The sequence below is a fragment of the Antechinus flavipes genome, chromosome 2, assembly GCF_016432865.1.
Source record: "Antechinus flavipes isolate AdamAnt ecotype Samford, QLD, Australia chromosome 2, AdamAnt_v2, whole genome shotgun sequence".
Lineage (NCBI taxonomy): Eukaryota > Metazoa > Chordata > Mammalia > Dasyuromorphia > Dasyuridae > Antechinus > Antechinus flavipes.
The window spans coordinates 311,403,352-311,547,530 of NC_067399.1; the positions used below are offsets into that span (position 1 = coordinate 311,403,352).

Genomic DNA, 144,179 nt, shown 5'->3' on the forward strand with positions numbered 1-144,179 from the left:
AATAATTGATATATTTGTTTTACAGATATCCTTCTCTCACTTCATTAAAAAGTGGGAGAGGAAAAAGGAGAAGGAAAAAGAGTAATAAGGGAAGGGTACAAGAAAGGGGAAGAGGGAGGGATATAAAGAGGGAGAGCTGTGTGACGTAAGTGGGACCAATAAGTTTAATACTAGGTAAGAAGGGAAGGAGGGCAAGAAAAAGAAAAGTATAATCTGGGAATATTAGGATGGCAGGAAATACAGAATTAGTAATTTTAACCATAAATGTGAATGGGATGAACTCTTCCATAAAGAGGAGGCGGATAGCAGACTGGATCAAAATTCAGAACCCTATAATCTGTTGTTTACAGGAAACACATTTAAAACAGGGAGATACATACAGGGTAAAGGTAAAAGGCTGGAGCAGAATCTATTATGCTTCAGGTGAAGTCAAAAAAGCAAGGGTAGCCATCTTTATCTCAGATCAAGTAAAAGCAAAGATTGATCTAATTAAAAGAGATAAGGAAGGAAACTATATCTTGCTAAAGGGTACTATATTCCATGAAGCAATATCAATATTAAACATATATGCACCAAGTGGTATAGCATCTAACTTCCTAAAGGAGAAGTTAAGAGAGTTGTGAGAAGAAATAGACAGCAAAACTATAATAGTGGGAGATCTCAATCTTGCACTCTCAGATTTAGATAAATCAAATCACAAAACAAATAAGAAAGAAATTAAAGAGGTAAATAGAACATTAGAAAAATTAGGTATAATAGATCTCTGGAGAAAACTGAATGGTGACAGAAAGGAGTATACTTTCTTCTCAGCAGTTCATGGAACCTACACAAAAATTGACTATATATTAGGACATAAAAACCTCAAAATTAAATACAGGAAGACAGAAATAGTAAATGCTTTCTTTTCAGATCACAATGCAATAAAAACTACATTCAACAAAAAGTTAGTTGTAAATAGACCAAAAAGTAATTGGAAACTAAATAATCTCATCTTAAAGAATAATTGGGTGAAACAGCAATTACAATTAATAATTTCACTCAAGATAATGACAATGGTGAGACATCATACCAAAATTTATGGGATGCAGCCAAAGTGGTAATAAGGGGAAATTTTATATCCTTAGAGACTTATTTGAATAAAATAGAGAAAGAGAAGATCAATGAATTGGGCCTGCAACTTAAAAAGCTAGAAAAAGAACAAATTAAAAACCCCCAATCAATTACTAAACTTGAAATTCTAAAATTAAAAGGAGAAATTAATAATATAGAAAGTAAAAAACTATTGAACTACTAAATAAAACTAAGAGTTGGTTTTATGAAAAAAACAATAAAATTGATAAACCTTTGGTAATCTGATTAGAAAAAGGAGAGAGGGAAATCAAATTAGCAGTCTTAAAAATGAAAAGGGAGAACTTTCCACCAATGAAGAGGAAATTAAAGAAATAATAAGGGGTTACTTTGCCCAACTTTATGCCAATAAATTTGATAACCTAAGCGAAATGGATGACTACCTCCAAAAATACAGGCTTCCCAGATTATCAGAGGAGGAAGTAAATTGCTTAAATAGTCCCATTTCAGAAAAAGAAATAGAACAAGCTATTAATCAACTCCCTAAAAAAAAATCCCCGGGACCAGATAGATTTAAATGTGAATTCTACCAAACATTCAAAGAACAATTAGCCCCAATGTTTTATAAAATATTTGAAAAAATAGGGAATGAAGGAGTCCTACCAAATTCCTTTTATAACACAGACATGGTACTGATACTTAAACCAGGTAGGTTGAAAACAGAGAAAGAAAATTATAGACCAATCTCCCAAAGAATATTGATGCTAAAATCTTAAATAAGATATTAGCAAAAAGACTACAGAAAATCATTCCCAGGATAATACACCACAATCAAGTAGGATTTATACCAGGAATGCAGGGCTGGTTCAATATTAGGAATACTATCAGTATAATTGGCCATATTAATACTCAAATTAACAAAAACCATATGATCATCCATCTACCTTAATCATAAGAATAATCATAAATTAGACACTTTAATTCCAACTCTCAAACCTGTTCAACTGAATTTGTCTTAGGTGCTGGAATTTCTAGTTATGGCTCTGCTAGATGGTAAGTATCTCAAAGATAAAGATCACATTTGTGCTTTTTTGGAGGATATACTTCTTAATGCCTAGTAGAGTGTTAGATCCATAAGAGAAACTTAAATGTGTGTTGCTAAATAAAATGATCAGCACTATTAAAAGTCTTGTGTTTGTGTTGAGAGGAAAAGAAGATGTAAGCATCCTCTTGGTAATCCAGACTCATATCTAGGTGTTATCCTTAACTCACCATTGTCTTTCAACTTCCCCCTTCCCCTTTCCAACCAGGAGTCAATCACTGTTGATTCTACCTTCATAACATCCCTCATGTATGGCTCTTTCTCTTCTTTGATTCTGCTATCACCTGGTCTAGGCCATTGGCTTATGCCTAGACTCTCTTCCAATATGATATATCCCATGCTTATGTTTAAAATTATGGAATATTTATTTGAAATTTAACAAAGTTTAACAAGTTACATCTTATTCAATGACTCTTTAATTTTTAATCATAAGCCAAACATAAGAGGGGGAGTTGTATGCTCACTCAAAGATTTTACCACTGTCTTGGAAGATACTCAAGTTAGAGTTCATTTAGAAAGGCATGCTGATGAGGATGAGGTTCATCTCATGGTGCTATTTTTAAATACCATTTGGAATCTCCTAAGAGATATATACAGTCACTCAAAAGACTTCAATGTAATGATTTTCACAAGAAAAATCAGGTAGATGAAGACCTGTGTTGTCTGATTGAAATATGTAGTTGAATAAATAGTCCACAGATTACATAGAGCAACATATATATCTTGTCAGTCACTGAACAATGGACTAGGTCCAAAGTAGAAATGGAGAATGAGAATGAACTAGATTGCATTTAAGAAATTAAATAGTATTTTAACATGAGTCTTCTGGCAGGATTCACACTTGAATCTTTTGCTTTTAAGTCTAGCAGAGTAACCACTATGATACATTATCTCTCAATTAACAAGCATACAATCCCACATCTAGTGGGACATTCTTGGTATTTTAGGTGAACTTCTGGAGAGAACATGGAGGAGGACATAGACAAAAACCCATAGGATAAAATGTAAGGCACAAATCTATAAAGGTCATAAAGAATTATTGATATTGTTAAAGTAGCACCTAGAAGAGTACTAAAATTAAAGTAATTAAGCAAACCTTTTGCAAAATGTCCTTAAGTTACATTATAACTTCTGAGGAGTGATCAGTTGATGAATGTCATCAGTGCAGTGCAACTAAGACACTGCACAACAAGTCTATGATGAAGATGGAGAGAGATTGTGAATCTGAAAGGTGTGGATAGTTTTATCTATGTTCTTAGGAAATAAATGTTTTTTACTTTGAGTTAAGAGATTGGGCTGTATGTACAGATCTATGAGTTACATAGCTCACTGGGCCTGGAGTCAAGAAAACCTGAGTTCAAATTCTATCTTAGACTCTGACTTGTTGCTCCCTGGGCAAGTCACTTAACCATGCTTGCCTCAGTTTCCTCATCTGTAAAATCCTCAAAAGGGGTCGTGAAGAATAACTGAAACAATTCAATGACAAATTATTATCAGATAATCATTAAACCCTTGAAAATAAATAAGATTACAAACAGAAAGTGAAGATAGAAGAAAAAAGAGGTCCAGGACAGAACTTTGGGTAACACTCATTATTAGTGGGCATGATATGAATAATAAAACAGAAAAAGGAGAAAGAGGAACATTTGGACAGGTAGGAAGATAACCAAGAATAAAAACAGAGAAATGTTACTTGTCATAATTGCAGTTCACTTGCAGTGTTTCCTATAAGGCAACTTCTTGATGCTTTTTTTATGTAGTTAATATTCTTTACATTTAAATACCTACTAAGTGTCAAGCAATGCTACAGAGAAAAGCAAAAGAGGATTCCTGACCTTAAAGAGCTCATGGTAAAATGGGAGAAGATAGCAAATACATAAATAGAAGGCAAAAAGAAGAGGAGGAAGAATACTCAGTATGGAAATGATGAGAAGCTACCTTCCCTTGCCTCCACCCTCACGCTTTAAATAGAGGATCTAGAAGTGTGATGACCGTGTATTTAAAATCAGCCAGAATCAGGAATTCAGATTAAGGGAAAAATCTTCAATCTTTATTGAAGTGAAGAGGTGAAAAAGGATTGAGCTAGCAATATGGGCAAGAAAGATTGCGATAGCAATATGGGCAGCTGCAACAGGAAGCCAGCTAGCAGAGAGAGATTGGAGATGAAGGGCCGTCGAGATGCGAGCAGCTGTGTCAAGACGCCAGCCAGCAGTCTCTCCTTTCATTTCCCTTTCCACTCCCTTATCTCCAGCCACCAAAAACGTCATTTCCAATACAACACATCAGTACTTGCACAAAGAGTGGGCAGGGGCCATTCTTTCTCCAAGCATATATATTAATAGAGTATGGTCCAATTACTAATTGGCTAAATAAGCCTCACGTGCTTAGGACCTCAGTGCATCAACTCAAGCCTCAGCTCATTACATAGAAGGATTTCTCTGTCCCTTTATCCTTCAATGAATAGGAGGGGAGGAGGGGTCACGTGGGCAGAAGGTAGCAAGAAGCTGTGTTTCTGAATAGTTTTATGTCCAGGTATTTGAGTATTAATACTGTTTTGTGCTTATAAAACTTTTAATTGATTTAAAAACCATTTGACTTCTCTATCAAAGAACCAAAGGCACTATCTGACAAATGATTTGGCAAGGGTTATATTAAAAGTTTATATACTAGCATGACATCACCAGCATATATCCTTTCTTCTAGGTTACATTACCAGAGGTAGCTAAATGTAGTAGTGGATTGAATGCTAGACCCAGAGTCAGAAAAATCTGAATTCAAGTTCATCCTTAAACACTTACTAGATATACAAGCTTGAGTTTGAATTTTGCCTCAAATACTACCTGTTTGACTATATGAAATCATTTAATCTTAGCCTTAGTTTCCTCAACTGTAAAATGAGAATAATAATAGCACTTGCTTCATAAGTTTATTGTTAAGAATCAAATAAAATAATATTCATAAAGCATAGTATCTGGCACATGATAGGTGCTTAAGAAAAGCTTGCTCCCTCTACTTCCTTACTCTCCTTTTGATAAACCATGATAACAACTGACTTTGCCTTAGGTGCTGAAGTTCCTACCTTTACCTCAAAGGCAAAGATCTCATTTGTGCTTTTTTGGGTATACTTCCTAATGCCTAATAGAGTATTAGATCCATAAGAGAAATATAAATATGTGTTGCTTAATGGAATGATCAGCACCACTGGATGATAACAGCATGAAAAAAAAAATCAACCATGATAAATCATGAACTATTTAGAAGAAAGTGTACTCCTTTCTGTCTCCATTTAGTTTTCTCCAAAGATCTATCATATCTAACTTTTCTAGTATTCTATTTACTTCTTTGACTTTCTTATTTATTTTGTGGTTTGATTTATCTATTCTGAGAGTGCAAGGTTGAAATCTCCCACTATTATAGTTTTGCTGTCTATTTCTTCTTGCAGCTCTCTTAATTTCTCTTTGAAGAATTTAGATACTATACCACTTAGTGCATATATGTTTAATATTGATATTGCTTCATTATCTATGCTACCGTTTAGCAAGATAAAGTGCCCTTCCTTATCTCTTTTAATTAAATCAATCTTTGCTTTTGCTTGATCTGAGATCAGGATGGCTATCCCTGCTTTTTTGCCTTCATCTGAAGTATAGTAGATTCTGCTCCAATCTTTTACCTTTTCTCTGTATGTATTGCCCTGCTTCAAGTGTGTTTCCTGTGAACAACATATTGTAGGGTTCTGACTTTTAATCCCTTCTGCTAACTACTTCCTCTTTATGGGGGAGTTTACCCCATTCACATTTGTGGCTAAAATTACCAATTCTGTATTACTTGCCATCTTGTAACCCCTGTTTATACTTTTCTCCTTTCCTTCCCTCTTGGCTGCCTCCCCAATATTAAACTTGTGAGCACCACTTGCTTCTCACAGCCCTCCCTTTTTAGTATCGCTATCCCTATCTTAGAGTTCTCCCCCCCCATCTTACCCCATTTCCTCACTATTTTTGTATTCTGTTCCACTTAGCTTACTCCTTCCCTTTTCACTTTTCCCCTCCCACTTTTCAATGAGGTGGGAGAAGTTTCATGATAAATTGAATATGTCTAATATTTTTCTCTTTAAGCCAATTTTGATGAGAGTAGGATATACACTATGTTCATTCCCCTCCTTTCTTTTTCTCAGATATAATAGGTTTCCTTTGCCCCCTTTTCTGATAAAATTTCCTTTCCACCTCTACTTTCTAGAACAAATTATACATGTGTCCTTTATATATCTTTATAGCAGAAATATAGTTCCCAAGATTTCTTTTTACCTTTTTAGGTTTCTCTTTATAGATCAAACTTTTTGTTTAGTTCCATTTTTTTTCCCCATCAGAAATAGATGAAATTCACTTATTTCATTGAATGGCCATTTTCTTCCCTGGAAAAGAGTGCTCATTTTGGCTAGGTAAGTTATTTTTGGCTGCATACCAAGTTCCTTAGCCTATTGGAATATCATATTCCAGGCCCTTCAGTCCTTTAATATGGATGCTGCTAGATCCTGATGTATCTTTATTGTGGCTCCTCTATATTTGAATTGATTTTTTCTAGCAGCTTGTAGTATTTTTTTCCTTCATCTGGTAGTTCTGGAATTTAGCCACTATATTTCTTGGAGTTTTGATTTTAGGGTCCCTTTCAGTAGGTGATCGATGGATGTCTATTTTATCCTCTGTTTCTATAACATCTGGGCAGTTCTCTTTGATAATTTCCTGGAAAATAGTGTCCAGGCTCTTTTTTCATCATATTTTTTCAGGAAGTCCAATAATTCTCAGATCATCTTTCCTAGATGTATTTTCCAGGTCTGTTGCTTTCCCAAGAAGGTATTTGACATTTTTACCCATTGTTTCATTTTTTTTTTTTTTTTTTTTTTGATTTTGCTTGACTGATTTCTTGGTGTCTCCTAGAGTCATTCAGTTTCGTTTGTTCAATTCTGATTTTTAATGAAGTATTTTCTTCACTCACTTTTTAAAAATATCTTTTTCTAAATGTCTAATTGAGTTTTTAAGTGAGTTGTTTTGTTCTATGGAATTTTTTTTTCCATTTTGCCAATTTCATTTTTTAGAGAGCTATTTTCTTTTTCCAGTTCACTAATTATGTTTTTCAAGGATTTGATTTCTTTATCCACTCTCTCTTTAAATGATGGGATGACTTATCCAGATTCTCTTGCCAAGCTTCCCTTTCCTTTTCCCATTTTTCTTCTAGGTCTCTTGTGAGAGCCTTTTTAATTTCTTCTATGAGAGTCCTGTGTGTTGAGGACCAGATCATATCCTCCTTTGGAGATTCATCTGGAGACAGTCTGTTTTTAGTCTCCTCAGGGTTTAAAGTCTGCTATCTATCCATATAGAAGCTATCAATAGTTAGAGTCCATTTTAATTTTTTGCTCATTTTGTCAAAGAAGAATCAAAGGAAATAAACTAACAAAAAACAAAAAAAACACCAAACACAGTCTGCTTTTTTTGGGGGAGAGGGGGTTAAATGATATTACCGAGCTTCCTCTACAGACTGCAGGGGGCAGCAGTGAAGCACTAGCAGGACAGAAATGGCTGCGCTGCATCTGCAGTCTGAGACCCTGAGAGGATGCTGAGACACTCCAGGTGGGTGTGGGCAGGTCCTGAGAGACCTTAGGTTTTTGGGGTTATAGTCTTTACCTCCTGCGTTTACAGCTCCTCTGCTAATCGACTGGCTTGCTGCCAAGGCAAAGTAGCCACTCTGTGGTAAAGTTCTTTCCACAGTAATGGTTGAAATCACCCCCCACCCCCCTCTGTTCTGCACAGTGTGAGCTGCCTGCTGTACTCTCACTGCCTGCTCTCAGTCTGTGCCCAATCTGACCGTCCCAGCCCAGAAACAAAAACAGACCTTTTCTGGCAAATTTTGAGGATATCTTCTGTTGGCAATTATTTATTTATTTTTGTAGTCAAGCACTAATTCCGAGGCCTTATCATAAAATAAATTCTGAGAGCAAAGACAGAGTTTAAGTAGATGTGTGTGTGTCCTCTCCACCATCTTATTCAGAAGTTCTCCAAAGTCTATTGGGGTTGCTTAGAATCATTTAACTACTGAGAAGAACCAAGTCTTTCATAATTGATCATCATACATTCTTGCTGTTATTGTATACAATGTATTGCTGGTTTTGTTTGTTTTACTCTGCATCAGTTCATGTAAATATTTCTAAGCCTTTCTAAAATCCGCTTGTTCATCATTTTTTAATAGAACAATAATATTCTACTACCTTCATGTACTGCAACTTGTTCAGTCATTCCCCAACTGATTGGCATGTACCATTTTCCAGTTCTATCCATTACCTTTTCTTCTGTTACCTCTTCCTCTCTTCACTTAACTTTTCCCCTACTGTTTCTGTCCTCTCTTCTATCCTGCTCCTCCTTTTTTTCCCCCTCTTTCTCCTCCTATTTCTTTTTGGGGTTAGATAAATTTCTATTTACAACTGATTAAGTTATTACCTTTTTGAACCAAAATTGTTGAGATCAAGATTTAGACAATGCTCATCCCCCTCCCTTCTTTCCCTCAATTGTAATAGGTTTTTTGTACCTCTGTATGTGCATTAATTGTCCTATTATGCCTTTCCTTTCCTCTTTTTCAAGTAGTTTTCTCCACCCCCAATGTATTTGTCTTTCATGTTATCACATTACAGTGCATTCACAACCACACCTTCAGTGTCTGCCCCAGTGACAGATACAGTTCTTAAGAGTTACAGATATTGTTTTCTCATGTAGAGATGTAAACAGTTTAACCTTTAAATAATATGTATTCCCCCCCCGCTTATCTTTATATACTTCTCTTGAGTTCTGGGTTTGTAGATTAAATTTTCTATTAGTTTTTTTTTTTTTTTCAGTACAAATGATTTAAAGTCTCTTACTTCATTGAAGATCCATTGCCTCCCCTGAAAAATGATGCTGAGTTTTACTGGGTAGTTAGTTCTTGGTTGTAACCCTAGATCCTTTGCCTTCCAGAATATGGTATTCCAGGTCCCCTTATTGTAGAAGCTGACATATGCTGGGTAATTGTGATAATTACTCCTTGATATTTGAATTGTTTTTGTCTGGCAGCTTGTAATATTTTTTTTCCCTTGAGATTATAATTATAAGGTTTTGCAACAATGTTTCTTGGGGTTTTCTTTGTGGGATCTCTTTTGTGTGGTGATTATTGGATTTTTTCAATGAATATTTCCCCCTCTGTTTCTAGAATATTGAGACAGTTTTCCTTAATGACCTCTTGAAGAATGCTATCCGGGCTCTTTTTTTGGTCATGGCCTTCAGGTAGGCCAATAATTTTTAAATTGTCTCTTCTGGATCTATTTTCTAGGTTGTTTTTCCAATGAAATATTTCCCATTTTCTTCCATTTTTAAAATTTTTTATTTTGTTTGACTGATTCTTGCTGTCTCACAGAATCATTAGCTTCCATTTGCCCCATTGTATGTGTGATTTTTCTTCAGTTAGCTTTTATAAATTTTTTTCCATTTGGTTAATTCTCCTTCTGAAGGTGTTATTTTCTTCAATGGAGCTATTTTTTGCATTTGACAAATTGTATTTTTTAAGAAGTTGTTTTCTTTAGTCATTTTTTTCCTTCTTCCATGCTGTTGACTCTCTCATGCATACCTCATTTCTTTTCTCATTTTTCTTCTACCTCTCTTATTTGCCTTTTAAAGTCTTTTATGAGCACTTCCAAGAAATCTCTTTGGGCTTGAGATCAATTCATGTCACTCTTTGAGATTTGTTCTGTGGACATTTTGTCCTCATCTGAGTTGGTGTTTTGGTCTTCCCTATTACCATAGTAGCTTTCTATGTTCAAAGTTCTTTTCTGTTTCATGCTCATTTTCTTTCCTTTTATTTTGGTATTTACTATTTTTTACTTTTGTGGTTGAGATCTGCTCCTGGGGTAAAGGGGGCACTGTGCAGCTCTGAGCCTTGGCTTTGAGCATAGAGGCCTCTTGTATTTTCAGGAGGTAGCTTTGCCTGCTCTTTTCAGGAAACAGCCTAGTTTCCCAGAGTTTGCCTTCTAAAGTGGGACTGGAAGATGCCTCACTGATTTGCTTTTCTACTGAGCCAGAACTGAGGGTGCTTAATTGCTGATCTGCTGTGATTAAACTCCTGTCATCAGCTTTCCCAGAGTCTAATTGAGTTAACCATCTTTTTCACCTCAATGAGACTGACTTTTCTTGAAGTATTTCCAGTCTACCTTGAGCTGGAGAGTGATTTCATTCCATCAAACTCTATTGAGAAACTTGGTTTCATGTGGTTTTCCTCAAAGTAATTCTTAAAACAATCCTGCTGTTATTGCAAACATGTTCTTTCAGTTCTGCTTGTTTTGTTCTTCATTATTTCACACAAATCTTTTCATGTTTTTCTAAGATCATTGAGCCTATTATTCCTTACAGGACAGTAGTATTCTATCACAATCATACACTTGTTCAGTCATTTCCCAATTAATGGGCACTCCTGTAATTTCCAGTTCTTTGCCCCACAGAGAAAAGCCCTTTATGTTTTATAATGCTAAGCTTTCTCATGCTATCCTCACAGTGCTAGGTGATTTGGAAGCAGAAAGATGTGAGTTCAATCCTCTCTCAAATACAATCTTGGGAAAACCATTTAATCTCTTTCAGTTTGTTTTTCCTTTCATAAAGTGGGGATAATAATAGCATCTACTTCTCAGGGTTATTGTGAGCATCAAAAGAAATAATACATGTATAGCATTTTGCATACCTTAACATATGTAGCTAGATTCTCATTAGCATGAATAATGAATTCACACTGAATATTTCCTTTGCTTCCATTGAATCAATGATCATATTTTATATAATTGTGATTTCAAATAGCATGAATTCAAATACATGTGACTATTTCACAGTGTTACATGTATTAATGTGGTGCTAATTGGTACAATAGCTAGCTTTTCTACTTTGCAAAAAGTTTTTACTTTATTTAATTTCATAAATAGCCCTATGAGGTTAGTGGTAATCTCTTCACCTATTAGAAATAAAATAAAACCCAGAAGGTAAGTAGTTTACCTAATTTAAGAAGTGGAGGAACTAGAAACCAAGTTTTTCAAAGCTCCATTCAAGGTTTATTAATTTCTCTCCCATCCGCTCTCTTGGCATCCTTCCCATTTTGTACCTGGGTATGACAATTTTGCATTTAGGAGTCAACTTAAACATATGTTTTAAATGAATTTTCAGATTTCAAGGAAATAAAAAGGGGAAAGAAGCAGCCTTTTACCACATTAGCTTAATTTCCAATCTTAAATTAAGACCCAAATAAGGTATATTACAGGTCAACAAGACAGCTAGGTAGTACCTCTAGAAAAACTCAAATAGAAAATGAAGCTTGAGCTAGAACTGGAACAGATGAAGGTGGAAATCAAAAACCTGAAGACTATTTGGGTAAATGATCTCTTCTGTTCTTATTTATAGAGAATGACAGAATTTCAGAGTTGGAAGGAATATTAACAACCATCTCATCCAAATCATATCTGAAAAAAAAATCCCTTCTGCAATATTCCTGAGGATGTTACTGTCTTTACCTGAAGACCTCCAATAATTGGGAACTCACTGGTTTCCTGGGCCTGTTCATTTTACTTGTGGATAGTTCTAATTGTCAATAAATATGTTCTTCAAGCCTTAAGTTGCATTTTTGCAACATTCATTCATTGTGGTAATAATGAAAAAAAAAATTAGAAGGGAAGAGAAGCTATCATAAGATCACAAACTACACTACAAAGCAGTAGTGATTAAAAAGATTTTATAATACTTAAAAAGAGTTAAAATGATTGAAGAGTTTAGAAACAGAAACATGAGTACAGTAGCTTAGAATTCAATAACTCAAAAGACCTCAATTACTTGGGAAAGATCTTATTATTCGACAAAAATTGCTAAGAAAAGATAAAAATTAAATGATAGGAGTTAGATACAGACCAACATCTCACACCACTTGATAATAAAAACTACAAATGGATCTATAATAGATATAAAAGTTGACATCATCAGCAAATTTTAGCAGTAAGAATTTACACTTTATATAGAAAAGTTCATAACTTGAGTGAATAAAGGATCACACAACATTAAAATGGATAAACGTAACACTTAAAATTAGAAGGAAACTAGGTAACTGGGAAAACTATCTTTGTAGCAAGTTTTTCTGACAGAAGTCTCATATCCAAGAAAAGGGGACTTTTTGGAACTAAGAGACATTCCTCAAATGACTTTTTGATATGAACAAATGATTTTAAAGGCAGGAAAAAATCCTACTTATCAACGACCATAGAAAAAAATGCTCCAAATCATTAATGTAGAAATAAATGTAAACTAAAACAACTCTTAAGTTTCACCTCAAACTCATTAGACTGGAAAAGATGACAAAAAAGAAAAATGACAAATGTGGAAGGGGTTGTAGGAAAACACTCACACTAAAACACTGTGAGTGGTACTATGGAAGAATCTAGCAATTCTGGGGTGTAATTTGGAACTACTTCTAAAAAATTATTAAAATGTGAAAATCCTTGACCCAACTATACTAGTATAAGACCTATATCCCATTGAGGTCAAAGAGGAAAAAGAACTTATATATGCAAAAATACTCTTTCTGTAACAGAAAGGTAAGGAAATGTTCACATATTAGGGTATAGTTAAACAAATTGTGATATGTGAATGTAATGGAATATTGTTATGCTGTAGTAAAGGATAGATGTATTGATATGGGGTACTTGTTGTTTGTTTGATTTTAGCTTAGAATTTCATCACTGTATGTAACTTCAGATTTGGAAACTTTATTAATGCAGTTCAGCAAGTTGTCTTTAGTTTTAGAGGTTCTCTAGAGGAGAACCTTGAACCCAGATCTTCTTGACTTAAAAGCCAATCTTTTTCTATTTACTATACCATTCTGCTTCTGTTTTCCCTCAAATTTGAGAAATAACCACACATACTCTTCCCATCTGTTCCTACCACATGCCTTGAAGTTTTTCATTTTGCATTAATCTTTACAAAAACATATGATCATAGATTCAGAGTTGGAAGCCACCTTAGATCATTTAAACCACTCTCATTTTGCAGAGAAAAAAACTGAGGCCTAAAGAGGTTATTTTGATTTCTCAAAGTCAGATAGGTAGTAACTGATAGAGGCAGACTCTGAATTGGATCCTTTCCAGACCCAAAGCCAGGATTTTTTCTGCTATATCATGTTAGATAGTTTGACTAACATTTTGGAAAATATTTCTTGACAACAAAAACCTTATGACATGATAAACATACTTCAAAGACTATAGATGAAAAACTACTCATTTTACCTGTAAGCCCCAAACCTTCAAGGTTACAAGAAAAGTTAACCAATTTCCTGGCTTAAGGTACTTAAAAAGGCTGTGAATTAGATATGTATAATTATGTAATAGATGAGAGGCTTTTGCATTCATTAAACCTTAAGGGAACCTGTTTCTGATTTGGGATTGATTCACTATATAGCTGTATCTAGAAACCTAGATATATAGAAATATTCAAGCGTGCATGTATGTATATAAGCATATATTTCTTTGCGTGTATGTATACAGGAATATCCTGATAATTGTCTGACAAACAGTTCTCAAAAGAAGTACGCACAACGTACCTTAAAACATTTTGCATTATTAATATTTTGTTCATCACTTTCTGAAGTATAGATAATCAACAAAATAAGATATCAAGTCTCAATCTGTAATATTTGCCCATTTTGATGGCATGACTGATCACATTAAAAATTAACAATTCATTCTTTCAAGTTTGTATGAATTGGTTACAGAATACTATATTTGTGGCCATATCTATAATCTGAAACACTGGTGACTGACCAACTTCTACCAATAAGTAGGTAAGTCCAAGATCCCTGAAAATAGGATCATGTCTAAGGTCATATTAGTTCTGATTCTAACCTCACCCTTGCAGCCGTAGTTCAAGTAGATAATCCTTGCGTAAATGTGACCTGGAAATTTTCTCTGTGAATGCTCTAGCTTCTAACTTCTAAAAAGCTACTGAAGACCCAGAAAAGAAAATTCTAATAACTTAAAGACCTTGGCATTGTCAAATGGTTTAACAACAGACATTGATATGATTTTATTAATGGAAATTGCATTAAAGATCTTTCCATTTGCCTTACAATTGAAACCTATAAATTCTGTTTATATCAATATATATCAATATATATATGTATATATATGTGCGTGTGTGTGTGTGTGTAGATGTGTGTATGTATATATATGTATATGTGTGTGTGTGTGTGTGTGTAGTTATTTCCACAACCAATAAAAGCAGTGGTTGGCTGACTACTACCAACAGACAAATAAGCCCATTATCCTTGAGTTTTACATCTTAGACCACTGACTCTGCTTTCAATCTGACATTTCAGCTTTGTATGATCTTTATTTTTGGAAGGTATATGTCATTATTGTGATTATCTCTATTTGTATGTGTATGTGAACTGGTATGAAACTAATATCCCTGTCATCCATAAGATAGGAGAGAGCTATCTTAAAAAGCTTATGGGGTATAAAAGGAACTAACTTCATCTTAGACTGTTTTAAAATATAAGTTTAGAAAAAAATAAACACAATGACTAAAACATTGTAAGTAGAAATAAAAACAAAATAAAACTGGATATGGCATACTTATATTGACTAGCCCTGGCACCATAAAAGAGATGAGAAAATGTACCTCCCTTTCTTCATAAAGTTTGAAGACTATGGAAATACTATTTATGCTGTCTAATTTGGTTGATGTATGTGTTAGTTTGGTTGAACTGCCTTTATTTTCTCTTACTTTTTTATTCTTTGTTATAGAAACCATTCCTTATAGGAATTCCTGATAGAGGAATACTTGGTGATATTGAATCAAAATGTATCTAGATGGAAACCTAGGGAAAGTGAGAATATGGCAAATTGTCCTTAATGATTCTACATTACCACATCTTAATGAGTTATTTTCCATGGTTTGAAAGAACTTATAGATGAAATCTTTGAGTTTCTCTTAGTGATCTTTGAGAAAAAATAATCCTATTGGGATGTGTCATGTTAAACAGTATATCAATCAATATTTGAAAAATCTTAAGAGGAGGCATAGCACAAAAAAGGAAATGGGCCAATGTGGTCCTACTTTTACAAAAAAAGAAAAGATGAATTATTAAACCATGTTTTGGTTGTGACTATAACTACTGAGAGGCCTCCAAAACATACTATTAGAAACAGTATTTGTGAACATTGAGAAAGAGAAGCTAAAATACAGACGTAAATTCATTAAGAACCGATTTTGCCAGTCTAATTTCATTTTATTTTTAAATTAGGATTTTAAAATTGGGAATTAAAAGACATATACCTAAATTTCATTAGGGTATTTACAGAGTTTCTCATGGTATCCCTTTGAAGACACTTGGAATGATAGTAGAGCTATGTGAATTCAAAGGATGCTTCTTCCTTAAAATTAGTGATTAATGACTTCATAATAATCCAGAGGGAGCATTAGTGCAGTTAGTACCTCAAGGATTTGTCCATGGTTTTGTTTTGTTAAGCATTTTTATCAATGTTTGAATTTACCAAATTTGCAAAAGCCTTATATTGAGAATTCTAGATAGCTAATATGCTAGATGAAAATTTAATATCTTGTAAAATTTTGTTGGATTATAAAGATTTTGTTGGATCATAAATCTGAGATGATTTTTAAAGATAGGGATAAGTGTATATTTGGATTTACAAATAACTTTCACAAGTATAGAATGGGGAAGACAGATAATTCCAATGGAAAGGGGTATAGAGGTTGTGATGGATTGAGATATTAATAGAAGTGGTATGATGTAGCAGGAAAAAAAAACAATGTAAAATTATGGTGACTCACTGGAATAATAGCATCCAGAAATTTATAAATGTTTATAAATGACGTTCTCAAAGGTTCAAGCCTCAGAGTACTACAGAGTTGCCTAAATGGACTCTCTAATTATTCAAAGAAATTTGACCTATAAAGCGACACAGGAAAAAGAAAGTACATAAATAATGCCTGCTGTCAGACTATGATTTGCAGTTGACTGGACAGCCTATTGAGCTCATCCATCAGTACATTTATCTTGGACAGACACTACAAGTGGACAATAAGTTGTGCCTAGAATTTAATGGAAGAAAGTAGCTTGAGTTATATCCGAAGACTGCAGAATTTTCAACAATCCCAAATCCTTTCCTGAAACAAATATCCATTTACTTATTATTTTGGTAACTAATACCAATCAAGAATACATATGGATTATTAAGATTTGTAAAACAATTTATACATATTTCTCACTTGATTCTCACTACAACATCATCAGGTAGGTGTTATTATTATTCCCATTTTATAGAAGAAAAGGCCAAGATTGAGATCAAGTAATTTCCCCAGAGTTATACAGCTAGAAAGGTGAGATTCAAACTTGTTCTTCTTGACTGTAAGTCCAATGATTTATCCTCTGATTATACCATCTACCTTCCTATTTTAGATTATATGACTGATATAATTCATATAATACTATACTCATTATAGAATAAAAATTGTGGGCAACTCAAAGGCAATTATAAGACACACACACATATATATACACATATATATTCCTAAAGAATCTGGTGCAGTAATATATTAATCTGGAATACAAGCTAGGCCACACAAAGAAGAGAAAGAAACGTTAAGGGGAAGGTGGAAGTGGAGAGTAAATAGTAGTAACAAGTGAAATGAATTTCAACATGAGAGAATGAGTCACAAATGAGGGAATTAAAATAGGAGGTAAAGTGTTTGAGCCAATGATAAGGGTATCAAGTAAATAAAGAGAGATGTGGCACAATAATAGAATTGGATGACTTAAATTCTTTCTAGACTATTTGTGTTGATTATATTTCTTTTTCTACCTTTCTCCAGTTTCTAAGGAAGGAAACAGGGAAAAATAGAGGAAAATTATAAGATGATATGTAAAGAAAAACAGAATACACTATAATAAACACAAATATGAATATATCCTCCCCTCAAAAAAGAATAACACATGAAGGTGGCCTAGCTGTACCAGATCTAAAATTATATTATAAAGCAGCAGTTACTAAAACCATCTGGCATTGGCTAAGAAATAGACTAGTTGATCAATGGAATAGGTTAGGCTCAAAGGACAAAACAGTCAATAACTTTAATAATATAGTGTTTGACAAACCCAAAGACCCCAGTTATGGGATAAGAATGCATTATTTGACAAAAATTCCTGGGAAAATTGGAAATTAGTATGGCAGAAACTAGGTATTGACCCCCACTTAACACCATACACCAAGATAAGATCAAAATGGGTTTATGACCTAGGCATAAAGAATGAGATTATAAATAAATTGGAAGAGCATAGGATAGTTTACCTTGCAGACCTGTGGAAGAGGGAGGAATTTATAACCAAAGAAGAACTAGAGATCACTATTGACCACAAAATAGAAAATTTTGATTATATCAAATTGAAAAGTTTTTGTACAAACAAAACAAATGCAGACAAGATTAGAAGGGAAACAATAAACTGGGAAAACATTTTTACAATCAAAGGTTCTGATAAAGGCCTCATCCAAAATATATAGAGAATTGACTCTAATCTATAAGAAATCAAACCATTCTCCAATTGATAAATGGTCAAAGGATATGAACAGACAATTCTCAGATGAAGAAATTAAACTATTTATAGACATATGAAAATATGCTCCAAATCATTATTAATCAGAGGAATGCAAATTAAGACAACTCTGAGATACCACTACATACCTGTCAGATTGGCTAGAATGACAGGGAAAGATAATGTGGAATGTTGGAGGAGATGTGGGAAAACAGGGACACTGATACATTGTTGGTGGAATTGTGAACACATCCAGCTATTCTGGAGAGCGATCTGGAACTATGCTCCAAAAGTTATCAAACTGTGCATACCCTTTGATCCAGCAGTGTTTCTACTGGGCTTATACCCCAAAGAGATACTAAAGAAAGGAAAGGGACCTGTATGTGCCAAAATGTTTGTGGCAGTCCTGTTTGTAGTAGCTAGAAGCTGGAAAATGAAAGGATGCCCATCAATTGAAGAATGGTTGAGTAAATTGTGGTATATGAATGTTATGGAATATTATTGTTCTGTAAGGAATGACCAGGAGGATGAATACAGAGAAGACTGGTGAGACTTACATGAACTGATGCTAAGTGAAATGAACAGAACCAGGAGATCATTATATACGTCAACAACGATACTGTTTGAGGATGTATTCTGATGGAAGTGGATCTCTTCATTACAGAGAGTTTTAATTGATCAAAGATGGACAGAAGCAGCTATACCCAAAGAAAGAACACTGGGAAATGAATATAAATGGCTTGCGTTTTTGTTTTTCCTCCCAGGTTATTTATGCCTTCTGAATTCAATTCTCCCTGTGCAACAAGAAAAGTATTTGGTTCTGCACACATATATTGTATCTAGGATATACTGTAACCTATTCAACATGTAAAGGACTGCTTGCCATCTGGGGGAGGGGCTGGAGGGAGGGAGGGGAAAAAATCGGAACAGAAGTGAATGCAAGGGATAATGCTATAAAAAATTATCCTGGCATGGGTTCTATCAATAAAAAGTCATTAAAAAAAAAAGAATAACACAATAGATCATAAAGTAAAATCCAAAAATGTGCTATTTACAATAAACACATTAAATTATAAAGATCCACCTAGAGTTAAAAATGAGAAAATATGTAGAGGGCTGAAACTCTGAAAAGGTATGCTTGAATCAGACAATAGAGCACTTAAGGCCAATTACCTATTCAATGTGAGACAATAGCTTTATGTACATATTTAGATGAGATGGTGATGTGATGGTTCTCCCCACTATTGGTGCTTGCTGAATGTTTGGTGGTGAGGTAATCTTAGGCTAGGACTGGAGGGCTGAGCGAGAGAAGTCAGGGTTACTTGGCAGCAGGATGAGGAGGGAAAAGGCTAGAGAATCTGGTCTCCACAATCCAAGCTACATCTTTGGCAAGCTGCATGGCAGCTTGCCTGCCTCCTTCACTTCTCCCTTAAAGACCAAAAACTTTGATTGATCCTAACTCTGACTGATGCTGAGACCCTCTAGGGAGCTAGTCTAGACATTATAAAAATAAAGAAGGATTTATCGTTCTTTAAGTGAATTTTAAAAAGCAGGGGTGACAATCATACTCTCAACAAAAGAACACGAAAAATAGACATGGTTAAAAGAGGGAAACTACATAGTTTCAAGGCATCATATATAATGTAACAACATTAATAATTTATGTTGCATTCTATAATAATCTATGCATTCATAGAACACCACTGTATTTAAGTATTAAAAGAAAATTTCATTAAATTACAGAGAGAAACAAATGATACATCTGTAATATGGGGGGACTTCAATGTGTCCCTTTCAGATAAAGACAAGTCAAAGTAACCAAGAAAGAAATTATAAGACATGAATAAAGTTTTTTGAAAATGTAGATACTCTTGATATCTGTGATTATCTACATGATCCCATAGATTTTGTTGTTTAATCACTTTTCTAGTCTCTTTGTTGACTTTGAACTTCATGTTAATATTGACTTCTGCTTTCTTGGACTTGGGGATTGGGGTACTGTTCCAAGCTTTGGGCTTTTTTGTGCTGTTTCCAGAGCTAGTTCTGGGAGTTTGCAAGTTTTTGGTATCTCTTTGGTTATATGATCAGGGAGAGGTATGGCCACTGTTCTCCTAGCCTGCTTTCTGGTCTTTACCAGAGAAAGACCTCTGATACCCTATAGCCACTAATATGAGTGCTTCTCTTGGCTCTAGAACTTTGACCAAGTCCCCTTGTCTCCTGCAGCCTCAAGTTCTAGTGCTAATTTTTGACTTGGAAATGAAACCAGGTCTCTACAATCCCTTGTCATCAACCATAAACACTTCTCTCTGTCCTGAAACTGCAACCCAGAATGTCTCTGAGCTGCTGCTTCCCCTATTTGGGACTTATCTCAAAGTTCATTGCTGATGTTACCAAAACATGGGCTCTCACTAAACTCTTACCCTACCCATATTCCTCTCCTCCCCATTTCCTAAGTTTTCTTCAGCTGGAAGAAATGTCATACTTCTACCTTTTGTTGGCTCAGCCACTCCAAAATTTGAAGCACTATTTAAAAATTATCTAGAGGAGAATGTTTAGAGAGCTGCTCAAACCTGTAATCTGCTGCAAATAGTAAGCTTTCAAAAGATGAAATTCAAACTACAATCATTTGAATTTCCCCCTATTATTAATAAGAGAAATACAAATTAAAATGCCTTTAAAGTTTTGCCTCATTGCCATCACTAGCAAAGTTACCAAAAAAATGACAAATGTTGAATAGATTATGGGAGAAATAGAATACAAAATGCACCACTGGCAGAGTTGTGAATTCATATAATTATTCCAGAAAGCAGTTAGGAACTATAGCCAAAATGTCACTAAACTAAACTATATATACCTTTTAACCTAGAAGTACCACTGCTGATCTCAGAATGAATCTTAAGTATATTTATTCATCACAATGGAAGACTCATTATTGAGAAGGGGCAGATTGAAGAAAAGTGATTATAATGGGAAAAAAGAGGGAAAAAGAAAGAAAAATATCAATAAAACATTGAAAAAATGCATAAAGGAAAAAAAAGAAGGAAGATCAGAAAGGGCCACAAACAAGCAGGGCAGTATTGGCACTATTGTATTAAATTGAATAAATACTTAATAAAAACAAAGCACATAATATAAGTTCATGATAGTATTAACATATCATTAAGAGCTAAATGGAATGTTGTCAAAAAGACAGTTGAGAGTGACAGTTGTAAGAGATCTTTGAAGTGTTTCTCCCTATGGAGTCAAAAAGAACATGTATTTTATCTTTGATCTATGAGGTTTCTGTGAGATTAATTATGGAAAGGAGAGAGTGAAAGAAGGTAAGGAGAAACTTCTTTCTTATGAGGACTATCTTATATTATGAAGAAGTATGATACTGTATAAGGAACTGGACATTTGCTGTATATTCCATAAAGACAATTTTGTGTGATGGCTAAGTCAAAAGAAAGGGAGAGAGAAAGAGCGAGAGAGAAAAAGAGAAAGAGAGAGAGAAGCATCACTTATTCCTGAAGAGACTGAATTTAATTACCTTGAGAAAAAATATGAATAGAATTCTTGAAAGACTTTAATCAATATCTGGAGTGAACTGAATTGGTAAGTGTGTTTTTGGAACTGAAAAAAAATCATTTGTTAATTATAGAGTGGGCTTGAAGTGCCAGATTGAAGTGGTTCTCACTTTTAAATTAATATAAATAATATCTTTTGTTTTACTTTCAAATTTTATAAGATCTGTATTTTGTATTACTTTGAAATTATTATAAATAATATCTGTTTTGTTTTATTGTTTCATTTGTTAACAAATTGCATTGCAACAGTTTCAATATTTAATCATAGGAGCTGAAAGGATTTAAGATATAAAGTTGAGAGTAACTGGGGCTGCCAGGTAGTACAGTGAATAGAGCACTAGGTCTGAAGTCAGGAAAATCTGAGCTCAGACATTAAGTAACTTAAACCCTATTTGCTTCAATGCCTCATCTGTAAAATGAGTATACACTGGAGATGGAAATGGGAAACTGCTACAATATCTTTGACAAGAAAATCTCTAAGACAGTGGCTCATGGACTCATGTAGAGAGTCAAACATGACTGAAATCTGAACAACAAAAAATTTCAGTAATTTACTCATAAAATTTAATGTGTTGAAAAGGGAGATTAAGCCAATTGGTTCATTAATTAGAAAGAAGTGATAGTTTACCAATTGGAAAGAAAATAACCAAACATTCCTCTGGGTTTTTTCTAGAGTTTCGGATAATAAGATTAAATATGCAAATGATTAAAGTAGCAGGCTGAGGGGTGAGCTACAAGTATATATGGTCAATCCCATATGTTATACATGAGAATTATGTTGGGATTTTAAAGTTTTTTTTCTTTCTTTCTCAAAAGCATTTTCTCATAGAATTTAAATTTATACTGTCTTGTCAATGCTGGTGACAATTAAAGACTTTAATTTACCTTTTTTACTATTTATAATAACAATTAATATTATAAAGCTCATACTCTGTGCTAGGCATTGAGCTAAGTGATTTATAATTACTATCTCATTTGAGGAAAACAGAGAGCCTGCAACCATGGGAGGTAGGTGTTATTATTACTCCCATTTTATAGATGTATAATGGAGGTAAATAGTGTTCAAGTAACTTGCCTGGGTTGGATATGAACTCTGATCTTCCTGTCTCCAACTCTAGTGCTCCGGTTATTCCGTAGCTTATTTGATGAATATCAATGGCCCATATCAATTATTTCATTGGGTAACAGATTGCATGATTAGTTTGGAATGATTTATTAAATAGAAATTTTATATTCTAATTATTTAAAAAATTATTGATAAGCTCAATACATATTGTGCTATCTTTTGGATTGTAAATTCATACATGCCTCCTAATTTTAGGAGTGGAGCCAAAGAATAAAAGAACATTTGAAAATTATTCAAAGGAAAAGTCAAAATATTAAGAAGTTACACAGTAATTCCTCATACTATTAGGCCTCAGGAATCTTATCTGGTAATATTCCAGGAATTGCCTGCTTGATAGAGGACTGAATTTAGAGTTAGAAGACTCAGAATCAAATTCTAACTTTGATACTATGTGACATTAGGCAAATCATCTATCCTTTATGGGCCTCAACTTCCCCATGTATAAAGTGAGGGGGGAGGTATGATCAAATTTAAATAACTATTGCAGTTCCAATCTGTGATCTGATGCTGTTTAATGGTAAGAGAGATTAATTAATAATCTTTATGAGCAATAGTTGCTCAAGAAATTAATGGTCAGATGAGAAGACCCACTGTGGTCTATTGTAATGTTCTCTTCACTAAAATATAATGTTTTCTGGGAGCAGATTTCTTGGGTGGCTTCTGGAGGCAGCCTTAGTTTCAGTTCAGAATAATAATCACCTCAAATGCAGCCAGCTGTTAAAAGTTCAGATCCTTTATTGTCTCTTCCAAAATAGCCTGGTTAGCTTTCTTAGAGGCCTTATCTTTCTTCTTGGTTCCAAGAGCATCTGTCACTAGTCCTTTGCTTCTGCCAGCTTCAGCCTCTCCTCCCTCTGAATCCAAAGCCTCCAGCCAGCAGAAAGGTGGAATATGGAATGAATCTGTCTTGCCTCCGAGAGTGGGCTTCTGGGTGTCTGGCCCTGAGAGCTTCTTGCTTATATTCTGTGCACTGAATATACATCAATCATTATATCACTAGGAAACCATTATTTGTTGTAGGGTTAAATCTATGCTAAATTAGATTTAACCATTGTCTCCTCAATTCCATTTAATACCTTGTTTCAAGTTCTGGCCCCATAACATCTCCTTGTAGGATCAGATCAATTCTACTGTCTTAAGTACCTTGTAAGAATCATAACAGTCTATGACTGTTTTAGAATAAAATTGTATTGTAAGACACTATACATATAAAAAGTTCAGGAGTTTAGAAATACTATATGAACTGACAGAGTAAAGTTAGGAGAGTCTGGAGAACAATTTATACAATAATCAAAATAATGTTTTTTAAAAATCAAATGATTGCACGTTATATAGTTAACAACAGTGAATTCAAAGGACTAAAGGTAGAGAGGTGGGAGACTTCATTTCAGTAGAAAGGCAGTAAATTATTGTGCTTTACTTTAAGAGTTGAGGTTCTTCAGCAGTAGGGAGAGAGTCATTGAGAAGAGACAGCAATGCAAAAGAAGTGTACCAATACGTACACATTTTTATGAGACTAAATTCTTTTTTGACAATAGTATGGAACTGCTAGATAAGGAAAAGATGTAGAGAAACTGCCTCTTGATTTTAATTTTACTTTGTATTTTAAAATTTAATTTTGATTGGGAATCAACAATTATTAACATAAATATTTCAAGTTACAAAGAAGAATAGGTAAAATGATTGTATAAAAAATTGTAAACTTCTGTAACATGCAGCTCTTTGACCCTAGGCAAGTTGTCAAACTTTTCTTAGTCTTATTTATTATAATTTCCTTATTTATAAAATAGAAGTAATAATAGCAATTATCTCACGGGTTGTTGGGAAGCTCAAATGAGCTAACATATATAAATTTTAAAGCATTTAAAATACACAAAATTATATAATATATTGTACTTATAAAACATATACATATGCTATATGTATAAATCTTACAGTATTTAAATGAATTATCATTACCATTTTTTCATTTTTTTATTAAAGCTTTTTATTTACAAAATATACATATGGATAATTTTTCCACATTGACCTTTGCAAAAACCTTATGTTCCAAATTTTCCTTTCCTTCCCCATGCCCCCTCTCCTAGTTGGCAGGTAGTCCAATATATGTTAATTATTTTAAAATATATGTTAAATCATACATATATATACACATGTACACACATATTTATACAGTTATCTTGCTGCACAAGAAAAATCAGAGCAAGAAGGAAGTAAAAAAACAATTGAGAAAGAAAACAAAATGCAAGCAAACAACAACAGAGAAAATGAGAATGCTATATTGTGGTCCACACTCAGTTCCCATGGAGTTCTCTCTGAGTGTAGATGGCTCTCTTCATCACTTAAAATGTGGCATTTCACTGTTGAAGAGAGCCATGTCCATCCGAATTGATTGTTGTAAAGTCATCCTGTTACCATGTAAAATGATCTCCTGGTTCTGCTCATTTCACTTAACATCAGTTCATGTAAGTCTCTCCAGGCCTCTCTGAAATCATCCTAGTAGTTGTTTCTTACAGAACAATAATATTTCATAATATTCATATACCATAATTTATTCAGCCATTCTCCAATTGATGGACAGCCTCTCATTTTCCAGTTTCTTGCCACTACAAAAAGGGCTGCCACAAACATTTTTGCACATATGGGTCCCTTTCCCTCCTTTAAGATCTCTTTGGGAAATAATCCCAGTAGAAATACTGCAGGATCAAAGGGTATGCACTTTGATAACTTTTTGAGCATAGTTCCAAATTGCTCTCCAGAATGATTGGATCCATTCACAATTCCACCAATAATGTATAGTGCCCCAGTTTTCCCACATCCCCTCCAACATTGGTCATTGTCATTTCCTGTCATTTTAGCCAATCTGACAGGTGGGTAATGGTATTTCAGAGTTGTCTTAATTTGCATTTCTCTGATCTCTGATTTGGAGCACCTTTTCAGATGACTACAAATAGTTTCAATCTCTTCATCTGAAAATTGTCTATTCATAACTTTTGACTATTTATCAATTGAAGAATAGCTTGATTTCTTACAAATTTGTTATTCTCTATATATTTTAGAAATGAAACCTTTATCAGAATGTTGAATGTAAAAATATTTTCCCAGTTTATTACCATTGTTATTATTAAAATATATGTACATTTATATATATTAAAGATGGAAGTTGTGTTCATATATATGTTAAAGTTAAATGTGTATTTATGTACATTAAATTTAAGAAGTAATTAAATGAGTCTGTGTCTGCTTAGAAACTTTTATCTTTTAGGTATTTAAAAATGTTTACTTGAATCATCTATGTCTAATCAAACAAAATGAACACAATAGATATGTCTGAAAATACCTCATTTTCCATTATATCTCGTATAGTCCATTACCAGTGTTACAAAAAGTGAGAAGTAGATTTTAGTATGCTTGATTATTTAAGAGCTCTGAGATCTTTCAAAGCTTGATTATTGTGGTGGTCATGCAAGTGGTTCTTCTCATTCTGCTCATTTCTTCTGTATGACATATTCATCTTTTCATATAGTTAAATAAAATGCCACTATATTTGCTTAATGTATTTTCCCCAGCAATTTGAGGGAAAAAAGGAGGGAGAAGAAGAAGGAAAGAAGGGAGAGAGAGTGAAGGGGGAGAACTCCGGAGGAGAGGGAAATGGGAAAATGAAAGAAAAGAAGAGGAGGAAAGGAGGAGAAGAGGGGAGAAAGAGAGAGAGGGAGAATGAATGAGGCAGGGGCAGGAAGAGAGGCAGAGGCAGGCTCCGGGTCAGCCTCCTCATCTATGTCATTAGTGGGACATAATCTTGGTCCCACAATGGTGGGACAAGGGAGTGATGTTGAGGGGATCTAGTACCTGGGAAGACTCTGGTACTAGGACTGGACCCAGGACTATACACTATTTTCCCCTTCCTTTAGCCATACCCACTTCGAGGTCATTGCTCAAAGGCAGGAAGAAATACTTTCAGTCAAGAGGAATAAGCTCCAGGAGCAATATCATTTCCAACACAATAGGGAATTAAAGGAACAATGTAGATTGCAATCCAAAGAGATTGGAGGCTTTCTCAAGTAAGTGTCAAAGTACAGTGAATACATTTCTCTGGAAATCACACAACCTCTGAAAACTTCCAAATCCTCAGAACTAGTTCTGGGATTAGCAGTGTGAAAAAGCCTAAAGTTTGACACAATGCTCCACTCCAACCTGTAAGTTCTGGACTAGCTCCCTGGAGACCTCAGGATCAACCAGAATCAGGATAAGCAAAAATCTAAAGATCATGGTCTTTAGCAGAAGTGAAGGAGATGGACAAAACTGCCAGGAGTTTTGCCAAGGATCTAGAGTCCAGAATCTCCACACTTTTCTCTTGTCTGTCCTGCAGCCAAGTGAAGTTTTCTTGCCTCTCTCACTCCTCCTCTAATCCCTCCTACGATTATCTATATACACCAAAAGATGGAGTCAGCACATGTTTTCCAAACATATCCTAATAGAATTATTATCCAGGTAATTAGTCGTAAGTGCTCGGTTGCCTGATTCAAGCCAGGAATAGAGATCAAAATTAACATAAAGTTTAAATATCAAGATACAGGGTATAAAAGTAACTATTAACTAAATAATATATAATATTAATATATACACATATATAAATACATAAACATGTAAATAAGTAACAAATAAAATAAACCAATAAACAAAAAAAAAACTGACTTTAAAAGAATAACTCCTTTGGTGACAGGAATATGAAGACAGAAACTCAGAAGATAATTTAAGTCGAAACAGCTACAAACAAAGCTTCAAAAAAAATGAATTAGACACAAACCCAACAAGAATTCATATAAAAACTAAGATGATTTTCAAAATCAAATAAGCATGGATTAATTAGAAAAATTAGGTAAAGAAATGAAAGCAAAGGAAGAAAATGAAGACAATACCTTGATAAAGAGTTATTAAAGAAAAGAACACTTTTAAAAACAGAATTGGCCAAATGGAAAAAAAAAAAGAGGTAGAAAATTCACTAATGTAAATAACCCTTAAAAGTTAGAATTAGCCAAATCGAAAGGAGGTACAAAAGCTCATTGAAGAAAATAACTTTAAAATTTAGATTGGGCAACTGAAAACTAAGGGCTCCATCAGACATCAAAAAAAAAAAAAAAAGAAAAAGAAAATAATCAAAAGAATAAAAAAAATTGAAGAAAATGTGAAATGCCTCATGAGAAGAAACAACTGGTCTGGTAAATGTAAGAGAGGTAATTTAAGAATTATTAGACTCCTGAAAACCATGATCAAAAAACCCCCTAGATATCATATTTCAAGACATTATCAAGAAAACTGCAACATCCTAGAATTAGAGGAAAAAATAAAAACTGAAAGAATCAACTGACCAATACCTGAAAGAAATTCCAAAATGAAAAGTCCAAGTAATTTTATAGTCAAATTTCAAAGCTACAGGTAAAAGAGAAAATATTTTAAGTAGCTAGAGAAAAGCCTTACAAATAGCATGGAACCATAGTCAGGAACACGCACAATTTAACAGCTACTTTGTTAAAGGAGCAGAAGGTAAAAGAGCTAATATTAAAATCAAGAATAACCCACTCAAAAAAAATGTACTTTCAAGGAAAAAAAAGTGAATGTTTAATGAAATAGAGGACATTTAAGCATTCCAAAAGACCAAAGCTGAGTGGAAGATTTGACTTTCAAACACAAGACTCAAGAAAAACCTTAAAAAGTAAAACATGAAAGAGAAATCATAAGGGACTTGATGAGGTTGTTATTTACCTTTTTATCTGGGAAGATGATAATTTATCTTCTAGGAACTTTGACTATTAGGGCAGTTTGAAGGATACTACATAGAGGATGCAAGAAGGAGGTGACTATTGTTGTAAAAAAAAAAAGTATAGGTAAGACAGAAGTATCCCCAAGAGATGAAGAAAAGAAGAAGAATGGAGAAAATTATCTCACATATAAAAAGATGTTCAAAGAAGATATTTTACAATGGAGGGGAATGGTAGTAGAAGGGACAAAGCTTAAACTTCACAGCTAAATTGTTTTAAAGATGGAACTGTTGTTAGCATATTCCATTGGTAATAGAAATCTATCTTACCCAACAGGGAGGTAGAGGATAAATGAATAGGAGAAATGAAGAGTGATAAAAGGAGAGCAGATAAAAGTAGGCAGCAAAATAGACTTTAAAGGAGGGATAAGATAAAGAAAGAGAAGGAAAAACAGAAGAAAACAAAATGGAAGTAAGTGCACAATTAATAAACATAACTGTGAAGGTGAATATGAATGGACACTACATAAAATGGAATCGGAGAGGAAAATGGATTAGAAACCAGAACCCACCTGTATATTATTCACAAGAAGCACACTTAATATAGACATACACAGAGTAAAAATAAGGGAATAGGACAATCAATGATGCATCAAGTGAAGTAAGAATGGTAGGAGTAATTTTATGATCTCAGACAAAGCAAAAGCAAAAAATAGACCTAAATAAAAGGAATAAACAACAAAAAAATAGGTCTTGCTAAAAGGAACCATAGAAAATGAAGTTGGTTGGTGGTTCTTCATTCTCAAAGAGGATCAAAATGACATGATGTTAAGAGTCAAATTACAGAGTGCCTGACTATGATTGATCACAACAATATGAACTTGGAATGGTCTGCCACAGGTTGGACACAAATAGTTCTTGGAAAAACTGAGGGTAGACTCTTTAACTTTGCACATCTTGCATTTCTTCTAAACTAAGTGAATTCTATTTTGCTCAGAGAGCACAGCACTTCTCTGATGAGGATGGCCATGTTGGGTGGATGGTCCTGTACCAGTGTATCCCATATCATACAATCAATTATAAAGTTCTTAAGGGAGACCTTAAGAATGCCCTTGTATCATTTTTCTGACCACCTTTTGAATGCTTGCCTGTGTGAACTCTCCACAAAATAATCTTTTTTGGCAAGCATACATTTGGCATTGAAATAATGTAGACAGCCCAATCGAGGTAGATGAAAGGAAGACTGACAAGAATCTTGCCAGCATTGACTAAGAAAGAGACCCCTTTATGATTTCATTTAACAGCTTCTGAATTTCTCCATCATTTTCACCAAAGCAATCATGATGTCCACATGAGTTCTAACCCAAGTGAGCAAATGCTGCTGTACACCATGTCTCTGAAAGCGACCCATTCCTTTTCTGTTCTATTGTTGCCAACTCTTATGTTAGCTCAACTTACTCTCCAAGATGGCAACAAACTGTTTCCTCTTAAAGGAAGTACTCTAATTTGCTAATAGTCTTTTTGCCTTGAGGCTGCTACTATTGTTGAATGTGAATATTCAGCTTGGAGAAGATGTCTATGATCAGTTTAGTACTGTGCCCCATATGTGCCTTTTTCACTCTCATATCCTGTCTCTTCTCCTTACAATTACTTAGTTTATTAAATGCCAATGTTTGCTAGGAGGATGCATAATGAAGTTTTGTTATATTGAAGTAAATGGAATACAGTGTTGGTGATGAGAAGGTCATGAGATGCACAAGTCTTCAATAAGTACATGATCATTCCTCTCAAGGACTTCCTGCCATGTCTGATAGTTTGAGCCTACTCTAGCATTAAAGTCACCCAGAATTATAAGTGTGTTCTCTTCTGGCACATTGATGATAAGGGTCCCCAGATCTTCACAAAAATTTTCTTTTACCTCATTAGTATTTGTCATGATTGGAGCATAGGCACTGATGATGGTGGCAGAGTGTTTTCCTGCAAGTGGCAATTACATTGTCATGAGCCTGTCATTCACTCCTTTTGGAAGGCATATGAACTTGTTTACTACATTGCAAAACCTATAGCAGCTTCATGGCATGCTACCTTTCACTGTGGCCACTCCAGAAAAATGTGCTTCCAACTTTTACTTGATTTGCTCACCTTGTTTCACTTGGGATTGCTTTTTGGATGTCATAGCCATTGAATTCTCTTACAACATAAACTGTTCTTTCAGATCTACTGGATTTTGTGTTGTCTATAAGTGTGTATGCATTCCATTTACCAATGGTGAATAGAATCAAGTTTTAGAAAATTTTTGTAAATTTTCCACTGCAGTGAAGGATACTTATCTGCTGCAGTTATCAGGCCAGAATTGGATAAGCAGACAATTTTCAGGGCACTTTTGTAGCCCCTTTCTCACACATGGAGGTGAGCCATGTGATCCTTAAAAGGTTGCTCAGAAGGCCAGGGGGCTGCTGAATCCCACTGCTGCTTCCTATAAGAAGATGATGCTATGATGTGGGCCACCTGTGTATAGGGTTGTGACTACAGCTCCCAGTGTATCCACAACTGTTGCTTTATCACTCACCAATTGCCGTAGGACTCTGAGGATAGAAATGGTAAAATGATATAATGAGGCCTTTTGATTCCAATGTAAATTGGATTTAAGTGAGGCAGGGTGCATGAGTCATCTTCACCTGTATTCATGACTCTTGGAACAAATAGTTCTTATCTGCCCATTCCACCAGAAGAAATCTTTACATTTTTGGTGCAGAAACCCTCCTAACTCTCTATAAGGTTTGAGACCTCTTATGAGACCCCTTACAAAGTAAAAGCAAAAATAGACCTAAATAAAAGGAATAAATAGGAAACTGCATCTTGCTAAAAGGAACCATAGACAATGAAGTAATAGCAACACTATAAACATATGCATCAAACGGCATAACATCTGAATTCTTAAAGGAAAAATTAAATGAATTACAGGAGGAAATAGAGAATAAAACGAAAATAGTGGACGTCCTTCCCCTGACAGAGCCAGATAAATCTAACCATAAAATAAATAAAAAAGAAGCTAAGAAGATGAATAGAATCTTAGAAAAGTTAGGTATGATAGATCTCTGGAAAAAATTGTCTAGGAATAAAGAGGAGTATACATTTTTTCTCAGTTGTATGTAGTACCTTTCACAAAATTGACAATGTATAAGGACATGAAATCCTTATGATCAAATGCAGAAAAACTGAAGTATTAATATGTGTATCCTTTCAGACTATAATTCAATAAAAATACATTGAATAAAAAACTATGGAAGCATTAATTGGAAATTGATTTGAAATTAAATAATTCAATCTTAAAGAACAACTATATCAAAGTCAAATCACAAAACAATAAATAATTTAATTAAAGAAAGTAAAAATTAGGAATATTTCAAAATTTGTGGGATGTGGCCAAAGTACTACTTAGAGGAAAATGTATACTTCTAAATGTGTATATCATTCAAAAGTAAACTGATATACATACTTTTGTTGTGTATACCAATAAAAATAAATTGAACATGCAATTAAAACTAGAAAATGAACAAAATAAAAATTTCTCATTAAACATTAAAATGGACATTCTGAAAATGAAAGGTGAAATAATATTGAAAGTAAAAAAAAAATTGAACTCATAAATAAAAGTAAAAGTTGGTTTTAAGAAAAATCTCAATAAAATACCAGACCATTGGTTAATTTGATTGAAAAAAAAAAAAAGAAAACCAAATTTCTGGTATCATCTAGTGGTGAATATACTACCAATGATGAGGAAATTAATGCAATTATTAGGAGTTATTTTGCCCAGTTACATGCCATAATATTGACAATAATGTGAAATAGAAAAATATTTCCAAAAATATTAACTGTCCAGATAAAGAAGATATAGAATATTTAAAAAACTAAATTATAGAAAAAATTGAAGAAGTCATCAATGAAATCCTTCAGAAAAAAACCCACAGAACCAAATAGATTTATAAGATAATTCTGCTAAACATTTAAGGAATTAATTATTCCTAATAGTAGATAAACTATTTGGGGGAAAAAACAGGTGAAGAAAAAAAAATCCCACCAAATTATTTCTATGATACAAATATAGTTTCGAAACCTAAACCAGGGAGACTCAAAACAGAGAAATAAAATTGTAGACCAATTTTCTTAATAATGTTCCAAATTTAAATAAAATACTAGCAAAGATAATTACAACAATATATCACAGAGATCATACATTATGACAAGGTAGGGTTTATATCAGTAATGCAGAACTAGTTCATTATTAGGAAAATTATTGGTATAATTGGTTATATCAAAAATAAAAATGAAAAAAACATATGATCATGTCAATTAATGCAGAAAAGTTTTTCACAAATGCAACACACATTCCTATTAAAAGCATTAGAAAGCACAGGAATCAATGTCTTTTCTAAAATGATTAGTATATATCTAAAACCAAGAGTAAGCATTATCTGTAATGAAAACTCACTTTAGATCTTCCCTGTAAGATCAGGAATGAAGCAAGAATGTGTATTATCATCACTTTTATAAGATAGTATATTAAAAAGGTGAGTGATAGCAATAAGAAAAGAAAAATAAATTGAGGAATAAAAATAGATGAGAAAACAAAAGTATTATTTTTTGCAAATGTTATACATAGAGAACCCTAGAGAATCAAATGAAAAACTAATTAAAATAATGAATAAATTCAGCAAAGTTGCAGGATAAAAAATAAACTCACACAAATAATTTCTTTATACTATCATCAAAAAACCCAGCAGCAAGTGATAGAAAGAGAAATTATATTTAAAATAATGCCAGACCATATAAAATACTTGGGAACTTGCCTATCAAAGCAAAGTTAGAGATTATATGAATCAAAGTACAAAACACTTTTCAAAGAAATAAAGACATCTAAAAATTGGAGAAACATTAATGGCTCAGGGGTAGGTCAAGCTAATATAAAAAATTGACAATTCTGCCTAATCTAATTTACTTTACTAATTTTATCCACCAATCAAAAGAATTATCTTTTAAAGCTAGAACAAATAGTAACAAAATTCATCTGAAAGAAAAATGATCAAGAATACCAAAGCAATCAGTTAAACAAATGTGAAAGTGGCCTAGAAGTTCCAGATTTTAAACTACATTACAAAGTAGTTTATTATTATTTGAACTACCATCATACAAATAATCCTGCAAAGAAAAAGTCATGAACCTATAGAGTAGATTAGGCACATAATTCACAGTAATATCTGACCATAGTAATCTAACTTTGAATTCGATAAATCCAAAGATCTGCCCTTTGGTATAAGAAGGCAACACCTGACCAAAAATTCCTGGGAAAACTGGAAAGCAGTTTGGCAGAAACAAGGCATAGACCAGAATCTTATACTATATATCAAGACAAGATAAAAAATGGAAAAATTATTTAGACATAAAGGGTGAAATTATAAATAAATTAGGAGAGCCTGAAAAAATGTACTCATCAGATCTGTGGATAAGCAAAGAATTTGTGACTAAATAAACAGAGAAGAATACAGAAAATAAAATAGATAATTTTGATGATATGAAATTCAAAAGCATTTACACAAAACTAATGTAACCAAAGTTAAAAGGAAAATGGGAAAATGGGGGACAAGTTACAGTAATTTTCTCTGACAAAAGTCTCATTTCTCAAATATACAGAGAATTGAGTCAAGATTTATGGGTCATTTTCCAGTTGATAAATGGTCAAAAAGACATGAACCAGCAGTTTTCAAAATAAATATATCAAAAGTCACATGAAATACTTTAAATTACTTCTGTTTAGAGAAATGCAAATCAAAAGTAACTCCTGAAAAACCACCTCAGATTGATTAACATAATGACAGATGCTGGAGGAGAAGTGGAAAAAGTTATGAACTAGTTCAACCATTTTAGAGAACAATTAAGAACTATGCATAAGGCTCTATAAAATTATGTATACCCTTTGACCCAACAATGTTACTACTACCTCTATATCCCCAAAAGCTCAAATAAAAGGAAAATGATAATATTTGTAGAAAAAAATATAAGTCCTTTTTTGTGGTGGAAAAGTTTTGGAAACTGAGGAAATGCTCATCAACTGGGAAACTACTTATCAAGTATTATCATATGATTATGATGAAATGCTAATTATTTTACTATCTTGATGAGCAAGATGGTTTAAAAAATCTGAGACTTGCTTATCAGTTGGAGAATGGCTGAATAAATTGCTATGTGAATGTCATGGAATATTATTGTTCTATAGGAGCTGATCAGCAGGATGATTTCAGAGAGGTCTGGAGAGACTTACATTACTTATATTACTTTATTTACTGATGTTAAGTGAAGTGATTAGGAACCAGGAGAACATTGTACACAGTAACAGGAAGATTATATGATGATTAATTCTGATGAATGTGGCTTTTCTTTTTCTTTTTTCTTAAAGTTGGATAACTTTATTTTTTTCTAATAAATTTATTTATTTTTAATACACATTGTTTTATGAATCATATTGGGAGAGAAAAATCAGAGTAAAAGGGAAAACCATGGAAGAGATTAAAAGAAGTAGAAAAAAGAAGTGAACATAGCATGTGTTGATTTACATTCAGTCTCCTTAACTCTTTTTCTGGAGATGATGGCATTTTCTGTCCAAAGTCTATTGGTTTTACTTGGATCACTGAACCACTGAGAAGAATTAAGTCTTTCATAGTTGTTGATTGTACATTCTTGCTGTTACTATATACAGTGTATTCCTGGTTCTGCTTGTTTCACTCAGTATCAGTTCCTATAAAACTTTCTAGGTCTTTCTAAAATCAGTTTGTTCATTATTTTTATAAAATAATAATACCCAATTGATGTACATCTACTCATTTTCCAATTCTTTAGTACCACAAAAAGAGCCGCTACAAATATTTTTGCACATGTGGATTCTTTTCCCTCCTTTACGATTTCCTTGGGACACAGACCCCAATGGCACCACTGGGTCAGAGGGGGAATGCACAATCTGAAAGCCCTGTGGAGTATCCAGATTGCTCTCCTGAATGGTTGATTCACTTCACAACTCTATCAAAAATGTATTAGGATCCTAGTTTTCCCACATCTCCTCCAACATTTATATCAACTATATCAACTATCTTTGGTCTCAGCCAATCTGAGAGGTGGGAGATGGTACTTCAGAATTGTTTTAATTTGTAGTTATTTCTCTAATCAATAGTGATTTAGAGCATTTTTATTATAACTATAGATGGCTTTAATTTTGTCATCTGAAAATTCTGTTCATATTCTTTGATGATTTATCAATTGGAGAATGGCTTGTATTCTTATAAACTTGACACAGTTCTTTATATATTTTAGAAATGAAACCTTTATCAGAAACATTGGTTATAAAGATTTTTTTTCCAGCTTTGTACTTCCCTTTTAATCTTGTTTCTGTTGGTTTTGTTGTGCAAAAACTTTTTAATTTAATGTAATCAAAGTTGTCCATTTTGCCTTTCATGATGATCTTTAGTTCTTCTTTTGTCATAAATTCTTCCCTTCTCTAAAAATCTGACAGGTAGATTATCTCTTGTTCTCCTAATTTGTTTATGATATCAAACTTTATGCCCAAATCATGTAGTCATTTTGACCTTATTTTGGTATGACATGTGAAATATAGGTCTATGCCAAGTTTCTGACATATGATTTTTCAGTTTTCCCAACAATTTTTGTGAAATACTTCTGATTCTAGAAGCTGGAGTTTGGGGATTTGTCAAATATTAGATTGCTATAGAACTTGATTATTATATATTGTGTATCTAATCTATTCCACTGATCTAACATTTTTATTTCTTAGCTGGTACCAAATGATTTTGATGACTGCTGCTTTATAATATAGGTTTAGGTTTAGTACTGCTAAACCATCATCCTTTGTATTCATGATTTCAACAATGAGGTGATTCAGGCCAGTTCTCATGGTCTTGTGATGAAGAGAGCCATCTGCAACTAGAGGACTATGGGCACTGAGTGTGGATCACAACACAGTATTCACTTTTTTTGTTGTTGTTAATTGCAATTTGTTTCCTTTCTCATTTTTTCCTTTTTGATCAGATTTTTCTTATGCAGCATAATAATTGTAGAAATACATATATATATGTATATACATACATATATATGTATATATAAGAATTGTACATGTTTAACATATTGGATTACTTGCCATCTAGGAGAGGGCATGAAGGGAACAGAGAGGAAAAAATTTGGAATGCAAGGTTTTGCAAATGTGAATGTTGAAAATTATCTTTGTATATGTTTTTGAAATAAAAAGCTTTAATTAAAGAAAATTAAAAAAAAAGAAAAATCTGAGACTTATGATATGCAAAGTGAAATGAATAGAACCAGGAGAACATTTTACACAGTAACAGCTATATTTTAAAAAGGATCAACTGTGAGACAACTATTCTGATCAAGACAATGATGAAGAACAATTTTAAAGGACCCATGATGAAAAATATCATTGAAATATACTTGTTTTGATTTTTTTTTTTTTTTTGGTTTGTGTTTTCTTTTGCAGCATGGCTAATATGGAAAGGTGTTTTGCATGACTTCACATGTTTAATAGATATCAAATTCCTTGACTTCTCATAGAGAGTGGAGGGATGGGAGATATTCTTTTAGCTGTTATTGGGGAGATATTTAATGAAGTAAACTAAAGTAAGCTAAAGAAGGAGAGAGAAGTAGGATTCGTGATCTCCACTTATTCACATTGGTTTCTTTAGACAGGCCTCCCTTCTCTTAAGGATGCTCATTGTGGAAGGACCATTATTCCCTTATCAATCAACACATAAAAGGGATAATAATCATTTTCACGAGTTATATCTTTTAAGAAATGAAGATAAAACATAACCTACATAAGACCAAATATTTTATTTTGGTATTCTTGGGCAAAATTTTGACATTTCCAAAAACTCACTTTGTTTTATATCATGTACCCATTTTTCTAGACAAATCAGAATGTCTCATTGCCCTAATACTTCCTGATCCTCCCTCCCCCCATGCCTTTAATCTTATCATTTCCTCTGCTAGGAATGTCTTCTCATATATCTACCTATTGAAATGTTGTCCATCCTTCAAAGTCTTTTCAGATAACATCTCAGTGAATCCTTCTCTGATCCCTTCACCTGATCTTGAACTTTCTGTCTTCTAATCAATATTATCATACAATTATCATTGAAAAAATTATTCATACCTTCATCAAGTTTTATACTTTATATTATAGTTATTTATGAATGGGTCTTATCTTTTCTGCTAGAATACATAGTTCTTGAAGGTAGGGATTGTGAAATACATTTTTGAATCCTCCTTAGGGCTTACTACAGTTCTTTCCCCTATAATACCTATTAAATTTAGTTAACTCATCCAATATCACAAAAATTAAGAGTACTAGTAGTCTGGGGACTAGGACTCAGGCTATTTAATCCCAATGCAGTCCTTTTCATTTGATTATTTTCACAGAGAGGATGTTTTGCATATTGCTATATATAGCATAAACCTAGATGCTTCATCCATAAGATGCTTCTCATATTTTCTAAAGTCAATAGTAACTTGGGAAAAATATCCACAAAGACCTTTATACTATACGCAAAATTAGGGACAGTTGGGATAATGCTTTCTCCTCTTCCTATCACAGTCTGTCTTCCTGCCTGGATCATTTTCTATGCTCCACTGAATTAACAGGGGAATGGGCAAAGTTTCTAAATGTGTTTCCATTCCTGTGATTACATACTACTTGAAAAATGTTCCGAACTTCACTTGAAACTAGTCTCTGAGAAGGCAGGATAATGAACTTACCTCACACTCAGTTCAGTTGTTTGGCAAGGCTATTTATTGAAAGGTTCAAAGACTACGTCAGAGTTCTCCCACTGACCTCAGGTCTCAACACCAACTGTCCCTCATAGGGCATTGAGCCACAGGTGATAAAAAGCACAAGGAAATTTCCTTTTATCTCCTCTTTGCCTCTATATTTGTGGCTGAGTTGAAGCATTTCACTGTGCGAAATGAGTTTTATATTAGTCTGCCTGCAACCCCATCCCTCAAATCCAACAATGATTTTCAAATAGACTACCACATACATGTTTACATGGAAAGGAGAAGTTAGGAGATGTTTCTTTTTATCTTTTTGGGTCTGAACCCATGGAGTTCATTGGAATGGGGATCTTCTAGTATTTAAATTCCCTCTATCAAAGCAAATTACTTTCTCTTCTAATTATGCTTCTAGAACAAGAGTTCTTAATTATTTTTAATGTGTATTATATATATCCCTTTGGCATATCTAGTGAAGCCCATGGACTTAATCTCAGAATAATGTTTTTAAATGCATAAAACAAGATTATGAAGGAAACAAATTATATTGAAATAATTATTTTAAAATATATGCATATATGGTTGTAGGTCAATATCTATTTTTGCAACAAATTCACAAACTCCACTTTAAGGATCCCTGTTTTACAGTTATATTGGGGATTGGGATGTGGGTGGAGTGATTTGCCAAGGAGTCCAAAGACCAGTATATATCATAGATGAGCCTTGAAGTTTAGCTTTCCTGATTCTGAGACCAACCCTTTATCTATAACACGCTGCTGTCTCCCCTGGAGAGATTTTATATCAGCTTATAGCTCAAGGTGCTTGTCTATATATCTACTTAAATTATTTATGTATATACATCTGTATTCATATTTATGTATATAAAAGCAATGTAGGGTTCTTTTAAAATGGTTTTATTTTTCTCTCTGGACTTTCCCAACTCAACTTGATATTGAAGTTGTTATTCTGCTTTTTGAGGAGATGGAGAATTAAAACACTACAGCTGGGCTTCTGACAGCATTGATTTGGAACATTTGACAATGCCTCAGTTAATTTTTCCTTTGGTGACTTGTATAGCCCTATTGAATGTTCCTTGATAGGTCCAAGTCAGACATTGTCTCCATTTCACTCTTTTTTCTAGACCAAGAGAAACGTTGAAGTCTGCCAAAATGGCCATTGGTTCTAGCAAGCAGTCCAGTTGTTTTTGCTGGCTTGGTTTGCAATGAGAACATATTTCAGACAGACTATCGTCTTCCAAAGAGACCATGTCCTTTTTGAGGTTAACCTTTCTAAGAGATGGAATCTGAGTTTTCCTGTCACTCTTGTTATATTGGTCAATCACACATCAATCTTTGGAAAGGGTAAAATCAGTTGTTGGGGTGAATGCCAGGAGCAGATTGTTAGACCTGTTCCTGGGTGTTTCTACAAGTATTAGTAGCCCAAATTCATAGGAGGAAAACTGTACAAACCAGCTAGACAGTACCTTTCTTTCTTTTCCTCTGTAACATTTCACTCTGAGATAATGGCCAAAGAGACTCACCATCAAGGTTGCAAAGATAATCTTATTCAGGGAGCATTCAGGGGCTGGCACAAGTCAGATTGCCTTCTAGTTGGCAAATACAAGAAGCACAACAGGAAAACAGAACCAAACCAAGAGCTAAGTAAGTCCTCAGCCCTTCAGAACATGGTTTCATCATATTCCTAATGAATCCCATATTCTACTGGCTTCAGGGCGAGTTAACACCCAGACTGTGGAATAAACATCTTCTTTGGAAAAGGGAGAATACTCTGTGGGGTGGAGTGAGGCAAGGGAGGCTTGCATCATAGTAATGAGAACAAATCTGTAGAGCAAGAAGAGAGAGCCAGGAACAAGATAGCTCTGGCCTAGTTCAGATTTCCAAATGAAGTACAGGTAGATATGCACAAAATGCAGGTAGGCACAGGTATCTTTCATATCTACTTTTTAAATGAATTCAGTGTTTAAGAAATCTGCAACTTTGGAAAAAAATCCCAGCTAATTTAGGTTTACAAAATTAGCAGGTACAACATGTTGGAGGGCTTTGTGAGCAGCCTATATGGTATACTTTGAGACAATTGGAAAGCTTGTCCCTCCCCAAAGTGTCTCCACTTTTCACTGTTTCTGGTATAGTCTGGAAGGAGCCCTTCTTGCTAAATAATGCTTACTGAATTCAATTGGATATCCAAGATCATAGACATTAGTTAGGAATAGTGCTAGGACTCAGATCCTTATTCCTAATCCATTGTCAAATGATGTTAGAAAGGCCACTATGATCTAATAGATAAAAAGTGGGACTTGAGGTCAGGAGGACCTGTGTTTAAGTCTGGTCTCAGATATTTTCTGATTCTGTGACCCTGTGCAAGTCATTTAACTCTGTTGAACCTCTATTTCTTACCTGTAAAATGAGGAAAATGATTATACTTACCCCACAGGATTGTGAAGATTTTATGACATGTAATATAGATCAAGAACTTTGAAAACCTTAAATGTTTATTATTCTGAAGGTGAATTGGTCAACTAAGGAAATAGAATTATAAGTAAACAGGAGAAGGGGATGTTTTTGAGGGTGATGGAAAGGAAAGAGAATGAGGCAATGCCAAAGAGCATAGACCTGGATGTTGCAGTAGGGATTAATTATATACATAAATATATAACAGTCAAGGACCAAAATGGCCAACTTTTGAGAACTTGTCTTCAAGTTGGCCCTGACAGGAAGATACTGCTGGCACTAATTGACAAAATATCTTGGTCATCAATCTTCTTTTCCTTCTTTACTATTGTTTAAAGGTAGTCTGGTGAGGTGGATATAGAGTCAGTGAGAACTAGATTCAAGGCCCATTATGGAGGTGTGATGCAGACCAAGTTACTTGACCTATAATACTCTCAGGCAATTCTTTGTGGGTTGCAGAGGAAATGAGGATCTGTCTCTGTGAAGGGAGTTTCCAGTGAAATCAGCGTGGTATCCTTGTCTTTATCCCATCATTAATTGCTTATGTTTAAAGGCACTAAGTCAGATGATAGAAGAAACTCGATTTCTTTTTCTATTTTTTTTTTCTGAGACAATTGGGATTGTGACTTGCCCAGGGTCACACAGCTAGGAAGTGTTAGTGTCTGAGAACAAATTTGAACTCAGGTCCTCCTGACTTTAGGGCTGATGCTCTATTTTCTGTGCCACCTAGCTGCCTCCTAGAGATTTCTTTAAGCTTCCCTAACATTTCAGATGAAGCAGACTCTGCTTTCCCAGAAGTGTTTGCTAGAACTGAGTTCATATCATGGTCAGATGCAGGTAGCACCATATCCATAGACAGTCCAGATTTCCTGAAATAACCCATTACTATTTCTACTTGCTCTGCATCTGTGCCTAGAGTTGACTCAGCTGTGCCCTGAGGCGTATGGGAGAGCAGGTTGATGAATCTCCCTAATCCCTTCTGATGTCATCAAGGTCAAGGGAGCCAGTGGTGGTATTTCTTCTCTGTGCCAGGGCTTCTTGCTCTTGGACCAAACTCTTTGGGCTCTGCCCAGACTACTGTACTTTAGAGTTTTCCAAGGGGACTAACCTTTCAATACCTAAAATGAAACTGCCTTTGGGGCAGACTGAAGATAAGACTTCACTATACTTGGCCTGGTCTTTTTCTCTAGGGAATGCTTCCAAAAATAATTTTGCTTCAGCAAGGTCAGGGAATATTATCCAGAAGGTAGTTAAGATTACCCACACCCATGGCTGAGAAAAGTCAGGCAAAAAGAAATCAATCAACCAAAGAAAAATGAGTTAACAGATGATTAGGCTCTTCCTTAAGGAGCTTATCTATGCAAATATCATTATTATAATATTATACACATTTTAAAATAACGATAATAGTAATAACCTTCAAAGCATTACAATTTCCTTCAGGATAAAATGCAAATAGTCAGCATTCATGAATCTTTACAGTTTAGTCCCAAGTAGCAGTCTCATCTTCCATTCAATACACATTATGCTCAATGAACATGCTCAGAACTAGACCCATGCTTCCCACACTTTCCTGTCTCTGTGACTTATTGAAATATAGTGTGACTTTGGACAAATCACTTAACAATTCTAAACTTGGATTAATCAGTCAACTTAGAAATTTATACTTTGCAATCACTTTTTTATTACAGAAGTAAATCCTTTGATATTTTACTTGTGTTGTCCCATCTGAGAGGAATGTTCTTTTATATTTATCTAAATCCTACTTATCTTTCAAGGGTCTTATCAAATGTTAATATTCTCCAAGCAGCTTTTGCTGTTTTGTCAATAATCTCTCCTCTTCTGAAGTCTATTAGTTCTTTGTTTATATTTCTCTAATGGTATCAAATTTCAAATCATGTATGTAAAACACTTTGTAAACTTTGAAATATTATTATTGTTGTAATTGTTGTTGTTGTTGTTACGCATGTAAAATCTGAAGATCCCCTCACTTGCCCTGGCAGGTTGGGATCTTAGTGTTCAGGAGGCCATTAGTCCTCTCAAAATCTAGGAATAGCCCTGAGGAATTGGAGAGGTGGTACAGTGAGGACTTTCAAACCCCCACTGATATACTTCCTCCCATGAATATTGGTTGATATTAGTCAGCAAGACAATTTGTTTATAGAAATTTGTATTTACTAAGATGGTATAGTAAGAATACTTAATGTATACATCTCTTTAAAAGTATGGAACACTTTCCAATAAATGCATACAAAATCCATGGAAAAGTGGGTTTGAGTTTAGAGTGTACATGTGGCAAAAGGGTAACATAGCCCATGTTCTCAATATAGTTCTCTTAATCATACATATATATTCTTTAAGTGGGAATGGAGTACTTTGTATAAAGCCTTGAACCTCCATCAAATCTAACTTTGACTACTGATGGAAATATTGTATCTGAAATACTGTAAACAACTGTTCTGGGGATGTTTCTAAGATACAAATGAGAAACTGGGAAGTTCAAAATCTTCTAGACTCTAAGCTCAGAATTAATTATCTTTGCTTCTGAACTAGTTTCCTGTTTTTTTTGTTTTTATAGGTTCCATAGGGCATTATTTTGACCACTCAGTCAGAAGAAGCTTCTTTGTACTCCAAATAAATTTAATTAATTCCAGAAATTATCTAGGTCTTTTTTATACTTAATTTTGATTTACTGATTCAAAATGTGCTCTCATTGACAAAGATAATTATTTTATTAGTGGGCCCACACTATCATATTTGCTATTTTAAAATAGATCTGTATTATGGTTACTTCTATAGATTCTATACATTTTTGTTGAACAGACTGACATATTTCTTTATAACCTTAGTAATAATTGTGTCTTATTTTGTAGTTACTCAATAAATGTTTGTTGACTTACTGTCTGAATGATAAGAACTAACTATCTGCTTTAGGGAAAGCAGAAACTTGCTTGAAGATTGATAGGAAGAAGATAATAATCCCTCTCTCCTCAGAAGAAATTACATGCAACATGCCTTTTTCACAAGTACAGGCTTAGAATAGTGTGGAATTGGGAAAAACTGAATATAATTCCTTTCAGCTGAAGATCTTTTTTTCTGAAATTTTGCGTATTTAATCTGTTTTTACCATATGAAAGGATTCTTTATTTTATACTCATAAAATTATATACTATATATCTATTGTATTTCCATAATATCAAATGAGCTAAACTCTAATACAATAGAAGGAGACATCATCGGCAAAGGGACGTTCCTGAAAGTTTCTCATACTGATATATTCAGAGGTCTAGTTTAATAAAAAGTCAACCCTTCAAGGCAGAAAGGTCATTCTTCCCACTGATTTTTTTTTTTTTTTTGGTTTTCTTTATTGATATTTTTTGTTTTTATATCATGTTCAGTTTTAGTATTTTTCTACCTTCTTGAAACTTCCCTTTGTCAATTTTTTTTTTTTTTTTTTTTTGGCTGAGGCAATTGAGGTTAAGTAATTTGTCAAGGAAGTGTTAAATGTCTGAGATCAATTTTGAACTCAGGTCCTCCTGATTTATGGGGCTGGTGTTCTATCCATTGCACTACCTATCTGCCCCTGTCAAATTTTTGAAAAAGAAAAAAGAAAATAGTTTAGTAAGACTAATACTTGCATATAATAATAGTTGCATATAATAATAGTACTTAATATTTATTTAGTGTTTACTTATGTCATGAAATGTGTTAAGCTCTTTATAATTTATTATATAGTGAGATCAGAAGAAACTCTACATACCAGAGGGGGCACATCTTTCATCTGGGGCTTCCTATGGCAGTTCCTACACTTCTAACACTTATTATATCAGCCACTGGTAATTTATATTAGCAATATCTTTTAGTAAATCTCACTAAATAGATATGTGAATTGTATTCTGGAGTTTCCTTTCACCTTTTAATGAAATGGTGATAATGGTTACCATAGAACTATTTATAGATCATTAACAAATACATAAGAGAGCTCCATTGCTCTGCTAAACCTGAGAATTAGCTCATATAACTAGACAGAGGTGAAAATTCAAGAGTTATTTAAATTTCTATTATTAATGTAGCAACATATTTCATAAGGTTAATAGTCTGTAATTCTTTTATTAAGAAGTATTTATTTGTTCATATACTTTGACCACTGATAATAGAGAATTCTTTTTGGTTTAATATATTTGTAATTCTCTGTTTATCTTGGACATCAGATTCTTATTAGAAAAAAAAATTGATTCTAAAATTTTTTTTCCAGCAGAAAGTTTACCTTCTTATCCTAGCTGTATTGATTTTTCTAGTGCAATAGGCTTTCAATTTCATATAATTGAAATTATCTATTTTATCTTTAGTGATCTCCTCTATAAATTGTTTAGGCATCATCCCAGCCAAACATATCCTATTTTTCTCCAAATATTTCTGATATGACTTTATTTATAATGTTTTTTAAAAAGATAGTTTTATTGAAGCCTTAAACCCCTCCCCCTATCCCCACTCCCACAAACAGTTAAGGAAAACTGACCAACACAGTGACCAATCTGAAGCATATGAAACATTCTGTACTCCTAGTTCCTCAACTCTTTTAAGTCAATAATAGAGCAATATTTTCAACCATCAGTCTCAAGGTTAGTTCTACTGTATTTAATCTAAATTTTGATACCTTTTAGGGTTATTTTCACTTATGTTCTTATAGCTATTTCATATATAATTTTCTTCCTGCTTTCTTCACTCTGCTGTTCATATAAGTCTTTTGATGACTCTCTGAATTCCTTTTAATCAATTTTCATGTTGCCTCTGATTAATATTCATATAGAAGGTTTTTTCCCAACTATTCCCCAAACAATAGCAATCCATGTTTCCATTTGTTGTTTGTTTTGGGGGGTGTGGTGGAGTTATATTGTGGTTGCTTTAACCAGTTTTGCATTCTCATTGTTATAATGTGTTTTATAATTTAAACCACTTAGTGGTATAAGACCATCTGTTTCAGCTGAATAATATGTTTTGTGCTTTTGTACACATTTATATGCATGTGCACATTTTGGTTGAGTACAGGTAAATAGAGAAGACAAGTCATTACTAAAATCATTATAGTCTGGGTCATTACCCATAATACCATCTGCTGGTATTTTATCAAGCCTCTTCCTATTAAAATGCCAATAAATTGTTTTTGACATTCACTTGTGAGAAGCTGATAAATCAATTCACTTGACAGATAAAGAGCATACCAAGTAACTCTTTTTTAATTGTCTCTACTACCATTCAGTGTCACTCAGACTATTTAATTATCGATAACACTTTAGTCAAATATATCCTAAATCAAACTGTCTCATCAATAAATGGCAACATATAATTAAATAAAATGTAGTCTAAAACATTAGAGTGAAGTATGGAGTCATATTGAACTGCATTTTTATGGAGATTGGGAAATGAAGGCCTTGATTCAAAAATATTTCCAGCTAACATTCTCAATAGTGAAATATAGTTGTCCATTTGTGTATTACATGGATAAGAAAACTAGAAGTAGAATTTTGATAACTTTGGATCCATTGTTGCTCATTCAATTAACTTAATTTGGTTAACACTTACCAAACACCTATTGTATATAAGATATTGTGATTGTCACCAGGGAAACAAAAACAAGATAGTTTATTTTCAAGGGACTTAAGAATATAATGGGAAGAGGGAGAATAATATATATATATAGAAATAAATGTACATAAAAGATATTCCAAATAGATAAAAAGTAGTTAACTTATTACCAGACATAAGGAATGAAGAATATCACTAACAACATATAAAATTCCATCCTCTCTGAGGCTACTACTACAACTCCCATTTCTAGTGATCAATTGGATCTCCAGAGGGCAATCACTGCTACTACTTTAGAGTTTTATCTATCAACCCTCAAATTGATGGGGTTTCTAATAATATTATATAATGCCTCAGTTTCCCTGAATTGTTCTGCCTCAGTTTTCCTGGTGGCAACCCCTCCCTTCTTGGCTATTAGGACTGAAAATTAGGGCTGTGAACCTCTGGCTACTCTGGCATTCTGAAGAGTCATAAAACTCCATATAGCTTATCTCAAACTTCTGCTTATCTTCTGCTTCAGACTTCCTGTCTCCTGCTCCATCTTCTTCTTCACCTCTAATCTGTCAAGATTAAAAAGTTATGGTCCTTCCCTGGAATTTCCACTCACCAGCTGTCTTTCTACTCCCTTCACCCCTCTTTGTTTCTCTGATCCATAGAGCCCTATAAAAGTCTCTGGAATTACTTGCTCCTTCCTGGATGCTTTGAGACAAGAGTCCCATCCAAATTGGCTAGTATGGCAAGCCCAACTTCTCCACTATTAAAATATTAAAAACCTCTAATCTCTGCTTTGCCTCAGTTTCTTTGACATCACAGTTATTCAAGAATCCCAACTAGTATAGCTCTTACTGCTTGGCAGCAAAACTTAATTAGTCTTTATAAAATGTATTTAATGAGTAAAAAATAAAATAGGCTGAGATCCCAATATATTTCTCTTAGGTAATCCAGTTCTTTAACATTCTATAACATTTAGAATTTATAATATTCAATTTGATGTTTAAACATATGTTTTCTCTAATGGTTCACAAATCGTTTCTACTTGAGATAAATTCATTTTATATTGAACATACTTCAAAATATTTTTTTGCATTTCTACTTTTGGTCATGTAACCAAATTAGAAAGTCTTGTGTAAGCCCAAGTACCAGCATAGCTACATAAGATGAGAAGCACAGCTAAGGAAAGGTGGGACTGTTTTTAAGAACAGTTTTCACATGGCAGAATTATGAGAAAACAAATTCATCCTGTAACTGTGAAACTCTAATTTTGGTACCCACAAAATTGGCGATTCTAACTGTGGTCCTAAGTCAAGACTCTTAGTATTTTTATGTCTTATATTTATATGTAGACTAAAAATTAAAACAAAACCAAAAAAAGAAATGTAAAGTTATACATTGTTCTAAAATTTTCTTTTTATTATTTTGATACAATATTCTCTACCCTCAGGGGGCAATTCAGAATATGATAAGGATATAAAAAATGATGTAAATAAATACTAGTTGAGGTCAAAGGAAGGAAAGGTCATTTATATTTATGGGATCAGTGAAGCTTTCCTGGTGAGTATAACATTTTTGCTGCATCTTGTAGCAGGGAAATTGTGTGGAATAGGGTGCTAGATCCCCTTATCCAAAGTGATTACTCAAAGGAATCTTCAGATACAAATAGAATGTAGTTATTTGGTCTTTGCAAAGAGAGGTCCAAGTTCACCAGCTGAGCAACCCAGCATGTTGTGTGACCCAGACTGAAAAGAGGGAATGAATTAAATAATAAAAAAACTCGGTTTCAATCCCTCCCCTTCCTTCCTATTGATTTTTAAATTCATTGGATGGACTGAAAAGGAAGTAACCATTGACCAATGGTCAGCAATGTTGTCTTCTTCCTGTGGGTCATATCACTTCCTGAAGTTTACACCTAGGGTTTGACCTTTTCTGCCTATAGCCTTCTGAGAACAGGGATTATGGTGACTTCCTAAAATTTAAGCCTAGGGTCCTACAGTCTGAGAAGTCTTCACCTGGTCCCATTTAGTACTGAGTTGGGAGAAGGGCTTTCTAGACATAAAGGTTTGAGAAAATTCAAATAATGGGTAAGCTGAGAGAAAGAGATTCTGGTTTTGCTGGATTCTCTATTATTTATGAAATCAATTTGTAAAGAGGGAAAAAAATTCATGGATTTGAAATTAGACTCTGCTAGAAGAGAGGGAAAAATTCTCCGATACTATATCCAGGAAGGACATAGTTGAAGAATAAGGACTTAGTGTGAATTAAGGGAGTATTAGTCAATCTGTGGTCTAATACATTGAACAGGAAAAGGGATCTTGGAAAAAGAGTACTGTCAAATAAGTTTCTTTCCCTAGGATTCTGAGAAAAGGAACAGAGAGCTAATCTATGGAGAAGTTCTACAATTGCTCTGTTGCTATTAGAAAATTCAGTAGGAAAACTGTAGTTGGTTCTTCCCTAATGGTGCTAGGAGAGATACATGTTTGATAAAGACAAGTAGTAGGACAGAAAGTGTGGGAAATAGCTAATAGCTATAGGTTTGGGCTATACAAAGAGAAAGAGCTTTGAACAAAAGAGAATGGTCAAAAGGCTTGAAATAATGACATAAAATCAGTTGAATGAACTAGATAGAAGTGTTTTGTCTTAAGATAAAATGTAATGGGACTACAATAGCTGTCTTCAAATATTTGAAGGATTGTCATATAGAACAGAGATTTTTCTGCTTGATATAGGATTTGGGATAAAGGATATAACAGCTTGATAAAGGATAGAACAGCATAATGGACAGAAATTGAGAAGCATATTTAAATGTAATATAAGGGAAAAAATTCTAACAATTAGAGGTAGCCAAAAGTGCCGTGGGCTGTTTTCAGAGGTTAATGGGTTTTTCTCAATATAAGTCTTCAAGACGAGATATTGCAGAATGGATTCTAATTTAAATGACTATTTGACTAGATCAGGGGTTAGCAAACTACTGCTAAGAGCCAAATCCTGCCCATACTCTATTTTTTACAAAACTTTGAGCAAAGAACGGTTTTTAGATTTTTAAAATATACTTTATTTAAAAATGGATTTTACATTTTTATATTTAAATATATCTTAATGTAAAAACCATTCTTAAATATACTTTATTTAAAAATGCAAAAAACATTTTTAGGTTGCCTATAGTGTCTGTAGCACTTTAGTGACCCTCAGAGTATTTGATCAACAAGGTCTCTTCCAATTCTGAGATTCCATTATCTTGAAAAGATAGATGAGAACAGTCAAGATATTAGAAGTTAGACAGAGAAGGGAGAAACTCCAGGAAAAGCAACAACCATTTTCCTTAGTTTCAATTTTCTATCCTGGGACAATGCTCCTTTACCCTATTTTTTTTTTTTTAACTGATGTTGTTTTTGCTTCATGCTACAAATCTGGCATTCATGGATTATGTCCTGGAGGGGTTATGTCACTAAACTCTTGATTTCTTACCTAGGGACTTTGTCTTCTATCCAGTCACTTGCTACCCTTCTGTTACAGTGGTTTTCATTTCCATCCCTTTTTAATCTCTTGTCCTAGTGTGTGGGACGGGTGCTAGACCCCTTTCCCAAATTAACTATTCAGAGACATCTTCAGGTACAAAGAGGCCCAGACACACACCTGGAGCCATTCCAGCTCCCGCCATGTATTCATGCAACCTGAACAGCTTCTGGATTGTTGGGATTTTAAAAAGCAAAAGACCCAAGACTTTTCATTGAATAGACTAAAAGGATGTAACCATCCTTGACCAATGGTCACCAATGTTGTCTGCTTTCCACAGGTCATGTCACTTCCTGTGGGTCTGACCTTTAGCGATCACATGACTCCCTGCAACCCAGGGTACAAGGCCTCATCTTCCCACTATGGGAATAGGGATCATGTGACTTAGTCTCAAACTGAGAAAACGTCATCCAATTATTCTCATTCACTAGAAACTGCAATTAAATTAACATCATTGCTTCAAAAAAGGACATCTTAATTGATTGCCCCATTCTAATCACAATATCTGAGACTTTCCAAAGTAAAACATTTCAGTTATACCACTCACCTTTATAGACAGCTGTCTGTCTCTGTCTCTTTCTGTTTCTTTTTCTTTCCTTGTGTCTACGTCTTTCTTTCTTCCTGTGTGTATCTCTTGTCTTGTCTCTCTCTGTGTGTCTCTGTGTGTGTGTGTGTGTGTGTGTGTGTGTGTGTGTGTGTCTTTTGGAGTGTTAGAACTTAAGGATAACAACTGTCTTTGTTTTTTGTATTTTTATCTCCAGAACATAACATGGGGTCTAAAAAGGAGTAAATACTTTTCATTTAGACCCTGTGAGACCAATCCAGGCCAAGACATCAAGACATCACAGGGCATGGAAGAAGAGCTTCCCGTACCCTTCAGGCTTTCTAAGAAAAAGTCACCCCCCAAAAGAAAGTAGGGTATCTTCTTGAGGGATAGTGGAGTTGTTTTGTCCATATACCTCCACTATTTAAAAAGGGAATACTTAGATTGTCCACTTAGTGACCTGCTAGATCTGGAGTATCAGAAAATTTGGGTCATAGTACAAACTAGCAATGGAAATTACCAATGACAAAATATTATTATATTTTATTATATTTTTCCCTGCATCCCTCTCATAGAGGTTAAAACCATATTGTCACATAGTAGTTTCTCAATAAATAGAAATTTATGTGGTAGAACCATCACTTTTACAAGAGTCAGTAGAACTTCCATTCAAATTCTTTCTCTAATATAAGCAATATTACCATGGGTGAGTCACTGAGCCTCTCCAATCCTAACTTGCTTCATATTAGAAAAAAATGGGGATAATAATACACATAAAACTTACTTTAAGAGATTATTGTATGTTCAGTTGAGAATATGGAAGATGGCAAGAGTCTTAGTTTAGTTTTATTTTTAATAAGCTTTCATAAGGCTAAAACTGAACTAAAACTTTTATAACAGTACATATAAAATGCTTTGTAAAACTTTAAACTCTAGATGAATGTTATTTATTTATAGTTTTGGTGATAAGGAATATTTCATACTTGTTGACTTTTTTTTTCTTTTCTGTTTTCATCTGGATGTGTGGCCACATATAGATAGATATAGTTGCAAACTTATTAAGCCCCTTTAAAGCAAAGTACCAGGTAACCCTGAGGTATTTTAATATGTACCTGGAAATGTTAACCATAGGGAGTGGTCCAAGTGGGAAGGAAAGGCCTCCCTTTCTGATGCAGAACACTTTCCTTCTAAAAAGTAATAACATAAATTATTTCATCTAATTGATACCAGCCTATGTAAATTCACTCACAATTGAGTGTGCACTGAGAAAGGCAGTTGGCCCAAGAAAGAAAAGAGTGCTTCAAAGAAAAAAAAACAGAGTCCTCTGCTCTAATCTTCTATCCTGAGACCATATTTTACCTCAGACTTTTTCTGCCCTGATGTTATTGGTAGCCCAGGCCATCAGTATCCATGTAAGGATTTTAAAGAAATACTTCCTTCACAGAGCTCTATGTGCCAAAAACATTAAGATTTCTCAGGAGACAGAGAAGATGCCACTAAAGTAGTTAAAAGTGCCAACCTTCTCATTACACATTGTTTAATGATGAAGGCCAAAGGGCCCTCTTTACCTGGTCCATCTGAAATGGTTGTTGAGCCATGTTATCTTTGGTGTTGACTGCTGGACTTAAAAATGCCTCAGTTTAAGAAAATGTTTCACCTCACTATGTGAGTGTCATTTTGGTTTATATCTTTTTGTCTTATAGAGAAAATCATAATGTTACCATTAACTCTAACTTAAGGATCTCTTTGGATGGAGAACTCCACACATAGGCATAGACAGATTAAAGTTTGGTCCTGACAACTGAACAACAATAGCTTATTTCAAATTCAGTTCTACAAACAGCATCAGCCTCTGCATAGGCTATTTCCTCTCCTCTTCATCTTTACCTCCTTAAAGCCCTAGCTACCTTCAGAGCTCAGCTTAGGTGACATCTCTTCTCTCCTACATGATGCCTTTTATGATAACCTCAGTTTCCAGTTCCTCTTTCTGTTACTTCATATTTACTTTGAAGATGGCCTATATATACTTAAACTTTGTTTTTTATATTCTTATACACATACATTGCTTTATATGTTTATATTTTATGTGTAGCACCCTTTTGAGGATGTGTAATAGAGGGACCTTTCCTTTTGGCCATAGCAACTATTTAATTGGTTGTTGTGAGAGAACCAATATCTACCATTTCCCTTCACTCCCCCACCCTCAAGACATAAGCAGGTTAGGAAAAGGCCAAGACTTGATTACTTTGGATATAAGGGAAAGTTCAAGTTGTTCCTTTGTTTGGAAGATGACCAATGACATCAGAGGGTGACATCTTAATTGTCAAGTGAACAACTTCCCACTGGTTTCTGGCTGGGTTGACTTGGCTTCCTGGTCACCTCAGGTCATGAAATTCCTACTATCCTGACTTGATAGATGGCTCAATATCACATGAGTCACAATACCCAGTCCTGCTGATCAAATAAGTTTTCATGTACAGAAGAGGAGGGGCCTACTAACCTAATAGGTTCTTGTTTTATATGCTTGCTATCTTAGTATTAAGTAAACTTGATTTTGTTAAATGCTTAATGATGCCAAAGTACCTTCGTTTGGTTCTACTATCCAGTAAATGAACAGGATGCTGGCATTGGGATTTTTTCCCCAGTGGTTGTTGAACAGAAACTCCAAGTTTATATTAAAGAACCACTTTTCTGCTGGTCAAGACATGTAAGGATGAGCTTCTGAGTTCAAGATGATACCTAGAAATGGGGAATATGTCCCAACACCAAATTGGCTTATGAACACGTCTGCCTAGGCAAGCCTGTATTTAGAATAAGGGCATCACCTTTTGTCATCTTTTCCCTTTTGATTCAGGACCTTGTGAGATCTAAAAAGGTATCTGGCCTTTTCCTTTTTCATAGCATCTCCTTTTCCCCCAAAGAAGGGCGTGGGCAGGGGGTAGCTGCTAAAAGAGAGGCAACCATGAGAACAGAGACAACGGCAAAGGTGGTATCAGCAAAACAACTGAGAGGGGAGGAATCACCCACAGAGAGAAAAACCAATGAGAAGAAAAGAGCCTACTTGGCATTGATCAGGCTTTACTCAGTGGTGGTGAAGTGTAAAATAGCTCACGAGCATCCCTGTTACAAATGTCCCAGTGGGGTTTGCTTACCAGCCCCTCAGCTGATTGTAATTATTCTATGATTTTTGTTTTTTATTGCTTAGTGTCCCCTTAAAACTGAGTGTTCCACACCTGATTTATGTTTTTACTCTGGATGCCTTTTTTATTTTCCCTTTTTCCTTCTCCTTTGTGCTGGTGCTGCTATCCTCCAGCTCCGCTCTTTTAGAAAGCACTGAAGCCATGGGAGTCTTGTCTTGTCCCTTATCAAGAAGAGAGGGAACCTCAGAGCAGTGAGACTAAGACAAACACACAATGCCTGGAACATAGTAGATATTTAATAAATACATGCTTAATGTTGATTCTAGATCACCTATGATATAATCTTTCCTGCTCTCAAGGATAATAAGTAAGAATGCTATAGTAACTTTTATATAGTGTTTTAAAATATATAGGCAAATCTTGCATATATTATATCATTTGATCCTCACTTAGCCTTCTAAGTGCTGTTATTATCCCCATTTTATAAATGAGAAAACTGAGGCAAATAGAGATTAAATGATGTGCCCAGTATCATATGGCCAGTAAGTGTCTGAGGCAGGATTCAAACTCAGGAGGTCTTTTAATAATAAGACATATATACAATCAACTACAACACAAATTAGAAAATGAATGGTAAGAAGTCTGAACTAGTACTCTGAGAGGGTCAGGGAGACACAGAAAACTTTTAGTTGAGGAGAATGGGGACAATCAGAAAAGACTTCAAAGAGGAGGTGGTAATTGGACTGAGTTTTGGAGAAAGGCAAACAGTTTAAAAGGTGAAGATGCATTTTAAGTCAGCTCAAGAAACTCGTGGCCAAGACCACCCATTTGCTCTTCATTTACTGAGATTTCTCTTTCTGAGAATCACAGATCCTTTGTCTATACTTATGCACTCTATCCTAAGAAAGGTTCACAGCAAACAATGAACTCTTCATTGAAGATCTATTTCTGATCTATGGGCATTTGTACCGACTTTCTAGGCAAAGGTTTGCCTTCCTGAACAATGCGAAATTGTGCCTTTTGCAGTTTTTGCTTTGATTATTAGATTTATGAAGAAGTTAGAGTTCCCCATCTCTGTAGCTAGTAGTCCTTCAATGAACTGGCCCCTTAGGCATGTATCTGAGCTGCCAAATGGCCCGGGGCCCTGCTGGCAATTGGAAGGAATTAGGGTTACATCTGAAATGAGCCTGACTTTGCCTTAAGTTCCATTCAACTAGCATAAGTGGATTTTGCTTTAACCAAAACTAGAAAGCAAACTGTTATTCCCGTGGGGGTGTTAGGCAACACATAAGTCATAACCATGTGTTTTGGTTGGCCTTCATGCTTAATTAACTCTGGGTGTGCCTGGATTCTCCAACACATCTGACTAGTGGACAGATAGTCTGATGAATACATGTGACACAAGGTAGAGATTATAGAGTGCATTATCTTATAAAGTGCAGCTAGATGGCTTAGTGATAGAGTGCTGGGCCTGCAATCAAGAAGAACTAAGTTCAAATATGACCTGACACTTATTAACTGTGTGACCCTGGACAGGTTACTTAGCTCTGTTTGCCTCAGTTTCCTCATGTGAAAAATAAGTTGAAGAAAATGGCAAATCACTCCAGTATCTTTGCCAAGAGTCAGGTGGGTGGTTGAGTGTTTAGGCAGACCAAAAAAATTTATCATGTTTTTGATGGCCACCCAAAATTCAGCTTGTTGCTAAAAAACAGAAAGAAATATAGTATAAGGGTGGCAGATGATAGCTTTGAGGATAGTTCCTCAAAGTTCATGGAAAGTGTGTTCTGCCTTTGTGAAATTCAGCTTTGTTTAGTATAGTGTAGTTTTTGGTGGACAATTAAAACATTGCAGATTGATATTTGACATTTAATAGAGGAGACAAAAGTGTTCAGGAATGTCCTTATGGCAGCATAAGATTGCAGGTCTGGAGGTAGAAGGAAAATCAGAGGCCATCTAGGTCAAGTCGATTTGTCGAAAGTCACAAAGGTGCTCAGTGTCAAAGGTGGGAATTAGCCCTATTACTGTGGAAGAGGAAAAGTTCTTTATATAGAGTTTTCTATTTTAGAGGAGATATAATGTATTAGTTTTAAGAAGAGAAATAAGCACTCATTGGTTAAGTACTTTCAATAAGGAGAAAATAGATGTGGAAGAGCAGAATGGGAAAAGTTCTGGTTTGATAATAAGATCAGAGTTTTAGTTCTAGTTCTGCAGTTGATGAATATAATGTATAAATCTGCTTATTATATTTTTCATTTCTTCTTATCTCACACATCCTGTTTGTTTCATTTCCTGTTATTATTTCCTTTCAATGTCTTAGAGGAAAAAGCCAGGTAACAATATTCTGAGTAAAGATGGTGGTTCAAAAAAATGCCTTTTAGTTTCTAGGGATGATGATTCCCTCTATTCTTTGAGGAAGCTCAAAGGAATATTTTACCAAGGAGCAAATAAATAGTTAGCCTGCTAATCATCTTGTCTCTTGGATTGAATTTAAAATTGACTACTCATTAGAAGGAAGGTTCATTGGTTTCTTGTCTGAGGTAGGAATGAATAGGGTAGGCTGGTTCTTGGAGCAGCATGATCAGTGACTCTGGTAGAATTCAAAATGTAATATAAGTAATAATATCGCTATTTCAACAACCAGAGAGTTGGTCATTAATGTTTTGAAGCCATAAACTGGGGAGCTGAAGGTATGAGAATGGCAGCCAATATCTAAGAAGGGACTAAAAGAGCCCTAAATACTTCTGTGAAGAAACCAGAATCTCCACTGAAAGGGACCTCGTCTTGTTGGTTGTCAAAAGACTCATCTGAGCCACTGTTTCCTTACTCTTAGAGCCAATTCTACCATGGTGGCAGCTGCTATGAGAGGAAAGTTGGGAGTCACAGGATAAAGAAGGCTGAAGTAGAAAAACAGACTTTGGGGGTGGGGCAGGAAGGTGAAGAAATGATGTACAGATAATGAGAATAACAGAACATTCAGAAAATGGAGCTATTTTGATGTCACACCAAAAATATTTAGCAAGTTTATGAATGATGAGGGAAATGGGAAGAAGAAATCAACAGTATTTAGACTCAAATGAACTTCTAATGGCAATCCCAGCAAACTCAAGGGATATAATGAAATCCTGAAGGGGAAAACAAAATCTAAGCTGGAAGACTCAAAGACCATATTGTGTAAGGATCAAGCAATGTCACTCAAGGAGAAGGGACTGAATAATAGAACTTTATACACTAACCAATGCCATTCTTAAGACCATATGTATTCTTAAGAGATACTTAGAACAATTTAATTCATTCAATACCTTGGTTAATATTTACTAAACTTGAGCCAGATTACGGGGTTGATTAGAGTAGAAATTTAATGAAGTTAGGGTTATGACATTAATATTTGTAAGAGTCAGCTCTGTTCTGCTTTTATGACTACAAATTTTCAGGCTCCCTTAACCTCAAGTAACCATCTCACATATGCATGTTATTTTTCATGGGGTAGTGGTAGTGGTGGGATACAATGGAAGAAAGGTTACTCAATTGATTCATGATCAGCAAACTACTAGCAGAGAATCAATTCAAAACACTGCTTCCCTGAAGATGGATCAATGATTTCATAGGATCCTATGATTTTTGTGTACAAGTTTATCACATAAAATAACAGCCTAGAGTCCATGTCAGTGAGAAGCTGTTGAAAGAAATGCAGGTATTTAGCCTTGAAAAGAGACCATGTATAGTCTTGAAAAAAGAGCTTATGTAAGTGATTATTATATAGAGTAGAGATTAGATTTGTACTGTTTGGCCCAAGAGGAAGAACTTTATTTTTGGAAAAGACGAAGATTTTAGTTAATCTATTGGAATTGGTACAATATGTATCAGAGGAAAGTGTTTCAACTATAATAATGTCAGAAGCATTATTTGGTTTTCATTGACATGTATGGAAATGCTGTGATATCAAGGCAAGTTTTTTTTTTTTTTTTGCCTTTTTTTTTAGTGATTAGAGACAGATGTATGTAATCATTTAATTTTTTAAATTAAGGACCTTGGGACACTTAAAAGAGAAATTTAAATAAATAAATGAAACTTTAGAACAATGGATAATGAAACTGTGGTCTGATCGGCAGTTAGAAAATTTGTCAGAGAATTCTATGACTAGGAAAGATTGCAAAATCAGTTGAATTAGTTGGAGGTTGCTATAGTTAGGAAGCTCTCTTTATTCTTTTTTTTTTAGGTAGATCAAGTGGGGATGTCTGCATACTTGGTTCCATAAATATGGATTCTCTTTACAACCAATTCTCCATATTATTGAGTTATTGTGGTTTAGAAAGGAAGAGGAGTGCTAAACATTTATCGTCTATTATACCAGCTGATTCAATTAGTTGATAGGATGGTCTTACTTTCTATTAGGAATTATGAGGGACAAAATCACTGAAGGGAAGGTGTATTATTGTTCTGGTAGAGGCTGGGGGAAGACCTTCTCTTTAGAACCCGTTGTAATAGCTGATCAGTGCGAATGTGTTGTAGGCATATATATTATGAATTCTTCAGGGTCATTACCTACATCAGTACTTTTATTAACTTCTATTTATTTTTGTGGGTAGGGTTGAATGGATGGCCTTTAAGCCATCTAACTTACTTGATGTTATTACTACTAAATATAATTAGTATTAAATAATATTAGGTTGGGGGTAGAGGAAGGAAATTTATTTCCTGCCTAATAATGGAGATTTATTATCCAGGATGGAGAATTACATCATAAAAATTCCCCTTATAATAACACTTTGTGGCCAAAGGAAGACATATCTAGTATCTGACACTTGACAGGAGATTATGAGGAGCTAGATAAAATCATCATCATGACTACTGTGGTTATTTCTCCTTTTGTCGTCATAGTGGATCAGACAGACTAGAACCTAGGTTAGTGTCAGTCTCCATCCAATTTTCTTCTCTAACCCTGTGACTGAGACCAGTTGGCACAGTTCTCTTTTTGTTTGGAAAAGAGTGGAGTATATTTTTACCCTTTCCTCACAGCTATTTGAACTTTCATTCATATTGCTAGATTTTCGTGGACAAAGATCCAAAAGAACCCCATGTACTAGACACAATGAAGTCTAATATTATTGTTGTTGTTCAGTTTTTTTTTTCAGTTGAGTCCATTTTTTTATGACCTCCTTTGAGGTTTTCTTGGTGAAGGCACTGAAGTGGTTTGCCATTTCCTTTTTCAGCTCATTTTACAAATGAGGAAACTGAGGTAAACAGTGTTAAGTGACTTGGCCAGGGACATGCAGCTAATAGATGTTTAAGGCCAGATTTTAACTTAAGAGGATGTCTACCCCTGTCCACCATTATATTTATTATGCAATGCTGCTTGGCTTAGATTAAGGCCACAGTGGCAGAGGCTCTAAATCAGATAATAGTTAATGAGAGATACGGGATGAGAGACTTATTAAAAGAAACTTAAGCATTTACTGAGTCTTAGAGATATTCAGTGGTGGAAAATTCAGATGATCTTTTTATAGTCTGTATTGACACATGTTCAATCTACAAAGAAAAATGCTCAGAAGCTTATTGAATTCTCCTGATTTGAGAGAATCCATATTCCATACCTGGGTATTTTGGTGGTTTTTACTTATCAAATGACATTTAAGTCTGCCTTTTCTGAGTGGAAACTGGAATAAGCTTTGCATTTGTAGATTTAAGGTTTGCAAAATCTTTATAAACATTATTACATCTAATTCTCGTAAGATACTGATGCAGACAGAAATCAAGTGATTTGTCCAAGATTATAGATCTAATTTAGTATCTGGGTCTGTATTTGAAAACCAGGACTTCTTGACTCCAGACCCAGTACACTATTCAATATACTGTGTAGCTCAGACTTTAGCTCTGGAATATCTAACAATGTCATTCCATTTGAGTCATTATAAGTTCCTATTCCTGGAGGTCTGTGCTTATAAAGGTTAGATTGAGTGGTGTCTTTGATAGGCACTAAGGTATGACTAAGTTAAATGATTATTGGGCTTCTGGAGCTAATAAGTTTCTTGAAATAGCTGCTTATACTATGTTTGAGAAATAATTGCTTTAATGTTACTATATTCATACAAATAATATTGCTGAATGGATTGTATTATTTGGTTCATATTATTACCTTTAGTTCAGAATTGCCCATAATGTGAAAGATGATAACAAATACAAACAAGATAAATCTCTGCCATTAAAGAGCTTAACTTCAAATGGGAAAGACAACATATAAAAAAGGAAGACAGGAGCATCTTGGTTAGAAATAGTGGGTGGGAGATGATGTAGAAGACTAGTTTATAAACCAGATAAGGCAAAAATTCAGAGCATAGGATGTTTTCATAGGTCAGAGTTTAACATTTTAGTGGTAGAGGGCTGAGTCATATGAGACTGATGACCTGAGTATAGGCAATATCGTTTGGAATTAGTAGCTAGGGAGTTCCCTGTTTTGTGTGGTTATCAGAGAGATTCTGAGCCCATCTATTTCTTTGCTCTTTTTTCTACACAGTGCCATTTGATGTCTTTAAGCATATATGGATTCGTACATCTACCAGTCAAAACTTAATTCTTAGTCCCTGCCTCACTGGCTAATGCATTTTGAACTTGATGTATTTCAATGAGTTTTAATGATGTGAATTCAGAATAATAGTGGTGGTTCCTCAAAGAAGCATACACACACACACACACACACACACACACACACACACACACACACACACATAAACACACACACACCTTTGAATACAGTGGTTTTACTTTCAGCATAAAATCAAGAAGTGAACATAGAGTTCTTAACAAAAAAACAAAATAATGATAAACAATAAACATTCAAGAAATAGCCACAAATCTACTGCTCTCTTAGAATCCTGAATGTGCCATTCCATTCCACTTAAAATGACTGAATATCTTTAGATGCCTTTTATGTGAGAACACAGTAAAATTTTAACCCTTTTTTTTCAGGTGAGAATACAACAAAATGAATCAACCAGTAAGAAGAGTAAATAGTGGGGACAATGTCTGGACATCTCCATTAATTCAAGACTAGGATGTGAAAGCTAGGTGTGATAGGAAATCTGTTCACATGGATTAAGAAATGATCTCTTCTATGGGGTTTGTATCAAACTGGGATGTTGGCTTGGAATCAAAAGCTTAAATATCTGGGTGCTTAATGATAGAACCCACCAGCCAATCCCTGAGAGGAAAGTAACTTGACATTCCTTATGCCTCTTTCTTATCCAGAGATAGGTTAGTGTGAGTTTTGGAAAAATCTAGAATTTTGTCTTTTCATCACTATTCTAACTTAGAACAGCAATACTAGAGGTAGTCCATATTAATAGTTAAGGATAGATTGTCTTCAGTGAGAAAAAAGCACATTCAAAATCCAGCCATTCTGGAGAATTATTTGAAACTATGCTCAAAAAGTTATCAAACTGTGCACATCCTTTGATCCAGCAGTGTTACTATTGGGTTTATATTCCAAAGAGATTTTAAAGAAGGAAAAGAGACCCACATGTGCAAAAATGTTTGTGGCAGCCCTGTTTGTAACGGCCAGAAATTGGAAACTGAGTGGATGCCCATCAATTGGAGAATGGTTGACTAAATTGTGGTATATGAATATTATGGAATATTATTGTTCTGTAAGAAATGACCAGCAGGATGATTTCAAAAAGGCCTGGAGAGACTTACATGAACTGATGCCGAGTGAAATGAGTAGGACCAGGACATCATTATATACTTCAACAACAATATTATATGATGATCAATTCTGATGGATGTGATGAACCAAATCAGTTCCAACAGAGCAGTAATGAATTGAACTAGCCATACCCAGTGAAAGAAATCTGGGAGATGACTATGAACAACTACGTAGAATTCCCAATCCCTCTATTTTTGTCTGCCTGCGTTTTTGATTTCCTTCATAGGCTAATAGTACACTATTTCATACTCCAATTCTTATTGTACAGCAAAATAACTGTATGGACAGGTATACATATATTGTATTTAACTTATACTTTAACATATTTAACATGTATTGGTTTATCTGCCATCTGGGGGAAGGGGTGAGGGGAGGGAGGGGAAAAGTTGGAACAAAAGGTTTTGTAATTGTCAGTGCTGAAAAATAACCCATGCATATATCTTGTAAATAAAAAGCTATAATAAAAAAAAGAAGAAAAAAAGCATATTCAATGTTGTACAAGGATCTCAGAGGAAAAACTACATCATTTAGTAGGAACTTCGTAAGAATCCCACAAAGAGGACTCAAGAAACCTCTAGCATCAAGCATATGTTAGCTTATTTGCTCTATGTACACTATGCTTATGTCTATTATTTTGGTTTTATATAAATTTGTGGCAGATTGTGTCACAGTTTTGGACTTTTTTTGTATAGGGTATGGGACGAGGTAGAGTTTTAAAACAACTATGTCACCATAGTAAATTCCCATTTCTTAAATCTAAGTCACTGGCTGGCCAATTGGTATGGGAGATGATGTGCTAGATGAGGCTCATTAACTATAACATTAAAAAGACAGTACACTCCCAATTCATTGCAATATTCTTAGAATCCTGAAGGGAAATGTAATAGCTGTGTATTCTAGGGATTTATCCTGTCAGTATGAATGTAGTTGCTCCAGAACAAGTGCCATATTTTGCTAAAACAAAAAACAAAAAACAAAAAACACAGTATTATTCTTCAAAAGACTCCTGCACCCATTCAGTTGAGTATGAATTGATATGGATTTCCTCATGGTAGACAGAGAAAGAGAATAAGAGAGGAGAAAGACCAATTACAAAGATAGTTCTCTGCTGCATCTTAATGTTAGCCTTTTTTTGTTTTTTGTTTTAATTAAAACTTTTTATTTTCAAAACTTATACATGGATTATTTTGGACATTCACTCCTACAAAACCCTATGTTTTATTTTTTTCCCCTTCCTTTCCCTACTGCCTCCCCCAATCAGTAAGTGATCCAATATATGGAAGGAAGATAACTGGCAGATTTTCCCATTCTAGTCTCCCTTAGAAATTGAGTCAAAATCTGAAAATTTTGTGTTGACACAGAAAAAGAATCTTAGAAAATTTGAGCTTTAAGGGATCTTAGAAATCATCAAATCTGGAGTGTTTAAGCTGGGGTCATTAAATTTATAATTATATGTGTATGTACATGCACATTTATATGTGTAAATGAATATATGTACATACACACACACACACACACACACACACACACATATATATATACTGTAACACACACACACACACACTATTTCAAACTCCAATTCTTATTGTACAGCAAAATAACTGTATGGACATGTATACATATATTGTATTTAACTTCTACTTTAACATATTTAACATATATTGGTCTATCTGCCATCTGGGGGAAGGGGTAAGGAGAAGGTATATACACATATATACCTTAATATCTGATTTTCAACATTATCTCCGTAATTCTACATATTTTATTCATTTAAAAACATGACTTTGAGAAAGCTCCACCAATTTACTAAAAGGGTCTATGACACAAAAAAGTAACTTAACATCATCAGAATTAAAAGCATCAAGGTATAACAGAGTAAAAAAAGCAGGATAATTCTGAGTTTTTGTTTCTTGAATTCCTGATAAAACTGACATAGGTTTAAGAAAATTATGTAGAGAAAAATTAAATCTAAAAAGTACATATTAGTTAGCACCTATCAATAATTCTTATTTAAGTTTTAAAAAGTGTTTCATTTTAATTCATTGGCTTTACCAAAAGTTTTTCTATGGAGGTTTTAAAAATTGCAATCTCTCTTCACATGAAATATGATTGGGTCTACAAAAATGTATTTTATACAAATTGTTTCAGGAAGTCATCTCTTGAGGTAAAGGCATATGCTCCTGACTGAGGTACTGCTGTCAACTATGGTGAGGAAAGGTCAACTTCTAAAATAATTCCTTGTGGAGAATTTCTTTTGTATTTGGAGGTGGGTATTTTTTAAGTCATGTCTATATACCTCAAAATGTAATTTTTACTGGTTTCTACTGTAGAAGACTTATTCTTCCTTTCAGATCTTCAATTAGATGAAAAGTTTAAAAGATGTCAGTTGTCTTAAGAGTCTTTCCCTTGTTATAATATAGAATTATAGAATATTATGGCTGCAGGAGAACTTACAAACTATCTATCTAGTCCAACAATTATCAGTTTACTGAAGAGGAAACTAGGGAAATGACCTAAGCCAACAACTTGACTTGCATTGATTGAATTAGTCATTTGTCTTAATGTGGTATAAATATAATGTCACTAATTATAGTTCTGCTGAGATGTAGATAAAGAAGCTATCAAATTATAATTATGGGCTAGGAACTGTGTTAACTATACTTGAATCTGTTTTCCTTTGTTTTTGTCACCCATTAGCAATGTAATTATTATTTAGAAAAAATTAGTAATCACATTGATAATCTAAAAATTGGGATATATAAGCTGATACCTAGTTTTGCAGGTATTCTTGTTTTTTTTTTGTTTTTTTTTTTTGCCTCCAACCTAACAATTCATTGAGCACTAAGTAATAAATATATTGCAATTCATATCCTGATTTTTTTTTCTGAAAGATTTAATTGTTTAATTATAGTTATCTTACTTAAAAGATCTCTTTAATAATTTTCAAGAGTGGCACTAGTACCTCTTACTCAATACACTAGATAATGAAGCATGGCAATTTCTTTCTAAAGGACAAATAGGTTCATTCAATTCTCAATTAAGTTAATTTTAAAAGTGTGTGTGTATGTGTGCGTGTGTGTATGTGTGTGTATGCCAATTGTCAACTATATGCTTGCTGCTGTGCTAATGCACAATGGAGAATTCAAAGAAAGAACGACAAAATCCCCAGTTTTGAAGGTAAAGCAAGTTATACCATAATCATTTAAATATTTAGAACTGGGATAAAATGTCTGAGAAGCATAAAATCCAAATCCAGAAACAATAAATATGAAAGATTTGAATAGAGAGGAAACTATAATCCCATTTTACTTACATTCTATCTAGTGTAAAAATAGTGATACACTAATTATTAGCAACTAATACCTGAAAGATCTATAATTTATGAGTCTAGAAAATTCCTGACATGAGCCTTCTCTCAGGACAGATATTTAAATTGTCCATGACATAATAGTAAAACCTGCAAACTTCTTACAAGCAAATCAAGCTACTTGTCTAAAAACACTAGGAGGCATCAGAAGTCACATTTGAACACAGATCTTCTGCGTTCTTGGCCAAGAAGTCTATATAGGACTATTGTCAAGTACTTGACATATACTACAAAAGACCAAGGCCAAGGATTGAGAAAAGGGCATTAGACACTTATTTATAACTTGGGAGAGGAGAGTTTCAGATGAATAAAGAAGTTAAAAACTAGATAGTAGAGGTCTTAGAAGAGAACCACACGGGAGGAAGCAGAGGCACTGAGTGCAGACAATGTTTTATAAGAGAGTAGCAGAAAAGGTTAGGAGAGATATAGGATTAATAGCAAAGATAAGTTTTTAGAGATTCAGGAGACTTTGAATGTGTTTGTAGGCCACAGTCTATATAAAGGGAAAGATTATAGAGAGAAAGAGGTCATATAAAATACACCATTAGCTGGAGAAGATGGGACCAAGGCTACGTGTAGAGAGGTTGTTCTGACAAAAAGAAACAGTAACTTTTTGGACACTAAGAGAGAAGGAGGTAATAAAGGGGTATGATATCCGTAGGATGTGAAATAAGTTGGAGGGAGTAATGGCAAATGGTCTCCATTTTTTTTCCATCCTGGATAAGGCAAAGCTGTTGTTCCTTATCAGACATTTCTCTACTAATATAGCTAACATTTATCTCTTGTTGTCAGTTCAAGTACATTCCATGGTATATGGCGCCAATGGACTTTTATTTAGCTGTTTATTGCATCACAGTTGAAAAGGTAAAATGTAAATTGTGCAAGGTGAGGAAACATATTATGGGCAAAAAAAATCATTCCTCCTTTGGTGACCAATGATACACATTCATCTGTTATTTAGATTCTTTAACCAAAGTGAATGGTACAATCTAGATTGATTTAGAGATTGGGAAGAGCACTAAGTTGTCTGATAAGAGCAATTTATATGGTGACCAGTAGTGCAAACTTGGACCAGTAGTCCAATTGTTTTATATTGCAACACAGACACATTCTAGCTCTTTCTATGTTATCAATGTGAGTAATGCCAATTCCAATGGATTTTTATTGAAATATTTTTGTATTATTAGAAAAGTTTAAAAGCCCTGAATTTGTCTATCCTGAAGAAAAGGTATCTATCTCACCACTGTTCAAGGGAATTCAAAAGAATTAAAAGCATTTCTAAAATCAAATAAAGATATTAGAGCATAGAAAGAAAAATTTTTTTCAGTGTAGGTAATATTATTGCAAGTAATCATCTATTCCTTTCAGGTTCTCTGATTTGTTAAAATTTAATTGTATGAATTGTTTTTTTAATTTAATAATTTTTAAAGTTTTACCGATTTTGGTCAAGATTTTTTACTCTAATCATATACATCTTATAAAATTCTGCCTTTTTGAATTAGTTGGAATTTGTAAGTTAGTCTAAGATTAATTTTTAAATGAAAAAATGTTTTTAAATTAAATTTCCTTTTTTTTTTTCTCTCTTACACTTCTCCCCATCTCTGCTAACGGAAAAAAAAAAAAAAAAAAAAAAACATTTAGGAAACATTGCAGAAATACATATATTTCAATAAAAAAAAAAAAAAAATCCCAATGTTGGCTCTGTCCAGAAAAAGAAATGTTTTGGAATTAAATTTTGTGAGTATTCCATGTGCATGTGAAAAGAATGTTATTTTCTCACTTATACTATTTAGTTCCCTCCATACAACTATTAATTCCACTTTATTACATTCATGTCAAATATTTACTACTAAATTTTTTACTTGATTTACTATGATGGAGTTTTGACATTAGCTTTTTTCAATTTTCTGTTTCACTATTTCACTTTACATTTTGAATTTAGCAGCTAAACTGCTTTCAAATAGAGAATTGTGGCATTTTTTTTTTTTAAAAAGAAATGAAGTATGTGATGAGGTCTTTCTTTGAAAGGATGTGGGACAGAAAGATCTGGAGTGGGATATTAGCAGAAAATGTGGAGATATATGGGAATAAGAAAGTAAACATCTGGAATTGCAGAGGTTTTTGTTTTTTTCAGTCAAGGAATTCAGCATCACTGGGAAAGAGAATGTAAGAGAAGTTGGAGAATGAGGTCAAGCAGATTATCAATAACTGGGAAAAAATTCCTGCTGATGAAAGTAAATATTAATAGGTTTAAGGTTCTGTTTCTTAAGTTTTCTAAATTATGGTATAGTTCTCAATATCCTCATATCCTGCATCATAGTATCTTTAGGAACCCACTTTTGGGATAGGAAAAGGAATTGTGTTTTAGGAAATCAGGAAGCCCATTTGGGGTCTACAGAGTTGTGTTCCCAGGGGATTGCAGAGGCCTGGTCTAGCAGCAGTCTCTATGAACAGGGGCTAGGGATATTGTCAATGAAGCTCTTGGATTTAGCACTGATTATTTTTTACTCTCTGTACATATCCAGCTTTCTACTTTTTCTGGTCATGGATAGAATTGATCTTTAGGATTATAGCTTATGAGTGAGAAAGGACTTTACGTTATCTATTTCAACTCCCTGATTTTTACATATCATAGAACTGAGACTCAGATCGAATGGCTTATCCACTTTTATAAGTTAGTAAGTGATAAAAGAGGTCCTTGGGCTACAGTGCAAATTCTATTGTACAATAAAATCAAAGAAATTTGGGCTACTTTCTTCTAGGAGCTTAAATTCTTGAAATATTAGGCTTCTACTCAATCAGAAGGGGTAACTCTCTGGAGAGGATTGAGGGAGCAAAGCCTTGGTATTCCAATGTATAGGGTTGAGTGAAAGAAGATACAGAGTTATGAGAGGGAAAATTAAGTATGAATCAGACTACCTTCAAGGTAATAAAAAGACTTCACCCATATCTTATCACTCTCTTTCCTAAGAGTGTTAAGTACAAAGTCAATTAGAAGAGGTAATGGCACACTGCCACAAGAGTGATTTTTAAGGTAGATAAGACATCACTCTTGAGTGGTCCAACCAGAAGATAAGCATACTAGGCAGTTTTCAGAACAAGAAATAAAGGCTCTCTATAATCATAAAAAAATGGGAGAAATACACATTAAAACAACTCTGAGGGACAACCTCACATTTACCAGATTGATTAATATGACAGAAAGGGAAAATGGAGGGGATATGGAAAAAATCGGATAGTAATAATGGATTGTGGTGGCAAAGACTTGTCAATCAAGGGATGCCAATCAATTGGGGAATGACTGAAGAAGTTGTGATGCAATCATTATAATGGAATACTATTATGCTCTAAAAGATAAGGAGCAGGATGACTTCAGAAAAATCTGAGACAACTGATATGGACTGGTGCAGAGTAAAGTGAGCAGAACCAAAAGAACAATGACAGGAATTCTGACCATTACAATGGTACAAGAAAATTCCAAAAGGACTTAAGAAAAATGCTGTCCACCTTCAGAGAAAGAACCAATGAAGTCCTAATAAAGGTTAAAGCAAAAAATTTCACTTTCCTTTTTTTTTTTTTTTTTTTTTTGGGTAACGTGACTGAAATGGAAATGTGTTTTGCATTATTTCAAATATGTAATTGATATCACATTTCTTGCTTTCTCAAGGGGTGATGAAGGAAGAAGGGCAGAGAGAAATGGAGCTAAAGTTTAAAAAAGGAATGATAAAGACAAAAAGTAAAGATAAATATGTTATTTAAAAATATGTAAATTAATAAGAATGAATAAAAATTATTCAGCATTCTGAAAATGTTTTCCAAAAATCTAGATCCTAAACCCAGTTTGATTTATTTTTATTTTCATTTTTTCTAAAATGGAACCTATTATAGATCCTCTATTAAATTACATAACAAATCATTTAAACTCATTATATATATATTATTATTAACTTATTACACTTATAAGTTTGAGATAGGAACTCTAGTATAACATTAAAATCAAAATACTCTTCTGCTGGATGAAAGACTTCACACAATACAAAGCACTAATATAACGCAACACTCTGGCTAAAATTCAAAGGAGGAATTGCCTAATAGTTACCAATAAATATTTCCCAATGCCTTTGTTTTGTTATTGTCCAAATTCAGTTTTACACAAAGGTGCCAACACAGCATGCCCTTTTTGATCAGGTAACTCCAGATGGTGTAATAATCAATTGAACTTGAACATAACCCCTTACAAGCACACTGCCAAAACCTTGGCACCTTTACAAGATTTAGTAGCATTTTTCCAAATAGTAAGGTCAGGCTGATCTTTGTCAAACAACTTGACTGTTTAACGTCATTCTTAATGGACTGATGAGCAGACTGTTGACCTGAGTCAATTAGATGGACCATTTTAAATGAACTGAACCATTAACTTAGGTATAAAAAACAAACAAGTTAATCAACCATGCATCTGAGCAGAACAGTGATTCTAAGAAGCAGAGGTGAGTGGCACATATATGGAACTTAATGTTTGTTGAATTGAAATTAATTCATGGAAGACTTGAATTTAAACTTTTATTAAATGAGCAAATTGAGTTAGACTGATGAACCAACACTTAGTAGACATATCATTTGAATGAATGCATATGAAACTTGTATAAAACAGAACTAATTATCTTTTACTCCAAAGTATCATTTTTTTAGTTTCACTATTTTTTATGAGGTTAATGCCATTTTTTTTCAGTCATTCAGGTTCAGCCATAGTATATTTCATAGTAGCCAAAAAATTGAAAACTCTTGGGAATAACAAATTATACTATATGAATATTGTATATTGTGTTACAAAAACTATGAAATGAATGATTTTAGAGAAAACTTGCAAAACCTGTATAAATTGATGTGGGAAGAAAAAAGGTAACAATTTTATACAATTATTAATAATATCTTTGAAAGACTAGCATTTTCATCAATGCACTGAAAAAACATGGTTCCAGAAGCTATATATCCATACACTGATAGAGAAGTGAAGGACTCAAAATGCAGCACATGGTAAACAATTTTGGATATGACTAAACTGAATTCTTGCTTTGCTTAGGAACACAGAAAGAAAAGACAGTGGATGGCAGGTTGTGCTGGCCAGAGGTGCAGAATAAGCAAAAGCTGAACTAGCTGTGAGGTGGCAGAAGCAAGAGTGACCAGAGCTGGGAATGATAAAGGGATTGAACATGTTTGAAATGGATCCCAGAGGACTTCTTTACTTACACTGTGAAGAAGCTTAGGTTCCAATTATTAGCCCTGTCATCCACTCCCCAGTCCCTAGATGGCAAGTAGTCCAATACATGTTAAATATGTTAAAATACATTATCTGTAATTCTTGGGAAGTATATCTGTCACTGGGGCAGACACCTCTGCCCCCTCGGGCATCACATGGACTGAAGATGTGATTGTGAATGGTATCTGATATGATGACATCACTGAAAAAGACATTAAGGAGTAGAAACAGATTTATACTAAAAAGAGGAAGGGGGAGTGTGGGGTTCCTGGCGTGCCTTTATTGTGGGAGGAGTATCTGCCCTCTACTTACCCACCTATCTGGGGTCTTCGGTCGTCACCGGCTTCCAACTAGGAAGAAATGCACTGAGTCGAGCGCCGTGGAGTCAAGATGGTGCTTTATTCAGGGATCGGTTACATGGTGCAGAAAGGGTGCAGCAGGCTTGCTTGCTTATACAGTCCGGGAATATTACAACTTATATACTCTTTAAGTAACGGCGAGTTCTAATCACAAGACTAAATGTGGAATTTTCCTTTTATGGTGGTATGGCTGTATATATAGAATTTAATGACTAAGTGTCTTAACCTAAGGAAGTGTGTACATGTCACATGCCTGTTCCAAGGGCCTCATACTCCCCTTACTCAGCAGGAGATGTAGGTTCAAGTTGACCCTGTCAGCAGGAAATGTAGGTTCAAGTTGACCCTGTACTCCAACAGGGGAGACATAATAGGACAATTCACATGAAGAGGTAAAAAAGACTTATTGCAATCCAGGGAAAGAAGGGGGGGAGGGGGTTGTATTGTCTGAAGATTTATCTCATTAATTTTGGCTTTAAGAGGTAATAATTACTCAGTTGGATATATAAATTTATTTAATCCTATGAAGCAGAAGGAGAAAGAAGAAAAGAAAAGGGAGGGACAGAATGGAAAGGAGGGTAGAAACACAAAGGAAAAAGATAAGAGAAGGGAAGGGTTGATAGAAGATAAGGTAGTGGAGTGGGGTTTAAAAGAACACAACTAAGTGAAGGGCGAGGGGTAATAGGAGAAAAGGTAGTGGATGGGGTTGGTAAAAATACACTAGTAAAGGAAAGGAGGAGCGGTGATAGGACAAAAGGTAGTGGGTTGGGTGAGGGAAAAAAAACACGTGACTAAGGACAGGGTGGAAAGAAATATTTGTAGGAGAGAAAATAGCATGCTGGGAAATACAGAGCTGGTAAACATAATTGTTAATGTGAATAGGATTAACTCTCCCATAAAACATAAGCAAATTGTAGAGTGGATTAAAAAACAGAATATTATATTATGTGGTGTACAAGAAACAAATGTGAAACAGACACAGAGTAAATGTAAGAGATTGGAACAGACATTATTCAGCTTAAATAAAAAAAAAAAAGGGTGGCAATTCTGATCTCAGATAAAGCAAAAGTCAAAATAGATCTCATTTAAAAGAGATAAGGTGGGAAAGTACATCTTGATAAAGGATATCTTAAAAGAAGTAGTCATGACAGTGTGTTATGCACCAAGTGGTAGTACAAGTAAATTCCTAGACAAGATTTTAAATTAATTATAGGAAAAAAATAGCAAAACTATTCTAGTGGGGGACCTCAACCTTCCCCTCTCAGAATCACACAAATCTAACCACAAAATAAGAAACTAGATAGGTTAATAGGATCCTAGAAAACCTAGATATGATAGGCCTCTGGAAAAAAATTGAATAGGGATAGAAAGGAATACACATATTTTTCATTATTTACATGACACCTACACAAAAATCGACCATGTATTAGGACATAAAAACCTCACAATCAAATGCAAAAAGGCAGAAATAGTAAATGCTTCCTTCTCAGACCACAATGAAATAAAAAATTATCTTCAATAAAGGGCCAGGGGAAAATAGACTAAAAATCAATTGGAAATTGAGTGATCTTGATACTAAAGAATGAGTGGATTAAACAAATAACAAAATTTCATCAAGAAAATGACAAAAATGAGATAATATACCAAACCTATAGGATGCAGCCAAAGTAGTTCTTCAGGGAAATTTTATCTCTCTAAATAACTAAAGAGAGAACAATGAATTAGGCATGCAATTAAAAAACTAGAAAAAAAATTAAAAATCCTCAATTAAATACCAAATTAGAAATTTTGAAACTCAAAGAGATTACAGAAACTAAGAAAACTATTGAACTAATAAAACTTAAGATTTAGTTTTATAAAAACTAACAAAACAAACTTTTGGTTAATTTGATTAGAAACAGAAAATGAAAAAAAAAGCATCAAACATGAAAGGGATAAAACTTACACAATAAAAGAAGGAATTAAATAGAAGTTATTTTGCCCAACTCTATAGTGGCAAATCTGACAATCCAACTCAAATGGATGAATATTTACAAAAATAAATTGCAAAGGTTAACAGAAAGGGAAATATTTAATAGTCCCATTTTAGAAAAAAGAATTGAACAATCATTAATAAACTCCCTAAGAAAAAATTTCCAGGGCCAGATGGATTCACAAGTGAATTCTGCCAAACATTTAAAGAACAATTAATTCCAATACTATATAAACTACTTAGAAAAGTAGGTAAAGGAGCCAAATTCCTTCTATGACACAAATATAACACTGATACTTAAGCCAGGAAGAGTCACAACAGAAAATTACAGACCAATCTTCCTAATAAAGACTGATGCAAAATTTTTAAATAAGATACTAACAAAGAAATTACAGCAACTTATCAGCAGGATAATATACTATGATCAAGTAGGGTTTATATCAGGAATGTAGGGCTGGTTCAATAGCAGTAAAACTGACCATAATCGACCATATCAGTTAAAAAAAATTATATAAAGAAAAAGCTTTTGGCAAAATAGAGCACCCATTCCTATTAAAAACAGTAGAGGTCATAGGAATAAATGGAACTTTCCTTGAAATTATAAACAATATCTAAAACCCTACAGCAACCATTATTTGTAAGGAAAAGAACTTGGACACATTCCTAATAAGATCAGGGGTGAAACAAGAATGCTCCTCACCATCATTCAACATTGTACTAGAAAAGTTGGCTTTAGCAATAAGAAATGAAAAAGAGATTAAAGAAATTAAAACAGGCAATAAAAAAATAAAACTATCACTCTTTGCACATGATATTATGATATACTTAGAGAGTACTAGAAAATCGTCCAAAAATCTACTGGAAACTATTCATAGCTTTAGCAAAGTTTCAGGATATAAAATAAACACACAAATCATCAATATATTTCTATATATTACTGACAAAGTCCATCACAGCAAGAGATAGCAAGAGAAATCCCATTGAAACTTTAAATAGACAAAATATTTAGAGTTCTACCTTCCAAGGCAAACTCAAGTACTATCTGAACACAACTACAAAACATTTCTCACACAAAATCGGATCTAAACAACTTGAAAATCAATTGTTCATGGCTAGCTTGAGCTAATATAATGAAAATTTACAATTCTGCCTGAATTGGGCTACTTGTTTAGTGCCATATCAATCAAACAACCAAAACATTTCATAGAACTAGAAAAAATAACAAAATTCATCTGGAAGAACAAAAGGTCAAGAATATCACAAGAATTAATGGGAAAAAAAGTACAAAGAATGGAGGCATAGCACTACCAAACTTAAAACACTTATATAGCAGCAGTAATCAGAACCATTTGATATTGGCCAAGAAAGAGTAGTAGTTAAGTGGAATAGATTAGATACACATGAGAAAATAATCAAGGCTTATAGCAATCTAGTATTTGTTTAAACCCTTTTAAACTCTAGCTTCTGAAATAAGTTGACAAAATTGCTGGGAAAATTGAAAAATCATATGTCAGAAACTTGACATAAACCTACATCCCACACCCTATACCAAAATAAGCCCAAAATGGATACACAATTTGGGCGTAAAGGATGATAGCATAAACAAATTAGAACAAGAGGTAATTTACCTATCATATCTTTGGAGATGGGAGGAATTTATGACTAAACAACTAGAGAACATTATGAAAGGTAAAATGTACAACTTTGATTACACAAAATTAAAAGGTTTTGCACAAACAAAACCAACAGAAACAAGATTAGAAGGTAAGTACAAATCGGGGGAAAAAATCTTTACAACCAGTGTTAATGAGAAAGGTTTCATTTTTAAACTATATAAAGAATTGTGTGAAATAACAATACCAAGTCATTCTCCAGTTGAAAAATGGTCAAAGTATATGAACAATTTTCAGATGACTAAATTAAAGCCATTTATACTTATATAAAAAAAAGCTGAAAAGCACTTGATTAGAGAATTGCAAATTAAAACAACTCTGAAGTATCAACTCATACTTCTCAGATTGGCTAAAATCATAGGAAAAGATGATATATATTGGAAGGGATGTGAGAAAACTGAGATACTAATGCATTGTTGGTGGAATTTGTGAAATGATCAAACTATTCTGGAAAGCAGTTTGGAAGTATGCCCAAAAGGCTATCAAATTGTGCATACACTTTGCCTCAGTAGTGCCATTACTATATCCCAAAAAAATCATAAAGGAGGGAAAAGGACCCTCATGTACAAAAATATAGCAGTTCTTTTTGTGAAATTGGAAAGGAGTGGATGCCCATTAATTGGGGAATGGCTGAACAAGTTGTAGTACATAAAGATAATGGAATTTTTTTTTTAAATGACCAAGCTGATAATAGAAAGGCTTGGAAAGATATGAACTGGTGCTGAGCAAAGCAAGCAGAATCAGGAATACAGTGTTCACAATAACAGCAAGAATGTGCAATGGTGAACTACGAAAAGCTTGTTCTTTTCAGTAATTCATTGATCCAAAGCAATCTCAATAGACTTTGGATAGGAAATGCCATCTGCATCCAGAAAAAGAACTAAGTAGACTATATGTAAATCAACATGCACTATGTTCACTTCTTTTTCCTGTTTGTATTTTTATCTCTTCCATGACTTTTCCCTTTTACTCTTGATTTTTTCTCTTCTAGTATGATTCATAAAAATGTGTATTAAAAATTGTAATTGCTCAAGTGAAAGCTATTGATTCTATGAGATATTATGAAATAAAACAAAATTCAAAGACATGAATGAAAATGTGAAATATCTAAATGGAAAAGCAACTGAGTTGGAATGCATACACATATGCACATATATATACACATACACATACACACACACTGTATGTGTGTGTGTGTGTGTATATTTGGGTATACATACATAAACATATACCTATGTATGTACACATACAATTTAGTAAGAGTATTTCATTTTAATGAATAAAATAAGAAGGGAATAGTATAGGAGAAGGTGAGGATGGTGATAAAAGGGAGGATAGATTAAGGGAGATATTAAGTGATAATCACTTAATTAGAAGTGAAACACACATTTGAAGGAACAGAGTGAAAAAAAGAAAGAATAGGATGAAGAGAAATATACAGTTAGAAATTGTAATTATTAATGTAAATAGGATGAACCCACCCATAAAACAGAAGAGGACAGCATAATGGATTAGAATAATTATTATGCTTCCAGGAAAAATAAAAAAAACTAAAACAGATACAAATCAAAATGAAAAAAATAGATATAATTAATGAGATAATCAGGGAAAAGTATATTTTGCTTAAAAAAAAGGTATCATAAAAATGAAGTAATGTCAAAAATGAACATAAATACACCAAATGGTATAGCATAAAAATTCATGATATTAAATTAATTGTAGAAAGAAATACAATAAAATTATACTAATAGGAAACATCAGTTTATCCTTCTCAGATCCACATTATCCAAACCATAAAATAAAGAAGCTTAATAGATTAACAGAAACTTTTCAGAAATTTAAATATATTCCTCTGGGGAATCCTGTATGAGAATAGAAATGAATATACATTTTTCTCATGGCACACTTATCAAAATTTCCACATATTAGAACACAGAAGCCTCACAGACATGCTGAAGAGCAGAAATAATAACTGCATCATTTTCAGAGCAAAATATAACAAATATTACATTCAATAAAAGACTATTACATTAAAAGTTAATTCTTAAGGATTAAGAATGAATTGGTCAAAGAACAAATCATAGAAACAATTAAAAGATAAGAATTAGACAAAATGCCAAAATTTGTGAGATATAGTCAAGGCAGTCCTTGGGGGAAAATTTATATATCTGAATGATGTAAGCATCATTAAAAGGGAAAAAGAGCAGATCAACAAATTGAGCATGCAACTACAACAATTAGAAAAGAATAAACTAAAAATCCTCAAACAGTAAAGAAACTAATTTTGAAAATCAAAGGAGAGGTTAATGAAACTGTAAGTAAAAGAAAATTTAATTATTAAAAATGAGTTGGTTTTATGAAAATAAAATATGTAAAACATTGGCTAATTTTTTTCCAAAAAAAAATCCCAAATTACCAGTTACAAAAATGAAAATGATGAATACACAACATAGTGAAGATGAAATTAAAGCAAATATTAGGAGCTATTTTATCTAACTGCATGACAATAAAATTGAATCTAGCAGAAATGGATGAGTACTTAGAAAAATATAAATTGCCTGGGTTAGCAGAAGAGAAAATAAAAGTTAAATATCCCTATCTTAGAAAAAGAAATTGAACAAGTGATCCTCCCTTAGGGAGGAACAACTTGAAAAAAATAAGTAAAGAAAGAGTTCTACCAAATTCCTTCTATGACACAAATATAGTTTTGATAATTAAATCAAGGAGACTTTAATCCAGCAGTGTCATTTTTGAGTCTGTGCCAAAAAAATCATAAAAGAGGGACAAAGGACCCACATGTACAAAAAAAATTTGTTAGCAGCTGTTTGTAGTAGCAAGGAATTGAAAATTAAATTGCTCCTCATTAATTGGGGCATGTTTGAATAAGTTACAATATCTGAATATAATGAAATATTATTGTCCTGTAAGAAATTATTTCAGAAAAGTTTGGAAAGACTTATATGAATGATGCTAGGTGGAGTGAGCAGAACTAGGAGGACACTGCACACAACAACAGAAAGATTATGTGATCAACTATAATAGATTTAGCTCTTTTCAGCAATCCAGTTATTCAAGACAATTCTAATATACTTGGGATGAAAAATGCCATTTGTATTCAGAGAGAGAATTATACAAACTGAATATAGGTCAAAACATAGTATTTTCACCTTTTATTATTTTTTGTTTGCTTTTTCTTTCTAGTGGCTTTTTCCCTTTTTGGTTTGATTTTTTTTTCTCACACAACATGACAAATATTTAATATGTTTTAAAGGATTGTAAACATATAACCTATATCAGATGGTTTTCTATCTCAGGGAGAAAAAAGGTAAAGGAGAGAGGAAGAAAAAATTTGGAATGCAAAATTTTACAAAAATGGATGTTGAAAAACAACAAAAACCCAATATTTTTTATATGATGATGTCAATAGATGCAAAAAAAGTTTTTGATACTATACCACACTCATCCCTATTAGACAAACTAGAAAGCATAGGAAAAATGGAATTTTTCTTTTTAAATTTCTTTTAAAATTTTCAATAGTATTTTATTTTTCAAAGACAGTTTCAACATTCATTTTTATAAGATTTTGTCTTCCTAATTTTTGTCTTTTGCACTCTTATATTCCTCCTTCCCCAAGACAGCAAGCAATCTTATAAATTTCATTGGAAGTGTTTTACATGCTGGCACATGAATAACCTCTATCTGGTTGCTTATCATCTCAAGGAGGAGAGAAGGAGAGAATTTGGAACTCAGAGCTTTAAATAAAGGTTTGTTTTTTTTTTTTAAATGGGGGAAATGAATAAATGTTTTTTAAAGAAATGGAGAAAACAAAAGAATTTATAAAAAAGAAATGCTAGTTAAGACAAGAAAAAGAAACTGAAGGAATAAACAAAGACAACAAAACTAGCACTTTCCACAGGTGATATAAGAATGTTCTTAGAGAACCCTAGAAAAAAAAATTGAAAAATTACTCAAAACAACTAATATCTTTAGCAAAGTTGAACTATATGAAATAAACCTACACAACCCATCAGAATATTTCTCTAATGCCAACAAAACACAGCAGGAAGAGAGAAAGAAATTCCATTTAAAACAACTGCAGATATAAAAACATACCAAAATACCAAAAAAATACATAGCAACACACACAGAGGAAAATATATGAACACAATTAGAAAACACTTCACATACTGATCTACATAATTGGAGAAATATTAATTGCTCAAGGGTAGGCTGAAACAATATTATAAAATCAGAGTGCTATTTAATTAATTTGCTTATTCAATATCATGGCAATTAAACTACCAAAGAATTACTTTTGAGAGCTAAAAATCCCTAATAATAATAATAATAATTATGATGATAATAACAAATTTATACTGGAATAATGAAAGATCAAGAATATCAAGAGGAAAAAATGGAAAAAATGTGAAAGAAGAAGGCCTAAAACATAAGATGTTAATTACAAAATGGTAATCATCTAAGCAATATGGAACTGGATAAGAAATAGAGTGGTTGATCAATGGAATAGATTATGTATACCTTATACAAAAACAAATAAGCACAATTAACCTAGTGTATGAAAAAAACTCAAATTCCAGCTATTGAGAAAAGAATTCATTATTTGACAAAACCTGCTGGGATAATTGGTAAGTTGTCTGCCAGAAATCAGGTATAGAACAACATCTCATACTTTATAACAAGATAAGCTCAAAATAAATGTAGGATTTAAATATAAATGGTGATATTCTTTTTTTAGATATTTTATTTTCTACCAATTATATGATAAAATGATTTTAAACATTTAACAAAAGTTTTAAGTTCCAAATTCCAATCATTCTTTTTTCCCCTTCCCTCTCCTTGATATAGTAAGTAATCAGATAAAGTTTATACATGTGCAGTCATGTTTATGCAAATCATGGATTTAAAGGGAATAGCTTAAGCAAGGAATATTGGAAAAATTACCTATCAGATCTAAGGATAGGGATGGAGTTTATGATCAAAAAAGATAAAGAGGTTCGTAGATGATAAAATAGATAATTTTTATTATGTAAAATTAAAAGATTTTGCATAAACAATGATGCCAAAATTAGAAGAAAAGCAGGAAACAAGAGAAAATATTTGCAACAACTCTTCTGATAAAGGTCTCATCTTTTAAATATGTAAAGAACTGTGACAATAACCTTTCTAACTTCTTTTCTCTACTGAGTCTTATTAATGTTCTTTTAAATAAGAACCAAAATAAAAATAGAGTGATCAGAAGAACATATAATCTCATAATAGGCTTTTTTTCTAGACCTTGGAATCAGGTAAATTAGAAATGGTCTTTCCATTGGAATTTATGGTGATTGTATGTATAGTAACTAGTTGATAGAGTGAAGCATTGTTGTCTCTGAAGGGGATAAATTAGAGACATTGGTTAATATAGAACTCTAGGTCTTAGTCAGATTTCAAATTTGATTCTTTTTTGGGGGGAGGGGAAAGTGGTGTTGGAGGGGAGGATCTTCTTTTAAGTTATAATAGCAATTCCAACCTACTATATCTGCTTTTTATCACTGCTGCTATTAGATAGCTATTGGATTGTTGCTATGAAATTCTTCCCCTTCCCATCCAAATATATATCTTAGCAAGAAAGATAGCAACTCCCATATTTCATTATTAAGAACTAGCTATAAAGCATTTCTTGAACTTTAGTCTTGCCATATGTAAAATGAAGGTAATTATACTTGTATTACTTCTTTTATAGGACTGTTGTGAAGAAAATTCTTTAAAAATAATGAAATAAATACTAGAAAATATGAGATGTTATTATGATTCCACATAAAACCTAACACTAATGATTCATTGTGGAAAGGAGGTAAGTTTTTTTTAAGAGGGTCTTTCCTTAAGAAAGACCCTCTTAGTAGTATTTCCTTTGAATTGGTAGCTGATATTCTGCTTGTTTAGTATTAATACCTAGAGGTAGTGTGGAAAGAAAGCTGATCTCAAAGTAAAAAAATCTTGGGTTTGAATCTGTATAGCTCATTCTGAATAAGTATCTTTACAAAAATGACATCATCTCAGCAGTTTAGACAACTCTTTAAGACTATTAGTCACAGAGAAGGTGCTAATCTGCATTGTAGCAGGAGTTTCTTAAGGTGGGAATTTCCCCTATCTATGAAATCATAATTTCTCCCTATTCTTATTCTTAGTATTAATATTTAAGTTATATTTACATATACACTTACTCATCCAGAATAGTTAAGTCACAGCAGAACTGTGTAGCTAGTAATTGAACAGAACCTCTTTTCCTTTATTCAAATAACCAGTTGTCTAATAGAATTCAACTTCTTTTTCCTTTTCAAATTATTTTATGTACGTACACACACCCGCAGGGTAAAACCTCAAGTCAATATTTTCCTGTGTATTTTGGATAATGGTGGGAAAGGACAGAATCAAAGGAGGTGATGTTAAACCTAAAAGCATACCAGACAAGAGGAAACAGTATTGGTCCAAGCCAATCTTCGAATCCATCCGGCCAGACAGAACTCAGTATTCATTTATTCTGATTTAGTTATAGTTTAAGAGACTCTTATTAGGTTAATGTAAAACAGCTATCATTTTACCTCATGCTGGCCAGTGTAAGCGAATAAGAAGAGTTCTTATTGATGCAGTCCCTGTATATTCTTTGTATAGTAACTCTTAGCTCATGATAGTTAAAAATAATTTCCTTTCCATATTCTGACCCATGATTTAAACTTGCGGGATGATAGAAAGAAAGCAGACTTAAATGCGGATGATCTAGTTTCTAGTCTCAGCTCTATATCATTTTTGAGTTGTGTAATTATGATCAAGTCACTTACCATTTTGAACCTTGACTTTGTTATCTGGAAGAAGAAATAGTAATAGTTGTATTAACATTTTATAGGTTTATTCTAAAGAGATTTCTTTGTAAAATACAAAGTATTGTATAAATATAAGAGGTTATAATCTTTCACAAAGTCTTACTGTGTCATGAAAGTAATGATGGGCCTTGCTTGCACAAGAATGCAAGCTCTGGCATGGTTTAACAAATAAATGCATTAAGTGCCAAACATGTGAAAGGGACTGTACTAGATACTAGACATCAAAGATAAAAATGAAATGTCCTTTTTCTCTAGAATTTATATTTTTATTGGGTATATGCACATAAACACATAAATACAGTTAAGAACATTTTTCTTTCCTTTTTAAAAATTTAAAGATACTAGTAAATGGGGAGGTAAGGGAAGTATTCATGGATCAGGTGGCATTTGAGCTGAGCCTTGAAGAAGAGGATTCCAAAAGGTGAGATAAAAAAAAAATAATGCATTTAAGGAATGAGACTATTTATAAAAATGCAAAAAGGCTGGAAGTTGAATGTTATGTTCAGAAAAAGCTGATGCTATCCAGTATGACTGGAATATAAGAGTAGATGAGGAAGCTAAAGTTAAAAATGTAGGTTGAAACTGAACTGATGTAGGTCTTATTAATGAGGGACAAATTTCAGGAAAATATGATTTTCATTTTGGACATTTGGTCTTTAAATGCTAAAGGGATACCTAGATAGAAATTTCTAGTGTGAAGGATCAGACTAAGGCCAGTAGCCTCTCTAAGTATGAAGAGGCATATTATTTGTAGTTTGGCCACTAAATAATGGATTTTTTTTTTTTAACCATAGCAATACAAGAAAAAATAAAATTCAAAATGGCTTTTGGTCCCTTCTTATGGTTCCTTTTTGCTTCTATAATGATGATAGCAGAGTAATAGAGGGACCCAGAATGTGCTAAGAATCAAGCAATTTTTAGAGTATTTACAAAACATTACAAAAACTTTTACAAAAACTTCAGAGTAGCAACACTTAAATTAATGTCTAAAGACCAATGAATGGATACAGTAATAAAAAAACCAAACCTTCCAAAACTTCCATATGAATATTCTTGACAAAAAATGAGACATGAAGACAAAGATACTATAACAATGAGGAAAGATAATTTACAGGCTCTGCTCAGTGAGTCAAATAATGAAGTTGTTAGATTTGTCTCCGTTGCATACCTAAGGCAAACAAAAACATCATGTAGTACATTTAACTATATTACTTTGCATTGCTAATGATATTCACAGACAGGAAAAAAAAAAAAAAAAACAGAATCAGAAAAGTAGCTAGGATTATGTGACAATTTTGTTGCAGACAGATGAAATTCTTCTGCTAAGAATTTAACGAAATTAACAGAAAAATATTTATGTATTGCAAGAACATTCATAAGGACAATAAATAAAAGAAAAATGCAACACATCTTTCAGAAAAATGCATTTCATTTGTAGAAATGCAAAAGGGACTTAAAAAGGATTCTGGGAAAGAATCTAGACTCGACTAATAATATATAAAGAAGAAATCCAGATTGTAGGTGATACATGTTTAAAGCATTTATATATGCTCTGATTTTCACGATAGTTTAAAGAAAGGAGAATCTCAAAGAAAGGAAAACAAATCATGGACAATAGTAATACTAGAAAAAAAAAGAGCAGACCTTAAACTATATTCCTACTTCCTCAATAAAAATTTTAAAATAGAAATTGAAAGTCCTTCCTAGGTGATTTCCTACTTAAGGTCACATCTGCAATGGTCAAGAAATGAATGAGTGAAGAGAGAATATAAATTCTGCCAATTTATGATTCGCTGATTTTAAGATGCACTTGATTCAATAAAGTTAAATCCAATTTTAAATGCTTTCCTTCAACAAGATGTCACTCATGTATATATAAGAATTTGCTTCAAAGCCCCTTTTAGGCTTTAATTGGGCATATCTCAATATTAAAGGGACAGGGACACAAATGTAGTTAAACTGGGGAAAGTAAAAATAATCTAGTCCTCTGGATTTAACTTTGTCTTCCTAACTTTTTTTTTTCAGGCCATGCAACTCACATATGAGAATGGAAGAGACTTAGAGTTGGAAAACTAGAGAATTCCAAACTCTTGACTAAGCTGTTTGGTACTATTGGGCAAATAATCATTGACTGGTTTATGATATAGTCTTCTGAGATCCATATCAAAAGGCAAATAGAATGCTTATCAATTAGCTAAACTGGTGCTGCCCATGGAGACCTTAAATCCAGTGATGAAAAAGTTTAATATAAAAAAAAAGGAATTAAATCTGAAGGCACTGACTAACTGGGAAGACTTTGTTGTTTGTTCTAAAGGATTTAGCATCAGGTATGAAGATCTCCTACTGAGGAGTTTCACAAGAGATTCTGGGGCAAGAACACTAGAGAATGCTAAGGGAGATTTGGATGGAATAAAGGAAAGAGAAAAGCCAATGTCCTCAAGCTAAAAGTATATGGCAACTCTGATCCCTCCTCACCCCAAGATATAGTCAAGGATATCAATAGACCCAGAAATTATAGTGAGTGATGTAGTGAGCATCTAGTAAGGAACATTCAGCCAAATAGCATTTGACAGGTAATACACATTAACCAATAAGCATCTGGCAAAGTAGCGTCTGAGACAGGCTACTTGCCCTATGGAGCACCTAATAGAGATGCCAAGATTAGCTGACAGTAAGTATAAGACTAGTTGGAATAATGTCGTGATATCATTGTAATTCATAAGTGGCTTTTCATTATCAGATGCCAGAGTTTTCTCTCCAAATATATGTTTTGGCCTTTTCTCTAACAATGTTGTAACAAATAGATATTCTGATCATGAATATATTCTACATGAACATGCCTTTCCATATGTATTTCCCATGTATATGAAATTAGAAGTGATAGGTTTATATGTTGATATGTGACTCCTAGTTCATAGGAAAAATATTTTCTAACTAAACCATTTCATTAATTTTCTTTTTGCTTGTTATTCTGTTCTGAGACTACTCTAGATAAGCACTAAGGTGGGTGCTCATCAGCTATGGTTGTAGGAGATTCCATAGATTACCTTGAATTTAGGTTAACTTTCAACTCTGAGACATTTCCTTTAAGTTGATGGGTGCCTTAGATGAGACAAATATATGTTATGATCATAATCGGTCTCTGATAGATGTACCCACACAGATAATTTTCTTCAATGATTTTTATACACATAAAAATGATTAAAATAAGCATTCCTGTTCAGTTAAGGTATTCAAAATTATCTTAAGGATATGCTGAACAAAATCCAAATAGACAATGCATTCTATATAGATGGGAGCTTTTTAATTTGTTTCTAGTTACACATAACCTTGAATTATTATATGATGACCCAAAAGAATAGTCCCAATCTCAAATAGAAACAGGTGCTCTTAACTATAAGGATCCCTATGAATTATATATTGATTTAGAAACCATTGTCTAAGTTTTATTATATATTTTTAAAAATATTTCCCAATTATATATTAATCCTGATCAAGTCATACTCATATATGTTGTGGACCACAGTCTGCATTCTTAATACATTTACTCCAAAACATTATAGAGCTACCTCAATGAAATTCATGGGTTCTCAAAAAAAAAAAAAAAAAAAAAAAAAAAGGTTAGCCTAATAACCCACAGGATGAGAAAAAAGTAGTTGAAGAATACATTTGGATAGCTTTATGACATGAATATGGACATTCTATGGTGCTAGTACTGAATCAATTCAGAATGAATTAACTTCAACAATACCAGTGATTTGATTAAAAAAAAAGTATGTTGACTGGACTGGTACCAAAATAGTAAAGAATAAAACTAATAGTAATATTAATTACAGTAGTAAAGAATAATAAGAGAGCTTATATAGATTTCAGCAAAGCATTTGGCAAAGTCTTTTATATTATCTTGGTGGACATATAAGCCTAGGTGGATTTGGAACAAGCTGAATGACTGGACTCAAGGAACAGTCATTAATAGATAAATGCAAAATTGGAGATAACTCAATCTATCCTTTAAACAATCTTATCTAATCAATCAATGAAGTATTCATTAAGTACCTATTATGTGTCAGATACTGTTGAGGATACAAAAAAAATTAACCAAACTCAAATCCCTTTCCTCAAAGAATTTCTATTTTTATTTCAAAGACTTGGATGAAATTATAGATGACATAACTTGTCAAATTTACAGATAATATGAAACTGGGAGGGACAGCTAACTTTGTAAAACAGAATTAAGATAAAAATGATCTTGACAGGCTAGAAGAATGGACCAATTAGATAAAATTAAATTTAATATAGATAAATTCTACATCTGGATTAAAAAAAAAAAACACCTTTACAAGTTCATGATGTGAAAGGCAGAGTTTGACAATAGTTTGCAAGAAAAAAAGATTATTTGTGGTGTTTACTAAACACTAGCTAAAAATCCAACATGTATGTAAGTGATTATAATAAGGGGGAGAAGCAGAAGGAGAGTGAAAAGGAGAGGAGATGGAGAGAGAGAGGTAAGGAAGCAAGGTGTAAGAATGGGAGAAAGACAGTGCAGCTAGGGAACCTAGAAAGACTAAGGAAGTTATCACAGAAAATATGATGTTGATAATATTGTCGGTGACTTAAATGAAGGAATAGACAACATGCTTATCAAGTTGTGGATAACACAAATCTGGTAGGGACAGCTAAAATACTAAATAAAAAACTATCCAAAATGATCTTGATATACTAATATTGATAAGTACAATGACAAGGCTGCCAAATAAAAAGATGTGGTAACCAGAATAGAAGAACATTAAGACATGGGAAGAGATAGCTCTATAGTATTCTGTGTTAGAACACAATTGCAATTTTGTATTCAACTCTGGGCACATTTTAGGAAAATCATATATTGGAAAACATCCAGAGATACTAAAGAGTCTTGATATGACATCATGAGAAGACTGGTAGAAGTAACTAGAGATGTTTGGTCTGGAGAAGATAAGACTTAGAGCTGATATTAAATTCAAGTATCAGCTTGTGGAAGAAGAATTAACTTTATTCTACTTGGCCCCAGAGAGCAGACTCAAGAGCAGTGAGAAGTTACAGAGAAGCAGATTAGACTTTAAGTAATGAGAAAAATGACTGGTTGTTAGAACTCTTTCAAAGCAGAATGGGCTACTCAGGGTAATGGAGTCCCCAAGACAAGAAGGAAAGTTGACATGACTATTTGTTAAAATATCATAGAAGGGACTCCTATATTTGTATGGATTGGACTAGAAACCTTCTAAAATGCTGAGATCCTGTGATCCTGTGATAGAACTTAGACAGGAAGTACAGAAATATTTGAGCCCTTCATTTAATAGGAAGAGAATGCATTGGATTGCATTTAGGAAATCACATGGTGTTTATAATGATTCCAAGCTGTTGCTTGATGCCAAAGCTCATTTTTTTCAGACATATTTCCAAGTGATGCTAATATAGCCTATGAATCATGAGATTTTGTTATCTCTGAACAATTGAATTGCAGATGACCCAAAATTATGGTGGAAAGATTCATGACATGCAAAAGTAGGGTCCTATGTACGAATTACTCTAAAGGATATGACAATATGGTATATCAAAAAGCATTGGACTATGAGTGAGAAAGAAACTTCCAAGTTTGAATTCTGTGTCTGGTACTCAGTGGCTTTGTGACCCCAGGCAACCTCTCTGAACCTCACAGTTACTTGTTATATGGGGAAATGGTAGCATAGTTGTTATGAGGACCAAAAGAGATGATGTGTGAGGAATGTTCTGTAAATCTTCAAGTGCTACAAAAATATGATGAGCTATTATTGCCATTTTCCTCAAGGACATGTATACTTAGAAAAGGAGGTGGCTCACCCATGTAGTGAGAATGAGAGAGGACACAATGATGAATAGATTGACTATTGCCCTAGTAGTCACAAAATGTTAATGTCCAGAAAAAATATTTGAATATATTATAGAAACCCTTAGGGAGGATTTCTAGAAGGGAAGAAACAAAAGTCCCAGAAGCCAGGATGATAATGGAAAAATTCATGATGGCAGCAGTATTCCCTCCAATAACATGGTAGATCATCACTCTATCCTTTTTAATTTTTTTTTAACCAAACCTTTGATTTCATCTTAAAGGGAAATCCTTACAAAGAAATTTCTTCTATAAATATAGATTAGAATCTATTAGCTAGCAAGAGAGTTCCTTGTAAAACTGAGAGATTATGTGATTTGCCAGGGATCATAAAATCAGTATGTGACAGAAGGAGGATTGGAATCCAGATCCTTGACTTTGGGGCTTGATACACTACTCATCTAAGTTGCCTCTCTTAAAATATGAGCATGATTCCCTATGCTATACCCCATTCTAAGTACTGCTCTTTTAGAGTGAATCAAATAACTATGCAGTTGAAAAGTAACAGTGCTGTTTCCCATTCATGTCTACAGCTAAAATAATTCAACTAAATCATTTTATACTTTATTTTTCTTTGTATTGATGCTATTCAATTAGGGAGTGACTTGGATTTAAATACTGTATTATTCAGTCTTCCATGTTTGTTATGACCAGTGTAATACAATATATCCTCTAACAGGATATGTTAATTTTCTCAGCATCTGAAGGCATCTGGGAGGGGGGTAACCATGTTCCATTACATGAGTAGTGAAGCTAAGTATTTAGCCAACAAACTCAACCATTGAATGGTATCATAGACTTTTTGAATTAATGATGTACCTCAGGGCTCAGATTCAAAATAAACAGCTGGTGAAAGAGAATTTAAGACCAAGTGTTTTATATATACTTGTGTCATGGAAAACTACCATCTGCTACAGTTTTCATCTTTGTGAACAGAATCTCTTCCAGCTAAGCTGAGGCAGGCTTATAGATGAGTATTCTAGGTATTATATGACTGTGTCTTCACAGAAAACCCATAGCTGTCAATTTTTTTTTCTTTCTTTCTGACTGAATGGAATCTTTTAACAAACTATTTTCATTGACAGGAGAGTTGGCTATCTCAAAACACCAACTTGTTTGAGATACTCTAGAAACTGTTTTAAGCAAAATTGATTAACTAATAAGCATTGCATATATATCCAGCTTGGATCAGACATTGTGTTTTAACCTTCTACAATTTGTTAGGAAAATTAAAAATCAAACCCATTCCCCCCACTCTATCTTTGACTACAGATGACACAACAACATGTCTGACAAAGGACAGTTCCCACACCTTTGATTTAGAAAGAGACTCCCAATTAGATAATTGATCTCACTAAGTCAGTCTCATTAATTAATAGAGCTTCAAGTACCTGGTTTCCCAATACAGATTACATTAAGATAGTTGTGATAGTGCTTCCCAAAATGTACATTCTCTAGTCCACTCCAACACATTTTTCCCCTAGATTTAGAAAAGGGAATAGAAAAAATCATTTTTTTCTTTGAAAGTATTATTTGATATCTATTATCCTTTAGCCCAGGAATCCCCTTGTGAAGTATATACAGATTAAAATAGAAAGGTCCTATGAACATCCAAATATTATAGCAAAACTATTTTATTGTATCAAAGAACTAAATATAGCAACAATTCAAGAATATCCTTAAGTAATGGAGAATTTTTAAGCTATATTAGAGATGTGCACCATTCCTACCTCTGCAATCTGGAAAATGAGGACTTTGAATTGAATCACTTCTAAAGTCTCTTCTTCCTTTACATATGACCAATAATCATATGATTACACAGACTCTTGAAGTATTTAAATATTTATGGTTTGCAAAGCGCTCTGTATGCATTTTCTCAGTTGAGCCTTACAATAATTCTATGAGATAAGTAAAACAAGTATAATTAATTCTATTTTAAAAAATTAGAGAATTTAAATGACTTAAGTTCACTGACTAAGAGAGCACTCAGACCAAAAATCCCTGATTCTAAATCTAAGACTTTGCCCATCTATAACCTGTGAAATCTTCTTTTTCTTAATTCCCTCATCTGTTAAAGCAAGGATAATAATTCCTTTTTTGCGTACCTCATATGAAGGAGTATGGCTTCTAGGGGAAACAGCAATAATTTAAGGTGGTCTGATCTTAGAGTGCTTTTGCTCTAACAATCTGTCAATAATTCTAAAGCCTTCTGGCCTTAGGATAGTCCTAGATCTGCTGGTCAGTGAAAAACAAATTCCTGAGATCATTCCTCAGATCTACTTTTAGGACAGAAAATTAGCATATCAATGACATGAAGAACTGGGTAAATGTGTCTCCTGGTTTTTTGCTAAATTCTTTTGGAACTTAGCTTGCTTCAATTGGCATTACAATTACAATAAACTTTGCCCCTGGACTTGGATATGGGATCAAGCCTGCAAATTCTTTTGAGACACCTCAAGACACACTGGTCTTCAACCACCAACATTTTGGGGGTCCCTTTCCTTCTCAAACACAACAATAGTAAGGATCAAATCAGGTGAAGCAAGTAGAGTCAACAAGTATTTATCAAGTATTTACTTTGCTAGGTGTTATGTACTGTGCTTAGATGTAGGGGTATAAAAAAAAAGGCAAAAACACAGTCTCTGCCCTCAAGCAGATTATATTCTAATGGAGGAGATTAGATGAAAAAGCTACACATACAAGATAACCACAGCACAAATGGAATGTAATTTCAGAGAGAAGTCACTAAGAGTGGGGGAAAGGTTGTGAAAGGCAGCATTTCATCTGAATCTTGAAGGAATACAGGAAAGTTAGGAAGTGGAGGTGAGGCTGGAGAATATTACTGGCCAGAATTGAGAACTGAATTGCCATGTGTGGGAAATAGCAAAAAGGACCAGCTCCCTTCAGTTGTATTCAAAAGACAGTAAATTGTAAGAGAGGACTGGAAAGAGTATTAGATTTTACCGTGGAGAATTTCGATGGGTTAGAGTTTGAATTCTGGTTCTGTTGCTTATTATCTGGGTAGCATTAATCAAATTACTTCCCTTCTCTGGACCTCAGCTGCTCCATATTTGTAAAATTAGGGATTGGAATTGACAACCTCATATGTACCTTCCTGCTCCAAACTTTTAACTCTAAAGTTTATGATCTTCAGCATGATTTTATAACCTTTTCTGTTAGGTTGTTTGAAAAAACAGAGATCCCATTTGCAGGCTAGATTTCTTAAGCACTATTCCTTAAGTTGTCCCAGGCCAAGCCTCATTTGGTTATTGTTTGGCTCTATATTGACCCAGATTGAATATAAATAGCAATCATTTCTACTTTTTGGCCAGAATCCTGAGGGTCTTTCCTTCCCAGATTTATTTATTTATTTTTGGACTAGGTTTGCCTCATTGCTTCCAAGCCTTAAATACTGAATGGATGTGGTCTCAGTTAATCTGAGACCTATTGAAGACCTTAGTTTAAAAAGGCCAAGATCTCCCATTGCATCCAGGGTCCCCAATCATCCTGAACTGGGTCTGGACTAGACCCAGATGGCTCTGCAGGGGAAAGGGAGGCAGGTGGTCTTGCACAGCCCTCCCTCACTTAAATACAATTCACTTGCATGTCATGGCAACACCTCTCTGATGTCATAGATCTCTTTAAGAATGAAGGACAAAACAAGAATGAAAAAGCAGGACTGAACATGTCACAAACACACCTCGCTAGTCCTAATTCCACTTCCTCTGGGATCAAATAGAAGATCCTCTGTTTTGTTTTATAAACTCTTTACATCTTTCCCACTCCTCTAAAATCTCACTTTCTATAAGAAACCTTTTGTGATCCACCCTAAATCCAATGCTTTCCCATTGTTGATTATTTCCTATTTATCCTATCTTCAGTTTGATGACATACAACTAGTTATGTGTTGTTTCTCTCATTAGATTGTGAATCCCTCAAGAGCAAGGACTGACTTTTGTCTTTTTTTATATCCCTAGGCCTTAGCACAGTGCCTGGCAGATAATAGTTACTTAAAAAATTTTTTTGACTATGTATTCAGTATTTTTACCCAGGTCTTCCTAATCCCAAAGCACCACTAATTTCCTTCTGGTGATATCTTTAATAAATCATCAAAAATGGGTAGCAGTCATACTAGATAAATATTAGTAAACTCTACTATCCTATCCTATCCTATCCTATCCTATCCTATCCTATCCTATCCTATCCTATCCTATCCTATCCTATCCTATCCTATCTATCTACATATTCTAGATACATATGCTTATGATATGCATGGACTTTTAAACTCTTCTTGCCAGGGTAACTTGTAGCCATGTTGCTGTCTTCCTCTTAGTAGGGATTTCCCAGCTATCTTTTTTTCCTCCTCTGATAAGTAATGGATGACCACTCTCCTGATCTGGAAACACCTTCTATCTAAGAATATAGGAACTCTGTTAATTCCTTCAAGGAACTTAATTCTCCTTGATAAATTGGAGGGAAAAAGAAGTTCCTAGCCTATCATCATCTCCTAAAGCAGAAGTGAATACATATAGCTATATCTTAGCAATTGGCAGGCACAGAAATATAGTATAATCTCAGAAAATCATTGGAATATTTCTCTCATCTCTATACATTTTGGATTGAAGATTCTCAGTTCCATTTTACTCCTTTTACTAATTCTGCGGCTAACTCTCAAGGCTAACTGCCATGGCAAAATGCCTGTTGGCCATGCTTATCCATTCTGCTATTTCTGCTAAGAGATCCCAAGCTAGGCTTTATCTGTATTTGGCTTTTCTGCCTTTTTCAGGAGCTTTCCTTGTCATGTCTGATAATATTTGAAACTACTTGTTCCTTTGTTCAGGTGCCTTTGAGTCTTCACTTAGTAGATGCTGCCAAACACTCTAATGCAAACAGTTATTTTATTGTGTGTGTGTGTGTGTGTGTGTGTGTGTGTGTGTGTGTGTGTATGTAGAGAGGGATCAAAAAGAGTCTAACTTAGGCTGATATTTCTTCTTCTCTCTAATTTTCATTTTTGGTCCAGTCTCCTTTATCACTTTTGACTTATTCAATTTGTGGCCTTCATTTCTAGTCCTGAAAACTCATGTTCACTTACTCCCCTCTCCTTCGGTCCAGAGCCTTCTTTGTGAACTCGGAGGACTTCACTACTCCTCTGATTTTGGCTTGATTCCCATCCGTTCTGTGTGCTTTGCTAGTAATGATTCAACCCTGTCCTTCCTCCGGATTCAGGGGGAGGGGTGGAATGTGACTGTATGTGAGGGGAAGGAGCAGGTTGTCCTGAGGTGTCCCTAGATGACCTTAGAATGGGGAGTTGATTCAGTATCTGTTCCATTCCTTTCCCTTCCAACCTATGCTGACATGAGTTACACATTATTTACCTCTAGAATCGAAACCTTAGATAGGATGCCTGATTGAGGGTGTGGCTGAGGGGGAGGGAGGAGAATATAATTTCAAAAACAATTTGAAAAAGGAAAAGGTGACTCTTAGCTTATTAACATTTTCTTCTGAGAAGTCTAAAATCAGCTTCCAATCTGGGATGGATTCATTTGGAAGAGAGGGGAAAGGGAGAGAAATTGGCTGATCTCACCTCTGTGCTCAGGAAAGCACACAGCTGTGGAAGGAGAACAGGGAATGAATATGTAAATTTTCACCATCTCTGCTCTGCTGTTTGTTTTGAATGTCCCCTGTTGCTATGGAGTCTGCTCCCCCTGCTCCCTGTGGTAGTAAGGACATGTTTTGCAAGGGGCCGGGAAAGGTGAAAGTCCAGGTGATGCTTTACCAAGATGATTAAAATGGAAAGCTGATGGAGCTGCTCTTTGCAGCCTCACCTAAAACACACACACACACACACACACACACACACACACACACACACACACAAAAAAAAAAAAAAAAAAAAAAACCTTGGCTCGGGTCTCAAAGCTGAGCTGTGCACTAGGGTCAGGAGTCTGTTGGGAGCGATGTGGGGCAAGGGTGATAGTGGTGTTTTTGTCCCCTCCAATCCCACATCCCAAATAAGCAAGCTGTATGAGAGGCAGCATGATATAGGTGATAGCAACCTGGCTATGAAGAAAGTCACATTCAGTCGAATTGAGTGAATAAACATTTTTTAAAAAGTACCTACATACTGTGTACCAGGCACTGTGCTCCCCAGGCAACTCTCAAAAATTGGAAATTGTACATAAGGTAGCTATTTAAATTTGAAGAAGTAGTACAGGTCTGGTCCAAAAACCCAAGTTGCATTAGTAAAGTCAGTAAAGACCAGTCTTGCCCCATCATTCCATGGAGGGTATTTCTAGTACCAAAGATCTTAGCCACAGAGCTCTCCCTGATAAAAAACATTATGGCTCAGAGGAGAAACTCCCTTATCAAGCTTTTTTGTAGTTCAGTTACATCCAAGTCTTTGGAACCCTACTTGAGGTTTTCTTGGCAGTTCATTTTACAGATTAGGAAACTGAGGTAAACAGTGACCTGCTCAAGGTCACACAACTAGCAAGTCTCTAAGGTTAGATTTGAACTCAGATCCTCCTGACTCCAAGGCTAGCAATCTATCCACCGAACCATCTAGCAACCCTGTTGTGGAACTATTCTCCTCCTTTATCCCACTAGTACTTCCTGAGCATACCCATTTATTTTTTATGTGATTTTATTTAAAATGTACTATTTGTGCTTTGGTGAAAATAGTATTGGGAATTTTCCACATATTTATACAACAGTGTAGCAATATTTTGTTAATGCTCCTCATTTATAAGAAGTCTGGTTTAGTAGCATTCATTATATTTACACATTTTCTCATTCATCCTCAATATCCCTTAAAAACTAGTAAGCATAGGGAATATAGAACAGCATTTTTAAAGGTTAAGAAACTGAGGCATAAGGGAAATCATTTGGTCAAGTTGTAGAGGATTCTAAGAATAGGAATGCAGTCTTCTAATTCTCCATTATGGGCTAGAACCACTAGGACTGGCAGCCTTTTCCTTATTATGACTGTAATTAGTGGTAAGTGTGAAGTAGTGCAGAGAACATAGAGACAGTCACAATTTCAAATTAGTGGGTATCAAATTCCCAAATTTTACAAGATGATTTTAATTGAAAAGGACATTTGTAAATAGTATGCAAAGTTATAATAATAAACTCTCAAACAGAACTTTCCACCCAAACTACTTTGCCAACTGCCATAGGCCAATTAAAAAGAAATGCCACAGCAAGTGCTGTTTTTAGCATGCTTTCTCTTGTTTGTTCTTTTGTTCTCAAACTAAATTACAAGTCAGGTAAGACATTAGAAATCTAGGTTCAAGTATTTATCAAATTGTAAAATTCATCAATTTGATTCCATTCAACAGATTAAAGCACCTACTTTGAGTGAGACAATCTAATAGGTGATTATATATATATATATATATATATATGTATATATATATATATATATATATCCCTGTCTTCTAAGAGTTTACATTCTACTGGATGATATAACATGTATACAGATAAGTAAACTCTATGTATATGCATGCCACTTATACATTTTAAGAAGAGATCTTTAATATCTCTTAGACAAGTTAGACAAGTTAGTTTCCCTTTGCAAGAAACTACTACAGTACTTATTTGGCACTCCTTACATCTTAGGACACGCTCAGCTGTCATGGAAACTTTGGGTAGGATTATTTCTAGTCATGTGTGGTGGAGGGGTCAATTTTTCCACTTTAGAACATGCATAATAGTCCCTACCTGGTTCTAATTCAATACTTGGTCTTCTTGAGGCCATGAGTGTGGCCTGAGTGACTGAGGTGTTGGCAATGTAAAGTGAGTGACAAAGAGTCTGGTTGATTGAGGATCTTTTGAATATAGGAGAGACCAAGCTAGAACTGTGTACATAAAAAAATGGTTCAAAAACATGTTCTCACATTCTTTTTATTAATGGCTTTGGCATTTGGAGACTGCTGTGAATTGTCAGGATAGCAGTGTTGTATTCTCCTATCCAGTTGCCATGTGTTCTGGAACTTATGGTACTTCTATTTCTTTTGTCTTTTTTTGTATTTGTCATACCCTGATATTATTGTGCCCAAGATCCCCTAGGGACAATTGCTCCCAGACCTCTGGAAAACAATAAGGCATAGTACAAAGGCAAGGTAAGACAGGAATTGTGATCACTGTAGGGAGAAAGCAGGGTTTGAGTCAGAATTGCACTCCCCCAGATATTTATGCCCTAGGACAAAGCCCTATTCACCCCATGATGTAGCTTTCCTACTAGGAAGTAGTTAGAAGCAAGGGAAGTTAGAATCCACTCAGTAAAGTATAAAGAAATTATACTATACACATAATTTCTGATTCTCTTATATTAGTGTGTTGTTTATTATTTCTTTTTTTTCTCTCCCATAAAAAGCCCAGCAGAACCTCTTCAGATGCTAATTTAGTCTGTGGTTTTAATATAGAGAGTAAGCTGTGGACTAACCCATGAGCTGTCAAAAGTTAGTTGAGCAAACTTTAGTGAAATGGAGCAGAAGCCAGAGGCCTCCCATACAAAGAGGCTGCACTTCATTACATTACCAAATACTGACAAGGAAAAGTCAGAAGGGCAGGAATTTGAGCTGCCGGGTGACTTGGAAGTTGGGTTTAGAGCTGTGAGGCAGGACACTGCAGTTCAGACAGACTACATTTCTTTTCAATGCCTGGGCTCATTGAATCATTGAAATTTGATACAGAAAAGACCAAACGAGGTCAGCTTCTCCACTTACTGGGGTCAGGAAGGGAGTACAGTATTCCTTGTGATTACATTTCCAGTGTCATTCAGGGGCAGACTACTGCCCATGTGTTGTAAGGAAATAAACCTCACTGCTTCCTTTAGGGGATGTTCAGAGTGTAACAGATTTCACCATTTTTTTGATGTTTAGGCCATGTTTCCTCAGAGCAGTTTCACCTCATGGATCCCATTCTTTCATAAAAGACTCTTTTCCTCTTTTCATGTATTATCCTTTCAGATTTCTGGCCACTTGGTTTATGATCACATATTTCATGTTGGGCTCAGTTAATAAATCAACTATATTCATGGAGCACCCCCATGTATCCAATACTTTACTAGGTATGGTGCATATGGGAATGAAGGAGATCAAAGTATTGAAGATGACTCAATAGTTGTGAAACTTTATGACATAAGATGGTGTCCTTGAAGGAAAGAGGGAAATGCACAATAAAAATGAGTTTTCAGGAAGAAAGATAAGAAGTTTTGTTTTGGACATATTGAGTTTTTTGTGACAATAAGACATTCAGTTTGAAACATCTAATTGGCAGTTAGAGATGCAAAATTGGAACTCAAAAGAGATACTAGTATATAATCCATTAATCTGGGTATAGTCAGGACAAAGAAAACCTATGGGATCTGACATAAAGAAAGGGCCCAACACAGAATATTGGGAGTATACCTATGGATAGGGGTTGGAATATGAATAACACTTAAGCAAAAGAGCCTGAGGAACAATTCAAAAAGCAGGGCGCAGATGAAGATATAGTAAAATCATGAAAATGCCATGAAATATCATGAAAACTAAGAGGAGAGGATGACCAGCAACATCAAATGTTGCAGAAATTTAAGAAGGATAAAGTATGAGGTCACTGAATTTAGTAATTAAGAGATCAAGCAAATTTGTGTTCAGTCTCTATGAAGATAAATGTCTTGTGTAATTGATATTGCAATAGATATCATTGGATCACTTTTTTGTGCTGAACTAGGTTACTTGATCACATATAGATTTGTACTTAAAAGATGAAGCTGTATTTGGTTAAGCTTTAAGTTCTTTACCTTTGGTTTTGTGCTAATTTAATTATTGTTCTAGTAACTACTAGGGAATTATTTTTTTGCTAGGAATTTAAAGACAACAGCAAGACAATCCTTTCCTTTAAGAACTTTACATTTTACTAATGGGGGTGAATGTAAGGTTGGAAAAAGGGGGGCAGAGGGAAGAGAGGAAGGGTATGTTGTTACATCACAGACATGGATTCTGGTTACATCTTGAATCCAACTTTTGTGTGATCTTACTTTGAATCTTAGTTTCCTTCTTTATTAGATGAGGGAATTATACTAGGCATTTTCTTAAGTCCCTTCCAGCTCTAGCATACTATTATTCTGGAACTGCAGGATTCCTAGGGCAGGTCTTTAGAGTTGCTTTGAGGTCAGGAGAGCGATTACTATCCTGTTTCTAGTCCAGTCCATGACTGCCCTAGTTAAAAATGCATCCAAATCTAGAAGCACTATTCACCCTCATTCTTTCTGTGGATCTACTTAACGGGGATTCCCTTTAACAAATATTTAATTCTCTATTTGGTTGCTTTATTTAAAAAAATTAAAAAATTAGTTATATAAATAGATTTCTACTCTTATCCCAACTGACCATCAAGAAGATTTAAGTTTATACAACTGATTTGGGGTCATGCCAGGTTAGTGACACAAATTGTTTCTGAATTCTCATTCTCTAGGTTTATAGGCTACAGGGAGGTTACTATTCTCTACCAGCTGGCAAGATTATTTCTGAATTCCTGTTCTTTGGGTTTATAGGTTACAGGGAGGATACTGTTCTGTTCTAGATAGCTCAGTGATCTTGGTTCATTTCTCTCATAAAATAGAGAATTCAAGCAAGTGAAATTTATCAGTGTAAAGGCTTCTGCTTCAGGGCTATAACTACAAAATTTGTTTCTCTGATGCTAAACTGGCTTTCATAACTGCTTAGAAGTTTTTGAGAACAGTATTCCTAGGGCAGCAGTTGACCCTTTAAGGAAGCAACCTGGTTATATGTGACGCTAGACTAATCATCTCTTTCACCTCCCCCAAAATCTGCAATAACAGGATTTTTAAAGATCACCTGAAATCTGATTCTTTTATATTTCTAGTTTTATTTCACATTACTCTTTTTCACCCATTCTATGTTTCAGATAAACCATGAAGTTCTCCAAACTTGTCTCATTCTCATGCATTTATGCTGCATCTGTCCTATGCCTATGACATGTTGCCTCTTCATCTTTTCCTTTTGAAATCATTCTCTTCCTTCAAGTCCATGTTTTACACATCATTTCCTCCAATAATATCTTTCCCATTATTCTTCTCCAAAAATGACCTCTCCACATGTTTTTGGTATTATTTATTTACTCTTTTGCTGTAACATCCTTCAGTATGGAAGGAAAAGGGATAGTTTGAGAGGGTGTCATTGATGAGGTGGCACTTGAACACTAGGATGTAAAGGAAGAAAAAGATTTTAAGAGAAAAAGATGAGGAAGCAATATGTTATAGCCATGGGATAGAGGAGCCAATGCAAAATATATGGAGGTGGACATGTCCTTCCTGCTGGGATGTAATTTTCTTAAAAGAAGGGACTGTGTGCCATCTTTGCATTCCCCAAACATCTAACACAGTGGTTTATACATAGCAGACCTTTAAAATAGAAACAACTTTAAGATAGCCAATAATTACTCAAAAGTTGAATTGAAATAAGGCTCTTTTTTCAGTCTTTACCATTTCTTGATTTCATATTGTCGATATCTCCTCAAGCTAGATACTCCATCTTTTGTGACAGTTGCTCTTTCTTGTTTCTTTTTTTCATTTCCTGACTATTCCTTTCAGTCTCCTTTGCTGGATTATCATCCTGTCGAATCCTCTCAATGATGGGTGTCTCTCTGGTCTTTGTTTTTAAAAATTATTCTTCTTTGTCCTCTGTCTCAATGATTTTTATCTGCTTCTAAAGGTCCAATGAATACATATATGTGGAAAACTCCCAGATTTATATGCTAACTTGAATCAATTTCAGCTTTAATCTTGAATTATATACCATCTGTGGGACTCTTCCATCTACATGTTACATAAGCATTTTTAACTTGATATTCCCTAAACAGAATTCATTATCTACCTTCTCCTATTCTTATTCTTCCTAAACCCTCCCCTTCTTCTAAACATCTCTCTTTCTGTTCAGTGCACCATCAGCCTTCTAGCCCTTCAGATTCACAGTCTCAAAGTAATATTTAATCTTCATTAGTTTCTATATCCTTGCAACTAAGTTCAGTTAATTCTAACTTCACATCACTCATATACTTCCTTTTCTCTACCCTCATATGAGTTTATGCAATCATCCCCTTTTACCTGGGTTACTATATAAGCAGTAATTTCCTAATTGGTCTCCCTTTTTCTCTTCTCTTCCCTCTCTGACCCATCCTCCACACAACTGACAAAATAATCTTCCTAACATACATCTGACTGTAATTCCCCTGCTTAAGAATCCTCAATCTTTCCTTTTTGCTTCTCAGATAAGAATAGCATTTAGAATCTTTCAAAATTTGGCTTTGACCTACATTTCCAGACTTATTTCATATTATTTTCTTTCATACACTTTCCATTCCAGCCAACTCAGCTATTCTCTGAACTTAACATTCCATCCTCCACCTACATGCCTTTTCAATAAGTGTCCAAAGCATATTTGGAATACTCTCTTTTATTATCTCCAACTTTTAGAACACCTTCCTTTAAGGTTCAGCTGAGGGACAATATCCTATGGGTAACCTTTCTTTATCTCCCTAGTTATTAGGGCTTTCTGACTTATAAGACTACTAAAGCTCATAGCTACTTATGTGTCTATATGATGTATTCCCAGTAGAATTTAAGCACTTTGATGAATTATTTTTCATTCTGATTTTATATCTTTGGCACACAAGTAGGTACTGAATGTAAATTGTTGAATTATATTATTAAATGTTGAATGAATTGAATTGCTATATAGAACTGAATTGTTAATTGGTATAAAGACTTAAGAATTGATAGATTGGACTCTGCCATTCTATTGGACAACTGCAACTAAGAATGCATTTAATTTGCCAAATAGTTTGATAGGACTCATGGTAACAATGATGATGACAACCGCAACAAAACTAAAAACAAAATGGATGTCCATTTATTGAAAATGGATGAATACATTATGGTATAAGACTGAAATGGAAGGCTGTGTCATAAGAAATTATGAAGATGAAGAATCCAGGGAAACATGGGGTAAACTTGTATGAAGAAGTAAAATGTATTCTTATTGGAAAACTGACAGAGGAAAACAATCCAGTGAGACAACAAGAGAAATGTATGCAGCTATACATTTTTTTTCAAATTATCAAACTTTTTCTCTTTTAATATTGAAGAAATTTCTAGTTTTTTATTCCAGTCATGTGACTGGAAGTAAACTTCTCAGTAACTGGAAGATCCAAGAGACGAGAAAATGTTCATTTCAGTGTATTGGGTAACATATATTTGTTGGCAGCATCTGTCATTTTTGGTGAGCTGAATAGGTCCCTACTAGGAATACATCACTTGAATTAGAGATAGAAATATAACATTCTGATGGCAAAACAGATTAGTCTTGCCATATTAGATCAATGTTTTGGGAAAGACGAAATTGATGATTACTATAAACCTCTGTAACTGGTGAAATCGTCCAGATTTAGGCTGATCCCAATACTCCTACTCTTTTTCTTTGTATGCTCTATTTTTGCAGTTAATCCTTTTTTCTGTTTCCCAGCTCCTCCCCAATTCTTCTCTCATATAGACTGGGGTGAAAATAAGAAAGATGGGGAGAGAGATAATTTATCAAAGCATTTTTTTTTGCCATTTTGCTATAGAACAGCTCAATTATGATTATTCACTTTGCTGATTTTTAATCATAGGGTCATTAAAAATCAATTATCTGAGTTACAAATGAAATTGGTTAGTCAAGAGCAAGAGATTTTTTAGGTACAGGTTTGGGTCAAACAAAATCAATATTTCCAAAAATTTATCTTTCAAAGTGATATTCCATTCTCATTAATTTTCATGTTTTCTCTGTCTCTGTCTCTTCCCTCCCTCTCCTTTTCTTCCCCTCCCCCATCCCATGTCAATGTTGAATTGGAGCCAAAGTCACTGCAGGTGAGCAGCATCTGCTAAGCAGAAGGATACCAAACCTTTTGAGAAAGCCCCAGCATGTGCACTAGAGAGAGACTCTTTGGAAAATATACTAGGATGATGGTATTGACTTGTGGATAATATTACCTACTGGCTAAATTATATATTGAGCTCTCTAGCTGATTAACTGACAGTATGCTTTTTTGTAGACTAGAAAAAAATAAAAATAAAATAAGCCTGTCATAAGAAGTCAATACTGTACCTGATCTTCAAGTATACCATGATGCCTGCTTTCCCTTTGAACAACTAGTCCACATAGTCACAAAGTGATATATATTAAAGGAAGAGGAAGAAAATATTGTACACGATAAGCACAATAGTGTAAGATGAAACAACACTAAAAACTAGGCTAATTCAGATGAATTATAAGGAGTAATCTCAGTCCCAGAGAAATGATAAGGAAATAGATATTACTGTCAAACAGATAGGGATAACAGATGTGATATGCTTTGTACATTGTTATTTGTGGCTGCTGTGTTGTCTAGTTTTACTAAAATATTTTATTATTTGTTACAATGGAGGGTGTATGTTGGAATCTTTACAAACTGCTAACTCATTAGAGTTGATCTAATCTTACAAGATGCTTTGGGCAGAACCTGAAACAAGGTACTAAGTAGAACTAATTAGTACAATGCTTGTGTTTGCACCTTTACTCATTGGAGTTCACAAGTATGCCAGCTTCACAAAGTAAACTTTGTAACTTTGTGAGTTCACACCTCCCTCGAAACTCTTTGGGCCAGAGAGCACTATGGGAGAAAAACCATAATCCCATTCTCTCAGATATAAGGCCAGTGAAGAGAGAGTTATTCAAGAATATATTCCACTTGGCTGGCTGGTCGAAGAAGAGAGTTCAGCTGGTTGGAGAGGAGCACTCTGGTGCAGACACAGAGCACTTTGAGAGATTTCAGCAGAATTACACCAGAAGCCCTCTCTCCGAGGCAAGGCAGAACATTTTCCATTTGGCTGGTTGGTGGCAGAAGAAGAGTTTTCAGAGGAAGAAGCTACAAGTCGAGAATTCAGCGGACAACCAGATCCATCTTCATCTCACACCACTGTAGTTGGTGGCTGGGCTCTTGCACTCTCCCCATTGAGATCAAGCTGGTCTGAAAGACTCACCAGAAAGCTAGCCAAGCCCCAAGTGAAGGAGACAAGAGATTCATTCCATCTTTGTGCTGGCTGGAGGCAGAAGAAAGCAGGAGCAGAGGCTGAAGGACAAAACCCTTGGAGTTTGGAGACATTCGGAGGGCTCTAAGCTAAACCGGCTGTGTTTTGAGAAGAATAAGAACTCCAACATTTGAACTCACAACATTTTGGCGCCCGAAGAGGAACCGACAAAATCCTGATTCCAGGGAAGGCATCCAGAGAGAACTTTTATAATATTTTATAGAAGAACAAGAACCCAACATTTTGGCGCCCCACATTGGGCGCCAAAATGTGGTGAGCTTTTTCTTCTCAAAACACAGCCAGGTGATAAAAGTTCAGATCTTTTATTATCTCCAATATAACCCGGTTAGCTTAGAGGCCTATCTCTCTGCTTGGCTCCAAGAGCTCCCTCCGAATGTTGCCAAATCCAAAGGTTTTGTCCTTCAGCCTCTGCCTCTGCTTTCTTCAGCCTCCAGCCAGCTCCACTCTTCATGTCATTCCGGTGAAATCTCTCAAAGTGCTCTGTGTCTGCACCAGAGTGCTGCTCTCCAACCAGCTGAACTCTCTTCTTCGACCAGCCAGCCAAGTGGAATATATTCTTGAATAGCTCTCTCTTCACTGACCTTATATCTGAGAGAGTGGGATTATGGGGTTTCCTCCCATAGTGCTCTCTGGCCCAAAGAGCTTCGAGGGAGGTGTGAACTCACAAAGTTACAAAGTTTACTTTGTGAAGCTGGCATACTTGTGAACTCCAATGAGTAAAGGTGCAAACACAAGCATTGTACTAATTAGTTCTACTTAGTACCTTTGTTTCAGGTTCTGCCCAAAACATCTTGTAAGATTAGATCAACTCTAATGAGTTAGCAGTTTGTAAAGATTCCAACAGGTGTAAGTTGAGGTGACTGTGGTATGAATTTTCACTTTGTATTTATTTTCCATGTATTCTGTATTTATCTGTCAACATTCTATATTTCTTTAGATTTTTATCCCCAGTACTTAGCAAAGTATCTGAAACATAATACTGAATGTTTACTGATTGACTGAAATGATTGATTCAACTAATTACAATTTCCTATAGATCATATTTTAAACTAAATGTAAATGCTAGTAAATGTTTAATAATTGATTCTAAAAGAAATGTATCATGGCATGCTTTTTAGTTTAATCTGTATTATTACTATTTTCTCTATCCCCTTTTTAAGAATAGACAATCAACCAAACAAAAATTCCAGCTCTGATTTGTAGCACTTGCTGATTTTCATAAATGCATCACCTTCATGTTCCAGAATTTTGAAATCCCTTTTTCTGACCATTGGTTTTCCATCTTTCTGTCTGCTTTCCAACACCAATCAATTCTTGAACCTTCATATTTCTTTGAATTAGTTATTCTCTTCTCTTTTCTCATTTTGAATCATTGGTGAACCAGTTCAACTCTAAAGCTATACTCTTCTTGAGTATGTAGCTCTTTGATTATATTACCAACTGTGTTCTGCCAAGCCCCAGTCTTAGCTCTCTTTTCCTATCCTCCATCTCTGTTCCTTCATAAGTGCTGCTGAATTTGATGCAGAAATGAACACAATTGTATTGACTGGGTCTGCTATCAATTTATATTACAACCTCAACTGCAAACTCACTTCTGCTAGACAATCCAGCTCTGCTTCCCTTTATTATTCTCCTACATACAGAGGTTCTTCAAAACCTTTTCATCCCTCCTCAAACTTCCTAAAAATCCTTCCCCTAATTTCTCATTGCTTCATATTATACAGAAAAAAAAATCCACATCAGCTCCTTCCTCCTTCGCTCCTATAACCTATCTCATCACTTTCCCACAATCTCCTCCTTTACTCTTTTCTCATATGAAGTGGCCTGACAACTTTTCTGTTTTCAAAACTATTAAGTCAGCAAACAAAACAAAACAAAACTCCTAACCAATCCAACATTTTTTTAACATTCCTGCTATAAGTCAATGAATGTATTAGGTATATATGTAAAAATGCAAAAATGAATCAATCCATGATCTCAAAGAGCTTATATTTTGATAGAGGAGACAACAACAACAAAAAAATACAGCATATTCCAAAAATATAAGTGCAGTTTTAAGCTATTAAAGATTCAAAGTTAATCAAGGCATAAAAACTAAAAACTACATTAAATTAAACTACATAGAAACCACTACTTCCTGAGGTAGCTCATCTCACTTTTGGATAGTTCTAATTTCTGGGAAGTGTTTTATATACACACCTATACATCCATATACTGTTGTTATTCAGTTGTTTTCAGGCATTTCTGACTCTGTGATCCCTTTTGGGATTTTCTTGGCAAAGATACTGTAGTAGTTTGCCATTTCCTTCTGCAACTTCTTTTATAGATGAAGGTTGGGGCAAACACAGTGAAGTAACTTCTTAGGGTCATATAGCTAGTAAGTCAGATTTGAATTCTAGTCTTCCTCACTCCAGAACCAGAATTTTCTTTATTCTGCCTTTTTCCTGCCCACATATAAACATACATATGCATACATGCGGGTATGTATGCATGTTCCCTAAATTTGCCATTTTTTGCAGCTTCCACATATTGCTCTTGATCTGCCTCCTGAGACCAAGGGGAAAAAATTGAGTCCTCCACATAATATCCTTGTAAGTAGTTTATGACACTTATTATACTCTCCTTGAACTTTGTCTTTTTCAGACCAAACATGGCCAATTTGTTCAACTGATCCTTGCATAGCGTGTACTCAAGAACCTTTACCATATTGCATGCCTTCCAATGGCCATTCTCAAGTTTATTAATGTTCAAAATTGAACAATGTCCCAAGGATGGTCTGACCAGAACAGAGGAAAGTAGAACTATCATTTCTTAAACTTGAAAGTTCTTTCTTCAAACAGTGATCAAAAGATCACATTAGGTTGTTTGTTTGCCTTTTGCCTGTCATTGTACTTGCTTGACTTCTTCATTGTCATTCAATATTTTGACAAAATGCTTGTTGAGGGCAGATATGATAGCATTGCGGGGAAAGGAAGGTTAAGTAAGACAAGTTCTCTGCCCTACTGGAGTTTGAGACATGATAAACATATCACACAACAATAAATAATTGAGTTAGAGAAGTGATAAAAAAAAAGTGCTTCACAAGGTTTGAGAAGGAAGGATATTAAGGAAATCTTAATAAGAAAATCAATAAAAAGACCTGAGAAAATCAATAAAAGCTTCTGGATGAGTATGGCATTTAAAGAACAGGTGGAAATTCCTCAATATCAGAAATTCAGCATAGAAATTCTCATTTTCACACACAAAAAAAAATATGAAACCAAACCTCTGAACAGAGTCTGACAAAATGAAACCACTCTCCAGCTCATGACAGACTGAAAAAACTGAAAAGAAAAAAAGGTCATTATCACTGAGGTGAAAAGATTGTTCAGCCTGGCTCAGAGAGAGTTTGAGAAATCCAATGAGAGGATCTTAATCATAGCACATCAGAAACTAAGATCCTCAATCCTGGCTCAGTTGAGACGTAGAACAGTGGGGTAGTTTCCAGTTCTAGATCAGAAGGTAAATTCTGGGAAACCAGGTTGTTTATTGGATAGAACAGGCAAAGTTACTTCCTACAAACACAAGGAGCTCCTGTGAAGTAAGATATTTTGAATCATTTCTATTGAAAAAAACAGAACTAAACAGACAATTTAATTTCTAAACAACGGGACTCAAGAGAAACATAGCAAGATAAACGGGGGGTGGGGGAAGGAGGGGAGGATATATTAATTTATTTTTTAAAATAACTTTTTATTGACAGAACCCATGCCAGGGTAATTTTTTACAACATTATTCCTTGCACTCACTTCTGTTCCGATTTTTTCCCTCCCTCCCTCCACCCCCTTCCCCAGATGGCAAGCAGTCCTTTACTTGTTAAATAGGTTACAGTATATCCTAGATACAATATATGTGTGCAAAACTGAACAGTTCTCTTGTTGCACAGGGAGAATTGGATTCAGAAGGTATAAATAACCCGGGAAGAAAAACAAAAATGCAAGAAGTTTATGTTCATTTCCCAGGGTTCGTTCTTTGGGTGTAGCTGCTTCTGTCCATCCTTGATCAATTGAAACTGAATTAGCTCTCTTTATCGAAGAGATCCACTTCCATCAGAATACATCCTCAAACAGTATTGTTGTTGAGGTATATAATGATCTCCTGGTTCTGTTCATTTCACTTAGCATCAGTTCATGTAAGTCTCGCCAGTCCTCTCTGTACTCATTCTGCTGGTCATTTCTTACAGAACAATAATAGGGAATATATATTATTTAAAGGTTAGACTGTTTACATCCCTAGATGAGAAAATGATATCTATAACTCTTGAAAACTGTATTACTGGGGGAGAGGGGAGCATCAAATGGACTGAGGGTGTGTTTGTAAATGGACTCTGATATGATGATATCAAAGAAAAAGACATTAAAGGGTGGAAAAAGGATTGTACTCAGAGAAAATGACAGGGTAAGTATAATGGGACATATTAGATCACATGAAGAAGTGCAAAAGACCTACTACGATTGAGGGATAAAAGGGAGGAGGATAAGTATTGTCTGAAGTTTGATCTAATCAGTTTTGGCTCAAAAAAAAAAAGGAATAACTTAATCATTCAGTTGGGCATGGACATTTATCTAACCCTAAAAAGAAGTAGAAGGAGAAAGAAGAAAGAAAAAGGAAGTATAGGATAGAAGGAAAGGTAGAAACACTAGGAAAAAAGGTAAGAGAAGGGGGGAAGGATGATAGAGAAGATAAAATAGTGAGTTGGGTGAATTAAAAAACCACTACTAGGAGAAGGGAGGGAGTCATTGAAGATATGATAGTGGGTGAGATGAATTAAATAACTATTAAGGAAGAGTGGAAAGAACAAAAATATATACTGTGGAGAAAATGGAATGGAGGGAAATGCAGAGCTGATAGTCATAACTTTAAGTGTGAATGGGATGAACTCTATAAAAATGGAAGCAAATAAAGTGGATTAAAAATATTACAGTAGGTTGTTTACAAGAAACACATTTGACACAGAGAAACACAAAGTAAATGTAAAAGGCTGGAGAAGAATTTATTTTGCTTCAGCTGAAATACAAAAAAAAAAGCAGAGGTAGGAATTCTGATCTTAGATAAAGCTATAGTAAAAATCTAAAAAAGGGCAGGAAAGGATATCTTGTGGAAGTGTACAGAAAATAATGAAGTAACAATATTAAATATATATGCCCCAAGTAGTAGAGCATAAAAATTCCTAGAGAAAATATTAAGCCAGTTACAGGAAGAAATAGATAGCAAAACTAGATTAATGGGGGACCTCAACCTTTCCCTTTCAGAATCAGACAAATCTAACCACAAAATAAATCAGAAAGAAATTATGGAGATTAATATAATCCTATAAAGCCTAGATATGATAGACCTCTGGAGAAATCTGGATAGGGACAGAAAGGAATACATTTTTTTTTCACAATAGTACATGATACCTAACACAAAAATGGACCATGTATTAGGACATATAAACCTCACAATCAAATGCAGAAAGGCAGCCATAGTAATGTTTCCTTTTCAGACTACAATATAATGAAAATTATATTCTAAATAAAGGGTCTGGAAAAGATAGATTAAAAACCCAATCGGAAATTGTTTACATTAATTTAAATCAAATTAATTTAAATTAAAGATTGAGTGAGTCAAACAACAAATCAAACAATCCTCAATTTCATCCAAGAGAATAACAATAATGAGACAACATAGCAAAAGCAATGGGATGCAACCAAAACGGTTCTTAGGAGAAATTTTGTATCTATAAATAGTTACATGAATAAAATGGAGAAAGAGGAGTTCAATGAATTGGACATACAAGCTGGAAAAAGAACAAACTATAAATCCCCAATTAAATATCAAATTAGAAATTCTGAAACTTAAAGGAGAGATTAATAAAAATGAAAGTAAGAAAACTTAACTAATAAAACTAAGAGTTGGTTTTATGAATAATCCAACAAAATAGATAAGCCTTTGATTAATTTGATTAGAAAAAGGAAAAAACCGAATTACAAGCATCAAAAATAAAAAAGTTACTACCAATGAAAAAGAAATTAAAGCAACAACTGGCAGCAAATCCAATAATCTGAAATGGAAGAACATGTACAAAAATATAAATTTCCCATATTAACCAAAGAGGAAATAAATGACTTAAATAGTTGCATTTTAGAAAAAAGAAATTGACTAAGCCATAATGAACTTCCTAAGGAAAAATCTCCAGGGACAGATTGATTTACAAGTGAATTCTACCAAACATTTAAATAACAATACTAAAACTCCTTGGAAAAATAGAGTTCTGCCAAATTTCTATGACACAAATATAATAATGATGCCTAAACCAGGAAGAGCTAAAACAGAGAAAAAAATTAGACCAATTTCCCTAATATTGGTATTCATAAATATTAGCAAAGAATTTACAGCAATTTATCAGCAAGATAATACACTGTGAACAATTGGGATTTATATCAGAATACAAGGCTGGTTCAATATCAGGAAAACTATTACCATAATTGACCATATCAATAAAATCACCAGAAATCATAAGATAATCTCAGTAGATATAGAAAAAGCACTTGACAAAATAAGAGTACCCGTTCCTATTAAAACCACTAGAGAATATGGGGATAAAGGGGGCTTTCCTTAAAATAAGCAGTATCTATCTGAAACCAACAACAAGCATTATTTGTAATGGAAAGAAACAATGCATTCCCAGTAAGATCAGGGGTGAAGCAAGGATGCCCATTATCACCACTATTATTCAACATCGTATTTGAAATATTGGTTTTAGCAATGAGAATAAGAAATTAAAGCAATTAGAATAGACAACGAGGAAATACAACTATCACTCTTTGCAGATATGATATATACCTAAGAGAATCCTAGAAAATCATCCAAAAACTTGCTCAAAACAATGAACAATCTTAACAAGTTCAGCATATCAAATTAATCCACACAAATCATCAGTATTTCTATATATTACTGACAAAGCCCATCAGGAAGAAATACAAAGAGAAATTCCATTTAATAATGTAGACAAAGTATTTGGGAGTGTACCTGCCAAGACAAACCCAGGAACTATAAAAACACAATTACAAAAAACACTTCTCACACAAAGTCAGATCTTAACACTTGGAAAAATATCAATTGCTCATTGAGCTAAGCTAAGATAATCATAAAAATGACAATTCTGCCTAAATTGGTTTACTTGTTTAGTGCCATATCAAACTGCCAAAAATTATTTTGTAGAACTAGGAAAAAATAACAAAATTCATCTGGAAATACAAAAAATCAAAAATTTCAAGGGAATTAATGGAAAACAAAACCATGGTGGCTTAATAGTACCAGATCTAAAACTATATTATAAAGCAGCAATTATCAAAACCATTGGTACTGGCTAAGAAATATAGTGGTGCATCAGTGAAATAGGTTAGATACACATGACATAATGCCTACAATAATTATTTGATAAGCCTCAAATTCTAGCTTCTGGAATATAAGTTCACCATTTGACAAAAATTGCTGGGAAAACTGGAAAATATATCAGAAACTCATCATAACCCTACATCTCACATCCCATACCAAAATAAGAGCATGTAATGTGTACATGATTTGTGTATAAAAGTTAACACTATAAATATATTAGGAATGCAAGGGATAATTTATCAGACCTTTGGAAAAGGGAGGGATTTATGACCAAAGACAAACTAGAGAACATTATGAAAGGCAAAATGGGCAACTTTTGATTACATTAAAAAGTTTTTGCACAAACAAAACCAACAAACAAGATTAAAACAGAAGTAAAAAGCTGAGAAAAATCTTTTACAGCGTTTCTGATAAAGGTCTCATATCTAAAATAAAGAACTGTGTCAAATTTATTAAGAATACAAGTCTTCCTCCAATTGACAAATGATCAAAGAATATGAACAATTTTCACATGATGAAATTAAAGCCATTTAGAGTTATTTGAAAAAATTCTGTAAATCACTATTGATAGAGAAATGAAAATTAAAATAACTCTGAGGTATTACCTCACACCTTTCAGATTGACTAGGAACACAGGAAAAGATAAATGTTGGAAGGGATGTAGAGTTGGGATACTAATACATTATTGGTGGAATTCAACTGTTCTGAAGAGCAATTTGAAACTATGCCCAAAGGGCTATAAAACCCAATATACTTTTGATCCAGCAGTGCTATTACTAGGTCTGTATCTCAAGGAAATCAAGAAGGGAAAAGGACCCACATGTACCAACATGTTTATAGCAGCTCTTTTTGTGGTAGTAAAGTAAGATTTTGGAAGATGAGTAGATGTCCATCAATTGGTGAATGGCTGAATGAGTTGTGGTATATGAAGGTAATGGAATATTATTGTTGTATAAAAACGTTGAGCAAGCTGATTTTAGAAAGGCCTGGAGACATTTATGTGATGCTGAACGAAATAAGCAGAACCAGGAATACATTGTATACAATAATAGCAAGAATGTGCAATGATCAATTATGAAAGACTGAGTTCTTCTTAGTGATTCCATGATGCAAGGCAAACAAATGACTTTGGATAGAAAATGTCATCTGCATCTAGAAAAGAACTATAGAGATTGAATGTAAATCAACACATGCTATGTTCACTTCTGTTTTTTTTTCCCTCTCCCATGGTTTTTCCTTTTTGTTCTGGTTTTTCTTTCCCAACATGCTTCATAAAGCAATGTGTTTTAAAAATAAACAAAATAAAAAAAATCAATTTAAAGGAATGGCATTCCAGGTATAGGGAGCAATATGCACAAGGACAGAAATGCAAGAAAGTATTACATGTATTCATAGGATGAAGAGAAGTATAGTATAGATAAAGCATAGAGTGTAAAGAGAGAATTTAAGGGCTATAAAACCAGAACGGGTGGCACAAGATTGTGGAGGACTTTTGATTGGGGAGAAAGGGGAGATTATCTGAGTTCAAGTTTGGCTTCAGGTACTTAACATTTCCTAGCTCTATGACTCTGGGCAAGTCAATTAACCTCAATTGCCTTGCAAAAAAGAAAAAGAAAAAGAAAATGAATGCTATAAAACTATATAACCATATTTATAATAAACATTAAATACCTCCTATGTACTAGATATTGTTCTAAGTACTGAGGATACAAATACCAAAGGAAAAAAAAAAAGGAAAGACAATCCCTGGCTTCATAAAGGTTACAATCTAATGGAGAAAAGCAACACACAAAAGGAAATTGAAAAGAGGAAAGTGAAATACCCAATGAAGAGGCATGGTAGAAATGGCTCAAAGTAGTGTAGTCAGATGAGAAATGAAGAGATGTTCATGTTAAGCTCAAACTTTTATTAGAGTTCATGGCTTCACTCTCTAGGCACATGGGGAGAGTATAGTGATGAGGTAGAATACTAAACCTGGTGGGATTTTACAGGATAAGGTTTTTAATCAAATAATGAGCTCCTAGGAGAGGAGCAGAGCAGAGAAGTCAGAGGAATCCTGGAATAGTACAGCTGGATGAGAATTAAGAACACTTGGTTCTTCCAAAAAATACCACTCTGTCCACTCACACTTTTGCGTAGATGAGGAGCTTTAAGAAGGTGATTTAGTCATTTCAATATTGTCTGAGTCTACTTGGGGTTTTCTTGGCAGAAATATTGAAGTGGTTTGCCATTTTTTTCTCCAGTTTATTTTACAGATGAGAAAACTGAGGCAAACAGGTTTAAGTGACTCCTTAGGATGGCATAGCTAATAAGTATCTGAGACAAGATTTGAATTTAGAAGTAGGAATCTCTCTGCCTTCAAGTTCAGCATATAATAAGAGGAATCAGAATCAAATGTTAGCTTAAGCCAGCAAACATAAGAGAATAACTAGTTTTGTTACTAACAGAAAGATTGCTATTGTTATTTATCATTCATTCTCAAAGATGATCATTGATATCAGGAGGTCTGAAATCTTGACTTGCAAGTAAATTGGATTTAAATGAGGTAGAACCGTGCAAAGTCATCAGCCTTAGTCTCTCTTCTAGAGTCATCTGAGTCCAGTGGTAAGACACAAGTCAGAAAGATTGGTGATGGCTCTGGATGCAGTGAGGGACCTTGATCTTTTTAAACTGAGGTCTCCTTCAGGTTTTAGTTTGTCTGAAGTAACACTCATTTAATGAATAATACTAGGTAAGAATTGAGAATCAATTTGAGAAGCAGGTTTGTGGGTAGGAGTGGTGGTGGTGTGATATTAAGCTTAGTTTGGGACATGTTGAGCTTGAGGTATTTTCAAAGTTTGTTCTGTGGCATGTAGAAATGTAAATCCAAAGCTCAGAAGACTCAGGTTTTAGTCTGACTCTGTCACCAACTAGAGATGATATTGAGTATTTCATTTCCCACCTTTAAACACTAGACACTAGTCTTCCCCATATCAAAGATGAGGGAATTAGATTAGATGTGTTCTAAGGTTTCTTCTATCTTTAGGATCCTTTGAATTCCATTTATATCAAAATAGTACACTAATGCATTAAAGAAAAGGCATATAAAAAAAATAAAACTAGTATAATAAAATGGAAGAAAACCTGGGCTTGGCCTTTACTATAGCTGAAGTGACTAACATCTCCTGATTTAGGCCTAGTTTAAGAACTGAATTAAACCTAGGAGAAGAAATTCAGTCTGTCAACGAATCAAGATAATTTTTGCTGGTTGTAAAGAACAAATGACTACACCGAGGAAAGAATTCTCATTTGTGGAAAATGCCATTTTTTTTTAAACCATGCCATGTTTTTGAAGATGGACAAACATTTTCTCTCTTTCCTTTCATACTGTATGTTAGAACAGCAACAACAATAACACTTTTTTTCCCATATTGACTAGACCCTTACCCCCTGAACAGCAGCTTACTATTTTTATATAATGTTTTGATATAATCAAATGAGACAGCTTAGTTTCCCATTTGGGTTCTTATTTATTAAATTCCCCTGTCTTTCTCCAGGAAATACATATCACTGTCAAATGTGAATGACAGGGAAGATCAGTTTATAGCAACTTTTTATCATTGTGAGTCATACAGAGAAAGAGAAGATTAGAGGGAGGTCTCTCGTCTGAAGGTATCTGAAGGCATTTCTTTTTGAGAAAGTCAGATTTCTTAAAACTGGTAAACTGATGGAATTAATAAGGATAAAGGGTATATTTCTTTGATTATACATTGCATTACTGAGTCCCCTTGGAGAAGGTTATTTATTTTTTATTGCACTGGCTGAATTGTGCTTTTTATCCCACCGGAGAAATACTCATTATCCTTGGTCCAGCCTGCTCTAAAAGATGGCAATGATTGGTTTTTATAATATTATAGATGACTTCTAGGTATCTATGATTTGAAGAAATGGGAAAGAAGCCAAACAAATATCTCACACTTGGTGATCATGTCACATGCTATTTCTGTTAGTTTCTTTTTCTGTATCTTACGGCTATCCTCATTATTTTATGATTTGACTATCAAGTTCTTGTCTTTCCCATCTACTAGAGGATATCTTCAAAAATTATGGAAATGGCTAAGATGGCTTTTTTTTTTTAACAAAAAATCTGTTGATAGTGGAATTTATATGTACAATACAGGTAAGAACTTTGACCTCTCCCTCTCCTTTTTTTTTTTTTTTAAGTTTAAGAACTTTGACCCCCTCTCCCCCTTTCCTCTTTTGATCGAAGCCCTGGCTCTTATTAACAGCATGACCTTAGGGAAGACTTTTTAGCTTGACTGATCCTCAATTTCCTTCTCCATAAAATTGGAATAATCATATTCCTAAATACTTCTGAGGGTCTTTTTAAGAAATGCTATCATTATTTTTTTTTTTTTGGTGGTGTAATGAAGCATCCTTCAGAATCTAACAATGGAAAACTGAGATCTCAGATTTTGAGGTCATGCCCTAGAAACCAATTAAAACACATCCCTGCATTAATTTCAGATTTCAGATTGTGACTCTGTGTGTGACTCCTAGGATAGTGAAGAAGACTATGAAAGGATGGCCAGAGGTTTAGCAGCCCAGGAGACTGAAGCTCTGTTTGCTGTGGGGTGTCAGGGGCTGAGACTTCTGGATTCATTGCTACTTTTGGCCTTCTTGGTGGCCTCAGCAGCCAAGAGTGCCTCCTTCCATCCCTGGCTGCCCTCCTTTTCTCCCAGATATTGATTCAGTTGGTGCAATACATATATTTGCTACATTTCACTCCAGGTGATTATGGTGGCTCATCCTTGGGACAGAGGCTGGGGTAGAATCATCCTTGATGTTGCACCTGATATGGAAAGTTAACAATTCCTTGGCAGAGAGGGAAGTGGCCCCTCAACTTACACATCACCCATTCTCTTGGTCTGGCTTCAGATTCAGGGCAGGCGCCAGTTCAAGGTTCTGACCCTTTCATTGAAGGCCAACATTGGGATTAGGGCATGGAAAAACTAACTGGCAGCCTCCTCTGCCCCGAGTCCAGTCCACCTGGCTGCCACACAACAGCTAACTGTCCTCAGGTTTAGCCTGGCAGGGCTGAGAGGAAGAGCCTGCTTAGCTGAGAGTATCAGTCTGCAGGGCCCCTTCTTCCTGGTTGGCTCACATTATGGTCCATTATTAAACATATGGGAATCAATGTTCCATCCACATCTGGAGGTGACTCTTTGTAGCAAGATAAGCGTATCTATTTTTATATATAAATATAATTTTCTATAACAAAGAGACTAGAAGAGTGAGAAAGGTCCTTTGGAATATGTTGAGGACACCTCAGTGGATCTCTGCACCTAAGCTCTACCCACAAGCCCAAACAAATAGCTTTTTCCAGACTGGCCTGGGTCAACCTGACCCAGTAGAATTTATATTTGTGTTGGGTAGGGCAGGTGCTGGAGGCAGAAAGATGAATAAGACCAGAGATGAGGGGAATTTAAAAGAATATTACCATTTGTAGCAATATGGTTTAGGATATTGAGTTAGCTTCATAGGTAGGAAAACTTAAATTCAATTTTAGCTTCTGCTATTAAACTGACTGTGTGACTCCTGACAAATCACTTAACCTCCCAATGTTCTTGGCAAGACTTTAAAATTGCTGAGAAGGGGTTGACTTACATTGTAGAGGGATTTTACATTTGAAGATTCTATCAATGAAACCATAGGTTTAGTCCCTCTTCCTATTAAATGTTCAGAATCTTAAAGTTCAAATGGAACTTAGAGATTAGAAACTCCTCTGGGATATTCCTAGTCTTCATCAGTGGCAAGGAAGTCACTATGTTTTGATACAGACAATTCCACTTTTAGACATTAATCATTAAGGTGTTTTCTCTTTTGAGCTTAAGTCAGAGGACTCTTCCCTTTCTTACTCCAGTGACCTTAAGCAGGTCATCTAACTATTTTCAGACTATTTTCTCATTTGTAAAAAGAGAGGATTGGGAATTGGACTAGACCTCTTAACTTCCTAGTTTTAAATCTATAATCTTAGCATCCACTGAAATATTAGGCAGAAATAGATATTTTTTCCAGTTTTTTGGGGGGAGTTTAATATTTCTCCCAATTACATTAAAAAATTACATTTGTTTCTAATTTAAATTCTAGGTTCTCTCTCTTATCCCCATCCACAGTTAAGAAACCACTTGTGAAGTTATGTAAACATTTCCATAAAAATCCCTGTGGAAAAAATCTCCCATCTTTTTTTTTTTTTTTTTCTGAGGCAATTGGAGTTAAGTGACTTGCCCAGGGTCACACAGCTAATAAGTTTTAAGTGTCTGAGACTAGATTTGAATGCAGGTCCTCCTGACTTCAGGGCTGGTGTTCTATCCACTATGCCACCTAACTGCCTCCAAAATCTCCAATCTTAATGAAAATAAAAACCCTCAAGAAAAATTAAGTTGAGAGAGAGAGAGAGAGAGAAACAGAGAGAGACAGAGAGAAAAAGAGAGAGAGAGAGAGAGAGAGAGAGAGAGAGAGAGAGAGAGAGAGAGAGAGAGAGAGAGAGAGAGAGAGAGAGAGAGAGAGAGAGAGAGGAAGAGAGGAGAGAGAGAGAATGAATGAAAAATTGCTTCAGTCTGTATTCAGATACAATCAGTTCCTTCTCTAGGTATGGATGGGATTTTTCATAAATCCTTCAGAGTAGTCATGGATGATTGTGGTACTGAGAATAGCAAAGTCATTTACAGCTAGGCATCCTAGAACATTGCTCTTACTTTGTGTACAGTACACTTTACTTTGCTTGAGTTCATAGAGATTTTTCTTTTTCTTCCTAAGAGTATCCTGCTCATCATATCCCATGAAACAATAATACACCATCATAAACTCACACTAGTTTATTGAGCCCTTCCCCAATTGTTGGGCATATCTTCATTTTTCAAATTTTTTGCCCTGCAAATAGAGCTGCTATGAATATTTTTATACATATAGGTCATTTTTCTTTTTTTAAAATTTATTTTGGTATTCATGCTAAGTAATGGTGTTGTTAGTCAAAACATTAATTTATAGCCCTTGGGTTACAGAGCATATTTTTGAATCATTTATCAATTGGAGGATGGCTTTTATTTTTTATAAATTTGACTGAGTTCCCCCTATGTTTGAGAAATGAGGCCTTATCAAAGAAACTTGCTTCACAAAATTACAAAAAAGTCTCCACACAAATAAAGTCAGACTTAAATAATTGGAAAAATATTAAGTGCTCTTGGATAGGCCAAGCGAATATAATAAAGATGACAATACTCCCTGAACTAATCTATTTATTTAGTGCTATACCAATCAGATTTCCAAGAAAATATTTTAATGATCTAGAAAAAATAACAAAATTCATATGGAACAATAAAAAGTCGAGAATCTCAAGGGAATTAATGAAAAAAAATCAAATGAAAGTGGCCTAGCTGTACCTGATCTAAAATTATAAAGCAGCAGTCACCAAAACCATTTGGTATCGGCTAAGAAATAGATTAGTTGATCAGTGGAAAAGGTTAGGTTCACAAGACAGAATAGTCAACTATAGCAATCTAGTGTTTGACAAATCCAAAGATCCTAACTTTTAGGATAAGAATTCATTATTTGATAAAAACTGCTGGGATAACTGGAAATTAGTATGGCAGAAATTAGGCATGGACCCACACTTAACACCATATACCAAGATAAGATCGAAATGGGTCCATGACTTAGGCATAAAGAACGAGATTATAAATAAATTGGAGGAAGATAGGATAGTTTATCTCTCAGACTTGTGGAGGAGAAAGAAATTTGTGACCAAAGATGAACTAGAGACTATTACCGATCACAAAATAGAAAATTTTGATTATATCAAATTAAAAAGCCTTTGTACAAACAAAACTAATGCAAACAAGATAAGAAGTGAAGCAACAAAATGGGAAAACATCTTCACAGTTAAAGGTTCTGATAAAGGCCTCATTTCCAAAATATATAGAGAACTGACTCAAATTTATAAGAAATCAAGCCATTCTCCAATTGATAAATAGTCAAAGGATATGAACAGACAATTTTCAGAGGATGAAATTGAAACTATTACCACTCATATGAAAGAGTGTTCCAAATCATTATTGATCAGAGAAATGCAAATTAAGACAACTCTGAGATACCACTACACACCTGTCAGATTAGCTAAGATGACAGGAAAAAATAATGATGAATGTTGGAGGGGATGTGGGAAAACTGGGACACTGATGCATTGTTGGTGGAGCTGTGAACGAATCCAACCATTCTGGAGAGCAATCTGGAATTATGCCCCAAAAATTATCAAATTGTGCATACCCTTTGATCCAGCAGTGTTTCTATTGGGCTTATATCCCAAAGAAATACTAAAGAAGGGAAAGGGACCTGTATGTGCCAAAATGTTTGTGGCAGCCCTGTTTATAGTGGCTAGAAACTGGAAATTGAATGGATGCCCATCAATTGGAGAATGGCTGGGTAAATTGTGGTATATGAATGTTATGGAATATTATTGTTCTGTAAGAAATGACCAGCAGGATGAATACAGAGAGGCTTGGTGAGACTTACATGAACTTATGCTAAGTGAAATGAGCAGAACCAGGAGATCATTATACACTTTGACAACGATATTGTATGAGGATGTATTCTGATGGAAGTGGATTTCATTGACAAAGAGACCTAACTGAGTTTCAATTGATAAATGATGGACAGAAGCAGCTACATCCAAAGAAAGAACACTGGGAAACGAATGTGAACTATCTGCATTTTTGTTTTTCTTCCCGGGTTATTTTTACCTTCTGAATCCAATTCTCCCTGTGCAACAAGAGAACTGTTCAGTTCTGCAAACATATATTGTATCTAGGATATACTGCAACATATCTAACATGTATAGGACTGCTTGCCATCTAGGGGAGGAAGTGAAGAGAGGGAGGGGAAAAATCGGAACAGAGATGAGTGCAAGGGATAATGTTGTAAAAAATTACCCTGGCATGGATTCTGTCAATATAAAGTTATTATTAAATAAAATAAAATATTAAAAAAAAGAAAAAAAGAAACTTGCTTCAAAATATAATTATTGCTAATTGTGATTCTGCCTTTTATTTTCTTTTTTCATTCTGTCCCTCCTCAAAAGTGTTTTGGTACTGACCATTCCCTCCCTCAATATGCCCTCTCTTTTGTCATCCTTCTCCCCTTCCTATATCTCATCCTCATCCTATTTTCCTGCAGGATAAAATAGACTTCTATACCCCTATTGAGTATATATGTTATTTCCTCTTTGAGCCAATTCTGATGAGAATAAGGTTCATTTTCTTACTCTCTTCTCCTTTTATTCCCCTCTACTGTAAAAACTTTTCCTTGCCTATTTTTTATTTCCCTTTCTTCCACTACATTCCCCTCTCCTTAATTTCATCATTTTAAAAAAAGATATTATCCTTCCATATTCAAAGCACACTTGTGCCCTCAATGATGATGAAATTAAGGAGAGAGGAATATATATGAATATATGTGTACATATGTACACAGAGAGTACAAGTGTGTTGAATGTGAAAGGATATCTTTTTATATTATATATATATATATATATACATATACAGTATATATACTTTTAATTGCCATAATAATGCAAAAATTCTAATGAGTTACAAATATCATTCTCCCAAGTAGGGGGATAAACAGATAAACCTTATTAAGTTCCTTATGATATCACTTTCCCGATTACCTCCTTATTCATCTCCAGAGTCCTGCATTTAAAAATCAGATTTTCCATTACACTCTGGCCTTTTCATCACATATCTTTGAAAATCCTCTATTTCATTGAATGACCACCTTTTCCTCTGAGGGTTTATACTCAGTTTTGTTGGGTAGGTGATAGAATATAATATTCCATATCCTCTGGTCCTTTAATGTAGAAATTGCTAAATCCTTTAATATCCTAATTGTGGTTCTATTATATTTGAATTATTTCTTTCTGGATGCTTGCAATGTTTGTTTCTTGACCTGGGAGTTTTGGAATTTGACTATAATATTCCTGGGAGTTTTCATTTTGGGATCTCTTTCAGAAGGTGATCAGTGGATTTTTTTTCAATTTCTTATTTTATCCTCTGATTCTACAATATCAGCACAGTTTTCTTTGATAATTTCTTGAAAAATGATGTCCAGGATCTTTTTCTGATCATGACTTTCAGGTAGATCAATAATTTTAAAATTATCTTTCCTGGATCTATTTTCCAAGTCAATTTTTTTTTCCAGTGAGATATTTCACATTTTTTTTTTCATTTTGTTTTGTTTTGCTCTATTATGTCTTGATTTCTCATAAACTCTTTAGCTTCCATTTTCTCAATTCTATTTTCAAGGAATTATTTTCCTCAGTAAGTTTTTGGATTCCTTTCCCAACTGGCCAATTTTGCTTTTTAAGACATTCTTCTCATTAGCTTAGAAATCAGAAAAAAAAAAAAAGAAGTGAACATAGCATGTGTTACATTCATAATCCTTAGTTCTTTTTCTGCATGCAAATGGCATTTTCTATCCAAAGTCTATTAAGATTGCCTTGCATCATGGAATCACTAAGAAGAGCCCAATCATTCATAGTTGATCATTGCATTCTGTTCCTGGTTCTACTTATTTCACTGTAAATGTTTATAGGCCTTTCTAAAATCAGCTTGTTCATCATATTTACAGAATAATAATATTTCATTAGCTACAAGTTATGGTATACCACAACTTGTTCAATCATTCCCCCAGTATTGGACATCTACTCATTTTCCAATTCTTTGGTATCACAAAAAGAGCTGCTACAAACATTTTTGTGGGTCCTTTTCCCTCCTTTATGATTTCTTTGGAATACATTCCCAGTAATAGCACCTCTGGGACAAAAGCATGCACAGTTTTAATGCCCTTTGGGCAGTTTCAAATTTCTCTTCAGAGTAGTTGAGTCAGTTCACAATTCCACCAACAATATATTAGTTTTCCCACATCCCCTCCAACATTTATCATTATATTTCTCTATGATCTTAGCCAACCTGAGAGGTATGGGGTGGCACCTCAGAGTTGTTTTAATTTGCATTTCTCTAATCAATATTGATTTATAGCATTTTTTCCATGTAAATATAAATGGCTTTAATTTAATCATCTGAAAATTGTTCATATTATTTGACCATTTATCAGTAGGGGAATGACTTGTATTCTTATAAATATGACACAATTTAATCTTGTTTCTGTTGGTTTTGTTTGTGCAAAAACTTTTTTTTTTATTATTATAGCTTTTTATTTACAGGTTATATGCATGGGTAATTTTATATCATTGACAATTGCCAAATCTTTTGTTCCAATTTTTCCCCTCCTTCCCCCTGTCCCCACCCCCAAATGGCAGGTTGACCAATACATATTAAATATGTTAAAGTATAAATTAAATACAATATAAATATATATGTCCAAACAGTAATTTTGCTGTACGAAAAGAATAGGACTTTGAAATAGTGTATTATTAGGCTGTGAAGGAAATAAAAAATGCAGGCAGACAAAAATATAGGGATTGGGAATTCTATATAGTGGTTCATAGTCGTCTCCCAAAGTTCTTTCGCTGGATGTAGCTGGTTCAATTCATTACTGCTCTATTGTAACTGATTTGGTTCATCCCATTGCCGGAGATGGCCATGTCTATCAGAATTGATCATCATATAGTATTGTTGTTGAAGTATATAATGATCTCCTGGTCCTGTTCATTTCACTCAGCATCAGTTCATGTAAGTCTCTCCAGGGCTTTCTGAAATCATCTTGCTGGTCATTTCTTACAGAACAATAATATTCCATAATATTCATATACCACAATTTATTCATCCATTCTCCAATTGATGGGCATCCATTCATTTTCCAGTTTCTAGCCACTACAGAGACCTGCCACAAACATTCTTGCACATACAGGTCCCTTTTCCTTCTTTAAGATTTCTTTGGGATATAAGCCCAGTAGAAACACTGCTGGATCAAAGAGTATGCACAGTTTGATAACTTTTTGAGCATAGTTCCAAATTGCTCTCCAGAATAGCTGGATATGTTCACAATTCCACCAACAATGTATCAGTGTCCCTGTTTTCCCACATCCCCTCCAACATTCCGCATTATCTTTCCCTGTCATTCTAGCCAGTCTGACAGGTGTGTAGTGGTATCTCAGAGTTGTCTTAATTTGTATTTCCCTGATTAATAATGATTTGGGGCATATTTTCATATGGCTACAAATAGTTTTAATCTCTTCATCTGAGAATTGTTTGTTCATATCCTTTGACCATTTATCAATTGGAGAATGGCTTGATTTCTTAGAAATTAGAGTCAATTCTCTATATATTTTGGAAATGAGGCCTTTATCAGAACCTTTGACTGTAAAAATGTTTTCCCAGTTTATTGTTTCCCTTCTAATCTTATCAGCATTAGTTTTGTTTGTACATAAACTTTTCAATTTGATATAATCAACATTTTCTATTTTGTGGTCAATAATGATCTCTAGTTCTTCTTTGGTCATAAATTTCTTCCTCTTCCACAGGTCTGAGAGGTAAACTATCCTATGTTCTTCCAATTTATTTATAATCTCATTCATTATGCCTAGGTCATGAACCCATTTTTGACCTTATCTTGGTGTACGGTGTTGAGTGTGGGTCAATGCCTAGTTTCTGCCATACTAATTTCCAATTTTCCCAGCAATTTCTGTCAAATAGTGAGTTCTTATCCCCAAAACTGGGATCTTTCGGTTTGTCACACACTAGATTTTTAAAGTTATTGGCTGTTTTGTCCTTTGAACCTAACCTATTCCATTGATCAACTAGTTTATTTCTTAGCCAATACCAAATGGTTTTGGTAACCACTGCTTTATAATATAATTTTAGATCTGGTACAGCTAGACCATCTTCATTTGATTTTTTTTTTCATTAATTCCCTTGAAATTCTGGACCTTTTGTTTTTCCATATGAACTTTGTTGTTATTTTTTCTAGGTCATTAAAATAGTTTTTTGGGAGTCTGATTGGTATAGCACTAAATAAATAGATTAGTTTAGGTAGTATTGTCAACTTTATTGTATTTGCTCACCCAATCCAAGAGCATTTAAAATTTTTCCAGGTGATTAGATCAGACTTAATTTGTGTGGAAAGTGTTTTGTACTTTTGCTCATAAAGTTTCTGATTCCCTTGGGAGATAGATTCCTAAGTATTTTATACTATCAGTAGTTACTTTAAATGGAATTTCTCTTTGTAACTCTAACTGTTGGGTTTTGTTAGTGATATATAAGAATACTGATTATTTTGTATCCTGAAACTTTGCTAAAGGTGTGGATTGTTTCTAATAATGTTTTAGAAGAATCTCTGGGGGTCTCTAAGTATACCATCATATCATCAGCAAAGAATGATAATTTGGCTTCCTCATTGCCTAGTCTAATTCCTTTCATCTCTTTTTCAACTCTTATTGCCAAAGCTAGCATTTCTAATACAATATTAAATAGTAACAGTGATAATGGGCAACCTTGTTTCACTCCTGACCTTATTGGGAATGGTTGCAGTTTGTCCCTGTTATATATGATGTTTACTGCTGGTTTTAAATAGATGCTACTGATTATTTTAAGTAAAAGTCCATTTATTCCTATACTCTCAAGAGTTTTTAATAGGAATGGATGTTGGATTTTATCAAATGCTTTTTTTTCTGCATCTACTGAGATGATCATATGGTTTTTGTTAATTTGATTATTAATATGGCCAATTATACTAATAGTTTTCCTAATATTGAACCAGCCCTGCATTCCTGGTATAAATCCTACTTGATTGTGGTGTATTATCCTGGGAATGATTTTCTGTAGTCTTTTTGCTAATATCTTATTTAAGATTTTAGCATCAATATTCATTAGAGAGATTGGTCTATAATTTTCTTTCTCTGTTTTCAACCTACCTGGTTTAGGTATCAGTACCATGTCTGTTTCATAAAAGGAATTTGGTAGGACTCCTTCATTCCCTAATTTTTCAAATAGTTTATATAGCATTGGGGCTAATTGTTCTTTAAATGTTTGATAGAATTCACATGTAAATCCATTTGGTCCTGGGAATTTTTTCTTAGGGAGTTGATTAATACCTTGTTCTATTTCTTTTTCTGAAATGGGCAATTTACTTTCTCCTCTGTTAATCTGGGAAGCCTATATTTTTGGAAGTTGTCATACATTTCACTTAGGTTATCAAATTTATTGGCATAAAGTTGGGCAAAGTAACTCCTTATTATTTCTTTAATTTCCTCTTCATTGGTGGAAAGTTCTCCCTTTTCATTTTCAAGACTACTAATTTGATTTTCCTCTCTCTTTTTTCTAATCAGATTTACCAAAGGTTTATCAATTTTATTGTTTTTTTCATAAAACCAACTCTTAGTTTTATTTATTAGTTCAATAGTTTTTTTTAACTTCCAATATTATTAATTTTTCCTTTTAATTTTAGAATTTCAAGTTTAGTATTTGATTGGGAGTTTTTAATTTGTTCTTTTTTTTTAGCTTTTTAAGTTGCAAGCCCAATTCATTGATCTTCTCTTTCTCTATTTTATTCAAGTAAGCCTCTAAGGATATAAAATTTCCCCTTATTACATCTTTGGCTGCCTCCCACAAATTTTGGTATGATGTCTCATCATTGTCATTATCTTGAGTGAAATTATTAATTGTGTCTATAATTTGTTGTTTCACCCAATCATTCTTTAAGATGAAATTATTTAGTTTCCAATTACTTTTTGGTCTATTTACCCCTAACTTTTTGTTGAATGTAGTTTTTATTGCATTGTGATCTGAAAAGAAAGCATTTACTCTTTCTACCTCCCTGCATTTAAATTTGAGGTCTTTATGGCCTAATATACGGTCAATTTTTTTATAGGTTCCATAAACTGCTGAGAAGAAAGTATACTCCTTTCTGTCACCATTCAGTTTTCTCCAAAGATCTATCATACTTAATTTTTCTAATATTCTATTTACCTCTTTAATTTCTTTCTTGTTTATTTTGTGGTTTGATTTATCTAATTCTCAGAGTGCAAGGTTGAGATCACCCACTATTATAGTTTTGCTATCTATTTCTTCTTGCAACTCTCTTCTCTTTTAGGAAATTAGATGCTATACCACTTGGTGCATATATGTTTAGTGTTGCTATTGCTTCATTGTCTATGCTATATAGTTTCCTTCCTTATCTCTTTTAATTAGATCAATTTTAGCTTTTGCTTTATCTGAGATAAGGATGGCTACCCCTGCTTTTTTGGCTTCACCTGAAGCATAATAGATTCTGCTCCAGCCTTTTACCTTTACTGGATATGTATCTCCCTTCTTTAAATGTGTTTCCTATAAACAACATATTGTAGGGTTCTGACTTTTGATCCACCTCTGCTTAATGGGAGAATTCATCCCATTCACATTTACAGTTAAAATTACTAATTCTGTATTTTCTGCCATCTTATTATCCCCAGATTATGCTTTTCTTTTTCTTACCCTCCCCCCTCCAACCCTCTTTCCCAGGTTTGAACTTATGGGCCCTATTTGTATCATGCTGCTCACCCTCTTTAGGATCCCTCCTTCCCCCCTTCAAATCTCTTCCCCTTTCTTGTTCCCTTCCCTTATTACTCTTTTCCTTTTCCTTTTTCCTCTCCCCCTTTTTAATGAGGTGAGAGAAGATTCTCTGTAAAACAAATATGTCAATTATTTTCTCTTTGAGCCAACTATGATGAGAGTAGGATTCACACAATATTCCTCCCCCTCTCTAAATTCCCTCAGATATGATAGGTTTCCTTTGCCTTTTCATGGGATGTAGTTTCCCTCTTTTTATCTCCCTTTCCCCCTTTTCTGACACTATCTCCTTTCCATTTCTACGTCCCTTTTTGTGTAATATCAGTAAAATCAAATTATACAGGTAGTCTTTATGTATATCCACAACAGAAATACAGTTCTCAAGAGTTCCTTTTACCTTTTCTGCTTCTCTTGAGTTCTATGGTTGGAGATCAAATTTTTTGTTTAGTTCTGGTTTTTTTCTTAGAAACTAATGGAATTCATCTGTTTCAATAAATGTGCATCTTCTTCCCTGGAAGAAAATACTGAACTTGGCTGGGTAGTTTATTCTTAGCTGCATTTCAAGTTCTTTTGACTTTCAGAATATCAGATTCCAGATCCTTCCATCTTTTAATGTGGAGGCAGCCAGATCTTGGGTAATTCTTATTGCGGCACCTTGGTATTTGAATTGTTTGTTTGTTTGTTTGTTTTGGCTGCTGGTAATAGTTTTTCCTTAATCTGATAGTCTTGAAATTTGGCCACAGTATTTCTTGGAGTTTTGATTTTAGGGTCTTTTTTAGAAGGTGTTTGATGAATTCTCTCAATGCCTATTTTACCTTCTGATTCTATTACATTTGGACACTTCTCTTTGATGATTTCCTGTAAAGTAATATCTAGGCTCTTTTTTTCATCATAACTTTCAGGAAGTCCAATATTCCTCAGATTATCTCTCCTAGATCTATTTTCCAGGTCTGTTGTTTTTCCAAGTAGATATTTCATGGTTTTTTCCAATTTATCATTTTTTTTTTTTGGTTTTGCTTGACTTATTCTTGCTGTCTCAATGAATTATTGGTTTCTATTAAGTTCTGATTTTTAATGAGTTATTTTCTTCATTAGCTTTTTAAACTTCTTTTTGTATATGTCCAATTGAGTTTTTAAATGAGTTGTTTTGCTCTATGGAATTTTTTTCCATTTCACTATTTTTTTTTTTTTTCTAATGAGTTATTTTCTTTTTCCAATTCACAAATCCTACTTTCTTGGGAACTCTTTATTTTTTCCAATTCACAAATCCTACTTTCCTGGGAATTCTTTACCTTTTCCAATTCACATTTCAGAAAGTTGTTACTTTCTTGCATAGCTTCTCTTACCTTTCACCATTTTTCTTCTAACTCTCTTTTAAGACTTTTAATGGTCTCTTCTGGGAGAATGTTATGTGAAGGGGGTCAGGTAACATTCCCCTTTGAAGTATTGTCTGGAGACAATACTTGTTTTTATTAGTTTGTTTTTAGTCTCCTCGGGGATGCAAACCTGCTCTCTTTCTGTACAGAAGCTAATGATTATCCTTTTGATTTTTTTTACTCATTTTTTAAAGCCTTTAGGTTCTGCCTTTAGGTAAGGAGGTTACCAGCTTCCTCTGCAAAGCAGGAATAGGTATAAAGGATTGCAAAGAGCAGAGAGGTATGGGAGTGCTCTGGGAGAAAGTTCCCCCCTCCCTCACTGGAAGTGATTCAGACCTGGTTGGCACTGGCCTGAGCTGGGAACTGCCAAGTGAAGAACCCTGCTGTGTGGATTAGCAACTGCTCTGAGGCTAGATGCTGAGCAGTGAAAAGTGTCAATACCCCAGGCCAAAGCCCACTGGAGCTGTGGGGTTTAGCAGCTGACCAGCCAGTAGTCCTGAACAGACTGGAAGTGTCTCTGCCCCAGAAGCACATATCCCCTGCTGAAATTCTGTTGCCCCAGGCCAACCCCCACATTGTGCAGATTAGAGGCTGTCCCTGGGCTGTGCCCCACTGCTGTGCAGGTTTGTAACTGCCCCGAGCAAGCTTGTACTGCGGAATGTGGCTGCAGAGCTGTGTTATGGTCTGCACTTGGTCCCTTACTTCCAGTTTTGGGTGGGTGTAGCCAGATCCTGTTACGTTCTGGTGTTTTTTAGGGTACTTTCTGCCTTTGGCTTTAATTTCTCTGCCAGTTTACTGCTTTGTAATCAAGACAGAGCAGTCAGCCTATGCCAGAGTTGCTTCTATAATTTTCTAACCTCAGAGCCATCTCCTTTCCCATCAGATCTTTTTGCTAGCCTTTCCTACTTCCTTGCTTGTGCTGGTGTTCCCTCCCCTCAGGACAAACCTTTTCTGGCGATCTTCCAGATTACCTTTGCTGGTGAGTTGTTGTATTTCTAATCCTTCTGGGTTTTACCAGTCAAGTGCTATTTTTGACGCTGAATTTAATCATTGGTTGAGGATGAGAGAAGCTTAGAAAGTCGAATGTGCCTTCTCTACCATCTTGGCCTGTGCAAAAACTTCCTTTGTATTCTTTTTCATCAGTTCCTTTGATATTCTTTATCTTTTTTTCTTCCAGATGAATTTTGTTGTTATTTTTTCTACTTTTACAAAATATTTTTTGGCAGGTTCTTTGGTACAGCACTGAACAAGTAAACCAATTTGGGCAGAATTGTCATTTTTATTATATTAGCTTGACCTCCCCATGAGCAATCAGCATTTTTCAATTGTTTAGATCTGACTTTATTTTGTGTGAAAAGTATATCTCTTTCTGATGGCCATTGTCAGTAATATATGGAAATACTGATGATTTGTACAGGTTTGTTTTATATCCTGCAACTTTGCTCAAGCTGTGAATTGTTTTGAGTAGCTTTTTGAATGATTTTCTAGAATTCTTTAAGTATATCATTATGTCATCTGCAAAGACTGATATTTTTATTTCCTTATTGCCTATTTTAATTTCTTTTTCTTTTTTTATTGTTAAAGCCAACTTTTCTAGTACAATATTGAATAATAGTGGTAATAATGGGCATCCTTGTTTTACCTGTCATCTTATTGGGAACATGTCCAGCTTATCTCTATTACAAATAATGCTTGCTTTATCCTTATGCTCTATTGTGTTTTTAATAGGAATAGGTGCTGATTGATATGGTCGATTATGGCAATAGTTTTCCTGATATAAATTCCACTTCACCAAAATATATTATTTCACTGCTAAGTTGCTGTAATCTCTTTGCTAATATTTTATTTAAAATTTTTACATCAATATTCATTAGAGAGATTAGTCTGTAATTCTTTTTCTGTGTTTTGGCCCTTCCTGATTTAGGTATTAGTTCCATATTTGTGTCATAGAAGGAATTTGCCCTTGTTTACCTCTTTTTCCAAATAGTTAATTGTTCTTTAAAAGTTTGGAGGAATTCACTTGTGAATCCATTTGGTTCTGGAGATTTTTTTCTTAGGTTGTTCATTAATGAATTGTTCAAAATCTTTTTTTTCTAAAATGGGACTATTTAATTAATTTATTTTCTTTCCTCTTAATCTGGGCAATTTATATTTTTGTAAATATTCATTTTGATTAGATTGTCAACTTGCTGCCATGTAGTTGGGCAAAATAGCTCCTAAATATTGTTTTAATTTCTTTGTGATTTGTGGCAAGTTCACACCCTTTTTGTTTTTGATGCTGGTGAGTTTTTTTTTTTTTCTTTCCTTTTTCTAATTAAACTAACCAAAGATTTATCTTTTTTTTTCTTTCATAAAACCAACTCTTAGTTTTATTAACTAATACAATAGTTTTCTTAGTTTCAATTTTATTAATCTCTCCTTTGAGTTTCAGAATTTCCAATTTGGTATTTAATTAGTGTTTTTTAAATTTGCTTTTTTCTAGCTTTTTTAGTCATATGCCCAATTCATTGATCTCCTCTTTCTCTGTTGTATTCATGTACCTATTTAGAGATATAAAATTCCCCCTGAGAACTCCTTTGGCTGCATTCCATAGGTTCTAATATGTTTTCTCATTATTGTTATTCTCTTGGATGAAATTATGGGTTGTTTCTGTGATTTGTTGTTTGGCCCACTTAGTTTTTAGAATTAGATCATTTAATTTTCAATCAGCTTTTAGGCTATCTGTCTCTGCCCCTTTATTGAATATAATTTTTGTAGCATTGTGTTTTAAAAAGGAAGCATTTACTATTTCTGTCTTTCTGCATTTGATTTTGAGGGTTTTTTTTTTTTTTTTTTTTGAGGGAATAAAATTCCCTATTATATGGTCATTTTTTTAGTGGGTGCCAAGTACTTCTGAGAAAAAGATGTATTTCGTTTTGTTCCTATTTAAATTTCTCTAGTAGTCTATTATATCTAGGTTTTTTAGGATTCTATTAACCTCAATAATTACTGTCTTTTTATTTTGTGGTTAGATTTGTCTGATTTTGAGAGGGGAAGGTTGAAGTTCTCCCACTTATATACGTTTGCTGTCTATTTCTTCATTTTACTGGCTTAATATTTTTTTTAGGAATTTGGATCCTCTACCACTTGGTTCATATACATTTGATATTGTTCCTGCTTCATTGTGTACAATGCTTTTTATCAAGATGCACTTTTCCTTCCTTATCTCTTTTAATAAGATCTATTTTTACTTTTACTTTATCTGAAATTAGAATTGTTACCTCTGCTTTTTTAATTTCAGCTGAACCATAATATATTCTATTTAAGCCTTTTACCTTTATTCTTTATGTGTCTTTCTGTGATTCTTGTAAACAACATATTTTAGAATTCTGTTTTTAATACACTGTATATTCTCTCCACTTTATTGGAGAGTTGATCCCATTCATATTCACAGTTATAATTACCAGCTCTATATTTTTCTCCATCCTATTTTCTTCCCTTTATATACTTTTCTTCTCTCCTGTTCTTAGTAGCATTTTTCTTTTTTTTTGGTCCACCCCACCTACCATCTTGTCTTTATTACCCCTTTCCCTTCTCTTAGTAGTATTTATTGTTTAACCCATTCAACCTACTACTTTATCTTCTATCACCCCTTTCCCTTTTCTCTTACCTTTTCCCTAGTATTTCTGCCCTCTTTTTAAGGAAAGTTTTTGTAATGTGAGCACCTTAGGATATACTTCATATCCTAAATATTGAAAAGGAGCATGTCTTTGAATTTTTTCTGGAGCTATATGCAATTTATAGTTCCTTAGTGTTTCTATGGTCTTTTGTAGACATGTTTCTAACATTTTCTCCTCAGGTGCACACCTCAAAATATCATCCATGTAATGTAATAACATAACTTTTGGAAATGCTTTTCTTACTAGAGTTAAGAGCAGCAACAATATTCGTTTGGCACATAGTAGGGCTATTTTTTATTCCCTGTGCAAAACTGTCCATTCATATCTTTTTTTTAAGGCTCAAATAAGTTAACTCTAGGCACTGAAAAGGCAAACCTTTTCATATCCTCCTTATCCAGAGGGATAGAATAGAAACAATCCTTAATGTCTATAACCCAAAGAGGCCATTCTCTAGGCAGTTGAGTAGGAGATGGAAATCCAGGCTGAAGAGTTCCCATATCTATTCATTTACTTTTCTTAAATCAGTCAACATCCTCCATTTAACAGATTTCTTTCTTACAACAAATACAAGGGAATTCCAAAGACTTAGAGAAGATTGTAAGTGTCCTTGGTCAAGTTGCTCCTGTACTATAATAAGACCTGAATTTTAACTCTAGCTAAGGGCTATTGTTCTATTCACACTGGTGTATCAGATTTTCATTGGATAGGGACAGGTGAAAGTGTTAGCCTTCAACAGCAGCACTGCCTAAAAAACCAAAGTACCCATTTGTAATCCTAATTATTGTAAAATGACTCTTCCCCACAGATTGATGGGGAGTTTTTCAACTATAAAAGGAGTAAAAACTCCTGTTTCACTTTCAAAAGTCCATCTCAAAGGGGTAGTACTAACTTCAACTGCTATTAATCATCCTACACCAAACAAATAGGTGTCTGCCTTAATCTTTGGCCAGTGACTGGGCCAGCTGGCACTTCTAATGACTACAATCTGCACCTGTGTTTACCAATCCTTCTACTGGTATGTCATTTGTATAGATAGTGAGCATAACATGGTAAGCTGTAACAGCTGCAGTCTACAATATTCCTGGATTCTGTTGCTTGGAGTCAGAATCTGGGCAACTATCATCAGATTGTTTATTAGGAGTCTGTGTCAGTAAACTTGATGCTACTACTTCCCCTGGTTGATAAGTCACACATTGTCTACCTGTATTAGTGCCTGGGATATTATCTACACATCTCCAGTATGGATGAACACTGTTTTGTATGTACTCTCAGGAGGTAAAATGGTCAATTACTGTGCCTGGAGGCAAGGGATCCATAGGCTGGAGAGGAACACATTTCACCTCTCCAGGGGGTATCTCAGTAGTCCCAGATGCATACAACTCTATTCTCCCCAATTATAATACCTTTCTCCCATCAGGTTACTTCCTGGCTGATTGATTATACAATCCCTTTCTCCCATCAGATTGCTTCTCTGCTGATTGGTCATGTCTGAGTGCTGAACTTCTGAAGACTCTCTGGGTGTAGCAGTGACTGCCATCATGCTCCTAGTATTTTTTGTTTTGGGCCCTGGGACTGGGCCCCCTATCCCATTTCCCTGAATCAGTCTACATTCTGATATTCAATGGAAATCTCTGTTGCATTTTGGACATAGGGTTTTGGGTCTTGTCTCCCACCCTGTTTTCTCACTCTGTTTCTGTGCCAACAATGAGCTTTCAAATGCCCTACTTTATCACATTGAAAGCATTGACAAGTCTCTCTGGAAGTCCCTTGCCAAAAGGGACCCTGTCTTCCCATATTTGGAAATTGTGAAGTTTGCATCATAGCTTGGCTATAAAAGGTATTTGTGCCCACTGTGGCACTGCGTCTTATCATAATTTCTGTTGCTGCATTTTCACCAATAGTTTCTATGACAGGTATCTGCAGACATCGCACAAAATCAGCAAAGGGTTCATTTAGCCTTTGTGCTATTTTTGTGAAGGCCTTTCCTCTGTCCTGTTTAACCTTTGATAGTAGCAGAAGCAATTTGTTTATATGCTGCTATTGGGTAATTAATGTGTGCTGAAGTGTCTGCATAAGAACCTATACCTGTTAATTGATCAGAGGTGATTGGAGTATTAACTCCAGTTTGTCTATTTTATTGGGCTTGTATCCTACAGAGTTCATTATATTCAGAGAGCCACAACAAGTTTTGTTCAGGTTCTAAGGATGTCCTTGCTACAGATTTCTAGTCACTAGGGGTTAAGACTTCATAAGCCAAATTCGGCAATAACATCTTAACATAAGATGGTGTACCTCCATAAAGAGTGCAAGCCTTTTTCAGGTCTTTGATGATTTCTAAGATCAAAAGGAGTGTACCTTCTACTTTCTTTACCTGAAGAGTTAAGCTGTTCAATCACAGGATATATTTCCATTCTCAAATCCTCTATATTCTGCCCTTCCTCTTTGGTTTTAAATAGTGCCCTTTGCAATTGAGTCGTAGGAGGGGGGATTAGGGGATGGGGGGATGCTGGTGATATCACTGCCCCTCCCATTCCTCCTCCACCCTCCACCCAGGAAGGTAAAGTTGATGGGAGAGGATCAAGAACCTGCTCAGGTGTAGGCAGAGTTGAAGCTGGACTGTGAGAGTGAAAATCAGTATGCCCTTCAAGTTCACTTAACTCTTCATCCCCTCTGATGAGATTTCCATTATCCTCTCCCTTCTCTTCCTCTTTCTCCTCACACTTCCTCATCTGGCTGTTCTTAAAACTTTTCTTTTTTCTATAACTTGCAGGATTCTTTAAGCCCAATTGTATTAAGTTGTACATATAGAATGTTTCCTTAGAAATTGAATCAGGACCTTCATTATTGCAATATTCACATAGTTGATCTCCTACTAGTTTCCAATTATCTGCCTCTATTTCTTCTTCTTTGAAGAACCAAGGGATGGTGCATTATAACATATCCATGAATCCATCAATCTGTTCCCAAGTTACAAGCAAATCTTGCCTCTTTATTAGTCTGAGTATGCTTTCTGTAAATCTCCCTTGGGATGGGGTTGGGAGTGGGGGAGAATCTTTTCCTAATATCTGCCCCATTTTATCTAGAAAACAAGAGTTACTAGTTTAGCTCTTAACAAAGTAAGTTCTCTATTTGTCTGTTATAATACTCATCCTATTTCCTGGTCAAAGGGACTTCTTCAGTAAAATTAGGGTTCTTGGTCCACGTTGGGTGCCAATTGTGAAGTACTGGCTAGCTCCCTGGAGGACTTCAGTGTCAGCCAGAGTCAGGATAAATTAAAGTCCTTGGTCTTTAGGGGGAGAAGCAAAAGAGGTAGCCAAGCAGAATCCTGGATTCTCCAGTCCAGAGCCATCAGCCCCTCTCTTCCTTCTCCTGCCACAAAGTGAGTCTTTCACCCCTCTCCCTCTGCCCTCCAATCCTTGACTATGATTATCTTAACACCAAACATTTAGTAAGCACTCAACAGTAAGAAGAGCCATTTTTTCCCAAACATATGCTAATAGAGTCATTGTCTCACATCAAATAGGTAATTAACTTTAAGTGCTCTGTTGTCTGATTCAAGCACACCTTTTTCAGAGTTTCAGCCCTGTATAAGTTGTTTTCTTCAGACAATTTTTTCTTTTCTTTTCTCAAGCTATTGACTCTCTCATGTATATTTCTCATTTATTTTCTCATTTTTTACTTCTACTTCTCTTATTTGCCTTTTGAAATCTTTTATGAGAATTTCCAGAAGCCTCTTTGGACTCGAGACCAATTTATCTCATTCTTTGAGATTTCTTCTGCAGACATTCTTTCCTTGTCTGAGTTTGTATTTTGGTCTATCCTATCATCACTGTATCTTTCTATGGTCAAGGTTCTTTTCTCTTTCTTGCTAATTTTCTTTCTTTTCTTTGGTATTTTATAGAACAAGATTATTTCTTAATCATGTACCACAATTTATTCAACCTTCCCCAGTTGATTGACATCCATTTCCAATTCTTTTCCCTGAGAAAAGAACTGCTATACTTTTGTAGATCTAAATTCTTTTCTTTTAAAAAAAATCTCTTCTGAGGTTCTTACCTGGCAGTGGTATGGTTAGGTTAAAGGATATGTATGGTTTTATAGTCCTTTGGGCATAACTCATGTTTTTTTTGATCATTTATCAATTGGGGAATATCTCTTTTTATATTAATTTGATTCAGTTCCCTATACATTTGAGAAATGAGGTCTTCATCAGAGAATTTTGCTTCAAAATTCTTTCCACAATTACTTTTGCTAAATGTATGTTTACATATTTATTCTATTCTACATCTTCTTTTACCCTATCCTTCCTCAATTGTTTTGCTTTTGACCACTCCCTCTCCCAATAAGTCCTTTCTTCTATCACCTTCTCTCTTCCCATATTCCATTCTCCTCCTAAAGATAGGGGTTTCTGCAAAGATAGATTTCTATACCCATATTGAATGTAAATGTTGTTTCCTTTTTGAGCCAGTTCTGATAAGTTTTACTCATTCCACTTCCCCCTCCACTTATAAAAGTTTTTTTCTTGTCAGATAACTCTTGCCATTTCATCTCTCCATTTCTTTTTCTCCCAGGACATTCCCTTCTCACTCCTTAATTTTATTTTTTAGATATTATCCCTTCATATTCAACTCACATCTGTGCCCTCTGTTTATATATACTCTAACTGCCATAATAATGAGAAAGTTCTTATGAGTTACAAGTATCAGCCTCCCATGTAAGAATGTAAACAGATAAATCTTATTAAATTCCTTATGATTCTGTTGGAATCCTTACAAACTGCTAACTAATTAGAGTTGATCTAATCTTACAAGAAGATTTTGGGCAGAACCTGAAACAAGGTACTAAGTAGAACTAATTAATACAAGGCTTGTGTTCACACCTTTACTCATTGGAGTTCAATGAGTTCACACCTCCCTTGAAGCTCTTTGGGTCAGAGAGCACTATGGGAAAAAACCCATAATCCCTCTCTCTCGTATCCCACAATTCCTCCCTCTTGGATAAAAGAAACAGACAGAGGCTCTCGGTCAGATTTTAGTGGAGTTATGCCAGAAGCCCTCTCTCCGAGGCAAGGCAAGAGAGAATACATTTTTCCTCTTGGCTGGCTGATGGCAGACGAAGAGTTTTCAGAGGATAAAGCTATGAGTGGAGAGTTCAGTGGACAACCAGATTCATCTTCATCTCACACCACTGTAGTTGGTGGCTGGGCTCCCCAGAAGGAGACAAGAGAGACATTCCATCTCTGTGTTGGTTGGAGGCTGAAGAAAGCAGAGGCAGAGGCTGAAGGACAGAACCTTTGGATTTGGAGATACTCGGAGGGCCCTAAGCTAAACCAGCTGTGTTCTGAGAAGAACAAGAATTCCAACATTTGAACTCCTAACATGATTCCCATTTCCTAATGATCTCTTTATGCTTCTTTCTGAATCTTGTTTTATAAAAAATAATGAGCAGGATACTCCCAGAAAAACCTGTAAAATCCTCCATGAACTCAAGCAAAGTGAATTGTACAATGTACAAAGGAAGAGCTATGCTTTGGGATGATCAGCTATGAATGACTTTATTAGTGTCATCTATACAATTATCTGAAGAATTTATCATGAAAAATGTTAATTATACCTAGAGAAAGAATTGATTGAGTCTGAATATATATGTAATTTACCTTTGGTAAATCTGATTAGAAAAAAGAGAGAGGAAAATCAAATTAGTAATCTTAAAAATGAAAGGGGAGAACTTTCCACCAATGAAGAGGAAATTAAAGAAATAATAAGGGGTTACTTTGCCCAACTTTATGCCAATAAATTTGATAACCTAAGCAAAATGGATGACTACCTCCAAAAATATAGGCTTCCCAGATTATCAGAGGAGGAAGTAAATTGCTTAAATAGTCCCATTTCAGAAAAAGAAATAGAACAAGGTATTAATCAACTCCCTAAAAAAAAAAATTCCCGGGACCAGATGGATTTACATGTGAATTCTATCAAACATTCAAAGAACAATTAGCCCCAATGCTTTATAAACTATTTGAAAAAATAGGGAATGAAGGAGTCCTACCAAATTCCTTTTATGAAACAGACATGGTACTGATACCTAAACCAGGTAGGTTGAAAACAGAAAAAGAAAATTATAGACCAATCTCCCTAATAAATATTGATTCTAAAATCTTAAATAAGATATTAGCAAAAAGACTACAGAAAATCATTCCCAGGATAATACACCACAATCAAGTAGGATTTATACCAGGAATGCAGGGCTGGTTCCCTTTATTATATTAGGTTCAAAATTAAGAAAACTATCAGTATAATTGGCCATATTAATAACCAAATTAACAAAAACCATATGATCATCTCAATAGATGTAGAAAAAGCATTTGATAAAATCCAACATCCATTCCTATTAAAAACTCTGGAGAGTATAGGAATAAATGGACTTTTACTTAAAATAATCAGTAGCATCTATTTAAAACCAGCAGTAAGCATCATATGTAACGGGGACAAACTGCAACCATTCCCAATAAGGTCAGGAGTGAAACAAGGTTGCCCACTATCACTGTTACTATTTAATATTGTATTAGAAATGCTAGCTTTGGCAATAAGAGTTGAGAAAGAGATGAAAGGAATTAGACTAGGCAATGAGGAAGCCAAATTATCACTCTTTGCTGATGATATGATGGTATACTTAGAGAACCCCAGAGATTCTTCTAAAACATTATTAGAAACAATCCACACTTTTAGCAAAGTTTCAGGATACAAAATAAATCCACATAAGTCATCAGCATTCTTATATATCACTAACAAAACCCAACAGTTAGAGTTACAAAGAGAAATTCCATTTAACTACTGATTGTATAAAATATTTAGGAATCTATCTGCCAAGGGAAAATCAGAAACTTTATGAGCAAAATTACAAAACACTTTCCACACAAGTTAAGTCTGATCTAACCAACTAGAAAAATATTAAATGCTCTTGGCTTGGGCAAGCAAATACAATAAAAATGACAATACCACCTAAACTAATCTATTTATTTAGCGCTATACCAATCAGACTCCCAAAACACTATTTTGATGACCTAGAAAAAATAACAACAAAGTTCATATGGAAAAACAAAAGGTCCAGAATTTCAAGGGAATTAATGCAAAAAAAACCAAATGAAGGTGGCCTAGCTGTACCACATCTAAAATTATATTATAAAGCAATGGTTACTAAAACCATCTGGTATTGGCTAAGAAATAGATTAGTTGATCAATGGAATAGGTTAGGTTCAAAGGACAAAGCAGCCAATAACTTTAATAATCTAGTGTTTGACAAACCCAAAGATACCAGTTTTTGGGATAAGAACGCATTATTTGACAAAAATTGCTGGGAAAATTGGAAATTAATATGGCAGAAACTAGGCATTGACCCACACTTAACACCGTACACCAAAATAAGGTCAAAATGGGTTCATGACCTAGGCATAAAGAATGAGATTATAAATAAATTGGAAGAGCATAGGATAGTTTACCTCTGAGACCTGTGGAAGAAGAAGAAATTTATGACCAAAGAAGAACTAGAGATCATTATTGACCACAAAATAGAAAATGTTGATTATATCAAATTGAAAAGTTTATGTACAAACAAAACTAATGCTGATAAGAGTAGAAGGGAAACAATAAACTGGGAAAACATTTTTATAGTCAAAGGTTCTGATAAGGCCTCATTTCCAAAATATATAGAGAATTGACTCTAATTTCTAAGAAATCAAGCCATTCTCCAATTGATAAATGTCAAAGGATATGAACAAACAATTCTCAGACGAAGAAATTAAAACTATTTATAGCCATATGAAAATATGCTCCAAATCATTATTAATCAGGGAAATGCAAATTAAGACAACTCTGAAATACCACTACATACCTGTCAGATTGGCTAGAATGACAGGGAAAGATAATGCGGAATGTTGGAGGGGATGTGGGAAAACAGGGACACTGATACATTGTTGGTGGAATTGTGAACACATCCAGCCATTCTGGAGAGCAATTTGGAACTATGCTCAAAAAGTTATCAAACTGTGCATACCCTTTGATCCAGCAGTGTTTCTACTGGGCTTATACCCCAAAGAGATAATAAAGAAAGGAAAGGGACCTGTATGTGCCAGCCCTGTTTGTAGTGGCTGGAAACTGGAAAATGCATGAATGCCCATCAATTGGATAATGGTTGAGTAAATTGTGGTATATGAATGTTATGGAATATTATTGTTCTGTAAGAAATGACCAGCAGGATGATTACAGAGAGGAGTGGCGAGACTTATATGAACTGATGCTAAGTGAAATGAGCAGAACCAAGAGATCTTTATATACCTCAACAAAGATACTGTATGAGGATGTATTCTGATGGAAGTGGATTTCTTCAACAAAGAGATCTAACTCAGTTTCAATTGATCACAAATAGACAGAACCAGCTACACCCAAAGAAAGGACATTGGGAAATGGATATAAACTGCTTGCATTTTTGCTTTTCTTCCTGGGTTATTTATACCTTCTGAATCCAATTCTCCCTGTGCAACAAGAGAACTGTTCGGTTCTGTACACATATATTGTATCTAGGATATACTGTAACCTATTTAACATGTATAGGACTGCTTGCCATTTGGGGGAGGGGGTGGAGGGAGGGAGGGGAAAAATCAGAACAGAAGAGAGTGCAAGGGATAATGTTGTAAAAAATTACCCGGGCATGGGTTCTATCAATAAAAAGTTATTAAAAAAAAAAAAAAGAATTTTAAGCAAATCAATGGAAAATATGTGAAGGAAGGTAGTCTAGCAATATTGTATCTCAATTTGTATTAAAACGTGGTAATTATCAAATAATCTAATACTGGCTAAGAAATGGAGTGATAGAATAGTGAAATAAATTAAGTATACAATACACAGTAGTATGTGATCATAGTAATCTAGTGTTTAACAGATCTAAGATTTTTTGACAAGAATTCATTATTTGATAAAATAAAAATAAATTTCTGGGAAAACTGGAAAGTAGTTTGGTAGAAACTAGAATAGACTTGCATTCATAGATATTGTATATCTAGACAAGGTCAAAATGGGTATATGATTTAAACATCAAGGGTGAGATCATAAGTAAATTAGGTCAGAATGGAAAATATTAGCTCTTAGTTACATGGACAAAGGAAGAGTTTATGACTAAACAAGAGATAAAGAGGATCATAGGAAATATGATGTATAATTTCTATTACATAAAATCAAAAAGGCTTTGCACAAATAAAACTAGTAGGCAAAATTAAAAGAAAACAAAGAAATTGAGAAAAAACATAAAGCAAGTTTATCTGACAAATACTTCACTTCTCAAATATATAGGGAACTGAGTCAATGAATAAAAATTAGAGTTATTTCCCAATTGACAAATGTTTAAAAGATGTGAACATGCTATTTTCAGAAGAAGCAATCAAAAGTACTTGTTAGTCAAATTAAAGTGATCCAAATCATTATTGATTAGAAAAATGAAAATTAAAATAATTCTGAGGTAACCAATTATCAGATTGGCTAACATGACAGACAAGAGAAATGACAAGTACTGGAGAGGTTGTTAAAAAATAGGGATACTAATGGTGTTGTTAATGAAATGGTTCAACCATTCCAGAGAACAATTTCATACTATGCGCATACTATGAAATTGTAGACAACTTTTAACCCAGCAACACCACAATTAGGGCTATATTCTAAAGAGAACAAAGAAAAAGGAAAAGGACTAAAATATTTATGGTAAATGTTTTTGTAGTGGCAAAATATTGAAAATTGAGAGGATACCTATCAATTGGGAGTGACTGAACAAGTGTATGATGGAATTCTATTGTGCTCTAAGAAATAATAAGAAGCACTGTTTCAGAAAAATCTGAGAAGAACTATATGAATTGATGCAAAGTAAAATGAGCAGAACCAAGAGATCATTTCACACAGTAAGAGTACTATTGTAATAATGATCAATTGTGAAAAACTTAGGTACTCTGATTAAGACAATTCTGAAATGCACATGATGAAAAACACTATCCACTTCCAGAAATAGAGCTGATAAACTCTGAATGCAATTTGAAATATATATTTTTTCACTTTTTTTTTGCTTTCTGTTTTGCAAAATGGCTAATATGAAAATGTTTTGTATGATTTTATGTGTATAATTGCTATCACAATGCTTGCCTTTATCACGGTAGAAGAAGAAGATTAAGAAAAAGAATGAAAATCAAAATTTTGAAAAAATGTTTAAAACAATACTTGTAATTTTAAAAAATGGTCATAAGTGCTTGAATTCAAATATGTTTCTTTTCCACCTTATAAGGTAGTCTAAAAAGTAGAGTTGTCCATACAAAAGATAAGACTATCTTGGGAAGCAGGGGTTTTCTCATTAATAGCCACTTGTCAATGATACTGTAGAAGATATCCTTATTCAAATACAAGTTGGATGACATATCTTTTTCAATTCTTAATTTTTGTGATTCTATATTACTCTGGGAATATTTTGTATCTCCTTTGTCTATATTAGAACCTCTTATCATCAGAGTCTATATTTTATTTGTCCTTTATCTCTCTCTCTCAACACCTAGCACATTGCATTGCTAATAAGTCACTTCATTGAATGAAAGAAAAATTGAGTGAAATAGCCTTGGGAAGTTCACATACAAAAAGGGAAAATGCGCTAAATATCCAAGGTCCAAATACAATTTTATAGAAAAAATTAATGCTGTGAATTATGCCTGGAAGGAATAATTCTAATGTGTTTTTTTCCTTAGCTTTCTCCAAACCTTTATGAACACAGACGGCTGGACCCACATTTTCGAGGCTAGAATCAAGTGCTAAAAGCTCAGAGCAGCCAGCTGTGTGTTTGATTGGTAGAGTCGCCGGCAGCCTGCTCACTGTCTTTGCAGCCTGAAGAGCCAAATCACTCTGGGGCAAAGTAATTGTTCTACATGCATGGTTTGCCACTAATTGTGGAACAGAAGAGGCTCAGAGCACCTGGTGCCTGATTGCAATGTATGCTAGGGAAAAAAAAAAGGATAATAAACATTCCTAATAAACATTGGAGATGGCATGTGTGGGAGCCCAACAAGTTTCTTAATCCCAGCAGAATCTAAGAGCCATGTGTCATGTTATAAATTGACTTTAGTTTATTTCATTAAGAAAAGTGCCTTTTTAAGACCCCAAATATAGGAGTCCTTAGTTAATTCATTAAAATTTACATTAAAATTGAACATTTATTATGGAGTTTGTTATGTGCTAAGTCGGGAAATTAAATAATGAAGAAGATATAAACAGTTTTTGCTTTCATAGATCTCATACTTTGGTTGTGGCAGATTGTTTACCCACCTCCTTTCCCTTTCTCTCCTGAAGAAGAGAGGGTTTAAATGAATTACTCAGGATCAAAGAGAATGTAAATTTTGGAGGTGGAATTTAAATCCAGATTTTCCTGACTCCAAGTTCAGTGCACTGTGGTACCTCTTTCTACTTTTCTATTCCAAGTAAGCTCCATAGGTGCAATTCAGAGATATTAGAAGATACAATTTTCAGCTCCATTCCCTAATTCTATGCAGCAGTAAACACATGGGTGCCACAGCTGCATCTTGTTTGCCTCAATTGGTCTTTTACCCATTCCTCCCCTACTCTCACCACATAATATTTTTCATCATCAAGATGGCAAATGCAGTACTGGACTTGGAACAGAAAGACTTGGGTTTGTCTATTGCTTCAAACCAAAACTAGCTGGATGACCCTGAAAATCTCTTAACCTATCTAAAAATCAATTTTCTCATTTGTAAAATGGGGATTATAATAGCATTCTATTGTAGTAAGGATCAAAATGAGGAAATAAATATAATTAAATCACTTAGCAAATCTTAAAGTCCTAAATATTAGTTGTCACTTTTTTACTCTTAATTGAAATGCCCCTGAAATCAGATGTTAGTTATTTGAACTATTTGACAGTCTATGTTGAACAAAGTTTAACTCTTTTCCAGTTCCTGGAATCCTCTCCAATCTTTCCTATCTCACCCCTCAGTCCATCCCAATCCCCATGATTCCTGTGGAACTGAAATATAGCTATGTATTTATTTTTATTTATCCACTAATTTCTCTTATATGTTGGATCTCCTCTCCACTGATGATTAAAAATGTGAATGATAAAACTAAAAGGGGACAAAGAACTTCATTTCAAGTTTTTTAGTTAATTCTAGAATTAATTGGTTTGAATATTCAATTCATAGTTTGTAAGGATTTATGAATGTTAGTAGATCATGTTTCAAACGGAGCTATGTTCTTATCAATGTGGATATTTCTTCCAATGGTACAATTTTCAACCCACTAATTCCTTCTCATTCTGTGCAATTCTTTCTCATATTTATAATATATATATTTCTTTTGCATGTTGCCTCTCCAATGAGATTGTGAGCTCTTTGAGAGTAGGTCTTTTGTTTTTCTTTGTATTGCCACCTTTTAGCATAGTACCTGGTACATAAAAGATACTTACTGATGTACTCTAGATAATAATAATTCATATCTATACAGTACTTTAAAATTTTCAAAGCCCTTACATGTATTATCCCATTTGATCCTTTCAAGAATATTGTGAAGTATGCCAGAGATTCTTAAGGGGTCCCCTGAACTTTTTTGTTTTTTTTGAGTTACCATATTTCCCAGAAACACTGGATCTAGAGCTTGCAGGAGAGTCTGAATGTTTCTAGGATGAAACCTCCCCTCCCCCCCCCACCCCCATCCTCTGAGCTGACATAATTTGTTGTTTGTATTACTAACTGGACTTTTTGACTGTCTTTTGGAGTCAAGACTAAGGGCAATTAGTCTCTACTAGGATGACAAATCACTGGTGCAACAGATATTCCTATAGATAAACAGACCATCATATCTTCATATTCTCACAGTTCTTAAGGAATATCTCTGCTATCATCTTGCTTCTCTCCTTCAGGATGGTCTTTGTCTTTTTTCCACCTTTAGTTCACTATTACCTCTTCAATACCATGTTCCTTTAGATAGATATTTCTGATATTTCTTCCTTCCTTTGCTCTTCTATTATAAAAATGCAATTCTGCGTGGATTGTGGTCTTTGGGATTCTATATGCATGTTCTCTTGCAATAAACCTAATTTTCATGTAAGCTTCATGAAGTTTTGATTACCCATTGATAAGTAGGTACTATTATTATTATTCACATTTTACATATTTGGATGCAAAGATTGAGAGAGGTTAAGTAGCTTGCCCAGGGTCACATAGTTTATGTATTTGAACCAGAATTTGAATTCAGTCTTCCTTACTCCAAATCCAGCTCTTTATCCACTATGCTTCTTCTGAATATTGAATTTTTAACAATAGATTCACGGGTTACTTAGTAGTTATTATTTGCCCATTTTTGTTTCCAATTATGCACGATCTTTATGCTTTCTTTCCTAAACTTGTTTTTATTATGTAGGTGTCCTGAAACTTTTTTAGGCAAGTTTAATATATACGACATTTAATGTGCATTAAAGTGCTTCAACAGCTTTGAAACCTTAAAACTTCACTAATACTTTTTGGATATTCTGAATATTTCCTCCTATTTATGCCCATCAATTTACCTCTCTTTTGCCCTTCTGGTGAGTTACAACTTTTCTTCTTTGTAGTCTGGAGCACTGCATGATTCATAGACACACAGCAATACCATAATGATAACGGTATTGAAAAAATGGGTTTCAATTTTAGGGAGATGCTAAGGGACATGAAAAGTGCTACACAAAATTCCCATAGGCAATTTAGCTTTCTCTATCCATCCTATTCAATTTTATGCCCAATTCGTTGTTTACCCACATCTGTCCAAGATACATGAACTGATGGATAAGCTCTATTTGTCCATTGAACTGTGTGCTGTAACTCAGATAATAGACATTCTTCATCTATTTGATTTTTTCTGTATGGTTAGCTAGGCCAAATTCTAGTGGGTAATTATGATTCTCATTTAGGAAGATATGCTGTTTTTTTTAAGACTAAGTGCAATCATCACAATGCCAGGCAAACAGAAGCTCCTGGAGGAATCTATAGGAAATCCTTGGTCTATCTGGACTTTCTCTAGGACAATTCTCCATGACAGTGATAAGTAACTTTAGCAAGCATTCATCTCTTTAATTTCTGTGCCATATTAAATATTGTTGAGCAAAACACACTCCTTTGGAAGACATAACAAGAAATTATAATGATTTTATTAGTGCAATAGCTTGACAAGCCACTTAACCTCTGTCAGACTATTTTATTATTTGTAAAAAATGGTAACAATAAGAGCATCTACCTCACAGGGTTTTCTTGGGAAATTTAAATGGGATAATAGATGGAAATAATTTTACATATATTCAAGCACCATATGTTAGCTATTATTATTGTTAGGATAATTATTGTTTTTTGTATTGGAGATACCTTATGTGAGGAGATTTAGGATTGCATTTTGGTCCAATAAACCAATATATATTAGGTTATATTTAAATAAGAGAACCAGTTGAAGAATGGTATTTCAGTGTAAACATTTATCATTAGGTAAGCCAAAAGAATTGGTTAAACTAAATTATTAATAACACA

At 34.3% G+C, this 144,179-nt stretch overlaps 1 long non-coding RNA gene across 2 annotated transcripts; it reads left to right on the forward strand.

Moving 5' to 3' along the window:
- The first annotated feature begins 20,696 nt into the window (after positions 1-20,696).
- Positions 20,697-83,084, forward strand: LOC127549444 (uncharacterized). Of its 2 annotated transcripts, none has more exons than XR_007950613.1 (4): positions 20,697-21,409; positions 63,204-63,321; positions 79,424-79,534; positions 82,587-83,084. It is a non-coding gene; the product is annotated as an uncharacterized LOC127549444 (long non-coding RNA). The 2 variants fall into 2 exon arrangements; XR_007950612.1 differs by having other exon boundaries at positions 20,697-21,135; positions 82,587-83,082.
- Positions 83,085-144,179: the final 61,095 nt, after the last annotated feature.